Source organism: Dreissena polymorpha, chromosome 2 (assembly GCF_020536995.1).
Source record: "Dreissena polymorpha isolate Duluth1 chromosome 2, UMN_Dpol_1.0, whole genome shotgun sequence".
NCBI classification, from domain to species: domain Eukaryota; kingdom Metazoa; phylum Mollusca; class Bivalvia; order Myida; family Dreissenidae; genus Dreissena; species Dreissena polymorpha.
The window spans coordinates 33,880,323-34,024,501 of record NC_068356.1 but is presented as its reverse complement, the minus strand read 5'-3'; the positions used below and the strand labels follow the sequence as shown (position 1 = coordinate 34,024,501).

Below are 144,179 nucleotides of genomic sequence, written 5' to 3'. Positions count from 1 at the left end.
GTCATGTATAGCAAATGTACTTTATTATGTAAGAAATACATTACAATTCTTGCGTTTCATTTTTTTTACTTACTAGTTAGTATTTTCTTTGAGAGCAGTATTTATGTTAATTGTCACACATAGTTTATGTGTTAAGCAAAATGGAAAAGTTGCATTTACTATAAAGAATTAAGATTGATTTAATCTTTTTAAATATGAATATGCATAAAGTGGAGTCTCTTTGCTTCCTTTTTATTTGTTCCATCAGGTATAAAAAACGCTTGTATTATAACAATATTTTCAATGATCACATTAGAGAGTTGCATTAATGTCTCAGCTCATTTCTCTCGAAACGTGTTACTCAATTACATTAAGGACATTTCATTGGCAGTAAGGAAGCATTGGTAAAAGAAGTAAACGTTAAGAATGAAATGAAATAATAGCAGTACGGCCATACAAATGTGCGAGTTTAATTATCGTCACAAATAATATGTTGCTATCATATTTTATGTTTATTGTCAGAGACATTTTCTTCTCTTTTTTAAATTAATTGGTTTTAACAACGTGCAATTCAGGCCTATTTTTTGTTGATAAACGCACGTTCCTTTATGAAAGCTTTAACCATAAATAGGTTAAGTGTAATAAATAGTTTCATATTAATTGGTTTCTTTTTTATTTACTCTAATAAGACATTATTGACCCACCTGATTAAACACGGTTGTGTTGTTTCATGTCTATTAAGATTCCCTTTCTTTCAGTTGCAATATAGTTGAATAAAGTTGTATATGGCTGTACTATTTATTAAAAACTAAGCTTCATCTTTTTCAAAGAGCGAACAACTGCAATACCTTCAGCGCTTTAAGGTAGCGCACCTCTAATGATTTCCCGCGATTTATTTTACGATCATTGCCGATCTTCAATGATCGCTTATTTCCGAGAGATGCATTATATTTTTTTCAAACTTCGAATTTTAATATATGTTTAACTTATTCATTTAGAATACATTATTTTCACTATAAATATTGACTTTGAACCAATCATCATCTGAAAAATACGATTTCGCGATTTCTTCAAAGATCGAGCGAGCCTTTTTACCTGATTATTTATGGATATCTAATTTAAGGTTACAATGATATGAAGTTGTCGTGGCCGAGTGGTTAAGGCGATGGACTAGAAATCCTTTGGGATCTTCCCGCGCAGGTTCGATTCCTGCCGACATCGCATACTTTTTGCGACGCGTTTTATTTCTTTTCTAACGTAATTTGATTTAATATAGCACATAAGCTATGTTTATTGTTAAAAAAATATGTTGAAAATTGTATGCACATCCTTCAATTTTAAAATTAAAACAACGTTATGGCTAAATTGATTAATTCAATGCTGAAAATACGAATGATGCATGTTGCATTTTTATTTTTATTTCAAAAAGTAAACGGTAAATCTGTGTATTTTTTGGTATTTTTGCTGTATATAGTGTTTCTATAAATACTAAGTTTAAAATATAACTTAAATGATACTATTTTGAATTTTATGACACTTTGTTTTTAACCGACCCAATTTTTACTTGGCTGAAATCACTTACATTTCATGGCGCTATTCCATAGAATAAAATTTGTAAAAATTAAATGTCTGTAAAATAATACTTATTTTATCTTGTTTAAACTTTAAACACATTTACTGCATCTGTTCACACCAACTGCATGCCCATATTTGGAAATTTGAATGAATTACGGAACTTTTATATACCCCAGGGGTGAAAATAAACTGGACAAAAGCCGAGCGTGAGGGTGGTTTTGAAAAAAAATCGGTATATTTTTTTTAAAGGCATGGAAAGCCTACCTACAAATTTGCATGTAGTTCAGTGAAATGATGCTGATTAGGAAAATAATTTATTAAATTATATTTGGATATGTGCCCATTAGAGGTGCGCTACCTTAATTAATGACGTTGACAGTTGAGTCCGATGTTGTCGACCGTACATGTACATGGATACGTTGATTACTGTTTCACTTGTGTGAGCTGCATAGCCGTTACAATATACTGACGTACATTCAATGTTTACTCACTGAAATGTGTTCTGAAAGTTGTTGTTAAAAGTCGTGATTTAATAAAATAGCTAATCGACACGTGGCAATACATTAATTTCGTTATCTAAAGAAATGTTTCTCTATATTGATGTGTATGCATTTTTTATTGATATTAAAATGTTCATGAAAATACGGTAACACGTATTAAAGAACTTTCCTTCAGTGTTGTCTTGTATTTCAAATAAGCAGTTCAAACCTTCATCTTGTAGTTGTTGCCAAATTCCCCTCAAAGAACGTCGTTGCATTTTCAGTGGTACAATTAGCCTAAAGTCTGCAAACACAACTGCACGGTCAAGTAAACAAAAACACAATTGTAACCAACTGTAAAAGATGACCAATAAACCTGTTCTAACAATTAATATTTACATGCAAGTATTAACAAAGTTCTTTTTTTTTCAAATAACTCATTGTAATACTTTTACCAAGTTATGTCTGCAGTGTTTCCAAACTTACGTTTATTTCATTGTACTATTTCAGTGCGATTTTATAGTTCCCAACTTAAGTATGCGTGCTTTTACATCATCAAGGTTTCGTACGAGGTTACCTATTAAAGAACGCCACCAGACTGTTCTGGATTATAAGAATCTGTTTACGAAATATAATACGAACACAAATCGTGCAATTCAAACATATTATTAGCATTTTAAAATTAGACTGCCTTTCAAATTGACGCTTGACAATATTTACAATACGACAAACGGCATTGCATATCTCGAGTTTTATCGTTTGTTTGTGAAGCAAATTATCATATGACAATACCGATGCATGCATGTTAAACTGCTATTTGATCATTAAAGATGACGATATGATATTGAAATGTTATCCAAGATATATGTTTTCTTTCCGACCTTGTCGACAGATTAATTCAGCGAAAATTAACAAAAGAACGAGTAAAAAACTTGACATCGTTAGAAAAAGCAAAATACATCTCACATTAATGCGGTTGCATACACAAATGATCGATGACTCAAATACAATCAAAGGCTTTCTTTCAAAGCGGTATTTCTACATTTAGCATGGAGACATTGTCATCACGTTTTTGAACGATCGCAGGGAAATTGTAATACATACAAAGAAACTCTCAAAATGTGAATGTCTACAGACGAAGGTGGATTGAATAAAAAATATCGTAAAATCAGTGGTCGATCGATCCAAAACGAACAATATGGTCTGATACAGTTTCACTCATAACCCGTTTTCGGTAAACGAGTTTCACTCTGCTTTCGTTAGCTTTATACGAACAGAATTAAGCCATGAACATGTTTGCATTTGTTAACTAAGTGCTCATACACTCAATGTGTTACTCATTGAAATCAATTGAAAAATTATTGTGAAGTCTCTTGTGAAACCAAGGTTTCGTTGTCTTATTTTCAGACAAGGTAGCTCCTGACATGAATCCGCGATTGCCCAGGCGGGTCTGGAGCTACGCTTATCGCACATTTCATAAGACCTTTTTAGCATATCGGTATTTAGTGTAATTTTTTCCATTGCATTTTGTATAATGGAAAATAAACATTCGGGTACGGTTTGTTCACAGCAAAAGCATTTATCATATGTTTAGCCGTGAACTCGGGCCAGAGAATATGTCACGTAATCGTTCATAGTTCATGGACGACACATAGTTACTAGCAATGTTCATTTCTCTTAAATTACTAGTATGTAGCCTACCATTTGATTTCTCGTCATGCGCATATTGTCATGATGACGGTGTCGCGCATGGGACAAGTCCGTCCCTCTCTATTAATGTTAATTTCTCTGCATAATGTGGGTTAAATATTCAACAATACCATATATCAAGTTCTAGTCCAATTTAATGTCTGACATAACTAATATTTTCAATTATACAAATACGTTGTGATTGCTACATGATTGTGTCTTTTTCCATCTGTTCACCTCTAGAGCTAAATGCTAACTGATTATTTTCCTCCAACATTTGCCCCGTGAAACTCAGTTATGAATTCCATTGGTCAGTGTTCTATAGTGCTTATTGCTGGTTGGCTAGATTACTAAAGATACTGAATCAATGAAGCCCTGGGAACGGGATAAACAGACCACCCAAATATTTACAAGCTTTATCAAACCTTTTGATGAGAGATTTTTCTGTATAAACACTTTTGCTTGACCAATACAAACATACCCGGCCTTGTGTCAACTATACTATTCTAAAATCTCTCCCTCATCGATAACCTTATTTGTACATATCTGCACTTTGTTTCCTACCATAATGTAACAAATATACGACAGAAATATGTCTGTACTGCCTAACGCGAATACGATATAACGGATTGCTACACAGATGTACTCAATGTAATATCCAAAGAAACTCCAATTCATGCGAATACTGAATTGCTGGTAATGCAGATAAGATTGGCGTCGATATATAGATAAGTGCAAATTTTACTGGGCCAACCACATGTTTACAATTCAAAACACTGCATGCAACCGCACGTTGGTACGTGCACTCTCAGTTATATGTTCAAAATGCGTACTGCAGCAACTGCTGCTTGACGCTCAAGATAGAGCGATATTAGATTAATTGCTTAATCTAAAACATAAGCAGTCGGCGAAATTGTGTGTCACGTTGGCTGAAATAAACAGTTGCGGTCGCTGTTGTATGAAATTTAATTATGTATTAGTCGGCTTTGAGTTTACGATCGACTACAGCTAAACCACTTATTGATCACAAGCACGTTCATACATGTATGATGGCTTGCTTTATAACAGCACAGTATGTAGTAAGAGTAAATCTGATATGAGATATAAATTAGTAATTGCTTTAATTTTCATAACCCACGTCCATTGTCTTAAAGAATTCGGTGTACGCATGAAATTTGAAGGATTCATCATATGCAATTGGCTGCATAACTTGAGGCTTTTACATTTATATGGAAATATATATAAACACCAAACATCATGCTGTTATTAAACTATATGTCATACTTTCGCAACACGTCTTCGGAATCAGTCAAAATCCTAAATATGTCGATTTTAAAGTAAAAAAAGTAAAGGGATTTGGTTGTATTGATATTGCTAAAAGGCAACATCTATGCAATTATCAAACCTTTGAAGGAAGTATTATTGATGTGTGACGTCATTTTGGATTAACCTCCTACGGCCGGAGGAACGGCCACACCAATATCTATAGGCCTCCCGGCATCTTCATATGCTGGAGCATATGTACATATATATCTTAATACATTAATTGATACCATGCTTCTGCATGGAGTAATATAAAGTCATGACTTATGTGATGTTGTAAACATTGTAGCTGTATGTGTAGTGATACTAGGGTTTAAAGCTACAGTTATTGTAAACAGTTACATGCGTAATGTAAGTTGCCTGCAGCAGGTTTACATGACCCATGACCGTTTTAAATCGGACATGTACATATGTAATAAAGCATATTAAATGAAATGATGTTGTCGTCGCACAACGAACAACAGACTGTTAAAACTTTTTCATTTGCACAGCATGAAGATGAAGAAGTTTAAGAAAGTGAACATATGAAACGGATCTGCATTTAAAGTAACATAAATACTCAAAATCTACGAATATTTTGTTAAATAAAGTAAAAAAACATACAAAATCATTGTTCATTACATCAAATGCAAAAATTTCAACGCTAGATGTTGTACGGTAACATAGATTTAACGAGATACAAAATGCTCGTTTTTATTGTGTTGTGGTACAATATATTTCATTTTAATTTCAAGCAAAAATATATATTCATACACACGAACACTAAAATGGTTCATGAACATGTATTGAACATATTGTCCCACAAAAAAAGAGCATTTTCTATCTTGTTAAATCTGTGTTACTAGACCACATCTTTTGGCTATAAAAATCATCATTCTGACTAGGTTTTATCAATATTGAGTCGTACATGTGGCCTTTAGAGTGGTGACAGTTTTTTTCTAAGCTTTGACCTGATAACTAAGTGATTGGACAAACAATCAATTGATTACCAAATAGCAAATACCGTTTCCAGGACAATAATATGTCCAAGTCCATACACATATGATTTGTAACAATAAATAAATAAATAATTTATTTCGTTAAAAGTATGAACTATATTTCGTTAAAAATGTAAACTATGCAACACGTGTCATGAAGGCCGTGTAATAAATAAAACGCACAAGAAATATATTTACGCATGACTGACCACAATATACCAATTAACAATGTGAAAAGCTGAAAAATGGCCAATACATTGACCGATTCTCACTATAACACCAAACAACTTCCCGTCAGCGACAACAGCCATCTTTGCCAACCGTATACATAATACATCATTGGTATTAAAAAGCGCAGAGGGAGATAATCTTGTGTACACGATACTCAACCAAGAAGATATTTATCTTTCTTCCCACAACATTTCAAGGGACCTTTTCACAGATTTTGGCATGTATTTAAGTTTGTCATTTAATGCTTTATATGATAAATATAAACACTGGATCTAAAAAGCGCAAGTAAAGAAAAAATAATAAAATATTTTTTTAAGCGGGTATATACGATTTTTTATATGTGTTTTATTGTAATATATTGATAAAATATGTTACAATAACACAAAATAAGCAAGAAAAATTATACATTAAAGCCGAATTTCATAAAATGCAGCAAAGACAAATTAGCGCCATGAGCCGATAGTGACGTACATATTTTCCTACAATAACCGAAGCATTCGTCTTTGTATTAGGATCGGAGTTAGTGTTTGTGTGTCGTAGGAGTAGATATCGTTGCAGGAATTCAAATAAACCGTTAAACTAAGTTTCGATTCAAATCGTACATGTATGGTATACATGCTGGCGAATTCGGCTGTACAGCCGTTTTCAATTTCAGAATTAAAAATCAGGCTTATTTCGCATTTTTCGACACATGTTCTTCTTATCTTTTATTTTAATTTATATTGAACTATATATATAATACGTTTTACTCATAGTTATGAGTAAATTTATTATTCTCTATTCTCAAAATACTATTAAAATCTCATCATCTTTATAACCCATATCATCATCATTATCATTATCAAACAAATAATAAACCAAAGACAAAATAGGAGTGAGTGCTTGTATTTGACAGGACTTTCAACAAATAAATGCAAAAAACAATTCTTCTGAAGCCCGTATATGTTGTATGCGCAATGGATATAGACCTCAACGGCACCGCTCAGTTGAGGAATCTCGAGACGACTGGAAACGGTGTAACATCTTTGTTCAGGTGTATAAAGAACTGAAACGATACTATTTAAATGCTGTAGGGCATGTAATTATGAATACTTCACATACACATGTGTGTCATGTGAAAAAGTGCAAATGTATTCATAACAATTAGACGTCAAGTATATATCTCAAAAAAGAGTTACTGTTTGAATAAACTGATCCCCGCCGATGCCCACAGTGCACACAGGACGCCCCCAATGCCCATCAATCACGCTAACTTGCTTGAATATTATAAATTAACAAATGTGAAACATTAATTTGTTCAAAGAAGCTGCTAATATCTGCAAGATTCATCTACCACCACCAATCAAGAGAAGTGTACATGACTTCACGTACACCCCATACAATACTCAGTAGTAATAAACGATTCAGGTAAAACCGCGAGCGGGATACGCAACCCTACTGCCATTTTTGTTTTCTTATTTTTTCTTTTAATGGCAGGGGGACGTATGAGGACCCATGGCTCGAGACCGGTGTCTAGGTGCCTTCATCACCTCCCGAAACCTCTAATTTAGAGAAATCTATAAATAAGCAGCTATTAAGATACTGTAACATTAAGTATTTTATAGTAAAAAATGTAATTAAAACATTATCAATTCATTGCGCAAGTTAACATAACAAACAAACATCAAAAGCATCCTGCACACACCCCGGAGATCAGCAAGAAACACACAAATCACTCAAACCATAAAATCCATAAAGCATCTATAAAGAATGTTGATAAATCATAAATATTCCGAGAAATATATAAATGCATATGACGAATTTAACAGCTATATTAAACCGACTTCAACATCTAACCAGTCACACCAAAATGAAAATAGTAAGTAATCGTACAATAAAAATGTCTTTAAAATTAAACGTTCATTACGAACGACAACAAAAAATAATAACACTTGACATTTAAACATACCAATATTTCAATAAGTATGCTGGAGGTACTATCTCCAGGAAGTGAGAGTTTCGAAAAACATGACACCCATAACTTAAAGACCTCATTCAAACACAATATTAAGTAACAAATGAGTCAAAATAATCAAGAAAACTTAGCTGCTTCAGACTTAAATGAAAATACACCCATCGTCTTTCCTAGTAAAGAATCGGTTCGTGTTGAGATCCCATCTCACATGGACTAAAACCGAACTGAAAATATACTAAATATAGACTTTATAATAGCAAAATTATAAACATAAAAGCAATGTAACCAATTATTTAACCATACATATGTTCATTAAGGGCGGGCGGGTGGGGTTATCACCCTTTCGTTTTCTTGCTCCATAACTTTGCCTGTCAAAAACAACCCTCGAATGGCGTCTCACTAAATGTGCAAATCATATATACCCCAAAACGAAAAACTCGTGCGCTTTCGCGCTAAAACATGCACACAAAACCCGTGCATTATACGCGCTAAACCATTACCATAATCTCTCTTCTAAATAACACGTATTAAACCATACTATACCGTATTTCTCAAACCGAGAATAATTTCATTTACTCATAGTTATGAGTAAATTTATTATTCTCTATTCTCAAAATACTATTAAAATCTCATCATCTTTATAACCCATATCATCATCATTATCATTATCAAACAAATAATAAACCAAAGACAAAATAGGAGTGAGTGCTTGTATTTGACAGGACTTTCGAATAAAACAAAGAGAGAATACAAATAATATAAAACATAAAATGAATACCTAAATATTCTCCACCACGTTATATACCTCTCGAACTGTGTTTTAACTGAAAAGATACAATTACAAACATTTGTAAAAGCAATAAAATTAATTCAATCAAAATAGGCACACTATGGCCTTCAACAACGGTCAACTGACCACACAAGCCAACTGGCTTATCAACATCAGGCACACTCTGGCCTTCACAAACGGTCAAATGACCACACAAGCCAAACGGCTAATCAACATCAGGCACACTCTGGCCTTCACAAACGGTCACATGACCACACAAGCCAAACGGCTAATCAACATCAGGCACACTCTGGCCTTCACAAACGGTCAAATGACCAATGGAATAATGCACAAGAGAATTAAACAGATATAATAAAACAATATTTTCAAAATTAATGATAAACATTAAAATGGAAAAAAATATATCATAATCATAATCCTTATAATAATAATAACATACTACATAAACCATACCTTTATGTTCTCCAATACTTAATATACCATTCGTACTGTCCAGTTACTGCACTGCAAAAAATAAACTTGCAAAGATTGTTAATTCCATGTGAACATGCTTTTTAAGAAAATAAGTTCAACTCACAAAAGCCAACCGGCTTTCACACATCAGATCAACTTGCTTTAAAAAACGGTCAACTGACCATACAAGCCAACTGGCTTACCAAATCAGGCCAAATGGCCGTAAACAAATTGTTCCAATGACCACAAGGAACATACACACAACACAAACACAGAACTTAATAATACTCAAAAGCATTTCCAAACCATTTATATAATAATATATTATAGTGTCTTTAAATGTGCTACGAACAACACATCATACATTTCAAATCACACATACATTAATAATGACTTTTCACAAATCTAAATTTAGCGACACCGATAATCTGTCTTTCAAAGAATCTTTTACATATCCGTCCTTAGTGGAAACACTTTTTCATCTACCATGCCTTTGCCAAAGTCTATCCACAGTCTTATTATTGGCACTTATAGATGCTCCACCAGCACGAAAAGAATGAAGTCCATATTTAGAAGAAACATAACCCAATAGACTTAACTTCTTCTTAAAACTATCATTTATAGTAGAATAACTTATATGCTTATTATTAGAAATCAATTTGAAACAGTGTTTAACATTACACAAATAAACTGGTCTAAACACATAATCAGTAGATGAACATGCAATATCTGCAACACACAAATACTTTTCAAACAATTTCACAGGTCATGTGTCTGTATTAGTTTTTGCAATCAGAACAGTATAACCCTCTCTTAAAATGTCCGTTTTTGACTTTTCAACTTTAATATCACAATGCGTATCTAAAAATACAACATCTGATCTTTTAACAGACAAAATTTCACTTATCCTAAAAAACCAGCATAAAATAAGAAAAAGATTGTAACGCCTCTTAAATACCCCAAAGAACAATCGCTCTCAGAAACAAAAGTGTGATAAAATTTCTTTAATATATCTGATGTAATAGGCTCTTTTTTAACTACCGGCTTTGCAATTCTCCGAATGCACCCAAATAAAATACATCATAATAATCCTAGTAATAATAATAACATACTACATAAACCATACCTTTATGTTCTTCAATACTTAATATACTATTCGAACTGTCTAGTTACTGCATTGCAAACAATAATCTTGCAAATATTGTAAATTCTATGAGACTTTCGTTCCAAGAAAGTTCGGTAACCTGACAACACAAGCCAACATGCTTTCACACACCATATAGAATGGCTTTAAAAACGGTCAACTGACCATACAAGCCAACTGGCTTTCAAAATCAGGCCAATTGGCCTTAAACAACTTGGTCCAATGACCGCAAAAGACATGCACAAATACCAAACACATTTTACTAATGTTCTCACAATCAATACGTATGTTCTGCTCTTAAAATTAAAACTACCGACTTGACATTTGTTTTTAGGTTCAATTCACCAACACAGACATACTTTAAGCTACTGATCGAACCCTGGCTCAAATTTCCATGGCAATAGCATAAGCTCAATTGATATACTAGAACACCGTATTAATTTTGATTTACTAATTTGAAAACAACAAAATGCTTAACACACTCAAATACAAAGCTATAGGTACTTGGTCGGCTGCAAAACTCGTAAATTTTTGGAATTTTAACCCATCAAACAAATCTCAAAGAACACCGGTATTGATGCAAAGTTGAATTTCTGTGACTCTAAAAGGAATACATGTACCATCTGAGAATAATCCCTGTTGCTGAGCCGTTACTTGTTTTTGTTCAATTAAACGCAAAACCTAGAAACTCATTCATTTTTACGTGCTAAACAATGACCATACTAATTTTCTCTTCTAAATAATATGTATAGACCAACATCATTCGGTATTTATCAAACCTAAAATAATTTCATTCACTCAAAATTCGTTAATGTAGTATTATCCATTCACAAATTACTGTCAACTATTCCTCCTCCTCATCAATAACGTTAGCATCATCATTTTTTTTTATACCTTTCGAGCTGCCCTCTTACTATAATGTTACACTATTCATTATTCTTCGAACTGTCCAGCTTCTGAAAAAATAAACTTCGCAAACATGTGTAAATGCAATTTCAACATGTGTTTTGAGACATTTTAGTGAATTGACACGCAAGCAAACTGGCTTATACGCATCTGAAAAAATCTGCTTTCAACAAACTGTCAACGGACAACCCGAGCCAACCGGTTAATTTACATAAGCCAATCTGGCCCTTAATAACATACATTTAATGTTCTCCAATATATATAATATCCTTCGAACAGTACAATCTTAACATTAAATAAAAACAAAAATGTAAATGTAAACGCACGTTTTAACAAATTTGGTTAACAAACTACACGCGCTAACTGGGTTTATCCACATCTGGTCAACTGGCTTTCACCAAAACGATAAGCAAATTACACATGTTAACTGGCATTCAAAAAAAGGCCAAACACCATAAAAGCAAAATGTCTTTACACATCAAGCCAACAGGCCACCAAACAAGAACAAAAACTATCACGAAAACAAAATGACTTATATTGCAAATAAATCCGGTCTACTTTTGTTATCATTACAGTACCTAATCTTTAAAAATGCATTTAACTATGACGAAACTAAATTTAACAAAACCGATAAATGCCTTTCATCTAAGTTTAAAACAACAGTCTTATTGTCAACGCTCTTTTTAAACCAAATTTATACCACAGTTTATCCAAAATATCGTAAATTAATTAGCACATATGCATGCACCATTATTGACACCAACCTTGCAGGGAAAACTTAACGTCTTAAATTATTATGAAAAATATAATAACTCTTAATGTTTTAATTCAATTTAGAGAAATTTTTAATTGTATACAACAATAACGTATAAACTGTTTATTCAATATCCAGTGAACGAGATGTAATATATGCACAACACAAACATGTTTCGAAAAAAGTGTACAAGACAAGTCTCTATAGCTGTTTCATAGATGAATATAATATATATTTCAGTAATGTATCGATTTTTTATGTTTCATTCTTAATTCACAATTGGAATACCTAAATAGTTTAAAGATATGTTTGCATAAATTTTCATCCGCTCATTATCATACCACGTCATATATCGCACACAACCATCTAGCTGAATTATAAGGAAAACGGCAGTTAATTGTTATTAATCGTTTGTTGAATTATACGCTTGGAACTAATACACAAACTTGTAACACATGTATTACCATATAAGGTTTTATATCTTAAAAACAATAAAAATAAAGCAAGGTGTTTGTAAAAACATGAGGGAGAGTGATCTAACTCTGCTATAAAAACAACCTGGAGTGACACACTATGTGGCCTTACCTATATATAATCCTACCAGACCATTACATTTGCGACATCTTTTTGAACTTAAATAGTTTCATTTTTACCCAATAATCAAATCAATTGATGTATCTGAATAGTTGGAACTAAACAAAAACAACAGCACAAATAATGATATGGAGAATGTTATTGAATATACTTATCATTAAAGTTAACAAGGAACACAACCTGTGTTAATTTCAATCGGAATGTTGTTGCCAGTGTTATTACAATAAACAGAACCAACAAGTCTGACCTTTGTTCGAAGTTCCAGCTCACCATTCCGCTTCTAGCAGAGAATCAGTCCTCTCATCGAAAATCTCCTTCCGAATACTATGTATTTCGCAAATGAACGCCTAAACTACTTTATCACCCTTTCGTTTTCTTGCTCCATAACTTTGCCTGTCAAAAACAACCCTCGAATGGCGTCTCACTAAATGTGCAAATCATATATACCCCAAAACGAAAAACTCGTGCGCTTTCGCGCTAAAACATGCACACAAAACCCGTGCATTATACGTGCTAAACCATTACCATAATCTCTCTTCTAAATAACACGTATTAAACCATACTATACCGTATTTCTCAAACCGAGAATAATTTCATTTTTACACAGTTTATATAAATTCATAAATATTTGACAAAATCGTATATACCCGCTTTACGGTTCATGTGCAGGCTTCAGTTTGAAAAATGTGGGACCCCTAGCATTGAACTCAAATTTGCCTAAACGAAGAGTGCCACATGGAAAATGTTTACATATTTGCTTAAAAGGTAGTTTGCCTTCAAACTGCTACCAATTTTGTGCAGCAAAGTCTCACACCATCGACAAAATCAATCAAAATACAAAGCGATTTTAACACAAAAATATACATTATTTTCAAAAATCTGAATGATGTTTATTCAACGTATTTTGGCGGAAAATTATATAACTAGTTATTAATATCGACATTGATGAGGGCAAGTGACGCTTAAATAGTATTTTTTTTTTACATATCTAGAAATATCAAAACTCGAACACATGTCATTTCATGACGATGGGGGCAGCCATTTTTAAATTAATAAAATTGAAAGAAACATGCTTAAAACTCACTCATCGCCTAATTCACAGTCCAAACGGTTGACAATGACAAATGCATTGGATTGTAATCTTTCCGTTGATGTGTGCAAACTGCATGATCAGACCTCATAAATACTCCAAAAAAATAACTTTGTAAGAAGCATTTCACCAATGTTTACAATTGTTGTCGAATCACATGTACTTGTATTATTGCGCACAAAATAGTACGCTTACAGACTGACAGAAAGATCGATACGAAACTCCGTTCAAATCATCACGGTATACTATTTTATTGATAATATATAATAATAATTCGCTTCAACAACCTAAATGTAAAAATAATTCTTTTAAACGGAGTTTTTAATAACGAAAGTGAAAACAACGGAAGTCGGATGGATATTATGTGAGATGCACTTCGGCTCCAGAAAAAACAATACAAATACACTAAAAAAAGACGTGTGGGGGAAAATTTTTGAAATGGGGTAAGTGATTATATCTCTGTGTGATCATTTCTGTTATTAATCGCGATCTCTTCCTGATTAATGTTAACAGTTGTTTTACTAGTCGCCACCCAACTGTCAAAATAATGATGTGTTTTCTCAGGTATGTGAATACACATACCAGGTTTTCTTACTACTTCACGTGATTTCGACCGATGTGTAATGCACATTTTTTTCTACGGAGCACAGCGAGTGCCACGCTTTCAAAATGGGTAGAAGGAATCGATATACAAATGTATAAAAAGATTCGGTTTGCCAAAAGGAACACATTATTCAAAACGGTACAAGGACAGTAGTTGTTCAGGAAGGAAGAAAGAAAAAACCATGATACCTAGGTGTGTATTTCTATGTAAAACTATGATTTCTAGAGTCGTCTGCACAAAACTCATAAAATCTTGTTATTGATGAGCAATATCTCCTTTTATCACAATGATTTCTACCCAGCCAAACCTATTTCTTTATATTTATTTAAAATTTTATATGTCGTCTGCAATTTCTTTCAATTTGAGATGGTTTAAAATTTTCCATTTGGTTATAGCAATATCGATAAGCCCTTGAAATAGAATGGTGACTCTTATTATCCACCATACCTGGATTTTTAAAAGTAGTTCATTTTAGTTATTTTTAGAGCTTTGTTTAGGAAAAGTATCCAAAAAATGCAGTTGAATAATAACTCATTTGTTGTTTTCTGACAATAATATTCTGTGAAATGTTGCTAACTTGACCTTGTGTATGTATATAGCTTTGTATTTATTCAACTTACGGTAGTGCATATCCTTCCTAACTTAAGATTTTGTAAATTAGTGTAAAAATGTATTGGTTTTAAACAAAAATATGAATAAAGCAAAAAAACATTGAATGTCAAAAATGTGTTTATGTTATTCTATCCGTCTTTACCTTTAAAATGATATATAGTTCGACCATATTGTACCACATTGAATGAAGAAAAACCAAATCAAAGTTTTAATGATTTTTATCCCTCCCGTGAACCGTAAATAACCCTCATCTGGGCTCGAACCACTAACCCCTGGAGTAATAGGATATCGCCGAGACCACTCGGCCAATCGTGCTCGCATAATGAGAGGAGTATTTTATGCTTTATAAAAGCAACCCTCGTAGTATCACAACATATGACGCCAGCAAGAGAACTCTTCAAATTATTCAATGTAATCGGACGCCGAAGCGGCTTGCCGTGGTCCCAGTCGCATAATTACCCGGCCAGCGGGAAGAAACCACAGGCCTGCCATCGGCGGTGCAAACGGGACTAGAACTAGCCAGTCCCGATACGCTCAGTCGGACACGGCTGACGTGACTTCGATAGAGACAGCCTTGACGTGTCCTGCCAACTTGTCGCGGTCTTTCAACCGAAGCCGAGCGGCGACCAGTCGAACTAATGAGGGAGTTCGCGTAGCGGAAGCGGGATTCGGCCGCCTCTCTTATAGCGCACCTTCCTTATGGTTGGGTGAGTTGGTCGGTCGGCCGGCCGGCTGAGGGCGCATACCTTCGGCATAACGAGCGCGGTTGCCGCGACCAGGCTCACGTGCGAAAACACAGTCGCATCATGGGCGACTCGAAGGGGCGATAATACGCGTTCATTTTTAAATTAAATAATATCCCATGCAAGTTACTGGAAAACACGAAAAGAGGGACGAATTGCGGACGGATGGGGCACGTCAAAACAATATCTCTCCGTCTTCGGCAGGGAAAACATTTTTTTTTAAATAGATATGTAGGAACATGTAGATGAAAATAAATGATTATAGGGTAAATCAAAATGTAAAATAATACAAAACATTGTAATTTATAAAATACATATCCAGACGATGCTGCTGAAATGTTTCCTTACTTAATAGATAATCTACTTAACCTCTCAAAATTAGGACCATCTAATTATGTCTAAAGGGGCGCAACTTTCTGCCATAACAAAAAAATCCGTTATATGCCGTAAATTTCCGTATTCGACCGTAGCATTTCGGAACGACTGTCAATTGAAATCATTGTATCATGCATGATTGTATGACGCTTTGTGCTTCGACGAAACTCACAGCTTGCCATCTCGTTAAACCAACGTACGCATAACCAGTATGCAATTTACGAACAAGAATGTTGCATCTGTACGCATGAATGATACCATTAAGACGAATGTAAAAGGCATTCGACATCAGGCACGATGTAAGTAAGTGTCATGAAGCATGAACAGGTGTATTCATACAAATTTAAAGTACCATCAAGAATCATGACACAGTCATACAGATTGATGTAATTTTTACCTAAATACCGTTCAATAAATATTAATACGATATAAACGCGAATCACTTTTTTGTCGATATGGCTGGAAAGTTTGCGCCATTAAAGGGTATAAAACGGAGAAAAAAACTCAGCATGGTTGACGCCATCTTGTTTTTCACGTGATTACCCCTCTGGCAGAGTGTCCTCGATTCGACCTTCATACATACGTCAAAACATGAGTAATTAAGATAAGAGTACATAATGCGCGAGAGTGTTGTTTGTTCTTATAAACAATAAATTCAGTATATAAACCACGTGTTAACAAAAGTCAGTGGAAAAACGTTGAGTCAAAGAAAAAACAAACAATTATCGCTTTTCTTAAAGCACGTAATGCATAACTTCCTACGGGTCACTTAATTGGAAGTAATTAAATGTTTAAAAATGTATGCATACTAGGTCTTATTGAAATGTGTTTTGATATGTATTTGGATCTATATTCCAAATAAAACGGACATGTAAGAAAAAAGTGATATTCACAATGATTATTATACGTTTAATCCTTCCCCATCGAAATATATGGTATGTTAATATTCGATAAACAAGCAGTTTTTTTTATACATTCAAATCACACTTTCAGATCCGCATCATGCGAAAATGGGTCTAAAGGCGTTTATACTATCACACACATAGCACACAATTTTGGCAGCCTATTCAGGCTTTCAGGAACGGTTTACAGACTGACTGGCATTTGGACTGCAAACTGCTGCAAACATTTGTTGTTAGATAATAAAACAGTTTGCCTGTTTTAATGACACCATTATATTTCGGTAGCGGTGATCGCTCATCGTGAAAGCAATAATGTTTACAAAAAAAACGTGTATCGATAGTCCATTAAGTCTTTCCTTGACGGGTGACCGAGCGCCGATCCTTAAATTATGCGAGATCGATTTAACGCGTAATTGTAACTGGGCCGTAATGTGTCGTTTAAACATAATAGAGATTATTCCGGAATTCCTTACACCAGCGAATTTATGTGACCGACAGCCAACGTTCTATGTGATTTCTCTCAGTTCAGCAAATGAAATTAAAAGGTATTCATTCCTTTCTGCTGCCGTTATGTAAAGGTCTTTTAAGGTGAAAAGCTACGTCGAAAAGGTAACGACAGATGATATTGACCGTCTCCGTGCTTTAGTTCGCGTTCGCTTACGGGTTTGGATGTCGAAGGAGCGACCCTCACTCGAGACACGTTCTGAAATGGCCGGTTGGCTCCCCTGATGCAGGGTTCCGATTACCTTTCTACCAAGCGCCTGGAATCAAGGATTAGAATCTTCAAAGAAAAGCATTGAGACAACTTAAACTGTCGATGATGGCAGTCCTGAGTAAATGTGAAACTAGACCATATAAGTGCAGTCAAGCCCTCGGTTGATTGAATGATAACATGTATACGATGAAGAGAATCAATCAAAGGAGCACTGAAACTAAACATTTCTCCTAACAAGCATCAACAAGAATATTTTAAAGGTGTTTGAGAAATTAAGTACCAATTAAAAATAACTCCAATTACCAACTTGTAGTTTTCAAGACATAATATAATAATTCTAGTTGTTTTCGCGCTATTTTTTCGCAATTTGGCTGGTACCGGTATTTTTCGCAATTCGGCAACAAAATTGCGGAATTAATGTAGGTGAGATAACCGAACCGACTTGTGGTTACGGCTATTTAGTCCATTTCATTTATAACTAGATACTATAGCCTGGTAACTACAGAATCAATTCATCATAATACACAAGGTCTTAGTAACACATTTGTGGAAACGACATACATTTATACTCACAGTTTCAACATCTAAGTTTTTTTAGTGAAGAAATCAATGTTATTATGACTATGGCAATTAATAAGTAATAACACTAATTAGCTTATGGATGATAACGCATCAAAGGAGCTTATTCAGTTTTTTTGCCCGCATTGCCAAGTTGTGAGGCGTTAACATATTCTGTCGGGTATATATCACATAACTTGCCTCGCCTTTCAGTACCAGCAAACATACAATACTAAGCAAACTTCAGCACCGGCTCGCACTAAGATAGAATGCCAGACACCAACCACAATAATGCCGGATGCGATGGTTTATATGCAGTAAGGCGTTTTTACAGAACAGGCGTTCAACAACAAATCACAAAGTCTCTTTCAGGCAAATATACGTTAAATACCATACTATAAATCAACGGTTGACCGGTAAATGCTTCAATCGGGAAGACCGCAAGTGAAGTGTATTCTATCCTAAACAATCCCAAATATCGTACGGATTCCTTTTTTGCGAATTTGTTTGTTTTGCAAAAATATTGTTTGCCACACTGTGGCCGACAGAAGAACAAGTCTGTATTATGTTTCACATGTCACACAATACAATGGACATGCGTGATTTGTGACAACAAGTGAGCGCATATAAATTATATAATTACACAATTTCATTAAAATATTGGAAAATTCGTCAGTGAAGAAATATATGGAGTATATGGGGAGGAGCGGCGGCGATCTTTGGAGTTTAATCAGCTACTGAGCTGTTACAAACCATCTTAGAAGGATATCATTTTAATGGGAACGAATGTGATTCTTATATTTAAGAAATTACAGAAAAATATCAGGGCGTTCCTTATTATTTATTGTTTTGTGAAACTATAAACTTATTTTGTTGAGACAAGAAAACAAAGAATCAACATTTATCTTAAAATACAACGACAACAACATATAAAAAGCCATTGTGGTTAATAATAATTAGCAGTTAAATTACAGTAAAGAAGGACTATCCGTGTTCGACCCATTCAAGTAAGCTACATTTTAAGCAGTAACATATCAGAAATATTTTGTTATTGTGAAGACACACATCAACAAAGACAAAACAACAACGAGAAAAATAACAATTAAGAAAGGCAACATCATTAAATGAATAGCGTGTGTAAAGGAACTACAATAGAAAGATCCGTGCTGAATCGTTTCAATGCTATATATTAAAATAAATTGCATATCAGTTACATTAAGTAATTGTCTACATAATACATATTATATAGACAATGGAAAAAAAACGTATCACATTATTTACATCGATTCGGAAATAAAACATCGAGAACGGTTAACAACCATCAGTGTATCAGTATAAAATGTCAATTTCATTAATAAGCTTTAGTATAATTTATGGTTATTACATGGGGCACTTGTTATATAGAACAATGACATCGAATATTCTATAATTATATATCCATTTCAACCGCGCGTATATAACTAGTGAGAGACCAATGATGAGGTATAAGATGTACATGTAAAGCATTTTATGAGCGACGTAACATCAGGCCTTTATTATTTTGTGCCATATACTGCGTGGGAGTATTTTTAAGAACAGCTCACCCCACGTCTTGGTTGCTAAAATGTTTAATTATACACTTTTTTATAGTCTTCAATTCTGAAAGTAAGAGTTCATACTGATACTATACTGGAAAGTATTAAAGCTCTTTGATGTAGCTTATGGTTCGTTTACTCAGTAAAATGATACGACAGGGATGGTGTTTACAAATGTATGTATTTGGCCAGCATATGATAAAAGATGTTTACTTCTAGTTGGTCAGTAGCCAGTGAAAAATTTCATAGACAGTATGACTGGATTGTTTTTTACTAGGAGCGTGTATACAATTCTGAAATGGATAGCATAGCTTTACCATAATTAAATCAAAAGTAAGTGCATGATTATAATTTTCTCATATGTTGATAATACAATAATTTTTATTTTTGAATATGTAATTACTTGTCCTTGTTAGCAAAGTATGTTAGATGTAATACAAAGACAAGTTATGTAAGCTTTAAATATTCAAATTCTAACTAAATTTTAAAGGGACCTTTTCACAAATGTCGGCATGTATGGATGTTTGTCATTAAATGCTTTATATTGATAAATGTAAATATTGGATCTAAAAAGCTCATACAGTGAGTGAAGTATTTTATACTTTATATAAGCAATCATCGTAGTGTCACAAATTATAACGACAAAAACAGAACTCTCAAAATTATTCAATCGTTTCGTGTTGCAACGTTTTATAATTTTCAGGTTTTTTAATCGTCAAAGATGCATATAATGGATATTTTAGCGCTTGGTAACGTTTTCCTCACAAATATCATAACTATAACGAAAATTTGCGAATCTGAAACATTTTTTCAATTTTGTCAATTTACCAAAACGTGAAAAGGTCCCTTAAAATGTCTGATAGCCGTGAATGGTCGTGCGTTGTTGGTTTGTTACACCGAAAGTAGTATATAATTATTAACGCTTCAACAATGTTATTTTGGTTTTCATAAATGATGTCATATTTACACCATGGCAGCTAGCATATATATTAGATCTTAAAATTTGATCACATTTCAATCTACGGTGGATTTATTTCACTCTTGGCTTGGAAAAATGGATATTCAAGAAGAAAATGCATCTCGTCACCATTATCACTTTTGTTGCAGAGAGTACATTAAGGTCACAATTTACAAAATATTTCCTTAACAAATTCAATGTAAAACCAACAACCTCAACGAAAAATAAAGTCAAACTTTTGCGCGTAGACACCCTCATAACCATACCTTTTCTTAAAGAGCATTCCAAACCGAATTGATTTAAACAATAAAAAAGATAGGTCATGCAGTATGTAAGAAAGAACTCGACGCGAATCAACGGTCACTTTTGAAGGCCATCTTTTTACCGTATTATGTCCAGTTGATGAGAGTTTCCCGCCATCTGTCAGAGTCTCATGTAGTCTCCAATCTAAAAGCAAAACGCGGATTTTGTAGCATACAACAATGTTTTCCCTACCACATGCACACAGAAACATTACAAAATAAATTCATGGCAAGTGTCCATACAGAGAATTGTGTCTTCAAATAAATGACGTTCCATTTTTAAGAGGGTAGAGAGCATTGGACACCAAAAGTATTTAGTATACTGTAACCTTGGCGGTTATCATGAGGGATAAATGATTAATCGAAGCGACCGGTCTCTACTGGGAGTAGGTGATCCCACGTTCGGAAGTGCATCTTGCTAAGTGTAAACGTAAAATACACATATATTTTAAATCTGTGTGATATCTTTCAAGTAAGCATACATTTAAATTTGGTGGTTACTCTGACCGCCTGTTTAGTATGATTTATCAAATTATACTTTCCTAATATTACAATCGATGGTTTTAAGGGTCATGTTTTTTTTTTGAAACCAGTAATGCGAAAGACCGGTGGAATGTAAAATAGTGTTGATAATTTCTGTCCGTTTTTTTTAAAGTTTAATTGTTAGGTAAGTCAATATTTGTAAATGAGGTGGGATATTGTATCAGGTTTTCCAACGTTTTAATTACGATATCAAGCGGATATTGACACAAATCAGCATAAAGACAGTATTGTGTGGTTGAACATTTTGTTGGTTTTCCTGCGAAGAAAATTGCATTGAATTTTTTAATTAAAAAACTATCTAGGTTTTCAAACCCCCAAATTTCTTAGCCATATGTTAAGAGTTTCAAAATTGTTTGATCTAGGAACTTAATTTGTAAATCGATGAGGAGATCTAATTTATTAATTCGGGGCAATAGATGTAACATTGCTTTATCGGATAGGTGATATTGGGAATTTATTGCCATTTGATCAGACGCGCGATTTTATGTTTTAATACAGATCTCTTTCAGATAATTTTCATCTTATTCCTAATTTGAATATTTTTACCAAAGAAATGATTTCCGAATTGAGTCGAATGCAAAAGAAAACTCAACAAAAAACAACAAAGTTTACCTTTTTTTCGGACCTTCATTTTTGAATTAATATATTTAGTGCAAATATGTGATCATTTGTTGAAAATGCTGGGCGAAATCCGGTCTGGTTTTCGTTGAGCAACATATTGTCCATGAATAATGTCGGTATATTATCATTTACGTAGTTAAAATTAAATTTGATATAAGAATTAAAAAAAAGTTATACGTGTAAAAATATCATATAAATTAAAGCATTCTATGAATATGTTCAAAATAAAATCTTGACAATTTTTGCGATCCATACCAACCCTTGAAAACGTATTCTTGCATCGGGTAATGCATCTAAAAGATGTAGTGCATCGAACCGCAAAACAAGTTTATTGTTGGTAGAATCACTGATCAATATGTTTTATTGGTATCCGTAAACGCATAAACAATTACAGTGGATGGATCAGCGATTTTATTTATTGGTATCCGTAACTGCATACAAGTTAACTGATTACCGATCTTTTTTTTCATATCCGTTCACGCAAGAAACATTTAATGGGAATATTTGCAGATGCAAAGCCATGAGTTTAGGTCTTTTAAAATCTGTACAATTTACATATTTTTAAAAAATAATTTTTGACAATCATAAGTAACCTGCAAGTATTTTCTTTTAATTAATTACTTAGAGAAATCCATTACCGCTTATATTAAATATTTATAAAAGTGCCATTTATGATACCGATGGTGATGCGAATAAATTCAATATTGATTTTATACGAGCAAGCTTTATTAACCCATTTATGCCTAGCATCTAGAAAAAAGGCCTTGGCAAACAGCGTATACCCAGATGAGACGCCGCATAATTCGGCGTCTCATCTGGGTCTGCGCTGTTTGCTGAAAGGAATTTCTGTAAAAAATATTCTAAACATAGAAATGAATATACTAGACATCCCTAATTTTGGAAATAAATTGATTTAATTTAGAAGGATGGGAGATTCCACTAGGCTTAAATGGGTTAATAAGATGACCAATTGCTCATACAATACAGCGCAATATAAACACCATGCCATTACACAGAACAATGCAGAGACTTGTTTGCCTGTTTGATTTCGTGCCGTTTTTAATAGTTGATCAGTAGAGAAACGGGAGAAACAATTGTGAATCTTACTACAAATATCTTAAGATGCTTTTCACCCGTTATGTCTGTATCAAATGTAGTTTCCAATGTATTTATATTTTTTACCAACGTAATATGGTTAAATAAAACGTCGACAAACGTATTGAACGTTATTTTTAAGGAGAGCTCTAATTAACACAACTTATGTTTTGTAGCCTTGGACAAGGATGTCATACAGCGCTTTGCTTGTTGACCTGGTGACGGATTTAGGTGGCTGCGGCCGCTCCCAACGGATCACAGCTTTTGTGGGATTGGGCGCAAAGATTGGGGCCGCCTGGAGCATGCTGCACATGACATTTAACGGTCAACGGTCGGATTTCCGTTGCGAATACTCGCACATCATGCAATTAAATACGACATTGCTTTTTGACAACAAATGCCACATTGAAAACGACACTACTGGTCATGTACGTAATTCCGGCCTGTACGTAAAAAATCGGCCACCTGTGTAAAATCATTTTCATGATCTTTACGCATATATTTTGTTTTTATTTAGAAAAATCAACATGAAAACCATCCCCACTCGCAATATTTTGCAAATGTAAGAACCATATCACCGTAGACTTTTGCGTTAAAATGTCACAAATATAGCAGGAAATATTTGGCTCATGGGGAAAGTGATGTCATCATATGTTGCAACAATTATAATCATATAAGAAACAAATATATTTGATAAAATAATTTTTATTTTATCTAATAAACTTTTATCAAAGTTTTACCAATTTATTGTACAAAAACTTATATTCAAAACATACAAATCAGAACCTAAATATAAATTTTTAATATATGAATTACCTCCCTTTATAAGAATATTGCTAGATTACATGTTTAAATATTATATATAAGCGTTTACTAATAATCAACACTGAAGTCAACTTTTCAAACAAAATGTGTTTACTTTTTTAGCTATGTTTGAAAAAATTTATTAAACACATTAAAAACAAATATTTTTTAATGAAATAGCAGTTTCCCCATTGTTTATATTTATTAAAATAGGTAGGGGGAGTAAATGGTATAATAATTTCGCATTTTTTTTAAATTTCAAGTCAAAAATATTAATAGTATAAACATTGATTAATACTCTGAAATTGAAGACATTTGTCAAAAGATATTGCTTTGTAATTTTATCTGCAGATCAAACTGAAAAGTGGCCGATTTTTTAGGTACATTTAACCTACGAAAATGGATAGTTTACATGTCATCATTTTCTGTTCATAAAGTAACATTCACTGATCTAATTCTATTTAAATTTTCATGCTAGGTGAGTTTTGAACCCAGGATTATATATGTGAAGTTTAGTTTCAACCAGTTGCCTAACACTAAAGATTTTTCTTAAATAGTCCCAAAAGTGGCCGGAATTACGTACATGACCAGTAGTCCATGTGATAATTTTGTTTTCGAAGACAATATCAAAACTGTTGTAGACGAGGTAACTAACTTTTAATGAACAAAGTTAATTTGCAAGTTTGATGTTTGAACAATTTAAAATGTTTAGAAACGTGTTGATAAATCTGCGCGTACGTACCAATATATTACTTTTTTTGCAGTGGGATCTTGTTTGTGAACGCAGTTGGATAGTCGCAATCATAACAACTATACAAATGGCCGGTCGGCTAGTTGGATCCTTAATTTCCGGTCATCTCGGCGACCTTATAGGCCGGAAACCTACATTCTATATTTCGCTATTGATCCTGTTCGTTTTCAACATCGTTGCCTATTTCTCAGTGAACTGGCAGATGTATGCTGTAAATCGATTTGCACTCGGAATAGGTATGTATTAATATCATTTGAACGTATCTGTAAACAATCAAGCCAAGTCATATTGCGTAGTGAATTTGGTTCCAACTTTTTTCAGGAATCGGATTTTACCAAGCGGTGCATATCAACATGATCACAGAGATGGTTCCGTCGGTCTGGCGGATTCGCATCATCGCCCTCCCAGCCTGGGCGATTGCATGTTCCATGTTTGCTCTTGTTGCTTGGCTTTTTCAGGACTGGAAACACATCCATCTAGCATCTGCAGGCATTGTGGCCCCATTTCTAGTCTCGTTTTTGTAAGTTATGAATATTTATAAACTACATTTCAGAAATAAAATTATATGGCCATTGTAGCTATTAGTTTTTTAGCGATACTTTTTAATTTGTAACTGTTATCAATATTGTTCGTTTTAATTTTTAAAGACTCGGAAGAAGAATAGCACAGAAAACATTTGACTGCTTTTTAACGCGATATTTAATAAGATCATCTACATAGATTATGAATTCAATATTCATTTACAACAATCCTAGAAAGCAAATGGTCAATGTGGAGACATTAAATTACATACACACGTATAACAACATTGACAAACATATATTCATAGTGATTACAAGTACTTAAATTGTAAGTACGCGAGGTTGCTAATAATATATAATTATAAATATGAAACCTGCAAAATAGAGGACTTGTCTTACATATACATTCATGTTTAATTAATCACTACATGCATTTACTCGTCGCATAAAACCATCATGATGCGATAATAAGAATTAGCACAAAAGAACTGCAATACAGAAAACCGCACCCTTTCCTGAATATAATGACTTATCAGTGTTAAAGTGATATTCTGGGTATTTTTGACTGGTGAATTGAGCTGAAAAGAATTAAAGCGGGTATATACGATTTTGTCAAATATTTATGAATTTATATAAATTGTGTAAAAAAACTTATTATATATATATTTCAATATAAATTAAAATAAAAGTTAAGAAGAACATGTGTCGAAAAATGCGAAATAAGCCAGATATTTAGTTCTGAAATTGAAAACGGCTGTACAGCCGAATTCGCCAGCATGTATATCATACATGTACGATGTGAATCTAAACTTAGTTTAACGGTTTATTTGAATTCCGGAAACGATATCTATTCATACGACACACGAACACTAATTCCGATCCTAATACAAAGACGAATGCTTCGGTTATTGTAGGAAAAAATGTACGTCACAATCGGCTCGGGGCGCGTATTTGTCTTTGCTGCATTTTATGAAATTCGGCTTTAATGTATAATTTTTCTTGCCTATTTTGTGTTATTGTAACATATTTTATCAATATATTACAATTAAACACATAGAAAAAATCGTATATACCCGCTTTAACAGGTCAAAAGAGTTTGTTAAAATGTGGTTACTGACCAATTATCTGCAACTCATCTTGCTACCAGTTGTTTATATTTTTTTTAATTTTATATTCGATATTCCTACGTGACCCACCCAGTCCTCTAAGCCGAAATGATCCGTAAAACAAAAATGTGGCTTTGTGTCGTATGAGCGAATCTGCACTTAAACTAAATTTAGGTGCACATCGTACATGCATTATCAGTTGTCAAACGAAAGTACGGTTGATATTCAAATGCGTTATTTTTCTCTTTCCGGGATATTGTTTTAGTATATTGATGCTGCATTAACAAATATAAGTGTATGTGAAGTGACAACACCAAAAATAAACAACGGTTGCGATAGACACCTATAAAATGTTAGATGCCCATAATATCACTTGGACTACTAACGTTACTACGGTGCAGAATCAACGGGGTTTTCATGGATTTAAACACGGGCTGGACAGAATGTAAACACAACGTTATGAACTTTATTTTTGCAAATATCTCAAGTCATTGAAATACATTTGCAAAAGTCTCTAGGGCATAAAATACAGTTTTTCTTCCAGTTTGTGCCGATATCTTAAGGTATACGAATAATTCCTAGCATACGTTTGAAATTGGTGACAAACGTTCACGTTGCGTGAAGCAAAATCGTGCAGTATACATGGAATTTTTCAACAAGAACACATGCTTATTAAATGAAGTAATTCTGATGTATTTCACATTTCCATAAGCAGCTTAATCTGTCTTTTAAGCACTAGTTGAAATTCTTAAAGCGAGATTATACGATTTTTTAAAATATTAATAAATGTATATAGCATGTGTAAAAAACTTATTATATATATATATCTCAATATAAAATAAAAGTTCAGAAGAACATGTGTCGAAAAATGCGAAATAAGCCAGATATTTAATTCTGAAATGGAAAACGGCTGTACAGCCGAATTCGCCAGCATGTATATCATGCATGTACGATGTGAATCTTAACTTAGTTTAACGGTTCATTTTAAATTTCTGCAACGATATATATTCATACGACACACGAATACTAACTCTGGTCCTAATAAAATGACGAATGCTTCGGTTATTGTAGGAAAATATGTTCGTCACAATCGGCTCGGGGCGCTAATTTGTCTATGCTGCATTTTATGAAATTTGTCTTTAATGTATAATTTTTCTTGCCCATTTCGTGTTATTGTAACATATTTTATCAATATATTACATTTAACAAAATCATATAAAAATCGTATAATCTCGCTTTAAGAAAAATTGTTTTTAACAGTTATTTGGAAAAAAACAACACTTACCGGTGTGTTTATTTCCATTAACGTTTAATTGGGAACCCATCAAAGTCACGTGATCTTGCACCCTGGTTAAGAGTTTATAATATTCATCAAATACAATTAAATCATGTAGCAATTCCTCAGCGCTATTTGAAACAATAATGATATCATTTTTATAAAACACAAGATTTAGTTTAACATGATCTTAATTTATATCATAAATACCACTTTCAGAAAAGACTGATTCTAAATAATTAAGAAACATGCTGTTTTTTTATTTAACAGATTCATGCACGAAAGTGTGCGATGGCTTATAACAAAAGGTCGTTATTTCGCTGCCGACCACGTGATCAAACGAATTGCCCGGATGAACAAGAAGCCGAACCCGAACACGCGCAAACTCATAGAAGTGGCTACACTGCACTCACACAGCGACAACTCGAAGGATACCCACTCCGTAATTGACTTGTTTAGAGAAAGAAGAATGGGGCAGATTACTTTAGGTCTCCTCTTCATATGGTAATCTTACTTGCCTGAATAGCGTTTTACTAAGAGTGAGGTTTAGCGCCCATAAAACTGGTTCGATCCATAAATGTTATTCTTTGATGTTGACGGTTCCTTGGCGGTGTCATCAGTTTTATACATAGGGGTATCTGTCTTTTGTCATGTCTCTAATTTTAAGGCAATTTGTCACTGTCTTTAAATAAGTACTATAGTGTTAAGAATAACTATCTTCGACTGGAGTTTTATTTTGTTTATATTTGCATTATAAGAGAAAAATATCATGAATACTAGTATACGTTAAAGTTAGTGTTTGATAACATGTTCAGTATCAAACTATCGTTTGAAATGCATGTAAAGTGTTATATTGGTTTCCGCTACAATTTACATTGAAATCACCTTCATGATTCTACCATTAGTAACTGAAAACAGCCGCCATTTACAAAACAGTAATTACAAATCATGCACTTTAATATGAACTCTTCACTGGACTGTCAGGATGACCATCGGCTTCTCTTACTGCGGCCTCACGTTCGGGGTGGGCAGCCTGGCCGGAAACCTTTACATGAACTTGTTCCTCCTAAACATTATTGAGACGCCAGCTGCCTTCATCATCATGTACTGCGTTAACAGGTACCCATGAGTACACAATATTTACAGGTTTTGACAATTAAGACTTTGAAATAATGATTTAATTTTCGGTTGTTTTTTAAATCAAGTCTTACATCAGCAGCAATATATTTTATCATTAATTTGAAAAGCAATCAATTGAAAATGTTCGGTTTGTTGCAAACTTACGCTCGATTGGTCATTGTTGGTTCGGGAACTTCTACAATGTACCCGGGGGCACTCTTAAGTATACTTAAATTTACCCCGCGTACGGAAAATATACTCAAACGTACCCGGAAATTCTTAAGGCTAAATTGGTCCTTGTCAAAATGTGTTTGTTTGTTTTCAAAATTAATTATGTTCATTTTTGTGTCAATATTTTTATAACATTTACTCTTTATTATCGAAACTCATACTTAAAAAAGAATATTGAGGCAGGTTTTGTTCAAAGAGAATTTTGTTTCGCATTCCGTTACGCGTTTTATGACATAGGATATGTGCTGTATCAAACGTTCCCAAAAGATTATGTTATTGTCCACAATTCGTTGTCAGGTAGTAATCCTAGAATGTTCAATCATTGTATTTTGTTTTTCTCGAACGTGGTTTTCTTGTTAACAAAACATACCGTTTTTCAGATTCGGCCGAAAGAAGTGTCTGATGGCGACGTTCCTGTTAACGACTTTATGTGGGGTAACTGTCGGCATCTTGCAGTATATAGGTAAGTATGTGCTTATTACAGAAGGATATTTAGTTTTCTCATTTACTTATTATGAACGTTTTTTTACAATTTTTACAAAACCGGTTCCCTTGCTTCAAGGTACTACCCGGTTATTCATAAAGTAGACTTCAACACAACAACAACAGAAATGATGTTTGCAAACCTCAAACATGCTGGGTATAAGTGTCATGTACAAGTGTGTCCATTCATCGTTTTAAATAATAAATATCCTTAGGATATGCGAAACATTTACTAAAGATTTCATATAAACAGCGTCAAAATTATTCTGTTTTGTTTAATCATAAAAAAGATTGAGTAAATTTGGATCCGAACTATGACAATATTGTTGTGGTTCGTAGCGTTGTTCCCTGTATACCATTGGCCAAAGATGTGTGCATTATTATCTGCAGACATACCGCATCGCGGCCTTGTCACAAACGTGTTTGCTCTAGCTTCCAAGCTTGGCATAGCTGTCGGATGGAGTTGCCTCATTTTATATACAACAGAGCTCTATCCCACTAAAGTCAGGTAAGCGCAACGAATATACTTGTTTCGAAAGCTTTAAGGAATAGTGTTATTAGTATATAATGGAAGCCTCATATTTATTTATTATCTTAAAACTTGCCCATATGCATCTCAATGAAAATAATGTTTACTGAATATTTAAACAAATTCCTTTTATTAAGCATGTTTTTTTTATGTTTGCATAAAATTGTATATTGTCATAAAAAATACCATTTACAATTATTTCCAGAACGATAGCGTATGGTATAGGCAACACGGCGGCAGGTGTCGGTGGTATGGTGGCTCCACAGATTGTGTTCTTGGTACGAGGGTTTGATCGGACATATATTGTTCATAATGCTATGATGTGAATTAAATTATCACATGAAAATTATGAGCAAAATTATCAAAACAAAATCACGACCTTGCCATTTATTACGTTATGAGCCGCGTCATACAAAAATGTGCCTTATGGCACATGCGGCCAGTGTACCTCCAGACCAGCCTGCACAATCGCACAGTCTTGTCGGGAGCTACGTTTGCTGTTTAGGTACGCAATCTTTCTTGGTTTTATTAGCGATCACGGTAGCTCTGCGCGCATATGGTTACAATATACTAAATAACCGTTTGATGTAGGGCTGTACTCTCTAAAAAAATATCATAGTTGACAGGAGGGCATGTTTTACACTTTTAACTATTATTCGGGTGTTATCTTTCAGAGATAATGGTAGGGCATGAATAGGTGTTCACTACTGAATCCCTGAAATATGATAAACTTGACGACTATAGTAAACCATTGCACTGAAAAAGGTTCCATTCCACTAAGAAACGGCGGAAAAAAAATGTTGCAAAAACAGTCGATTTTGATTTGTGTCAAGTTCTTTCTTGCATTGAACATGACATATTTTTTTTATTGCATAAATTAATTCGGCCTTAAAATGGCCTTTAGGAAAAGGTATGGTTATGAGGGTCTCTATGTGCAAAATGTTGCATTTATTTTTGCTTAAAGTTGTCGCTTTTACATTGAATTATATAGGGAAACTATTTAGTATATTGTGACCATATTGTACAAGACACATTTCCCCTGACGCGGTTCTTATGATCGTTTATTCGACATCAAGTATATGTTAGACACTAGTACGCTATTGCAAAGCAACGTCTCGCGTTAAAGATCAGACAAGCTTTGAAAGTTTATTTTATTTGTAATATATGTATATGTATTCATTTCTTCCACACAAATGCATATCGACCACATTATGAATTGCTTTGTCGCTGAAAGTCTTAGAAGTACTAAAAATTCGCCACGAAAACCGAAAGAAGAATGCTGCAAGCCATTTATTACTTATTTTATTCACATTCAGAACGACTCGGTGCCTGGCGTGATGTATTTCATGTGTGCCGCCTTACTTCTCTTCTCCACTGTCGTCTGCTGCATGTTTCCGGACACGAGCGGCAAAGAGCTCGATGACACGGTCACTTCCGAGAAGAACGTCTTAACCATAGCGACCGTTCTCAAAAGCAGCCAAGTCAAAACGGACAATACTATTCAACCGTACCAGGACGTTGGACAAACAGATCTCAAATACTGACAATCTATATACGCACATCGTCGCTCTAAATGAAACATTTTGCGATGAATTAATTGGTGTTTTTAACATTTAAATTAAGCCTTCTACCAAGTCTGAACAGCATATATACTTTTTAAAGGAAAAATAATAATTTAAGTTTGAAAATAGAAACTCTCTTCGGTGTGAGTAGCTGACATTTGTAGCATCAACTTACTGCGAAAAGGCTAACAAAATTTCATGCGAACATGATGAATAACGAATATAGCTAGCATACGACATGTTTTATATTTAAATGTTATTTCTATTCAAATATAAAAAACTACACCAATTAGAAATGTAACTTTTTTACAACAAACGTGAAACTATATAAGTCGTGTTCTGAGAAACTGGGCATCATGCATGTGCGTAAAGTGTCGTCCTAGATTAGCCTGTGCAATCCATACAGACCAATCAGGGACGACACTTTCCGCCTAAATTGGATTTTTGCTAAGAAGAGACTTCATGTAAACGAAAAATATCATAAAAGCGGAAAGTGTCGTCCCTGATTAGCCTGTGCGGACTGCACAGGCTAATCTGGGACGACACTATACGCACATGCATTAAGCCCAGTTTTCTCAGAACGCGACTCGTATACAACAAACGTGTACGTGTACTGGCTAGTTATGGCTATATTAGGCTTGTTCACACATTTTGGCATATACATGTATACATGTACACACGTGCAGCATATTTCAGACGTGTGTTATTGTTTTGCGACATACCTTGATTGTAATCCCAGACTTGTTCCGAAAGCGTGGACTAATATACAAGCTTACCGTGCAATCATTAGCATGCACGTTATTTAATTTAAGTTGTTTTAAAAGTGATATTTTCACCGGAGTGCGCAGAGTAAAGACAGTTCAAACACATTATAAATATTGAAAGGTACGCGATAAATATGTGCTGCTGTTTTGCGCTTGTAACTGCTTTAATTGATATTATGGGCATCTAACAGTTTATAGGTGTCTATCGCAACCGTTGTTTATTTTTGGTGTTTTCACTTCATATACACTTTTATTTGTTAATGAAGCATCAATATACTAAAACAATATCCAGGAAAGAGACAAATAATGCATTTGAATATCAACCGTATTTTCGTTTGACAACTGATCATGCATGTACGATGTGCACCTAAATTTAGTTTAAGTGCAGATTTGTTCATACGACACAAAGCCACATTTTTTGTTTTACGGATCATTTCGGCTTCGAATATCGAATATAAAATATATTTTTATAAACAACTGGTAGCAAGATGAGTTGCAGATAATTGGTCAGTAACCACATTTTAACTAACTCTTTTGACCTGTTAATTCTTTTCAGCTCAATTTACCAGTGAAAAATGCCCAGAATATCATTTTAATCGATGACAACTAAAGACCGATATTACATAGAGCAGTATTTTCCAGAGCCATGCGTGTTGACATTGTGATGGGTGTAGGGGCTGCGGTCGCCCCTCATGGTTTATAGCTTATGTTAGCCACGGTGCAAAGCAATCGCGAGAACTACGCTGGACATGACGTTAAACGGCGCTCCTGACACGAGCTCCATCGGGAGGACGCGAACACCAAGTTATCATCTGAATCTCAACCCTTACGTCTGGTTTTGGGACTTCGAAAGTTGCTTCTCAGTCTCCAGCAGGCGTTTCTCAATCCATAGTTCATCAAGACCTCACAACATCAGCAGCATCCAGGTTTATGCACCAACATCTGACTACGACGACGAGGAGATCGAGAAGTTGTATGAGTTATAGCGTATCATGGCAACAGCAGGTTGATTAGGAATGGGACAGACCAATGACAGAGGAATGCATCTCTTTGAAATCGCTGCAAGCCATCAACTCACTTTTGCCAACACGCAGAACGCACACAAACCATCCTCGTGTTGTTGACGAGGTTATACTTGAACAAGCGTTGCGTTTGGTTCAAATGTTCAAACATACGGTTAATGTTAACATAATCTCTTCTGTTTATTCGCACAATCTCTTACAAATTTCCGGAACCTTCTTTTGAATTAGTTCCAGGACTTCCAAAAGTGCAGTCAATAAATAAATAACTCAAAAGATACTGAACAATTAAAAAAACAACCTGATCTTTCTTTTTCTAAATATTGCAGATATTTCTTAGTGATGCAAGGTCTAATATCTTTATGATTATAATATGTAATAATTAATAAAATCTAAGGCGAAATATACTAAAAATGCCTCTAATAAGGCATTGTATGTTGTTCCTTTTTAGCGCCTGAAAGGTGGAATCGAACCACTGTGACGCTAATCACCTACAGGTTTGAAGCCTGCACTCCGGACCACCGAAGGTCATTCAGGCACAGTAGCTAAAGGTAGCAGCGGATTATATACTCTATATATTCATATTGAGACATAAGTTGGGTTATTGGTCTTTTTATTATTGATATTTAATTATTTCATTCATAAATATTAAATCAAATAATTAATAAGACTTCTGTTAAATATAATTGTGTTAATGTCAATAAAATGTTTTAATGTAATATTTAGTTTTCAGAAATCCCTTTCATAACAAAATAGCAAGTTATGACGTTAGAAAAAAATATACTGTTTATAAGATGACATGGGAAGTTACTCTTCAATAAACTTGTAGATGTGTGTTGTTTGCGCGGATGGAGTAAAATTTCTATCAATTTTCAGATAATATATCATTATAATCTGTATCACTTCCAATAGGATTGCAGATTTGTAGATAACGTTTAACTTCAAGTAAGACATCAATATGAAACCAGAAGATTTCTTGTCAGTACATGTGTAATCATCATTTATAGGTTATCAAGATTATTGATGAGCAACATTATTGTCCAGTCTATTGATACATTAATTAGACGGTATTTTTGTTGCTGGTATTGTTTACATTTTAAATTATCGGCATATATAAAACTGCATACAGTGCAAACAAAATTTTTATAATATTTATATTGGCTAACAAAAAACGCTTTTGATGGGCGCAAAACGTTTGTTTCATATTGCTTAACAGGATTCCGGATATAATATAAATGACTATTATATAATTATATTAAGATAAAGTTCACACTTTTGTGCATGTCTATTGTGATTCAAACAAAAAGCATGTAATGCACGCTGAACCGTAGAATCGAACAACTAATAACTCAATCTAAGGAACTAAGGAACTCAGTGTTATATTCAAAATCGTTATTCCAAGCGATTTTCCTATCATCATATGTACGTTTATATAAAATATTTATGTAATATTAAATATTAATTCATGGCCAGATTGAAGTAAAAGAAGCGAATAGCAAGCTATATCAATCATATACATTTTAATAGCTGATCAGAATATCCCCTTTATGTCTCCCCTGATTTTTTCGAAAACGCCACAGTCGACATGCGATATTATTTCAGCGATATTTGAATAGTACAAATATCGTGCGTCGCCGCGATTGTAAAATCGCAAAATATCGAGTATCGCTTCGTGTGTCTAGTGTCGCGGTCTGAAATTAGACCGCGATACACGAGATTCGGATAATATGGGCGATATTTGAATAATAAAATATCGTGCGTCGCCGCGACTATCGCGCAAAATATCGCGGCGACGCACTATAGTTTGCGCGACAGTCGCGGCGACGCACGATATATTTAACACGATATATCGCCTTTCGGGTTACCTACACAAGGGCGATATATCGTGTAAAATATATCGTGCGTTGCTGCGACTGTCGCGAAAAATATCGTGCGTCGCCGCGACTGTCGCGAAAAATATCGTGTATCGCTTCGTGTGTCTAGTGTCGCCCTTGATAAAAGAAGGGCAAGATTATAGGTGGCACTATCCTGATTCCGTTATTGGCGGCTTTAGATCATTTGTTCTAAAGTCAAATTAAAATTTATTCAGCCTCTCTCGCGTGCGCTTATGACGAAATGCCCTCCAACGCATGCATTCAGATCCAGGTCAACATGACAAAGACGACCACGTGATTATTTGAATTTATGGATGAACCCACACCGAACACTATCAAACTCATTGAAGAGCCTTCACTCCATACGGCGCCGGAGGAATCGACTTTAATCGATAAAAAATAGTGAACTTCAGACACCATCACCTTCCCCATAAAATACCCCCAAACGGTCGCGCAGAGCGCAGCCTATGATTTCCCTTTAACTGCAGAAAGTCTCGATACCTGGCAGGATTTCCTCATGCGCGCTTCCTTGTACCACATCTCGACGTCCATCTAGTGCACATGTCCGGACGCGATCGACATGGAAATCGATGAAACGCTCATTTTCAAAAGAAACTTCATTATCATAACAATCGTACATTGCAACGATTCAAGTAAGATGATGAGGACACTGTTTCAAAAGCAGTTTTCGAAGTTACTTGATGAAGACACGTTTCAAAAGTAGTTTTCCTTATAGTTCATGACGTTGAATTGCCTCATTTTTAACCTGTAGCATTTAGTGTGTACAATAAAACGAATAAACATTATATATATTATTATGCAACATTTATATTATACCTGAACATAGTACATTTTTAATTTTAATAAATACATGTTAATGATTTTTAGCAGCCACATATTGAATACGAGAAAACTTATGGATTTTCATAGGAGATCGCATAACTGAAAAAACAATTCGACTATTTTTTTTCAAAATATTACGTCAATATGATTCTGCTTGATACTTGTTTTTTTTTTGTTTAAAATACAAAAAAAACATTTATATAAAAAATAAACTCACGTTAGAATTGCAGTTATACATTTGAAACGCCATTTATTGACCTTTACATGGACACTTTTATACTAAATTATTGAATTATATGTTCTTCATTATTAAACAATGCAAAATATTGATAATAAACGATGAAAGGTATAAGTCAGACTTTAATTTTATGAACTAGAATAAATAATAGAAACTCGAATTTATGTTATTTTAATTGAATTGAAGAATGTGTTGATATACGGAAGTTTTCATATATCATATATAACGTATACTTAGAACTTCTATCAAGACTTTATATATAATTATATTTTTGTATATATTACGCAAATAAACGTTAACGCAATTAAGTTTTGGACTGCTGCCACCACATTTCGTGTAGAGGTACCAAGTGTTTAACTGTGCGTCACAAGACCCTGTAAGAAAAGGAACATTACGTTATTCGGCAACGCCAGAATTCTATTGGCAATCAATAACATAATCTACCTGCCTAATTAAATCGATTTCCGGAGCACTGACTATATAAGACACGGCCTTAGCCATCGGTAAACAGACTACAACCAAAATCGCATCTTTTACAGTCTGTTTTAAATTATAAGGTAACTAAATTACAGCAGCGTAGTATTACATTTTACAAATAAGTTTTAAGGTCAACAATTAAGGGCTGAACAAAGTAAGTAGAGATTGAAGCACAAAGGACATAATATAAGTTATAAAGGATTTCGATCTCGACACCGGCAATGTCCAAACGACCCATTAGCGCACAATCTAAGACGGCATGGGGAGACTACGGCGGAGGATCGAACCCCGGCTCCCAGTTCGACTTTAATAAGGACAAAATCCGGGACGATCCCGATCTGATCACGCCGGACGATGAGCTCGTTAGCCCAGAGAAGCAGCGGCCGCTCAGCGCCAATGCCTCTCCTGCCAAAGAGGAACCGACGACGATCCTTGGGAAAATCGCTCGAGGAATCCGATGTAAGTGTGGTTTTTGTTAAGTCACGCTTGTATGATTTGGAAGAGTACGAAACACTCAGACACTTACATATTCACTTATATGCCACACTATTTTAATAGAATTTTTTTCGATTTACAGTTTTTGTTAATATGCAATTATTAAACACACACAAAAATGAACATGCAGTTTGATTAATCTGAAGTTGTCTACCGCATTGTGGTTTTAAGACTGCGTCCACACTAGAAAAAAGGAAAAAAATCGTTAAAAAAAGGACAGCGACTACAAACATATACGTAAAAGCGGTCAAGTCATGACAGTTTGGAAGTAATTAAGCCTCTAGAGTAATCGAGTGCGTTCACCAAGCGTGCAAAAAAGTCTACATTACCTTTGGACAAAGGGCGTTCGAGCATAAACATAATGTAATCCATTTATTACGTACAAATTAACTTTCAGTGAAATAAACGTTATTTTATTTCATTAGAATTGGTGATCAGATGCAATATAAGCACACATCAAAATATGTTCGGTGAACAGGGTTTGTTGTTGTCTGAACACTATTTTGTTTGACCAAGAAGTTTTGAAAATACAAAATGTTAAATACATTTAGCTATTTTCTAGTCAGACTAAAGCATATAACATATTGTAAAGACCTCAATAACCGAACTAAACCATGCTTTCATGTCATTACATTTTCCGAGAACGAAAACTAATCATGTGTTTTTACATAATACAAATCTTCGGAATCGTTAATAAGGATACATTTAAGAAATTAATAGCTGGATGAACTTGATAAATCAATTTCACACTTAAACAAATAGTCGAAAAGAAGCGTCTTAAGCAAAACATGTTCTCAGTGCACATTGTTCTTAATTCTTGCATTATCTGTGCTAAGACGAAAGAATCGAAAATTAATTAGCATAAAATATGGTCTATCTTGTTTACGTCCTACGTCAATAGGTTATTCAATCTTGTGTTTCGGAGAAAACACCATAAAATATTCATTAACGTTTCCTTCGATACCCGCGGTAAGAAAGACCCGAAGCCTTATTCATGAATAATTTAGCACGCATCCTGTTTTTTAATTACCGGTATGGGTAAATATTTGATTAAGTCATTTCTTGGACGTTAAATCTGGACCAGATAATTACATTATCGTCCGACAAAGGTAGCGTGCAACAATCACGCAAATAATAAAAAGAAAAAAAGGGGGTTACGGGCTGATCAAATCTAGAAATGTCTAACTTCACCGTATGAAACCGTCATTCAAAGAGTTGTAATGAAATAAAATTCCTATATCTTGCTCGAACAATCTAAGAATTTAGAGTACATGTAAAGAAAAATAGAGGAAGAAAGATCAACACATTGCAAAAAAGTAAATGTAAGCTAAACAAACAAGCTACATACACTATAAAAGTATGCAACAAAAAAATGAACAGTACACAGTTTGTTTTTTAATTAAGACAGGGTGTATTAAACTTTTTATATAATAATTAGAATATAAATATATATGTTTGACATCATTTAATAATGTTTGTAATGGCTTATTTAAAACAAATTCTTGTAAACAATGGTTTTCAATACAACTTATACACATTACACTAGTCATCACACGCGCTCAAAGTTGTCTGACTCAGCAATCCACCATCCAGCGAGAATCACGCGCTCAAAGTTGTCTGACTCAGCAATCCACCATCCAGCGAGAATCACGCGCTCAAAGTTGTCTGACTCAGCAATCCACCATCCAGCGAGAATCACGCGCTCAAAGTTGTCTGACTCAGCAATCCACCATCCAGCGAGAATCACGCGCTCAAAGTTGTCTGACTCAGCAATCCACCATCCAGCGAGAATCACACGCTCAAAGTTGTCTGACTCAGCAATCCACCATCCAGCGAGAATCACGCGCTCAAAGTTGTCTGACTCAGCAATCCACCATCCAGCAAGAATCGTCATACGAGGAGGAATGGTGGTGCGATATAATAGTTCATATTGCGCCATAAGTTAGATAATTGGGCCGTTCTCTGTGAAAAAGATGTTTAATGCATGTGCGTAAAGTGTCTTCCCAGATTAGCCTGTGCAGTCTGCACTTTACGCACATGCATTAAACTTCCTTTTCACAGAGCACGGCCCAATTATATGAAGTGATCATTGTCTCCCTACATTATACGGTCTGTGTTGGTGATATAATATGTGCATCTTACAATAACGAAATGTGTTACACGCGAACAGAAATCAACCTGCCATAAAGTGCATCGTGCTTTTTTATGTTCCATAGGAAAGCTGTCAAACACACGTCTAAACATTATAAACCTTTGTAAGTTTTTTAACTATCAACACAATTATAAAACACATTACATACACCATCAAGTGTAAACATTGCCCGTAGGGTCTTTTACCGGTTACACTTGTGTATGTGGCCAGTGTAAACTTTTTGGATGCAAATTTAACTTGTATCCGGTTTTCTAGTTTTCTTAGCCTACCATAATCGAGATAATAATAAGTTGTTAAACGTTGTGTTTAAGCAAACGAAATCGTAATAAAGAATGATGCAACGTAAAAAAACATAAAATTTATTATTTTATGTTGTCAAACGAAAAACGCTATTTGAACCAACATTGTAAAAATACATAAATACAATAATAACTCCTACCAATGGCAAAATAAAATATAATGAAATTGAGACCGCAAAACTTCAGTGCGGCACCAAATACGTTCAATACATTTGACTTATTTTTAAGCCAATGTTTTCTGCCAATAAAACATTAAATCAACGCTAATTACATAATTACGGTTATTGTAATCTACGTGGTGGTCTTTTTTCAATGGTCAATGGTCAAAAGAAAAAATAAGTGTAATTTCGACTGTCTTTCTAAGGCTCTTGAATATATATTTAATACAACTATCTGCATGCATTCACATTTACCGGATGCGTGATTTGCACGTGCAGCCATCTGGATGACGAAAGACACGGAGAACGTAGCGGAGGACAAGGAACTGCACGTGAAAACAACGCTGCGCGAGCTCATCGTGTACTGCGTCTTCCTCGCAATACTCACAACCGGTACGAGAAGTAAACTTTGCTTAACACATGTGTGTAAAGTGTCATTCCAGATTATCACGGACGTCACTTTCCGCTTTAAGGGAGTTTTTCTTTTAAATGAATCTAAACGAAAATACAGATCAGCCTGTGCGAAATGCACTGGCTAATCCTGGACGACACTTTAAGCAAATGCGTTAATCTTTATCTTTAAATTATCCAAGGACACGGTTATTTTTATTATTGATGCAAACTTATATTGAATACATATCCTTTGTAACTACTCGTATATAAGGTTGTGGCAAAGACGCCTTTTGTTTAGTATTTGTTGACTTATAAGCGTTATCACCACATCATTAATGTCGTTCATCAATAGTAATCGTAGTTTCCAGGCTTATTAAAGAATAAATTTCTCTACAGGATTCTGGAAAATGCGTATGTATTACATGAATTGATTCTTCATTGTATATTGTATATTACGTTGGCACAAGGTTGATAGGTGACTATTTCTACTTACGTCAGTGGCGTTCGGGATGACTGGGCCTGATATGTTCTACTACTCGAAGGTGGTCAGTGACGTGTTCCTAGACTCTGCGGGCGACGGCGACGGCACTTTTCGAGACATAACAAGCGTCGACGACTTCTGGACGGTATTCACATGGTTCTTCTTTATATGAACCGCGTTCTGAGAAAACTGGGTATAATGCATTTGCGTAAAGTGTTTAAGTAAGTGTTCGTCTGTCGTATGAATCGATATCACTGCAGGAATTTCAAATGAACCGTTCAACTAAATTTAGATTCACATCGTACATGCATGATATACATGCTGGCGAATTTGGCTGTACAGTCCATTTCGATTTTAGAATTAAATATCTGGCTTATTTAGCATTTTTCGACACATGTTCTTCTTAACTTTTATTTTAGTTTATATTGAAATATATGTATAATAAGTTTTTCACACATTTTATATTAATTAATAAGTATTTGACAAGATCGTATATACCCGCTTTAAGTTATTTATATTGACACGAAAGCTTGCACATAGGGTTAACAATTTTTAAGAATATATGATTCAGCCCTGCTCTGCGCGAAAGGTGGTTTAATGCATGTGCGTAAAGTGTAGTCCCAGATTAGCCTGTGCAGTCCGCACAGGCTAATCAGGAACTACACTTTCCGCTTGCATGATATTTTTCGTTTACAGAAAGTCTCCTCTTGGCAAAAATCCAGTTAAGGCGGAAAGTTTCGTCCCTGATTAGCCTGTGCGGACTGCACAGGCTAATCTGGGACGACACTTTACGCACATTCATTATACCTCTTTTTAGCAGAGCAAGGCTCATATAAACGATTGCATACTGACGCAAAAGCTTGTACGACGAATGGGAAACAGTAATATGCAAATGAACATTAATTCAGTCCCATATCAACATACCTCATTCTCTGGTTGTCTTTGCAGTACGCCCAAGGTCCCCTCCTTCAAGGTGCCTACTGGGAGACATGGTACAACGGCCAGCCGGTCCCGGAGGAGCAGTTGGGCTACGTTTACTACGAGAGCAAGCTGCTCGGAGTACCGCGCATGCGCCAGCTGCAGGTGCACAGCAACTCTTGCGTCGTGCACGACGATTTTAAGGACGTAATCAGGGAGTGTTACGACAAGTACGCTGACTCGATCGAGAACAAGCGGCCGTTTGGCGTCCAGGATAACATGACGGCGTGAGTATAGAGATTAACTGTACTGATAGTCCGGACATCAACGTGAAAGCGAGTTAGCTCTTATTCGATTGAGCTGGCCTCTTTTTCCCACTGAGCATGTACATACTGTGAAGCGAGCTTTATCAATTATAATTATATCTGAAAAATGCGATTAATAAGATCAACCAAAATTATGATAACAATAGTTTGTTTTAAAATTGCAATCTTTGTTGTAACAATTGCAGTCACTTTTACATGTAATAATAAAACATGGTTCACAAATTCGGCACAAGTATAAGCCCAATGGCATATGGTGTAACGCCTGAAGGGAGTGAATTTTTCAATAGAAATACTTATGTGGAGTGTTTTGTGAAAACGGGGTTCAATGCATGTGTCCTCACGGGCGCAGGGATGACTCTTTTCTCCCCAACTGGATCTTCGTCAAGAAAAGTCTTCCTTTAAACAAAAATACAATAAAAGGGGAAAGTGTCGTCCCTTATTAGACTGTGCAGATTGCACAGGTTGATTTGGAACGAAATTTTACGCCCATGCATTCAACACCCTATTCACAGAGCGATGCTAATAAACACAGGCATTACCAACCAGCCACTTAAACCTTTCTCCTTTTTCCAAAGGTGGTACTACCGATCAGAAGACGAGCTGGAAGGCTCGAGCCACTGGGGCCTCCTTGCCACCTACAGCGGGGCCGGGTACGTGCAGAACCTCGGTACGAACCTCACCCAGGCCACCGACACCATTCAGTACCTGTATGACAACCTGTGGGTGCAGCGTGCCACACGCATTGTCCTCATTGACTTCACGCTCTACAACGCCAACATCAACCTGTTCTGCGTCGTCAGGTGAGTCCCGGTCACATGCTGTGAAATCATTATTATGCGTGGGACATTCAAGTGCGTTGATTTTCGTGGGTATACAGATCAACGTATTTAAGAACCTAACGAATAATAATGTGAAATGTTTACATTACCACAGACAGAATTTAAGCAGGCAAGAAACACGTAAATATCTTACGTAATCCGCGCGCACCCCTGCGTATGTTTCGCAATTGAGATAAATACAGATACTACACAAAGTGGAGTTCATTACAATGTGCACATACATTAAACTTGACATTTCCTGAAAAACGATAATAATGTTATTAGAAAGTAAAATAAATTTAATATATCGTATTTATTTGTGTTGTGTATATATTCTTAATTATAGTTATTTACTAAGTTGCATCGAAGATATTAACTTTTTTAACAATCACGGCTACCGTCGCAACATGAAAGGCCGAATCCCACATCCTCATACACATTAACACCACTATGCGGTTTCAAGAAAAGCCTATTGTCTTTCCACCCTAAGTGTTAATTCCGTGCTCCGTTCATCATTTCAGACTGACGGTGGAGTTTCCGCCGACTGGCGGGGCCATACCACACTACTCACTGCGCACCGTGAAACTCCTACGCTACGTATCGGTGATGGACTACTTTGTGATGGCATGCGAGTTCATAATGGTCGTCTTCATCCTCTACTACTCCATTGAGGAGGCCATCGAGGTTTCATTTGATGAATGACAACACTTTATATTTTAAATTAGTAAATACGTGTACTATACTGTTGATTATCAGAATAATCTTATAATCAGTAGCGATTCGAAAACTACGTGGCATAGTTTTCCAAGACTTCTAACAATCGAGCAATTCTCTTTAAATTTTCAAAAAATGTAATCAATACAGTTTAGCAGCAATTTTATCGTTTACGTTTTCATGTGTTCAAGATGCAGATATGATTACCGCTTAAGTCGTCCGAATATTGGCCAGTGGACGCTTTTCATTTCACGTGACACTGTCTATATTTACTACTTGCCTGAATTTCAGATCCGAAAGCACAGATGCGAGTATTTCAAGAGCGTCTGGAACATCCTGGACCTCCTGGTGATCCTGATCACGGTCATCTGCGTGGCGTTCAACGTGTACCGGACCATCGCCGTAGACAGCCTCCTAAAGGAGCTGCTCGCCAAGCCCGAGGAATACGCCAACTTTGAATTCCTCGCGTACGGACAGACGCAGTTCGACAACGCCATCGCCATTGACGTCTTCCTGGCGTGGATCAAGGTATGACATAAACTAAATTGCTTCATTGAAGTAAATGACATTGAATGTAACTCTGGGTTTGAAAAACAAGCTTGCTATGTAAACTTTCAGAATAAAACGTACTATAGTGTCGGTGGTTGGTTGAACCTTATTCTTTACGATTCGAATATATAACACGATTTATTTGATCGAATATGTCAAACGTGTTATAAGATAATGATGACGATGAAAATGGTGATGTTGATTATGGTGATACATATAATTTAATGGTTTATACATTAGGACATATAATTAACTAGTTTATCTTATTTTCCAAATTCATTTCAAAATATATAATCCCAAACTGTAGGATAGGCGGTTCACACATTTATTTATTTCCTAACAATATTTTTAAACGCATACCTTAGAGTGAATATATCAACATTTCACCAATTATTACATGAGCCGCGGTGTGCGAAAATGAGGCTTACTGCATGTGCGTAAAGTGCCGTCCCAAATTTGCATGTGCAGTCCGCACAGGCTAATCAGGGACGGCGCCTTCCGTTTAAACTTGACCTTTTTGCTATACAGAGATTCATTTCAACGCATAATACCGTACATACGAAAAGTGTCTTTCCGGATAAGCCTATTCCGATTGCACTGGCTAATATTGGACGACACTTTACGCACATGCATAAAAGATCGTGTTCACACAGTGAGGCTCGTATACGCATATTTAGCGTATAACCCGTTTTGCAGATCTTCAAGTACATCAGCTTCAACAAAACGATGACACAGCTCTCATCCACTCTGGGCTCTTGTGCCAAGGATCTGGCGGGCTTCGCGGTGATGTTCTTCATCATCTTCATTGCGTTCTGCCAGCTCGGCTACCTACTGTTCGGCGCGCAGATCAAGGAATTCTCAAACTTCATGACTGCATTGTACGTGCTCCTATCTATATTCAAAATATTCGTATAAAATAAATGTTAAGGCGTCATATGTTCGATACGTTTTTAATGTTTTCACCGTCGGCTATTAATAAATGTAATTGTAAATGTGCCACTAACCTATATCAAACGTTCACAATTCACAAACACTCACCACTCTTAAACTCTCATGATATTTGTGGCTATATGTTTAGAGATGTGAGCGTCGAGAATATGAACCATAAGGCATCAGATAATTGTAAGCTATTTTTTACAATATATTTAAAATTGCAAAGGCAAGCGTAACGCCACTGAGTGGTTTATTGTGATTTTTTTACAGTATTCCTTTCGTATATTAAAGAAATAATCGCCAACAACGGTGTGATTCCGTGATCTTTAGAAATGTTTGGTTGTTTATTGTTTAAATTCCATCAATATTTTCCAAAATATATTGCTTAAGGTTTGAATATTTTATGTTAAATTTCAGCTTCACGCTTTTTCGTATCATACTGGGCGACTTTGACTTCAACGCCCTGGAGCAAGCCAACCGCGTGCTCGGACCGATGTTCTTCATCCTATATGTGTTCTTCGTGTTCTTCGTTCTCATTAACATGTTCCTGGCCATCATCAACGACACCTACTCCGAGGTGAAGGGAGATCTCGAGAACCAACCGAACGAGCTGGAGATGGGAGACTACTTCAAGAAGGTAATAAAGATGTTGTCAGGCAGTCGTCAGAGTTAACCAGTGAAGAACGTGTGCACTTGTACCGTTTCATTATTACTACTGAACATTATTAATCCTAGTTTTGCGAAACTTCAACGAAGTTGTAAGCGTGCTACACTAAAAGTAAAAGTGTAAATTCCATTACAAAAAAGCTGTGAATATTTCCCCTTGTACGCATAAACATATTCCAAACATTTATCAAACAATAATTTTTAAAGGGACTTGTTTATAAATAATTGACATTACATTTTTTCTAACCGTTTGAAACATACTAAAAAAGTAATAAAATAACTATGTAAATCAGGAAACTCAATACCACTGATGACGTAGACCACTGATGACGTAGACTCATGCTGATAATACAACTTTTTGTATGAATTATCATTATTGGAAATTCATAAAATTCCAAAGGTTTAAAACGCGAAACGATCGAGTAATTTGGAAAGATGATGGTTCTTTCGTTAACGTTTTCTCCTACAGTTGGAAGGCCATATAGCACTACGGAATTTCGAGTCACAGCATTTTAATCCAAAGGACACTGTTTCAAGCCCCGCTGGGGACAAACATATATATTTTTTTTAATTTCTTAATATCTATTATTTTCGTTATACTGGAGCTCTACAGTTCCGTTGTAAAAATCTTGCACTTTATGAACAGGCCCCTTTAAGTACATCAAACCATTCTCGATTGCGTTTCTATTTCATAAACATGTGTGCTGATGTTCATTTTACCTGTTAACATGATATATCACATACAACAATGGATTGATGATTATTTCATTGTTTTAAATTAATTTAGTTGCCTTTGTAGTCGGTTACAAGGACTATACAACACCCTGTGTATGGTTACACATAACCATAGTACCAACTCGTATTAACTGAAAAAATATTTAATATATAATTTTTATATGCCACGTGTGTGCCACTTGCCGAGCTAATGTATGAACTTATTACTGTTGTAGAGCTACGAGAAAATGCTGACCAAGCTGAACCTGAAGCAAGAAAAGATCGCGGACATCCAAACGGCCCTCAACAATGCCGACCTGAACAACGACAAGAAGGTCGACTTTGGCGAGTGGAGACAGGACCTCAAAATGTGAGTGCATGGCATGCTATGAATAGCGTTTTGGTACACTATGCTTAATTCATATGCTTAAAGTGTCGTTCCAAATAAACCTCTACAGTCCACACAGATTATTCATGGACAACACATTTCACAAAACTGGATTCCCGTTTAAAAGAGACCGCATTACAACGAAAAATTCCTACAAAGCGGAAAGTTGCGTTGCTGATTAGCTTGTGCGGACTGCACTGGCTCTTTTTTGAGGACACTTTGTGTCATGCATTAAGTCCAGGTTTACCAGTGCGCGACTCTTATGATGATTGACATTTTGCATTGTGCGGGGGAGCTGCATTTGAGTTATTGTAATTATAAACAAACCTGATATGTTTTTTATGGTTTACCATTAAATTACTTGACAGTGTGAGCGAATATCCTGGTACGAAGAGAATAATTTATTATTATGCAGATAAGTGTAGTCCACTTATTCGAAAATGCAAAAACAATTAGTACATTTGAATGTATAAACATGTCATTTACGATTAATTGTGTTTGTTGTCTTGACATAATTTACAAATAAAGAATAATAATTAGTCGTCAAAAAAGAATTACAATTTCTTTATCGGTTTAAAAACCAAATCGAAAATCTATCGCCAATATAGTTTTTTTAAACTTTAAATGAAACGGAATATGAAAAAATGTCGCATTGATTTGCTTGAAATCGCGTTTTAACAGTCTATTACGTGAATTAACAAGTTATCGTTTGACCCGCAATTCAATTCAGCGTTGTATTGTCCGTATGTCTGCTGCAGGCGAGGCTACGCGGACGGCGAGATTGAGGCCCTGTTCGCCAAGTACGACGGAGACGGAGACCGGGTACTTAACGAGACGGAAATAGGCAACATGAATTTGGACCTCAACGACCAGAAGGTACCGCGGACGTAACACATTTACATTTTAATGCATTACAAACCTTGAAAGTATGCACAGGCTAAGCAGGGACGAGTCTTTCCGCCTATACTGGATTTTCGATTATAAGATATCTCCTTCAACGAAATATTTCATACACACAAAAAGTTTCGTCCCTGATTAGCCTTTGCGGATTTCAAAGGCTAATATTGGATGATAGTTTACGCACATGTATCAAGCCCGTTTTCACAAAGCGAGGCTCATTTTGTTTACTTCAGTTCAGATATTTTTGTGAGGCTATGGTTTGCTTTTGCCTCGTTTTTTACGTAGAGGTACTGGACATTGTAATGTTAAAATATTTTATACATAAATTGCGTCTTCCTTCCATGTAGGCGGCTCTTTCGAAGGAGTACAATGATCTGCAGCGTCCGGAAAGCGGTCGGCGCTCCACGAGCAGGGTGAGCTTCAACGACGACAGCGAGGGCGAGGGCGAGGAACAGGACGAACTCTCAAAGTCTGCGAGATCTACGCGGTCAGGTGCGTACATCCGTGAATAGAAGATATCAATATACATGATCCTTTTCACTATTCAAACATTATGATTAATTGGTTTACCAACTGTAATTGCATGCATTTTTTTATCAGATCGATGTCTATTATTAATTGTTAATCTGCCAGTAATCAAATACTCTTGTATTCTTAAGACTTATTCAGTCCGAATTCAGAACGATTTATCCGCCCTTTTGTAGGCGTGGTTTCCGGTGTATCGTATGAGGAGTTCACTGTGCTGTCCCGGCGCGTGGACCGGATGGAGCATGCGATTGGCAGCATCGTCTCCAAGATAGACGCCGTGCTGCTAAAATTCGAGACATTCGAGAAATCGAAAACAAAGCAAACAAAAACCACGCCTAAGGTACTCGACAAAACATCAGAGGTGAGCAAAATGCGCTTATCATTTTAGAATTCAGTTCATGCGAAATCGTAATACAGTTAATAAAAAATTTGTCCTTTCAGTCTTTCAGACGAATACGAAAGAGAAAGTTATAGATTGATGTAATATACTCCTGGCATTACGCGAACATTGTAATAGACCTTTATTATATGTACTATCTTAGCCGCGTCATGCGAAAAGGGTCTTAAGCCGAAAGCGGTAGCTCAAGACCAGAATGCGCATGCGCATAGTCTGTTAAGGAGGTAACATATTCGCTATCAAGGCATTTAAGGTTTCGTCGTCTCATTAGCGGACAGGGAAGCTCGATATCTGTTTGCATGACGCTGGTAATATGCACTATCTGTATATACAAGTTAATTTAAATAATTAAATGTGTGAAAACCATAACATGACTATTATTGGCACAATGTGTGACCGGCCCTATCAATTCCTTTCGGGTCTTTAACATGACAAATAAATAAATGATTTCTACCATCATTTAATGTGTCGGGTAAATATTATATTATATATGTTAACCAGAGGCATTGGTATGCACACATACTATTTACATGTACATGGAATCAGGTCAGGTCTCATAGTAAACAAACTTCACATATAGCTTGTACGAACCCTGTGCATTAAACTGTTACGATTAATCTCCAAACGACATTGAAAGTTGTGCCGAGCATTGGAATAAGGACTATATATAATAAAATATATGCTAGTTATTATAACCTTTTTGAAAATATGCGTAAAATATTAAAATGCTGATACAATGCACTCTTAATTCATTGAATTTTAATTATGGTTGACAGCAAATTTCGTTGAATAAAATACAGTAACAACCATCAACATTTACTAACTTGTTATCACCAATCCTTTGATAGCCTTGAATTTAGACCGTTACTAAGTGCTAGATAAACGATGTTCGCATTATGTCTTGCATGCAAAATGTAAACGCCCCAGTCATAGCCAATTTATTATTTACTCGCTAGTCAGAGAAAAACACTGGAACACCCCACTCAGATATGGTGGAGGACTTAGTGCGACAGAGGCTCGAGAAATGGGACAGCGGAGAATCGTCGGTGTCGGTGATTAGCTTGTCGGCACAGCAGCCCGTGAGTCGAAGCGTCTCCCCGCTCCCAAAACGTGCAGCCGACAGCAGGCCCTCGTCGGCTAGGTCCGTCAGAAACACGGTATGTCCGTAGAAGTCAAGTTGCTCATTCATTTAAATGGCTAATTATTGATAATTTTTAACTAGTCCGTTTAGTCTACTTACAATAAAGATAAATATGTTAATCGATTTTACAAAACCCGTTTGAAAAATTCGTCAACAAATTTTTAAATAGTTTGCTCGTTTGGGTCAAAATTCAAGGAATACAATAGTGATTAACTTTTACCCAGTTGTTTTATGTCAAATGATTGTTAATATAGATTTCAAATTGTAAAGAATGGCACATACAATCGTGTCTCGCTATCTATAATCGCCGGACATTTTTCTCATTGGCACGAAATTAGACTTTCGAATAATACACCAATGATTCAACTTAATGTATTCACATACGATTTAGTTTGGTCCTTTTTTGACGTGAGCATATTGTCTTTATTTTTCAGACCTTCATAGACGAAATATAGAAGAACACGTTTCAGAACAGCGAATAAACACGCATATTTGTGGTTTATTATCTTTTTTCAGTAATAGCTGATTGGTATTTATTCACATAGATTCGTACTACATGCTAAGGATATAATGTTAATCATTTTTAAGCATAAAATCCAAACACTGCTGCTTGCAAAACGGCACATAATCAATATTCCAACCAATTCAAACGTGTTACCAAAATCAACCAGAGATCTGAAGTAATATTTTTTATTGAAACATTAATAAGAATATTAACACAATATATTCTTTTATTACTTGCTTCTGTGTGATATCTAAAAAAACCACTGAAACACGCTGAACATACGAAATAAATTAAGGAGAAAACTACAATGTGAAATGCAAGATGCTACATCTGATTCTTGTCATAAGACACATCTTTTGAATTGTGACAAAATCAACTGTTAAGATACAAGACGACACTAAGGTTAGGTATATTTATGTCAATAGTTTCTGCAGTCACTTAGGCATTGTTGTATCACATGACACAGTATGCACAGAACATTTAATATACATTGATTCAATAAATCAATTGTTTGTAGATAAACATAAAAGGACATAATATATAAGTACTCAATCGTAACATTGGCTCATGATCTGTTTGAAATTAATAAAGATTTGCCAACCTGATATTTTTGCTATACCTGTTTAAGCAAAACATAAGTTAGCAAAATTACACATTATGACATGATAAAGTTTTATGAAGAAATATTTGCACTTTGCACTTAACAGATTGAACAAATCCTGTTTACAGGATGCGCGTGGTAAGTTAAAAAAAACGGAAAGATGCCTTTTGTATGGAAACAAAAATAATCGAAAACAATGAACTTGCCCCTAATTACAATACCATATAAACGTATGGGGTACCATTGATAAAGATTATCATTAACAACATATTTTGAAGTCTGCGAATGCATTGTAAGACAGTTCGATGTTATACTGCTGGTACAAAAGAGCAAATACCATCACAGGTGAAGGATATGAGAAAAGTAAAACTGAAGATGAAAACGCAATTCGACCTTTTGAATTGTATAATAAACAAAGAACTCAAATTTATTTTTTGAATTTTTATTATTGTAATTTCAACGAATAAAAGAGCAACTACACACCAACCTGGTTTTGTATTCATTTATTAAAGACGTATGTTTTACCACAAGAAGATTTAGCAATATATACAATGGTAGAACTAAAATGCAGATAATAATAACCGACATTTGTGAATGGTGGGTGAGACAAATACGACCAGTTGTGTATATGTATGCAATAGTATATACATTGCAGCATAAAAAAAGAACCTGCAATAACACAATAATCAAAATAAATCTCAAACGAATCGTGTTTTATGACATTGATTGTATGCGACGGATTTGGTGTTAACTTCGTGCTTTAATGATGTATATATATAATTGTGCAGAACAGAAAAGACAACTTAGCGCTTAGTATGTTTGGATATGAATAATTCTACGTATTTTATGAATTGGATGAAGATTTCACAATCACAAAATCAATAGAGACGCATGAGGAACAGAATGAAGGATTGCAAGAACGAACATGCGAAATAAATAAATTGATATTTTGATTATTTCCGATGAATTAGTCCATTCGGTATAAACATTACCCCAAGCAAATAGCATTGGAAGCGACAAATTTAAAAACCAAGGTTAATAAAACAAGTTTCATATTTCTTTCGAGCGGATACGTGAATGATAAATAACCTTAAAATTTGTCGCATCCTTTCTCCAGCAACACGATTGAATTTCTGAGTTTTATTCAATGTTTTCATATTATTCGTGAACAATTGATGTCTTTCTAACGAGATAAGAAAGCTATTATTCTGGGTATGATCAAGACAACAATAATGATGTTTACCATAGAATAAAAAGATCATTATACAAAATCCTCAGTTGATTGATAACGATATTATCTACCAAGCTGTCACGCGAAACACGGCGCAGTAATAAATGTACATTGACAGAAATTCTATTTGGTCAATACAAGGAGCGAGCGCTATGTAGAATGATTTCTTGCACACATGTGTTATTGTGGCACGTCCAAAGAATATACATGTGCACTGCCAGCTGTGCTCGCCATCCCGGATCAGTGGTATGATTAAGGTTCTGTGTCAGCATTTCAATGCGACTCGATGTCATGGCCACTTGGCCTCATGTGGCTTAAAGCTAAGTGGATTATATTTCCACAAATCACATTTCTCCTATGTGTATGAAGAGTAGAATCGCATTTCACCGTTAAAGTCTAAAGAAAATTATTGGCATAAAACGTCGTATGTGTTAGGTTAAAAGCAAAACCGATTACTTTCATGTAATCCACTTTAGGCGGACACAACTATCATATTTTAGGGACTGTTTCTCAGTTAAACGCCTTATTTACAAGCAAGCAATATTGCAAATCACAATGATGATGCAAATCAGTATGTTTGGATGAGATTCGAATCATACGTTGCATATGGCAGAAACATTCATGAGCGAATCAAAAAGTACAAGCATATTTCAATGAACATTAACGTTTCCAATCTGTAACGTATTTATATGTTTGAGACTGGGTCAACTCAGCACGATGGTCCATTCATTTGATGCCATCTTGTAATCAATTGTCTCGTCTTAGACGTCATTTCCTGCCAATGCAGGAGTCCATCTCCGCGCGCGTACATGAAAGAGCCGAGTGTCACGTGACCGATCTCAATTTCCGGTTCCTTTGACGCATGCGCAGTTTGAAATAAAGTCAATACGAAGTTGAAATTGTCAATACTTTTGTTTGATGTACAGAACGAGAATGACTCGTTGAAGTGGACTTCCGGTCCAACGCCCTGGACAAGCGTCTGTTTGATCTTAAGCAGCTTTTTGCCGTAGTGCACGTGGATGCGGATGAAAAATCCTGTAACATTCACATGTTGTACGGTAATGAAATTGTGTGAGCATTTGAGCTCTTTAATAACATTACATTAAACATTAATAGATTATCGGAAATGTACTAAACCATGTGTAATCAATCTATAACATATCTATTGCAATATATTGAAATTAAGTGATTAATATTTAGATGAATTGAAAGCGTTTCGCGATAACGAGGCCTCTGCTCCGATCCCTGTACAGTTTGCTTGAAAACAATTTTCACATTTGCACAGCAACAACCAGCTATGTTACACTGACCTGCTTCCGGGTCGGAAGAAAGCCGTGTATTTCGCGCCTGGAGGACAACCAGTTTCATTCTTTCCAAGTTGGGAAGATACGTAAGCGCTAAACATACCTCTCCGATAGAGGGCGCTGCCTGTAGGTAAAAATTGACTCATTAAAGAACGTATGATTATCAGACCTGGTTTTATTATATTATTGTCATTTACTTGCACTCTTAAGAGGGTGCGTGGGCGAAATAATGTTTATGTAAGCATTCGCAAATTTTATCACGGCTCTTTAACACATTATACCTTTTTATGTTAAGCACAAACTAATAACATCATAAGTGTGTAAATATTGCCTTTTTAAATTACTTACATTAGAAAATCAGAATTAGCATTTATGAGAAAATTAGTAACTCAGATAAGTGCATTAATTAACACCAACACTTGACGTATTATTTGATTGAATTGGTCGTGTCAGAAAAAAACAATAACGTTACTCACAAGCATCCCTGGTTCGAGATCACGACACACGATTGCAGACGACTTGAGATCAATATCTTCCAGAGATACGACAACGTGACCAAGAGTATGACGTATGCGTCGTCTATCTACGTCATACACTGAGAAACGTAAGCTACGAGCGACCAGACTATGCGTATCCACCTGTCAACACAAAATAAAATCAACTTAAATATGGTACTATGACCCATGTTATCATTATAAATGTAAAATACTCACTAATAAGAAACACAATATACATTTAATTTGTACAATTATCATTGACTGAATTATTGTAAACTGCACTGAATATGTACTACAATGTATGTACGTTTGTATCCATGTATCTTAACCGAAACGCACCAGTACATGAGCTGCGTTTTAACGTGCGCATTCGCGGTGTCTGGTCAATAGCTACCATGTCCGCTAGGAAGTCATGCAAGGTTTCGTTGTTTTACTAGGAAACATATTAACTCCTCATCAGGGTATACGGATGCATTGGCACATATATAGCTATACTGTGCGGACACATGTCCTATTGGCAATTTTAGATGACGCAGCTCTGCTATGTCATTTACCTAGGAAGACTTACGTTAAATGCAAACGTCTCGTTGAAGATGGGGTTTAGCGTCTTCTTATGTATTCTGGTTGTGTGATACGTCTGCTCCTCTGGCAGCAGGAACACGCGCACGAACGGATCCCGAGAGGGTTCCTCTTCCGCCCGACCTGACACAGCCACAGTATTGTTAAGATCGGTGAATGGACATTTAATACAAAATGAAATACATCGTAATTTCCCCAACCTTTCATAGACATAATTGTTATCGTATTGACGATGTAATGAGCTTGCAATATATTGACACTAAAAGGCAGGATTGGCTTAATAAATGCATAACAGTGCGTCCTGATAACGTTAGAGTTGTGTAGGTAGGACGTAACCTTTCTGACAACGGTAGACATAAACAAATTATATGCACTGAATAATATTCTTCTTTGTGCACATGTTGATTTTTTCCATGTTCAATAATTGTAAAACAAATATGCTTCCATGCATCGATAACCGACTTATTTAAAAATACGTTACATCAATAAAGACATTAAACAGTGTTGTTTTTTTCAAGTAACCGTCAGAGTTTAAGAATCGAAGGATTTCTTGCAATCCTTTCAAATCAATTCAGTCACGACCTACCCCGGAGCTCCTTGACTTTAATGAGAGTGACAATGAGGCGGTTGGCGGCCTGGTCGTGCAGAGCCGTGAACCATACCCGGCCGTGCAGGCTGGGAACCGGGGGAGGCGTGATACTCTGGCTGGAGGACGCCGTTCTGGAACGGAAGTGGCATCATAGCTTAATGTTGTCTCATGTCTGCTGAATGTCTTAGAACTGCATCGTGCATGATATAACATTTAGTATCAATGAAGACGTATGTACAAACGCGTGTGTGACATGATGAGAAATAAACAATCACACTAATATAAAACTTAACATCAGTTATATGTTACTATACGGATTAAAAACCGTTTCATCTGGCATCACATTAATATCATTATTTTTTTATCAACATCCTGAACCACTCACGAAGCGTCCCGCACTGCCAGCTGAGGGTGCGACCCATAAAAATAGGTCTGGTACTGAAAGTGAGGCTTTCCAGTAACGTCACACATCGGCGGCTGCACGTGCTCGGCCTCGTAACCTGGGAGACTGTCGAACGTGGAAGTGCGGCGGCCCGACATGGCGTTGGTGATCGCACCATATTCGGACGGACAGGAGAGGCGCTTCTCCCTCTTTGGAGACGGATTTCTGTATCGGAATAGAATACACCTAAATTTAAAGGGAAATGCAGTTGAAGGAGACAATATCTTAAGTCATTATCGCGTATATAATGTTATAAATTACTCAAACAAAGCAGCGCCGATTACATATTACGTAATATTTAATATTTTGTACACAAGCATGTATTTTACACTCTTGACGTTTGGTTCAAACGAATTATAAATAGCGAATGAAATATTGGGACACGTAATGAAGTTTTCATTCCGAATCTGGGCTAATCTACTGCAAAGTTTGTTTATTTTATTGTTGTAGTTTGAGCATTGACAAATTACAATTATTTTTGTTATATTTTGAGAGTAAATCGTATTATTATTAAGATGGAAGGCATCGGGTAGCACGGCGATAACAGGTTTTGCTACAAAACTCTGACAAGAAAGACAAACTGTATCCTTCTGTTTCAATGGTACTATTATTAGTCCGACAGTCTGTTTACTGGATTAAAGGGATCTTTTCACGCTTTGGTTAATTGACAAAATTGAAAAAAGTTGTTTCAGATTCGTAAGTTTTCGTTTTAGTTATGATATTTGTGAGGAAACAGTAATACTGAACATTAACCATTCTCTAATATAGCCATTATATGCATCTTTTGACGATTTTAAAACCTAAAAATTATAAAGCGTTGCAACGCGAAACGATTGAATAATTTGGAGAGTTCTGTTTTTGTCGTGAAATTTTGTGAAACTACGAAGATTGCTTATATAAGGTATAAAATACGTCATGAATGTGTACTCGGCGGATTAGCTCAGTAGGCTAAAGCGTTTTTACTTCAGGACTCTGGCAGGACTCCAGGGGTCACTGGTTCGAAACCTGCTCCGGGCAATGTTCTTTTCCTTTTTTTAATTTTTTTCTTGATTTTTTACTGGAGCTTTTGCGATCCAATGTTTACATTTATCAATATAAAGCATTTAATGAATAAGTTAAAAAAATGCCAAAATCTGTGAAAAGGCCCCTTTAATATAAGTATGTTAACAATTTGATTTTATAAGATACTCCTGAATGATATTTCATTATTATTGTTCAGGACGGCTTTTAAAATCATGCCAGACCTGTGTGATAATAACATCGACATAGCTAAGTATAAAATGTCTAAAGATCTAGTTTTCTCTTTGAGTTGTCAGATATGAATCGCCGTGAATAAGCATATATTAATGAATATTTATCAATGACATATCGATGCATGAACAGTGATTTGTGTAAGCAACATATTCGTTTAGCTTGCGCTAGTTTAAACTGATTTGGGCTAATGAAAAAATCTAAGCTGACTGTCCGACCGAGCTTGTGCTTTTGCTCGAAAAATAACAACCAGCAAACGCAGGATTAAAGTGATATTATGGGCATCTAACAGTTTATAGGTGTCTATCGCAACCGTTGTTTATTTTGAGTGTTTTCACTTCATATACACTTATATTTGTAAATGCAGCATAAACATACTAAAACAATATCCCGAAAGAGAGAAAATTAATGCATTTAAATATCAACCGTACTTTCGTTTGACAACTTATCACGCATGTACAACGTGAACCTGAATTAAGTTTAAGTGCAGATTCGTTTATACGACACAAAGACACCATTTTGTTTTACGGATCATTTCGGCTTACAGGACTGGGTGGGTCACGTAAAATATATAATATACAATATATTTTTATAAACAACTGGTAGCAAGATGAGTTGCAGGTAATTAGTCAGTAACCACATTTTAACTTACTCTTTTGACCTGTTAGTTCTTTTCAGCTCAATTCAACAGTGAAAAATGCCCATAATATCACTTTAACATCGCCCTTGCGTTGTTTCTTCCAAATATTGACATAGAAACAAAAAATATTAGTAAACAAACAATAATCAGTTTAAGAAATACAACAGCTGCTGACGGTGAAGCCAATGTAAGTTACAAACAAATAGTGCATATACTGTAAATGTACATAATAAAGTTCTCCTTATCGGACGGTTTAACAAAGAACATTGGTTCAGATGTTGAAAATGGTCCCAGATGAGAAGCAGATATCTTTAACTTAAAGAGAATGATATATACATCACTGCATTTGATCAATCATAAGCGGCTGTTTCTTTACACGTGTAACGCCCTTTTATTGGTTCTTTTTGGAACAGCTGGTATTTGCATGCACGTTTTTATGTCGTTAAGGCGCAATAAAGGATATGTCGTTTTGTCATAAGAATTGCGTCAGCTGAAAGCCGCTTCAAATCAATATCAAGTGCAAATAGTATTTTCTTAAGTACTACGGTTGCTAAACAACATTATAAAAAATAAATAAATAGTTTTTATTTGATTATTTAGTACCTACACTCATGGGTAACAAATCCCCCCCCCCGCCTAGTTGGTAATATGGAGACCGAAATGGCAACCATATATATCAGTCTTAAGTGGTAAGTAATGAAATAATTGTCTTTATAAAATTAAATTTTTTAAGAATATATGTTTTCTTTCGAAAACCACATTTTAGAGACACTATTGCAGGGATAATCAACAGAGCTCTGATAAATATGACAATATTTATGAAGCAGAACAACCCTTATAGTATACCCATAATGCCATTCTCACCGGGATATCGGTGCCGACTTGACGGTAGACGGGTCCGTGGGTAACTCGAGGCGGAACATATCCTGCAGACGCTTGTCTTTCTTTTTGCCCTTAATAAGCATCACGAGGAGGCAGACCAGCAGGATCATAAAGATGGCTACCACCGTTGCGACGCCAACCACCAATGTCATGTTGCCTAAAATATTATTTATTAGTTGATTGATTTGATGAGTTAGTAGTTATGTGTAAATTTATATAACCATGCGTAATTTTGGTCAAATTACATTAGCTTTAAAACCATTCATTTTACTTCAATTTCATTTTTAATGTCTTTGATTATTTTTATAATATATCGCGATTATTCAGTCACATTTGTAGTTATATTGAAATGTTTTATACTTGTAGTTTAAATTTAGATTTTGCAGAATATCCTTTTGTAAAACAACTTTTGTATGCGCAAATGCATTATATTAACGAAAACATTTAAAAACAATTATAAAGTCAAGCGACCATACCTGTTAAACCATCGCCGAGGGATCGAGAGTTGGTACTTACACTTGTTGAATTCTCATTTTTTGCATTTGTATTTTCAAGACGCATTCTCCCATTGCAGAAGAAAATGTTTTATTTATTTTATCCGTCTAATATCATGGTCTTCAGTTTAACTATACACCACATCCATAGACCCACTTTCGAAATCCATTAATATCATTATTTTGTTTATCTTATCAATTGCAAATACCACTGTTCACGTGCGTAGATCCACAGCGAACATCGCGGTAACAAAGCATGTTAATCCCATCCACGTAGTTGATCACGTGGTTATGTCAATTTGTTATGACATTATTAAGAACTACTTTATCGACTTCTTAATTGATGTGATAAGAGCGGTTGCGTACCGTTCGTGTATGGCGTCCCATGTGTGTCAAAATTTAGCCAACTAAACTTACGTCGACTAAGAAAATTCTTGTAATTATTGTTTTGTTTCTACTATAACATTTTCCCTGTGTGAATACTTTGCTATTTTTTTATCGTTCTTCGTTTGCCAAATATGTCAGACTAAGATTGTGTTTTGTGATCCTAAGTAGGCATTTGGCCTCGAAATAGTGATGGACATAAGATATCACTCGTTCCGATATCAAGTGCATGTGTATTAACTGCCTACGTATTTCGAAATATTTGTGAAGATCATTGAACTATTATAAACCAATCCATCAACCAGGCTTCAGTTTAACACTTAACCTAAATAAAACTCTTAAACATTAAATTATCTAAATTACCAATGACTTTATTGCAGCTTTACTTTCCTTTATTTTGACACTATGTCACACTAAGGTACTCTTGTGTATTTGTCTGTTAACGCTTCAACTAAAATTGTAAATACCAGTGTTTGTGTTATGCTGTACTTTTTAGTTAAACTTGTGTCAGTATAATTATCTGACATTCATTCAACGATTCATTAATCATATAAATCGAATAAGCCTGTTAATTTTATACCTAATGATAAAATATGACATTTCTGCAGTGAAATAACAGCAGTGAAAATATACAAATTGTTATTTTCACCGGTGAAAATAACAAATTTTTAGAACTACTTTTCTATTTTTAGATTATCATATTAAGATTTACTTCAAGATTGATATATATTTTTTATGATCACGAGTGAATAAAAAACGATATTCCATCGAATTCAACAAATTTTCTTTTTATTTTATACTTTTTTTCACCGTTTATTTACATTGTAAGAGTTTAACCGGAGAATTTCGCTGGTATAATGATGTCATTTTGTGTATTGAAATATATTGAGGCAAGCCACGGTAATAAGGGTAAATTTTCAGCGAAAAGGAAACAGCTGTTAATTATTTTCTTGAAAAAGGGGCATAAAAAAACAGAAAATGTGTTCATGTCAATGTAAGATCGTTTGTTATTTCACTCGTGATCATAGGAAAATAATATTTTCTATGATCACTCGTGAAATAACAAACGATCTTACATTGACATGAACAAATATCCTCTATTTATTAATTACAATTGTATATTTTGTGTTCAGTCATACTGTGTCACCGTACTTTTGTTCAAATGTATCGCCCACGTGGTCTGCTTCATACACACTATTGAGATTGTATGCGTGGGCTAAGTTCACGTCTAACATTGTGACTAAAAAGAACAATAAACAACAACACATTGTTATATATATATTCGTGTATACGTCATTTTAATTTAAAATGATAATGAACAATCATTCAATTAGGCTAAATATGTGAAGCTTATTCATGAAATAAGAACCTCATTTATAATGATTTTACTCCTTACGCGAATCAGGAAACCAAAACAATCACATTCACATGACAAGGCATTGAATCATTTTCGAATTAAATATAGTACTGTAATTCAGGAATTAATATTCGTTTTATGAAAATATTTAGAATAAAGTCAATTTTCTGAGTATCTAGAAGTTCTGGAAGAATCCGACGAGAGCAACTTACAAAGAAGTCATTTTATAATCAGCGTCGTCATCATCGTCAACGATATCTTCTGACGTCGATTGAATATTATTGAACCTTGCATGAATCCCAGTGGCATTTTCATGTTGTCGACGTTCGCTATTTTGTTCAACGTCGACTCCTGTGGTCGGAGCCAGAGCTTCTGCATTCCCTTGTAAAAAGTGGGAACTTTGATTTATATTGGAAGATTGAGCCGCAGAATCTTCCTTCGGTTGCTCGTTATCTTCTTCTCGGGCATTATTGGTATTATCTGCTCGAAGCGACTTTTCAGTTTCTTTCTCGCTCACAGGTTCTCCAACGTTTTCTTCATCGTTATCGAATTCGTCATCTGTTGCAGTTTCGCCGATATCTGCAAAAGATACAAACTTGCCGCCTTCTTTCGTACTTCGCCTTGTCTTCAGCGATCCTGACCGTTTTTTTTCCATTATTGAATCATCTTTTGACTCTGCTTTTTCATCCCGACTGTTTTCCAAATCTTGCCCGTTCCGGAACGCAAAGCCTGTATCTTTAAACTCTAGCGGTCTACTTGCTCTTGGACTTGACGTCATTACAGGGCCATTCTTCTTAACGTCAGCTACTGTATGGCTCACATCTTCCTGTGTAAGAAAGGTGCCGGTTATGCCGTCATCTGTTTCATCCATACCCGTGACCGTACCATCCAATGCCCCAGGTGTTTCACGATCGATTACCGCAGACTGTGCAGGGATGGCGTCCAATTCTACAGACGTGGTTCCCACGCCGCTGTCCACTATGCTTCGCGCGGAATCTCCGAGAAGAGAAGGCGGACTATCAAGATGCTCATCGCGGAATTCCATCGTGACCTCTTGTGTTTCATAAACTGTTTCTTTTTTCTTCTTAGGAGACACCTGGCTGAAACTGAATATCTGTTCAAATAAGTTTTAAGACCATTTATAGTAACTAATAGGTACGAACATTACTCTGTCTTTCACTGAATACTTTTATTTAATCTTACTGAATGCAATCTATTAGCATGTACTAATAGAAGCGAAAAGCAAAGGGTAACATGAACAAACTACCTGTCCGACAGCATTGTTTCTGCGTACGCAGTGTTAACTGCCGATGCCGCCGCGAGTGCAGACGACAGCTGGCTGGCCTGTCGGCTGCCAAGAGTGCTCAACTCATAATCCTCGTGATCATGGTGCTCGCGGAATTGCTCGAGCTTAAGGACTTCTTCCTCGTATCTGTTGACAATTATTACAATTTACGCTAGTAAGATTATATATTTTTGGATCATAATATTTCTGGCGTTTAATGTAAATCGACAAATTTTATCCATTTAATTCGTTTGTGTATGGTACATGTACTATTAGGCGTGTTAAGGTGCGCGCGCATTATTTACATTGGTGTGCATTATTTACCACATACAACAAACTTAACTCGGAAAGGCATAACGAGCATTGACAAAACAAGCAATACCACACACAAAACAACAATGCTTCAATAAATCGAGACCACGTGAACAAAAGTCAATCACGAATATCCGTTCAAAGTAACAATCAACTAACACAAATATATTGACAGAGATATTCCTTTCACAACAATTTAAAGAAATTAAAATGCTCATCGACACAAAATTCTCGTAGTACCTTGACCAACCAAAGAGAGCGAACACGATCGCAATAAGTGCTCCAAAGAATATCGCAATGGCGAAGGCGATGATGACTAACTGAGAATTGTTGATGGCTGATGGATCGTATCGCTTAAGGGACACCGGTTTTTGTTCTGTAAGTTCTTTAATGTGGCTTTGAATGATCCTGAAATAAAATGTCATACATCACTGGTATATTTTAATTTATACACAGCAAAGACAAAAAGTAGTTGAATAATTTATGTCACATTTGATAAAACAACATTTGGTGTTGTACCGGCAAGGTCATTTCGTTGAATGATAGTGATGTTCAGATGTTAACAGCTATTATTTAAAAATAATGCATTCTTTTTTGTCATCAGCAAGTAAATTATATATCTGTTGGCTTACTTAAATAATATTAACGATATTAAATATAATATTTTAAATACTTTTTTTCTCAGCGCCTTTTAAAGCACATGCTATTTTAAATAAGATGTAACTTACGAAACCATTTGTTCTCTGGACACTATTTCCCGGCTAGTTTTGTTCACACCGTAAATAAACAGATCAGACCTGTTTAACATAAAAACTAGTGTGATAATATGGCATTATTAAGTAAATATATGAAGACCACAAAGCATTACTGAAAAGTGGGGAACGGCTTTTGTTGAATATGTATTGAATTTTAATTTCAGTGTTAGAATTAATGTTTTAAGATGATAGCTTTGTTACATTACATTACGTGATTCCAGTTATTTAAATACACTATCGTAGATTCATATACTTGAGAGGAGGTAACTGTGGTTAGACACTTGAACATTACCGTGCTGCTTCAGTTTTATTTGAGTTCAGCGGCGGTTCTAATGTCTCTATGTGCTGCTGGAGTCTTTGAAGTTTCACTTCAATATCAGGCAAAACACTGGACATATTCCTGCAATTGTGGAAAAACCGCAACAATTAATTTACCTTAAATTTGGTTTTTTAATATTTACAAAAGTAAATAGTCTTTGCTGTATTCAGGAAGTGGAACATGACAGATGAATCATTAACGTTTTTAAGTAATGTACCAATGATGTATCAACTAAATAGGCCCTTAAAACAACGTAATTGTAACAGTATGTTTCTACCATAATAACATTTGTATCGCATGAAACGTACCAAAGAATAGATTCTACGTTTTTTGTAACGCTACTGACGTTCTGCTGAACAGTTAACACCACGACTTGATCGGTTGGTTTTACTTGAATCTGAAAAGAAACTAAAACGGATGGAGACCATGTCGGTATGCATACGGAAACACAAATATTTGAAAAGATGTATTGCTTACATGATGACTAACTCAACCTAACCCAACTCAATTTATTCAGTAAATAAAGGCCTTAGGCCAAACAAACGCAGTATGTTGCACAAAACTTAACACATATTTATAGTTTCGAACACATGATCTTACATCTTAAATATAAATACGTGTAAAATGTTATTCATAAGATGTACGTATACACATGCATACAGAATTTAAATAGCGTATTATTATCTGTTGTGCTCATCAGATTATATAATTCATGTACAGAATTTCTACCCATATACCAGTAATATAGAAATTCCCTACGTACAACAGATAAACATATGAGCAAGTGAGAACTGTTATGAGTTTATACCGGAAAGAAGAGGTTTGGTGATATAAGACAATTTTAAATAATTATGTAAAATTATTATTCTTAAGACAAATTCATCACGCCATTTCTATAATGGTCATTTCACTAAAGTTGCATATACAATAATAGTCATCGTTTGAATAGTGTTACTTAGCACAAGCTCAAAACGAAAAGGTCACGAAGGATATTGTTATGACTTTTTCAATGCAGACCATATATTTGTTAACAATGTCAAACTGTAAAGCATAATATTTACGGTGTCAACCTGAAACTTACGCTGACGTTTACTTGTGCAGAGTCATTTTCGTATGGCCCATTTCTAGCCAATACTGTGAGACGGAAAGTATTACTGTTGCGCATGGCAATTGGGACGCGTGTCTCTATGACACCAGACACGTTATTAATGCTAAACGTGTCATTATCACCCCCGCTTATGGAGTAAGTAATTTCTGTGTCAGCCTTTATGTCTCGATCGATTGCCTGCAGATACAAATAAGAGAATCAATACGAATACACCGTACATAGAAGCTACTTAACGGATTTTGATAAAGGTTCAGAATAAAACTTTAAACTAATTAAAATAAACCTTATGCTATTTTCTTTCAACTAAGAGGGATTTTAATATTGCCATGACGAAGATTCATACCTTTACTGTTGTAACAGCCTGGTTTGCACCCATGTCTAATGGTATCTCAATTGATTGCGGTACGTCCACGAACTCGGGTGTGTTGTCTTTTTCATCGAGAATGTTGATAACCAGTTTTAATATTGACCCTGAATCTGATCGAAATGCAAAATGGAATAATTATTCATCTCGACATTTTCAAAACATATCCATATACCCGTGTTTTAAGATAAAATGCTTGCACAGAGAATTTTCCCTACCTAGAATTGATCGGCGCGTGCGTGTCTGGTCTCCATGTTGAACTGATATTTTGAGGATATACTGGTCATGTGTTTCTCGGTCCAACCCACGATAGAAATAGACCTTCCCATCGCTGCGTGTTATGTTGAACATACCGGTCGCATCTTTAGATAGAAATGACATATTACGAACAATTGTAACGGGCATGTTAAAAAACTCCTTTGACGCCCATTTTGTCACTACAATATTGGATATTTGCGCATTCATATAACCAAACAAACATCGTGGAAGAAAGTGCAAACAAAATGTATAAAAACTTGTCATTACGCTTATGTAATTGAAATTAAAATAGATAAGAGAATATGTACCTTTTGGTTCCACGTTTATGATTGAGTATTGCACATTTTCTCCAGCGATCTCCGCGGTAGTATCGATGTCTGTGATGAGTCCACCGATAGCAGTGGCCTCCGAGACATCGCTAGTGATGACTGAACCAGCAACCACAGCCAGCTGTTCTTTTACAATGCGAACAATTACCTAGAGGAAAACGAATACAAACACAAATACAGTGTACAATAGATAAACTTTACCGAGTATGTTAGTGTTTTATGTTTCGACAACCTCATCGTCACCATACAATTCAAATTCCTTAACTACATTGAACATTTTATGAGCAATTCCTTCATAATTATTTCATAGGTTCGGGCCTCTTGATAGACGCATACCAAGCAAGATGCTGACGTATTCAGTTGGTCGGTTACTGAGACAGCCACAACAAAAGGCGACCGATACACGGAGGCCTCTGAAATGTCCTTAGCCAGAGACAACATGCCATCGTCAGCGATTTGATACAGTCTATCGAAGTCAATGAGAATAATGCTTTGTAATACAGTTCAAATAAGTTCGAGATAATTTGGCCGGCCTAACATAGAATTGAACGCATCAACAACAATAAGTGCAGTTAGGGTCAAGGACATAAATTATGGCCATTTATGACCGAAATGCCGTAGTGGGTAGTTCAGTTAGTAATATGGATGCCGGTATGATTATATACTTATTTTGTTCATTAGGCGCGAGTTCGAATCCGTAATTGATTTTTGTTCGCTGATTCGCCCCAACGCCTAACATGCCTATTATTGGCATTAGCATACTTAGCCTTGTCGTCGTCGTCTGTTGCCTCGGCTGAATTAGTTTACTTAGGTTATTATAGGCATTTAGAGTCACCATAAAAAAATGTCAAATTTGTAAATAATAATAAATTAATATACGGTGGCTGAAATCGAAGTTGCGACATATGAAACATTTTTTTTTTCGTTACAAACCTCGTAGTCCGATATTTTTACTAATTTAAGGCCTGTCAATTTATCTTGGTTGGACTTTGCTTCATTTATTGTTCACTTTAAGAGAATATAAAGTGCAGTGTTTCACAATATTTATGAAGAAGAAACTCTTGACATTTCTTGGCATTTTCAAAATGTCGGACATAGATAAACAGACAAAATGGTAACGGACATTGAACTTAACTTAAAATGCCGTTTTGTTAATTAATAACTATTCGTTGAAGCTATATTATAAACTGTCGTTTATAACACGAAACGATAATATAGTATTAACTGTTCTATTGTTTTCGTTATAATATACATATAATATTATTGTATATATTAATATATATATAATATTAATATAATATTTGAAAAAAGTGAAGTAACCATATCAGCCATATAAGCATATGTTGGAATGGCCCACAATTTATTTGCAAAATTCAATACATGAACATTTGAATCAACATACATATTTAAAGTTATGACAATGAATTTCACATACTTCAATATTAACCAACCTTTGAGCCTGTCCAATTGAGTTTTAAAATTCCAAAATGTGCACATTCACTTAAACATTCATAAATATACCGAACTAGATTGTACATAAAACTGCTGGTATTTGCATGCACGTTTTTATGTCGTTAAGGCGCAATAAAGGATATGTCGTTTTGTCATAAGAATTGCGTCAGCTGAAAGCCGCTTCAAATCAATATCAAGTGCAAATAGTATTTTCTTAAGTACTACGGTTGCTAAACAACATTATAAAAAATAAATAAATAGTTTTTATTTGATTATTTAGTACCTACACTCATGGGTAACAAATCCCCCCCCCCGCCTAGTTGGTAATATGGAGACCGAAATGGCAACCATATATATCAGTCTTAAGTGGTAAGTAATGAAATAATTGTCTTTATAAAATTAAATTTTTTAAGAATATATGTTTTCTTTCGAAAACCACATTTTAGAGACACTATTGCAGGGATAATCAACAGAGCTCTGATAAATATGACAATATTTATGAAGCAGAACAACCCTTATAGTATACCCATAATGCCATTCTCACCGGGATATCGGTGCCGACTTGACGGTAGACGGGTCCGTGGGTAACTCGAGGCGGAACATATCCTGCAGACGCTTGTCTTTCTTTTTGCCCTTAATAAGCATCACGAGGAGGCAGACCAGCAGGATCATAAAGATGGCTACCACCGTTGCGACGCCAACCACCAATGTCATGTTGCCTAAAATATTATTTATTAGTTGATTGATTTGATGAGTTAGTAGTTATGTGTAAATTTATATAACCATGCGTAATTTTGGTCAAATTACATTAGCTTTAAAACCATTCATTTTACTTCAATTTCATTTTTAATGTCTTTGATTATTTTTATAATATATCGCGATTATTCAGTCACATTTGTAGTTATATTGAAATGTTTTATACTTGTAGTTTAAATTTAGATTTTGCAGAATATCCTTTTGTAAAACAACTTTTGTATGCGCAAATGCATTATATTAACGAAAACATTTAAAAACAATTATAAAGTCAAGCGACCATACCTGTTAAACCATCGCCGAGGGATCGAGAGTTGGTACTTACACTTGTTGAATTCTCATTTTTTGCATTTGTATTTTCAAGACGCATTCTCCCATTGCAGAAGAAAATGTTTTATTTATTTTATCCGTCTAATATCATGGTCTTCAGTTTAACTATACACCACATCCATAGACCCACTTTCGAAATCCATTAATATCATTATTTTGTTTATCTTATCAATTGCAAATACCACTGTTCACGTGCGTAGATCCACAGCGAACATCGCGGTAACAAAGCATGTTAATCCCATCCACGTAGTTGATCACGTGGTTATGTCAATTTGTTATGACATTATTAAGAACTACTTTATCGACTTCTTAATTGATGTGATAAGAGCGGTTGCGTACCGTTCGTGTATGGCGTCCCATGTGTGTCAAAATTTAGCCAACTAAACTTACGTCGACTAAGAAAATTCTTGTAATTATTGTTTTGTTTCTACTATAACATTTTCCCTGTGTGAATACTTTGCTATTTTTTTATCGTTCTTCGTTTGCCAAATATGTCAGACTAAGATTGTGTTTTGTGATCCTAAGTAGGCATTTGGCCTCGAAATAGTGATGGACATAAGATATCACTCGTTCCGATATCAAGTGCATGTGTATTAACTGCCTACGTATTTCGAAATATTTGTGAAGATCATTGAACTATTATAAACCAATCCATCAACCAGGCTTCAGTTTAACACTTAACCTAAATAAAACTCTTAAACATCAAATTATCTAAATTACCAATGACTTTATTGCAGCTTTACTTTCCTTTATTTTGACACTATGTCACACTAAGGTACTCTTGTGTATTTGTCTGTTAACGCTTCAACTAAAATTGTAAATACCAGTGTTTGTGTTATGCTGTACTTTTTAGTTAAACTTGTGTCAGTATAATTATCTGACATTCATTCAACGATTCATTAATCATATAAATCGAATAAGCCTGTTAATTTTATACCTAATGATAAAATATGACATTTCTGCAGTGAAATAACAGCAGTGAAAATATACAAATTGTTATTTTCACCGGTGAAAATAACAAATTTTTAGAACTACTTTTCTATTTTTAGATTATCATATTAAGATTTACTTCAAGATTGATATATATTTTTTATGATCACGAGTGAATAAAAAACGATATTCCATCGAATTCAACAAATTTTCTTTTTATTTTATACTTTTTTTCACCGTTTATTTACATTGTAAGAGTTTAACCGGAGAATTTCGCTGGTATAATGATGTCATTTTGTGTATTGAAATATATTGAGGCAAGCCACGGTAATAAGGGTAAATTTTCAGCGAAAAGGAAACAGCTGTTAATTATTTTCTTGAAAAAGGGGCATAAAAAAACAGAAAATGTGTTCATGTCAATGTAAGATCGTTTGTTATTTCACTCGTGATCATAGGAAAATAATATTTTCTATGATCACTCGTGAAATAACAAACGATCTTACATTGACATGAACAAATATCCTCTATTTATTAATTACAATTGTATATTTTGTGTTCAGTCATACTGTGTCACCGTACTTTTGTTCAAATGTATCGCCCACGTGGTCTGCTTCATACACACTATTGAGATTGTATGCGTGGGCTAAGTTCACGTCTAACATTGTGACTAAAAAGAACAATAAACAACAACACATTGTTATATATATATTCGTGTATACGTCATTTTAATTTAAAATGATAATGAACAATCATTCAATTAGGCTAAATATGTGAAGCTTATTCATGAAATAAGAACCTCATTTATAATGATTTTACTCCTTACGCGATTCAGGAAACCAAAACAATCACATTCACATGACAAGGCATTGAATCATTTTCGAATTAAATATAGTACTGTAATTCAGGAATTAATATTCGTTTTATGAAAATATTTAGAATGAAGTCAATTTTCTGAGTATCTAGAAGTTCTGGAAGAATCCGACGAGAGCAACTTACAAAGAAGTCATTTTATAATCAGCGTCGTCATCATCGTCAACGATATCTTCTGACGTCGATTGAATATTATTGAACCTTGCATGAATCCCAGTGGCATTTTCATGTTGTCGACGTTCGCTATTTTGTTCAACGTCGACTCCTGTGGTCGGAGCCAGAGCTTCTGCATTCCCTTGTAAAAAGTGGGAACTTTGATTTATATTGGAAGATTGAGCCGCAGAATCTTCCTTCGGTTGCTCGTTATCTTCTTCTCGGGCATTATTGGTATTATCTGCTCGAAGCGACTTTTCAGTTTCTTTCTCGCTCACAGGTTCTCCAACGTTTTCTTCATCGTTATCGAATTCGTCATCTGTTGCAGTTTCGCCGATATCTGCAAAAGATACAAACTTGCCGCCTTCTTTCGTACTTCGCCTTGTCTTCAGCGATCCTGACCGTTTTTTTTCCATTATTGAATCATCTTTTGACTCTGCTTTTTCATCCCGACTGTTTTCCAAATCTTGCCCGTTCCGGAACGCAAAGCCTGTATCTTTAAACTCTAGCGGTCTACTTGCTCTTGGACTTGACGTCATTACAGGGCCATTCTTCTTAACGTCAGCTACTGTATGGCTCACATCTTCCTGTGTAAGAAAGGTGCCGGTTATGCCGTCATCTGTTTCATCCATACCCGTGACCGTACCATCCAATGCCCCAGGTGTTTCACGATCGATTACCGCAGACTGTGCAGGGATGGCGTCCAATTCTACAGACGTGGTTCCCACGCCGCTGTCCACTATGCTTCGCGCGGAATCTCCGAGAAGAGAAGGCGGACTATCAAGATGCTCATCGCGGAATTCCATCGTGACCTCTTGTGTTTCATAAACTGTTTCTTTTTTCTTCTTAGGAGACACCTGGCTGAAACTGAATATCTGTTCAAATAAGTTTTAAGACCATTTATAGTAACTAATAGGTACGAACATTACTCTGTCTTTCACTGAATACTTTTATTTAATCTTACTGAATGCAATCTATTAGCATGTACTAATAGAAGCGAAAAGCAAAGGGTAACATGAACAAACTACCTGTCCGACAGCATTGTTTCTGCGTACGCAGTGTTAACTGCCGATGCCGCCGCGAGTGCAGACGACAGCTGGCTGGCCTGTCGGCTGCCAAGAGTGCTCAACTCATAATCCTCGTGATCATGGTGCTCGCGGAATTGCTCGAGCTTAAGGACTTCTTCCTCGTATCTGTTGACAATTATTACAATTTACGCTAGTAAGATTATATATTTTTGGATCATAATATTTCTGGCGTTTAATGTAAATCGACAAATTTTATCCATTTAATTCGTTTGTGTATGGTACATGTACTATTAGGCGTGTTAAGGTGCGCGCGCATTATTTACATTGGTGTGCATTATTTACCACATACAACAAACTTAACTCGGAAAGGCATAACGAGCATTGACAAAACAAGCAATACCACACACAAAACAACAATGCTTCAATAAATCGAGACCACGTGAACAAAAGTCAATCACGAATATCCGTTCAAAGTAACAATCAACTAACACAAATATATTGACAGAGATATTCCTTTCACAACAATTTAAAGAAATTAAAATGCTCATCGACACAAAATTCTCGTAGTACCTTGACCAACCAAAGAGAGCGAACACGATCGCAATAAGTGCTCCAAAGAATATCGCAATGGCGAAGGCGATGATGACTAACTGAGAATTGTTGATGGCTGATGGATCGTATCGCTTAAGGGACACCGGTTTTTGTTCTGTAAGTTCTTTAATGTGGCTTTGAATGATCCTGAAATAAAATGTCATACATCACTGGTATATTTTAATTTATACACAGCAAAGACAAAAAGTAGTTGAATAATTTATGTCACATTTGATAAAACAACATTTGGTGTTGTACCGGCAAGGTCATTTCGTTGAATGATAGTGATGTTCAGATGTTAACAGCTATTATTTAAAAATAATGCATTCTTTTTTGTCATCAGCAAGTAAATTATATATCTGTTGGCTTACTTAAATAATATTAACGATATTAAATATAATATTTTAAATAATTTTTTTCTCAGCGCCTTTTAAAGCACATGCTATTTTAAATAAGATGTAACTTACGAAACCATTTGTTCTCTGGACACTATTTCCCGGCTAGTTTTGTTCACACCGTAAATAAACAGATCAGACCTGTTTAACATAAAAACTAGTGTGATAATATGGCATTATTAAGTAAATATATGAAGACCACAAAGCATTACTGAAAAGTGGGGAACGGCTTTTGTTGAATATGTATTGAATTTTAATTTCAGTGTTAGAATTAATGTTTTAAGATGATAGCTTTGTTACATTACATTACGTGATTCCAGTTATTTAAATACACTATCGTAGATTCATATACTTGAGAGGAGGTAACTGTGGTTAGACACTTGAACATTACCGTGCTGCTTCAGTTTTATTTGAGTTCAGCGGCGGTTCTAATGTCTCTATGTGCTGCTGGAGTCTTTGAAGTTTCACTTCAATATCAGGCAAAACACTGGACATATTCCTGCAATTGTGGAAAAACCGCAACAATTAATTTACCTTAAATTTGGTTTTTTAATATTTACAAAAGTAAATAGTCTTTGCTGTATTCAGGAAGTGGAACATGACAGATGAATCATTAACGTTTTTAAGTAATGTACCAATGATGTATCAACTAAATAGGCCCTTAAAACAACGTAATTGTAACAGTATGTTTCTACCATAATAACATTTGTATCGCATGAAACGTACCAAAGAATAGATTCTACGTTTTTTGTAACGCTACTGACGTTCTGCTGAACAGTTAACACCACGACTTGATCGGTTGGTTTTACTTGAATCTGAAAAGAAACTAAAACGGATGGAGACCATGTCGGTATGCATACGGAAACACAAATATTTGAAAAGATGTATTGCTTACATGATGACTAACTCAACCTAACCCAACTCAATTTATTCAGTAAATAAAGGCCTTAGGCCAAACAAACGCAGTATGTTGCACAAAACTTAACACATATTTATAGTTTCGAACACATGATCTTACATCTTAAATATAAATACGTGTAAAATGTTATTCATAAGATGTACGTATACACATGCATACAGAATTTAAATAGCGTATTATTATCTGTTGTGCTCATCAGATTATATAATTCATGTACAGAATTTCTACCCATATACCAGTAATATAGAAATTCCCTACGTACAACAGATAAACATATGAGCAAGTGAGAACTGTTATGAGTTTATACCGGAAAGAAGAGGTTTGGTGATATAAGACAATTTTAAATAATTATGTAAAATTATTATTCTTAAGACAAATTCATCACGCCATTTCTATAATGGTCATTTCACTAAAGTTGCATATACAATAATAGTCATCGTTTGAATAGTGTTACTTAGCACAAGCTCAAAACGAAAAGGTCACGAAGGATATTGTTATGACTTTCTCAATGCAGACCATATATTTGTTAACAATGTCAAACTGTAAAGCATAATATTTACGGTGTCAACCTGAAACTTACGCTGACGTTTACTTGTGCAGAGTCATTTTCGTATGGCCCATTTCTAGCCAATACTGTGAGACGGAAAGTATTACTGTTGCGCATGGCAATTGGGACGCGTGTCTCTATGACACCAGACACGTTATTAATGCTAAACGTGTCATTATCACCCCCGCTTATGGAGTAAGTAATTTCTGTGTCAGCCTTTATGTCTCGATCGATTGCCTGCAGATACAAATAAGAGAATCAATACGAATACACCGTACATAGAAGCTACTTAACGGATTTTGATAAAGGTTCAGAATAAAACTTTAAACTAATTAAAATAAACCTTATGCTATTTTCTTTCAACTAAGAGGGATTTTAATATTGCCATGACGAAGATTCATACCTTTACTGTTGTAACAGCCTGGTTTGCACCCATGTCTAATGGTATCTCAATTGATTGCGGTACGTCCACGAACTCGGGTGTGTTGTCTTTTTCATCGAGAATGTTGATAACCAGTTTTAATATTGACCCTGAATCTGATCGAAATGCAAAATGGAATAATTATTCATCTCGACATTTTCAAAACGTATCCATATACCCGTGTTCATAAGATAAATGCTTGCACAGAGAATTTTCCCTACCTAGAATTGATCGGCGCGTGCGTGTCTGGTCTCCATGTTGAACTGATATTTTGAGGATATACTGGTCATGTGTTTCTCGGTCCAACCCACGATAGAAATAGACCTTCCCATCGCTGCGTGTTATGTTGAACATACCGGTCGCATCTTTAGATAGAAATGACATAAACGAACAATTGTAACGGGCATGTTAAAAATATTCCTTATACGCCCATTTTAATTTAAAATGATAATGAACAATCATTCAATTAGGCTAAATATGTGAAGCTTATTCATGAAATAAGAACCTCATTTATAATGATTTTACTCCTTACGCGAATCAGGAAACCAAAACAATCACATTCACATGACAAGGCATTGAATCATTTTCGAATTAAATATAGTACTGTAATTCAGGAATTAATATTCGTTTTATGAAAATATTTAGAATAAAGTCAATTTTCTGAGTATCTAGAAGTTCTGGAAGAATCCGACGAGAGCAACTTACAAAGAAGTCATTTTATAATCAGCGTCGTCATCATCGTCAACGATATCTTCTGACGTCGATTGAATATTATTGAACCTTGCATGAATCCCAGTGGCATTTTCATGTTGTCGACGTTCGCTATTTTGTTCAACGTCGACTCCTGTGGTCGGAGCCAGAGCTTCTGCATTCCCTTGTAAAAAGTGGGAACTTTGATTTATATTGGAAGATTGAGCCGCAGAATCTTCCTTCGGTTGCTCGTTATCTTCTTCTCGGGCATTATTGGTATTATCTGCTCGAAGCGACTTTTCAGTTTCTTTCTCGCTCACAGGTTCTCCAACGGTTTCTTCATCGTTATCGAATTCGTCATCTGTTGCAGTTTCGCCGATATCTGCAAAAGATACAAACTTGCCGCCTTCTTTCGTACTTCGCCTTGTCTTCAGCGATCCTGACCGTTTTTTTTTCCATTATTGAATCATCTTTTGACTCTGCTTTTTCATCCCGACTGTTTTCCAAATCTTGCCCGTTCCGGAACGCAAAGCCTGTATCTTTAAACTCTAGCGGTCTACTTGCTCTTGGACTTGACGTCATTACAGGGCCATTCTTCTTAACGTCAGCTACTGTATGGCTCACATCTTCCTGTGTAAGAAAGGTGCCGGTTATGCCGTCATCTGTTTCATCCATACCCGTGACCGTACCATCCAATGCCCCAGGTGTTTCACGATCGATTACCGCAGACTGTGCAGGGATGGCGTCCAATTCTACAGACGTGGTTCCCACGCCGCTGTCCACTATGCTTCGCGCGGAATCTCCGAGAAGAGAAGGCGGACTATCAAGATGCTCATCGCGGAATTCCATCGTGACCTCTTGTGTTTCATAAACTGTTTCTTTTTTCTTCTTAGGAGACACCTGGCTGAAACTGAATATCTGTTCAAATAAGTTTTAAGACCATTTATAGTAACTAATAGGTACGAACATTACTCTGTCTTTCACTGAATACTTTTATTTAATCTTACTGAATGCAATCTATTAGCATGTACTAATAGAAGCGAAAAGCAAAGGGTAACATGAACAAACTACCTGTCCGACAGCATTGTTTCTGCGTACGCAGTGTTAACTGCCGATGCCGCCGCGAGTGCAGACGACAGCTGGCTGGCCTGTCGGCTGCCAAGAGTGCTCAACTCATAATCCTCGTGATCATGGTGCTCGCGGAATTGCTCGAGCTTAAGGACTTCTTCCTCGTATCTGTTGACAATTATTACAATTTACGCTAGTAAGATTATATATTTTTGGATCATAATATTTCTGGCGTTTAATGTAAATCGACAAATTTTATCCATTTAATTCGTTTGTGTATGGTACATGTACTATTAGGCGTGTTAAGGTGCGCGCGCATTATTTACATTGGTGTGCATTATTTACCACATACAACAAACTTAACTCGGAAAGGCATAACGAGCATTGACAAAACAAGCAATACCACACACAAAACAACAATGCTTCAATAAATCGAGACCACGTGAACAAAAGTCAATCACGAATATCCGTTCAAAGTAACAATCAACTAACACAAATATATTGACAGAGATATTCCTTTCACAACAATTTAAAGAAATTAAAATGCTCATCGACACAAAATTCTCGTAGTACCTTGACCAACCAAAGAGAGCGAACACGATCGCAATAAGTGCTCCAAAGAATATCGCAATGGCGAAGGCGATGATGACTAACTGAGAATTGTTGATGGCTGATGGATCGTATCGCTTAAGGGACACCGGTTTTTGTTCTGTAAGTTCTTTAATGTGGCTTTGAATGATCCTGAAATAAAATGTCATACATCACTGGTATATTTTAATTTATACACAGCAAAGACAAAAAGTAGTTGAATAATTTATGTCACATTTGATAAAACAACATTTGGTGTTGTACCGGCAAGGTCATTTCGTTGAATGATAGTGATGTTCAGATGTTAACAGCTATTATTTAAAAATAATGCATTCTTTTTTGTCATCAGCAAGTAAATTATATATCTGTTGGCTTACTTAAATAATATTAACGATATTAAATATAATATTTTAAATACTTTTTTTCTCAGCGCCTTTTAAAGCACATGCTATTTTAAATAAGATGTAACTTACGAAACCATTTGTTCTCTGGACACTATTTCCCGGCTAGTTTTGTTCACACCGTAAATAAACAGATCAGACCTGTTTAACATAAAAACTAGTGTGATAATATGGCATTATTAAGTAAATATATGAAGACCACAAAGCATTACTGAAAAGTGGGGAACGGCTTTTGTTGAATATGTATTGAATTTTAATTTCAGTGTTAGAATTAATGTTTTAAGATGATAGCTTTGTTACATTACATTACGTGATTCCAGTTATTTAAATACACTATCGTAGATTCATATACTTGAGAGGAGGTAACTGTGGTTAGACACTTGAACATTACCGTGCTGCTTCAGTTTTATTTGAGTTCAGCGGCGGTTCTAATGTCTCTATGTGCTGCTGGAGTCTTTGAAGTTTCACTTCAATATCAGGCAAAACACTGGACATATTCCTGCAATTGTGGAAAAACCGCAACAATTAATTTACCTTAAATTTGGTTTTTTAATATTTACAAAAGTAAATAGTCTTTGCTGTATTCAGGAAGTGGAACATGACAGATGAATCATTAACGTTTTTAAGTAATGTACCAATGATGTATCAACTAAATAGGCCCTTAAAACAACGTAATTGTAACAGTATGTTTCTACCATAATAACATTTGTATCGCATGAAACGTACCAAAGAATAGATTCTACGTTTTTTGCAACGCTACTGACGTTCTGCTGAACAGTTAACACCACGACTTGATCGGTTGGTTTTACTTGAATCTGAAAAGAAACTAAAACGGATGGAGACCATGTCGGTATGCATACGGAAACACAAATATTTGAAAAGATGTATTGCTTACATGATGACTAACTCAACCTAACCCAACTCAATTTATTCAGTAAATAAAGGCCTTAGGCCAAACAAACGCAGTATGTTGCACAAAACTTAACACATATTTATAGTTTCGAACACATGATCTTACATCTTAAATATAAATACGTGTAAAATGTTATTCATAAGATGTACGTATACACATGCATACAGAATTTAAATAGCGTATTATTATCTGTTGTGCTCATCAGATTATATAATTCATGTACAGAATTTCTACCCATATACCAGTAATATAGAAATTCCCTACGTACAACAGATAAACATATGAGCAAGTGAGAACTGTTATGAGTTTATACCGGAAAGAAGAGGTTTGGTGATATAAGACAATTTTAAATAATTATGTAAAATTATTATTCTTAAGACAAATTCATCACGCCATTTCTATAATGGTCATTTCACTAAAGTTGCATATACAATAATAGTCATCGTTTGAATAGTGTTACTTAGCACAAGCTCAAAACGAAAAGGTCACGAAGGATATTGTTATGACTTTCTCAATGCAGACCATATATTTGTTAACAATGTCAAACTGTAAAGCATAATATTTACGGTGTCAACCTGAAACTTACGCTGACGTTTACTTGTGCAGAGTCATTTTCGTATGGCCCATTTCTAGCCAATACTGTGAGACGGAAAGTATTACTGTTGCGCATGGCAATTGGGACGCGTGTCTCTATGACACCAGACACGTTATTAATGCTAAACGTGTCATTATCACCCCCGCTTATGGAGTAAGTAATTTCTGTGTCAGCCTTTATGTCTCGATCGATTGCCTGCAGATACAAATAAGAGAATCAATACGAATACACCGTACATAGAAGCTACTTAACGGATTTTGATAAAGGTTCAGAATAAAACTTTAAACTAATTAAAATAAACCTTATGCTATTTTCTTTCAACTAAGAGGGATTTTAATATTGCCATGACGAAGATTCATACCTTTACTGTTGTAACAGCCTGGTTTGCACCCATGTCTAATGGTATCTCAATTGATTGCGGTACGTCCACGAACTCGGGTGTGTTGTCTTTTTCATCGAGAATGTTGATAACCAGTTTTAATATTGACCCTGAATCTGATCGAAATGCAAAATGGAATAATTATTCATCTCGACATTTTCAAAACATATCCATATACCCGTGTTTTAAGATAAAATGCTTGCACAGAGAATTTTCCCTACCTAGAATTGATCGGCGCGTGCGTGTCTGGTCTCCATGTTGAACTGATATTTTGAGGATATACTGGTCATGTGTTTCTCGGTCCAACCCACGATAGAAATAGACCTTCCCATCGCTGCGTGTTATGTTGAACATACCGGTCGCATCTTTAGATAGAAATGACATATTACGAACAATTGTAACGGGCATGTTAAAAAACTCCTTTGACGCCCATTTTGTCACTACAATATTGGATATTTGCGCATTCATATAACCAAACAAACATCGTGGAAGAAAGTGCAAACAAAATGTATAAAAACTTGTCATTACGCTTATGTAATTGAAATTAAAATAGATAAGAGAATATGTACCTTTTGGTTCCACGTTTATGATTGAGTATTGCACATTTTCTCCAGCGATCTCCGCGGTAGTATCGATGTCTGTGATGAGTCCACCGATAGCAGTGGCCTCCGAGACATCGCTAGTGATGACTGAACCAGCAACCACAGCCAGCTGTTCTTTTACAATGCGAACAATTACCTAGAGGAAAACGAATACAAACACAAATACAGTGTACAATAGATAAACTTTACCGAGTATGTTAGTGTTTTATGTTTCGACAACCTCATCGTCACCATACAATTCAAATTCCTTAACTACATTGAACATTTTATGAGCAATTCCTTCATAATTATTTCATAGGTTCGGGCCTCTTGATAGACGCATACCAAGCAAGATGCTGACGTATTCAGTTGGTCGGTTACTGAGACAGCCACAACAAAAGGCGACCGATACACGGAGGCCTCTGAAATGTCCTTAGCCAGAGACAACATGCCATCGTCAGCGATTTGATACAGTCTATCGAAGTCATCTTAAATGAGAATAATGCTTTGTAATACAGTTCAAATAAGTTCGAGATAATTTGGCCGGCCTAACATAGAATTGAACGCATCAACAACAATAAGTGCAGTTAGGGTCAAGGACATAAATTATGGCCATTTATGACCGAAATGCCGTAGTGGGTAGTTCAGTTAGTAATATGGATGCCGGTATGATTATATACTTATTTTGTTCATTAGGCGCGAGTTCGAATCCGTAATTGATTTTTGTTCGCTGATTCGCCCCAACGCCTAACATGCCTATTATTGGCATTAGCATACTTAGCCTTGTCGTCGTCGTCTGTTGCCTCGGCTGAATTAGTTTACTTAGGTTATTATAGGCATTTAGAGTCACCATAAAAAAATGTCAAATTTGTAAATAATAATAAATTAATATACGGTGGCTGAAATCGAAGTTGCGACATATGAAACATTTTTTTTTTCGTTACAAACCTCGTAGTCCGATATTTTTACTAATTTAAGGCCTGTCAATTTATCTTGGTTGGACTTTGCTTCATTTATTGTTCACTTTAAGAGAATATAAAGTGCAGTGTTTCACAATATTTATGAAGAAGAAACTCTTGACATTTCTTGGCATTTTCAAAATGTCGGACATAGATAAACAGACAAAATGGTAACGGACATTGAACTTAACTTAAAATGCCGTTTTGTTAATTAATAACTATTCGTTGAAGCTATATTATAAACTGTCGTTTATAACACGAAACGATAATATAGTATTAACTGTTCTATTGTTTTCGTTATAATATACATATAATATTATTGTATATATTAATATATATATAATATTAATATAATATTTGAAAAAAGTGAAGTAACCATATCAGCCATATAAGCATATGTTGGAATGGCCCACAATTTATTTGCAAAATTCAATACATGAACATTTGAATCAACATACATATTTAAAGTTATGACAATGAATTTCACATACTTCAATATTAACCAACCTTTGAGCCTGTCCAATTGAGTTTTAAAATTCCAAAATGTGCACATTCACTTAAACATTCATAAATATACCGAACTAGATTGTACATAAAACTGCTGTCACCAAACTAGAAAACGATAATGTTTTTATATAACACCAATAAATTACAACATATCAAACACAGTTTTTCAAGAAATTCGTACCTTTAAGTGAATAGTGTAATCCCGAGCCTGTTGAGTTCACTGTTACCAAGTGTGTTCCATTGGTGTTGCTTGAGTTTAGTGTCACCTGGTAGAAGGGGCGTTCAAACCGAGGGATGACATCGTATATGTCCAGAATATTGACGGTCGAGGTCATGTTTGCGGTCAAAGGTGGGGTCCCAAGGTCACTGGCCATTATTATTAGGGTGCAGATATTTTGTCTCTCATAATCAAGCGGACCATCGGTTTGGATCTCACCCGCTAATTAAAAAAGAAACAAAGTACGGTTAGCTCACAACAGAAAAAGTAAAGGACTGTATACACAATATGTGTATTTTCAGAACAATACATATGCATATGCATGGTATGTACAAATATTTATAAACATGCAGAAAAGTATTCAAGATTTGTCTGAGAGATGGTTATTTACGTAACACTACTATAGTGAATCATTATATATCTATTTCATAGAAAGTATATAAAACAGTGTTTTTTACAAATAATACATGTTTACATTTTTATACGAACTACCGGTACGTCTTTCATTGACACTTAAAGTGATATTATGGACATTTTTCAGTGTTGAATTGAGCTAAAAAGAAATAACAGGTCAAAAGAGTAAGTTAAAATGTGGTTACTGACCAATTATCTGCAACTCATCTTGCTACCAGTTGTTTATAAAAATATATTTTATATTATGTATTTTACGTGACCCACCCAGTCCTGTAAGCCGAAATGATCCGTAAAACAAAATGGTGTCTTTGTGTCGTATAAACGAATCTGCACTAAAACTAAATTTAGGTTCACATTGTACATGCGTGATCAGTTGTCAAAAGAAAGTACGGTTGATATTCAAATGCACTAATTTTCTCTTTTTGGGATATTGTTTTAGTATGTTGATGCTGCATTAACAAATATAAGTGTATATGAAGTGAAAAGACCAAAAATAAACAACGGTTGCGATAGACACCTATAAACTGTTAGATGCCCATAATATCACTTTAAATACATGTGTATATAAGGCACTGTATACAAAAATATTATTGGAAGACAACACACGAGATCAAGTGAATGGGCCTGCTACAGACTTAAGAAATCTATCCATTTTTGTTTTTAAATTGAGAGCTGACGTAAGTTATCAATAATTTCTCTCCATGTACTTTCATTTATTTATCCATACAATTTTTTTTCTAAACATATACAAAACGATTACCGGTAAGTGTGTAGAAATGTGTTATATTATTACAACATAGTGAACAGATTTTGATTTTGGTTGTGTTGACAATTCTTAACGTCATTGACAATCTGTGAATTTATTGTGTTGTAATATGTGGGTACTCATGCATCTTTAAAAAAAATTAAACTCGGGACAAATTAACATTTCACAACCTTCATCTCTTACAGTCAAAAACTATAATTGGTGCCGTTTTTCATGTCGATTTTTATACAAAGTATATAACATGTATTTTTTAATATAACACATGGTTGACATTTTTATGAACCAGGCTTTTAATCGACCCTAAATATATGTTACAGCATAAATTAACAATTCAAAACATGTATCTGTTACAGTCTGAAACTAATTTTGGGGTCGTATTTCATGGTTGATTAGTCTTTTGGGAATTATATGTAACGGGCTGTATTATTTTGTATATTGACACACGCATGCCTAAACAAATATTATTATATATTGCTATATTTATTGTAACCATAATTTTCGTTTAGATACATATATTTTGCATTATTTCTCGCGCAATTAATTAGTAATTCCAGATGGAAACATTGTATTTTCAACGCTGCAAAAAGAGTACTAAAGCGCGAAGACGAGTTATGATCTTGAACCACACATTTCTGAGATAAAACACGGATTGGTTTGCGGGCAATATAGACTGTCAACATATAATAACAGTAGCAATAAAAACTATTTCTTGTATAACTTACTCAAGAAATTGATTGAAAAAGGACAATTATTGTCATCAATTATTCGGTAGACGACCTGTCCGTTCCATCCAGAATCAGAATCATTTGCGTTCACGGATATGACCTGAAATGAATTAATCACTGAATACATGATTTGGGCCGTGCTCTGTGAAAAGGTGGTTGAATGCATGTGCGTAAAGTGTTGTCCTAGATTAACCTGTGCAGTCCGCACAGGGACGACACTTTCCGCCTTAACTTGATTTTTGCTGAGAAGAGACTTCCTTTAAACTAAAAATATCATAAAAGCGGAAAGTGTCGTCCCTGATAAGCATGTGCGGACTGCACAGGCTAATTTGGGACGACACTTTACGCACATCCATTAAACCCCCTTTTCACATAGCACGGCCCATTTATGAATAAAGTAAGGTCTATGTCAGCAACTGACTAAATTACTTGCTGGAATAAATGAATGATTGATTTGTTTAATTGTTGTCATTTGTAAAGTGTGCTTGGCTGTTTATCAAATCTTGTATGCATTACATATTAACCCATGTATGCCTAGCGTCTAGAAAAAGGCCTTGGCAAACAGCGTAGACCCAGATGAGACGCCGCATGATGCCGCGTCTCATCAGGGTCTGCGCTGTTTGCTTAAAGGAATTTCTGTAAGAAATATTCTAAATATATAAATAAATATACTAGGCATCCCTAATTTGGGAAATAAATTGATCCAATTTAGAATGATGGGAGAGTAAACTAGGCATACATGGGTTAAACAATTAAATACATATTTTATGGTAAAACTGCGTTGGGTTACTTTTGTTCCGATCGTCACATTCTCCATCAGTGAACAATTTGCTGATTGATAGGTAAATATGGGATTGTTGTCGTTGACATCCGAAATGAGTAGCACTATAGTCATCGAATTGTTGAATCGTGGATTACCATTGTCTTGTACCTTAAAGGAACAAGAAAAGTATTTTAGAAGACACTAAAATGCTATTCCGAGATTCAGTAACAATTTTACTGCATTTGATGCAGAAAGTTTTGCTGATAGAGTGTGCATAGGATAACAATTCGCCTTACAACGAGCCCCACACTCCCAGAAAGTGTGTTTGTGCAGTAACATTTTCTAGACAATTAAACAAAGAATAATTTAACTTAGAATAATAATATGTCGATGTTGTCTGGTATACTTACTACAACTGTTAAATTGTACGCTGTCTGTTGCTCGTAGTCGAATGTGCCATTCAGAAATAGCATACCAGATGTGTTTTCAACAGCGAATCTTGTATCTGTAATTAAAAAATTAACCTATTACGGAGAACCGTAAATTGTTCGTTAACAATGATTGATAATTCCACTTTCGAGTTTCGTCTGAAGAATTGATGAATATTGGACGAAATTTGAATAAACCTTTTCTTAACTCAATGTATAAGATATAGCAAAGTTTAAGCATCAGATATATTATCAAGAAACTAATTATTGTTAGCGTCCGGACGTATTTATCGCCTGTTCACGACTTGTACAGGGCGCCTTAACACGACTTGTACAGGACAGTGCATACTTGTAAACATTTAAAGAAAGTTAAGGATTTAAAAATTGTGTAACCACCGTGATACTGTCAGTGGTAAAATTTGTAGGATACAAACACCTAGCCTAGCATCACACGTGCAAATAAACACCCATCGCAATTCAATTCAAATTAATAAGCTGTTAAAAAGCTAGATTTCTATTTAAAATGAATGACTAAAGTATACACAAGAGCAACAAAAAAAACAAAAACGAGGAAATACAATAACATAAATATAGGTATCAGCTATATCCATTTTTGTTAACAAAATTTCAAAACCAAAAATCATAAAGAAAATAATCCAGATCATCGTCATTCATCTCAGGAAGGCGTATCGAAAATACAAAAATAATCACTATAAAAAACTTAATTGAAAATTTTAAACACAACTTAAAATTCAAGTAGTTTTTGTTTTCATAAACACAGTAGAGTGCTAAAAAAGTATTACACAATAGGACGCTCGGACATGTACCTGTGATACAATAATACCAACTAGAATAGAAATTTGCTATCTAACCGTTATTTTCTTCCAGATAATATGAAAGGGTTGCATTATTTCCGAGATCCCTGTCGAATGCACCGACGCTGATGTTGCGAGAAATAATTGTTTCTTCGAGCACTGTTATTTCCGTTATCGTCTGGTTAAACTGCGGTATATTATCGTTCACATCCTGAATTGTCACGTTAACCTGAAATACCATGATATATAATGGTAAATGGTGAACTATTCCTTGGTACCGTGTATAAAATGAGAAAGTTAAAATGTTCTTTGACTAAACTTTCTGTCCATTTACCATTTTACTTCCTGACAAATAAATGTGGCTGTATATATTTATTATTCACGGACAATATATATATAAATATATAGAACAGTACAACTTTGCCAGGTCTGCACAGTGTTCATACCCTATCGAACGTTTGTTTGTTTCACAATCTATATTTAACGAGTTTAAAACAGTTGCAAAAGTAAAAGACCATCAATTTTGTATTTCGAAATAGAAATTGAAAAGAGCAAAACATCAGACCGGTGTGAGAGGGTGTGTCCTCAAAGAGAGATGGAGTGTCCTCAATGAGAACGAATACTTACGGCAGCAAATGCTGTTCTCTCCGGGATTCTACCGTCGGTTACCCGCACTGTGAGCATATACATGTCTTGGGATTCCCTGTCCAATAAACGGGTTGTTGTAATATTGCCCTGCGAAATTAAGAATCGATATATTATGTGTTTCTTTTAAATAAACACCGTTAATATATGCTTTGTTTTGAATGTGCTGCACCTAAATATGGTTAAGCTTAAAAACTGAATACTGAGACGGTTAATTCCCTCACTATAATAGATAAAATCACCTGTGATGTGTTTCGTGAACAAGTGTAGATGAACGACTCTTAAATACTATGTTAATGTTATAAGTGCTTCTTAATAAATGAATTTTAACATTTTGTTCGACACAAATGCAATACTTGTGAAAATATCTTTGTATTTAATACGCGATTTAAAAAGTTTACATGTTTTGAGTTAAATAAACACATTAAATTTACATAATAAATAATGTTGTCTGACCGTGAAATGATTCTTTAGAGACTCAATTATCAGCGCCATATGATGTACTTACATGATTATTATCGATTGCAAATGAATCAAAATTCTCCATCAAACTGTAAGTCATGTGACTGATGGATTCATTTCTGATAGAAGCTTCACATTGGCCAACGAAAGTACCTGAAAACGATCAAATATATGCACGATATGATACATGCCGTGGTAAATGTTAAAACTTTAATAACGTATACTGTGATATGACTTGTTTTAAACGTTTGGTAATTAAAACCAAACACAAAACATGTCACATGTATCGTCTATGTTTTGCTATAAAATACAATTTTAAGTGGTTCCACAAGTTTTATACATTTCAAATTATTATAAATGCTCTTGCAGATTGCTTGTAAAAAATAATAATCGAAAACTACCTGTATTACTATTTTCATTTACTACATAGTGGAACAGGAACTGGGGAAACACCGGTGCGTTGTCATTGATAGGCTCGATGTGTACGAAAAAGTTTAACTGCGAACTCTTGTTCGGGGTCCCATAATCAAAGGCGATGATGGTCATCATGAGAACCACGTTGTTTGTATCATTTGTATCAATTATTTTTCGTTGATAAAGGCTGTTGATAATCATCGGTTCCTTCAATTGCACGATACCGTTTTTGTTTATTTTAAATAAGTTGGAAACAGAAGACGAGTTGAATGAGTAGTCGACTAGGCCGTTTTTGCCAGCGTCCGAATCCGTTGCATTGATTAGCGCAATGACAGATCCGACTGGTGACTCCTCGATGATACTGGCATTGACTGATGAAATTGTCTCACCGTTGCTATTGTAAAATATAGGAGCGTTATCATTTATGTCGAGAATCTGTATTTCAACGATTAGAATGCTGGACAACACAGGAAGACCGCGGTCGCTGGCCTTCACATACAACGTGTACGCATCTTGTTTTTCCCTGTCAACGGGGCCATTTATGGTTATTTCTCCAGTTGTTTCGTTAATTGTTATGTTGCTGGCTGAAACAAAGTTATGCGCGTTTTCTAATATATGTAAATGACCAATAAATGCATAAAATATGTTTGATAAAGAAATGTAGCTCAAGCATTCTTTTTTTTAAATATATATAATCACTGTCATGATTATTTTTAAGGGTTTTCAGTTAGAGGTTATTGCCTATTCATTTTATAAAGAAACTGATACTACTGATTTCAAGAAAGATGAACCGAAAAGAAGTATTATAGTGACAATAATCAACGTGTAGATATGGCTTACATTATTGGACCATCTTTCTTTTGGCGTTAATCAAAATTTAAAAAAAACACGTAACTTAGCAAATAACAAAATACACGCCAAACTGTATTTGCTTAATTTAAAATAATTGTTAATTTACGCGTAACAAATTACCATTGAGTAATGAAATATTTATTATTAGTCAACTGTTTAAACATACCCGTGTTATTCACCAATTCATATTGAACTTGACTATTAGATGTGTTTGAATCATCATGGTCTGTTGCTCGGACCTGGTATATATTCACCGGTGTAGTCGTATTCTCATTGATGCTGATGTAGATACGTTGGGCATCAGAAACGTTCTCAAACATAGGGGCATTGTCATTTACGTCATTCACATAGATCGTTACGGACGTACAATTAGAAAATGTTCCGTCAGATGCCGAAACATTTAATTGGAATAACGCCTTGTCTTCCCTGTCAATATTTCCAGCGGCGTACAGTGTTCCTGCAATGTAGCACAATTATGCAGTCGTGTTAATATTTTTTACGAATGAATTATGTGAATTCGGCAAAACGTTTTACTAGTATTGCGTTAACGTTTAATTTGCAATCTTGTCAAAAAGGCGTTTAACGAATATTGCATAATCCTAAGGTTATTGGGAATTCTTTACCTAGCAAGCTGTCAATGTAGAATCGTCCGAAATCTCCGCTGACAATGCTGTACCGTATGTTGTTATTTCCAGGCCCATCGATGTCACTTGCATTTACTACACCCACAACCACAGATGAATTTGCATTTTCAGTTACGTTGAAAGTATAGTTTTTCTGGTTAAAAGAAGGTGCGTTGTCGTTGACGTCGATTACATCAATGACAACGGTTGTGTTCGCCTCTCTACAATTACTGGTCCCATTTGAGTCAGCTGCCGTTACCTTAAAACATATCATTTAAACAAAATATAATTCTTATCTAAATAGAACGCATGTTCTAAATCAAGTACTTAAATTCATTGGAAGTTAAAGATTTAAATATCAAACTGTTTTCTAATGCATCAATCAATACAGCGGTCATACCGTTAAATTAATTTGTGAATGTTTTTCTCTGTCCAATGAGCCGTTCAATGAAATCGTTCCATTGGTTGGATTGATTAAAAACACATTGTTTTCATCAATTATGTATACGATTCCATCAGTCCCACTCCAATCTTCGTCGGGGTCCGTGGCAATCAAAGCTCCGTGCTGTCGGTACAAAAAGATAGTAATCGCAAATTATATTGATCAAGGCCGATTGTGGGTGAATCAATGCATAATCGTCTTTATATTCATTCCATATACATAATGTTTACTACGCGTCTCATGGCCATTAATGTAGAGTGATTATGTGGCGGTCTGTAAGCGGAGTCGGGATAACGAGGCGTCGCGGGTTCGAGTCGTAGACTGGCCGAAACAATACATCTCTCGGTTACGCCTCATAACATTATTTGATCCGCATAAACTTGATACGCAGAACTTGTAAAAAGATACATGTTAAACAATTATTCGCTTAAATTTCAAATGTGTATTTTAACCAGGAATATCCCTTTTGTTGCGTTCATTTATTTGGTATTAATAATATTGATCACTTAAGTAATATGTGCTGAACGTTCAACATGTATTATGTCCATTATCAAGATTATACCATTTCTACAATTGTTGTTAAACTGGCATTTTCTGCGATGGATCCTTTGTATCCGTCAGGATTCATGAATGTTGGGGCGTTATCATTCACATCCAGAACTGTTATAACCACCGAGCACACGGCCTTAAAAGTAAAATATCGTTATTTAAAGACATTACATTATAAACCAAAAGCGAATTGCATCATCATTTTCATCTTGCAATTTTGATGAAAGTTATGGTGATAGCGTCCACTGAATACTTATGGATGACGATAATTTCAATTATTATCGTATGCATGTTTGTTTTTACATAATAACAAGTACAGTTAAGATAGGAATTATAAAGATGGTATTAATGATGAGTAAGATATCGAAGTGAATATTACATATACTCGTTGACATGCAATATTTATATAGAATTTTCTACGTACCATTCTTGGATTTAGTGGGGCATGATCAGTTGCAACGATGGTTAATACATAGCCGGGACGAGTCTCCCTGTCCAGTGATCTGTTTGTCTTTATGATACCAGTCATGTTGCGTGTCTGGAAATATAATATATATTATCAATATTGAAAGCTTGTGAAAAATATGTTAACAGTAAAAGTAACTAAAGGGTTATCAATTTCAGAAGCACTGTGGTTAAGACTTGTTAATAACAAGCACATTCATTGAATTTATACCCCACGCCAATATGCTTCTGGACACAAAAATGTTAAATTTGACATTAACAAACATTTTTTAAAGATACAAAGGGCCATAACTCCGTTATTAACAGATAGTGTACACTGCCATTTGGCATGCATCATGTTTTTATCTATATATATACCCATACCAAGCTCCGGACACAAAAGGACGAAAAGACTGATGGACGGAAAGACGGAAGGACGGACGGACAACGCCAAAACAATATCCCTCCGCCTATGGCGGGGGATAATAAGCGTCTTGTCGGTTAAATGTTAACAAACCAAGCTTTTAAAACTCTGAGAATTGCTTTCCCCAAACCTCAATACTGAATGTCTGGTTCTCGTTCCCCGCGTTTATGGAAAAGGTCACATTTCCATTTCGACCAACGTCTAAATCTGATGTAAGTAATTTTCCTACAGTCGTGCCAGCGGTTACATTTTCAGATATTTCAAACGGTCCGAAACAATTGTCGGTGAATATGGGCGAATGGTCGTTTGTATCAACAACCGTGATGTTGAGTTTTGCCTGTTACACGAAACATATTGCAATTAGCAATGGCGACTACTTAAAACGTATAATATTCTTGTAAACAAAACATGAAGGTTGTTTGATTTTTATTAAATATTTCACACTAATACATATTTGGTTTTTAAATGAGGTAATTATTTTAGTAATTACTAATAACTTCTTCATCATACAAGAGCATTGCTACATATTTATACCGTTTTCTTATGGAGACCATCGGTTGCCTCGAGGGTTAGATGATATTCATTGAAACCATACAGTTGGAGACTTTCTACCCGCAAACTGCCATCCGCTGACATGCTGAAAGTGTCTACAAACATACAATATAATTGGAAACAACTTAAATTTCTAGGCTTATTCGTTGATTAATTCTAATCATGACACATTGTTTTGGTCAAAAGCTGCAATTTGTAAGTAAAGAAGTTGTCATGTTCATGTTAAAACATTTACAGAAAATTAATAATAATAATAATAACAGTAATAATTATAATAATAATAATAATTATTATTATTATAATTAGTAGTAGTAGTAGTTGTAGTAGTAGTAGTAGTAGTAGTAGTAGTAGTAGTAGTAGTAGTAGTAGTAGTAGTAGTAGTAGTAGTAGTAGTAGCAGCAGTAGCAGTAGCAGCAGCAGTAGTAGAAGTAGAAGTAGTAAAATTAGTAGGAGTAGTAGCAGTAGTAGAAGTAGTAGTAGTAGTTGAAGAATAAGAACTAGTTGTTTTTGTTGCTGTAGTAGATGTAATTACAGTAATACTATTATATAATCATTATCATTATTATCGAAAGCATAATCATTAGTAGTGGCAATAGTAGTAGATGTAGCCGTATAAGTAGTAATAGTAGTTAACGTAAAAAATAGAATTAGCAGTCGTTTTTACTAAACGTTGTACAGACCATTTCCAGGGCCACGTAAACTGTATGATACGTTCCTATTTTGAGGCATGACGTCTCTATCTCGAGCAATAATCTGTGTCACTACTGTATTATTTTCTGTATCGTCATTGATTGAGAATTCGTATCTTTCATCCAGTTCCGGCACACAGTCGTTAATGTCGAGGACTTTGATTTGTATCTGTTAAACGACGGATAATATTAACAATACATTACTATTTGATTTAAAAAATATTTTAAAAATTATCTCTTATCTATGTTCAACAATTGTTATATGTAAGATAAATTCGTTATGAATTGAATACTAATTTAATGCACTAATACGGAACACAACACCTACTGTAATTATTGAAACCAGAATGTCGTGGACATCAAATCCATGAAGTATCAACGTCACATTCTCTGTTTCTTCTCGGTCAAATGAATCCGTCATCACAAGGGTATTCTATGGATAAAACAAACAGTATAAGCAATATTTAGCGAAACATATTTGACGCATTCCTGTCTTTATCTAAGGCACCATTATTATAATCTATCATTATTATAATTGTTGTGATTCTTGTTTTTTGTGGTGCTATAATTGTTCTGATTTGTAAATGTTTAACATTGGATCTTTGTTTATATATCACGCAATATATATAATTATTATTATTTATTGCGATTGCTAAAACATGCGTATTTATTTACTAAAAAAGTGGCATTTACATTGATAATAATGAATTTCCCCATGTCCACGGATGGCTCTATGCTAAACCGCGACTCCAAGGCCGACGATGCGTTGACAAGACTAGAGTTTAATTTATCATTTTCGTTTACGGGAATGTCTTCGTTATAATACTTCGTGTCGTACACCACAACATGCATATTAGTCCATGCAGTAAGTCCTCCTCCGTCCATCACGGTCAAATTCAAAGAATGGTTTCCAGGTAATAGAGGTTTCTTATCGGTGCAAATGGTCATATTCTGTTTGACAAACATCGACTGTTCAGTTTTAGTTGAGTTGACACTTATGGTCAAGTTCAATATTTTGAATATGTCAACCGAATCTGGGTCGGAAGCGTTTATGGTGGCAACATGTTTGCCATTCGGCGAATCGGATGACAGGAAGACAGTAGATGGATAAAGATTCACGGAGGGCGATTCGTTAACGTCTTTCACGATCACAGTCACCTTCGTGCTGTTTGACTTCGAGGGATGCCCATTGTCATGTACTACTACAGTGATGTTGTAATAGCCTACCGCGTGCTGAACTGACTTGGCAAGCGTTATCTCACCGGTCGTATCATTTATTGAAAAAATACCTTCACTGTTATACAAAACAAAAACGAATCCCGTATTACTCAAATCCTCGTCGGTTGCCTTTATGTCTAAAACATGGCTGCCAATAGATAATGTTTCATTAATAATTTCTGTATTGTTCTGTATACTGACGAATCTTGGTGGAGATTCGTTGATATCAAGTATCGTAATATTAAGCAGCGTGGAGTCAGTGAACAGGCCATCTGACACGATAATGGACAGCTCACATGTTCCACTGGATGCCCTGTAATCTTCTGCATTGATATTATTCGCATACAGAGAAGATCCGTTCATATAAAATCCCAAAGTGCCATTTTCTATGGTGTAATTGAGCTTGTCACCGTCAATATCCGTGGCCTCCAACTGAAAAATAAGTAACGTACAAACACATTAAACAACACACACTATTCGTGGACATTCAAGTTCATAAGTATGTTTAATCATCGTGATTTGAAGACAAATTTGATAAATATCAAACTTAAAGTGATATTATGGGCATATAACAGTTTATAGGTGTCTATCGCAACCGTTGTTTATTTTTGTTTTTTTCACTTCATATACACTTATATTTGTTAATGCAGAATCAACACAATATCCCGGAAAGAGAAAAATAATGCAGTTGAATATCAACCGTACTTTCGTTTGACAACTGGTCATGCATGTACGATGTGAACCTAAATTTAGTTTAAGTGCAAATTCGTTCATACGACACAAAGACACAATTTTGTTTTACGGATCATTTCGGCGTAGGGGACTGGGTGAGTCACGTAAGAATTTTATATTTTTATAAACAACTGGTAGCAAGATGAGTTGCATATAATTGGTCAGTAACCACATTTTAACTAACTCTTTTGACCTGTTAATTCTTTTCAGCTCAATTGAACAGTAACAAATGCCCATAATATCACTTTAAAGCAAATAATTATATGATAATAATACAGATTGTAGCAATCATCTCAAAGATCTGACAACCGATCTATTTTCTGAAATAGCAAAGTCTAAATAGATAAATTTAGAAATAATTTAAATTTCAATTCAAATAATTGCAAAACGGTTTTCTTTTAATCACGTTTTGTTTACCATACAGTTAACACACTCAATTGAATGTATTATCTATAATACTAAATACAATTCGGTTTTGAGGTCGCACTAACCTCAATGCTGAAATCATTTTAATTTCAGTACAGAAACAAATGTCATTGAAAATGTAAATGCATGTGCATTGTATCTTGATAGAAATATCGAAAATATAATACGACCTTTTATAAGTAAACGCAAATTTATTGGTTAAGACAGTGGTCGTCACACGACAATATATATTACATTCTCGAAATTTAATTTTTCCCAGCGTTATAATTTTGGTCTCAAAAAGCATGCGTAGACAATCGTTTCCAGACCCTTAAACTAATGTATGAACAAACGATCCCAAAAACACATATATTTATGTCACCTCAATGGAACGATTCACAAATAACATCGTTGGTGCACATATCATCGATTATACGCAAAATAAGCGCATAACGCCTGTTTAATATAAATAGTATTTAGTAAGCCATATAGTAAAACAATTATTGACCAGAGATTCATTGAACATAGGGTAATAATAAACTCTTGAAAAATCTACAATAAAAATGTCTGGTAAATATAGATGAGTAAATAAACTACTCTGACATTTTATTTGCATGGATACGGCGATTATTTAAATATTTAATATTTTAAGTATAAGTGACGCTCGATTGGTCATTGCCGGCTCGGGTACTACTCACATGTACCCCGGGTACTCTTAAGTATACGTGCATGTACCTCGGGTACGGTAAATATACTAAAACGTATCCGGGAATTTTAACGCTAAATCGTTCGTTGTCGGCTCTTTTTTTAAATTAATTATGTTCAAATTTATGTCAAAGTTTCTGTTAAATGGCCTCTATATTATCGAAACTCATACTAAAAAGCATATTGATGCAGTTTTTTTTAAAGAGAATTTGTTTAAGATAAGCAATATCGTTTTACGGTAATCGGTAGCGCGTATTACGACATCGGATTTTGGGCGGGAATACAACTCGGGTACAGTCTAATATCGACCGGGAACGTTTAAGTATATTTATCGTACCCGGGGTACATGTAGCTATACTTAAGAGTACCAAGGGTACATGTAAGCAGTACCCGAGCCGACAATGACCAATCGAGCCTAAATTTTAATCAAGTCATCGTGCATACTTTATTACTATTAAAACGAAACTATACGATTTTGTCAAATATATATGAATTTATATAAAATGTGTAAAACACACTAACACTAAAATGGTACCATGTTAAAACCATAATAAAAAGTGCATTTTCTATCCACAAACATCTATTTTACCAGACCACATCTGGTGTTGAAATTTCGGCAATTGCCATAAGGAACAATGATTTTTAATTGTTTAGCTTAATTTTACGACATATTGTTCGAAATTTTCGTTGATTTTGAGTAGTAATGTTACTTTAGCCATGCCAACCGAATGAATATTTAGCCCATTAAATTATTGATTAAGAAGTTGCATATGTATGGCTAAGTTACCTGGGCAACGAAAACTTGGGTGTTTTCATATATTTGCACAACCGGATGTCGTTTTGAGAACACTGGTGAGTGGTTGTTAACATTCAGCACATCAATAGCCACGTCAGTGTAGTTGCACAGTTGTGGAGCGCCATCTTTTCGAACAAGGAAAGTTAGGAAGTTGAGGCATTCATGTGGAAAAGTGCCTTAGCATTTTGAGAACGTGAGATGGTGAGTAAGAATAATGAAAACACAATCTGTTAACCATCGTAAAGATACACTTACCAATTTATTTGAGAGAGCAGTGCAGTTGTGTGTATCTGTGGGTTTATACTAAATACGATACCACATACACGTATAACATGTGCACAATATGTGTTTTTGATATGAGTGTTTTAACATAATTTTACCTATTTGATAAACATATAATAATTAATATGTATAACATGTAAATGTCTTGATATATGTATACTGACTGTCGCATGCTTCCACAACGAAATTCAACTTCACCGGTCCACTGAAATTGGCATTGGAGCTTAGGTCGCCCGTTGTCTTATTAAGAACAAGGCCACTGGAATTCCCGCCCGCAATATTGTATGAAATTGTATCATCAACGTCTTTGTCAGAAGCGCTGATCTGTAAGACAAATAAAAACAAGAACATGAAAACACAACAAAACCATTACTAGTTGTTCAGACTACAAGCAACTCAGTTCAAGTGCGCATGGTACAAATATTGAAACTGGGGTAAAATAAATTATTTCGGAGCAAAAAATAATACTTCAAATAACGAGTAAAATACGAAATATTTGGTTAGTAATCGACATGCCATTGGGTAGAATTGACCGGCGCACCAAAAAATGTTAAATGAAATTCAGTATTTATTAAATATGCTATTTGCTAATTTAGCAATTAACATTACATCACAAACGGCTACGTCATATAGTGTGACGTCAATTTACAAAAGCGCGTTGCATAAAAGCGAGTTAAAACACGACTTGATCACATAACTGTAACTGTCGAAAAATGTAACTTTGGCTTCGACAACAAAATAGTTTGCGTCAATGAACATCATTTAACTTTGGTAGTGTTAATATGTTCACAAATACTCACATAAAAAGGAAATATAAAAAATGTTCCTGTTGAAATAGCACTATAATTAGTTACCTACACGATTAACAGAAGTGTGAACCGACAAAAACAGACCAAAGTCGGCCGCTCAAAAACTAATGGGCGCGTAGTTGTAAGCATCGACAATTGGTTGCGATTGCTCATAAGGAAAATCACTACTTATGGCATACGGATTAAACATTTGATGTCAATAATTAAAAAAAATGTCACAACAGTAGAATAAGAATCACACCGTTATACGTGATTTCATCCACCCCAGGAAATTGGCGTGCGCCGTTTGTTGCAATCTGAATCTGATTAAAATCGTTCTCTTATTGTTGTGTTCCCCCCCCCCCCCCGAAAATTCGCAAACGTATTTATTGTTTTAAAATGGATATATCTTTTTCTATAAGCTATTCTCTACGGTATTCTAGCTCTCATATATATTGGAATCGTTACCAAAGGCATCGTTGTTCATTTGCGACAGACATGACATAAGGCCACACAGAACGATTTCATTGTGTTGCATTTCGTTCAACGTGTGTAGTCAAGTGTTGTAACAACGACTATGTAATATTAATTTTCAACCCTATATCTATATGATTGCAAATGTTCCTTGGTGATTCTGTATTATAAGCATCGTCAAAATGAATAAAGAATGTTCGTGTAGTAAAGTTTCGATTTATTTACCCTATCACAGTATATATTATTAACGTCATTACTTGTAATATGTATTTTCCCTTCTCATGCGTTTCGTTGATAGGAAGGGTGTAACGCGATTCTCCGAACTGAGGATAGTTGTCATTTATGTTTTCCACCATAATAGTGACACTTCTGTTCTCACTATGAACGGTATCATTTGCTGTTATTATGCAAACAAAGCTGTGTGCATCTGTTTCGTTTTCGTAGTCAAACACATATGTAGTGAATACATCACCGTTGGCCCGGACGTCAAAATACTCTGCAAACATATTAAACAAATTTCAATTTTTAATACTTACATTTAAAGGCATTTACGTAAAAGCAATACATTCGTACAATGTTTGCCATTAAGAGTTTTTTTTATCTGCGTCCGATATGAATTATTACTAATGTAATATCAATAATTAGGGTTAGCAATTGTTATCTTCATATTTCTAAAGACATGTCGGGTAGAAAACTTTACGAGCTGATCCGTTGCATTTTAATTCCATAGTAAATGGGCTGTCCTTATCGGTGACATTGATGAAGCCTATGGTAAGATCAGCTTGACTGCTCTCTTTAAAACGAAAGTCGTATTGGTTTGTACTATTGTGGAACTCTGGAGGCTCGTCATTTACAGGCAACACACGTATGATCACTGTACAGTTACTGAAATAAAAAGTTTATAATAATGTTGGTCATGAAATTTTGCAGACGGTCAGGCTTCGACTACTACTGATTCATTTAGGGTTATCGTGTACGATAAAATCATACGTATATTCTTGAAAAAAACCAACAACATTTTCACGTAACATTTCTAAACAGTATTTATAGTGTTTCTTTGTGTGCTCAATTTAACCTTGACCTCTGAGCTAGTGACCCCAATTTCAATAAGGGTCACTTTCTACTGTCCAAGTCCCATGCCAATGGGAAGAAGCGAACCATTTCGTCAATTGATTGACGAGTTATGGATCAGAAACAATTTTCACAATAATTCTGACATTGACCTTGACTTTTGAGCTAGTGACTCTTATTTCCATAGGGGTCGTCTACTGTCTAAGGTAAATGCCCATGTGAAGTGTCAAGCCAATCGGCCAATTGGTTGACGAGTTCTTAATCGACAAAGATTTTCACACTTATTGTGACAGTGACCTTAACCTTTGACCTAGTGACCCAAATTTCAATAGGGTTCATCTACTGTCCAACGCCAATGCACATATGAAGTATTAAGCCAGTCGGTCAATTCTTTGACGAGTTATTTATCGGAAACGATTTTAATACTAATTTTGACAGTGACCTTGACCTTTGACCTAGTGACCCCAATTTCAATATTGGTTATTTAAGACCAAAGGCCAATGCGCATGTAAAGTATTAAGCCAATCGGTCAATTTGTTGACGAGTTATTGATCGGAAACGAACTGGTCTACCGACAAACAGACCAACAGACCTAACGACATCCAACAAAACAATATACCCCCTCTTCTTCGAATTGGGGGGGGGGGCATTAAAAGTGCACATTTTAAAATAATCAAATCCGCCATTACCTAGGGATATATTTACGCAGTCTTATGGTTTGCTAAATTTTGCTTTCGAATAAGATGTCCTTTTATGACGTTTTGTTATACTTTAACAGGACTGTGGTGGGGTAAGAGATCCGTTGAACGCTTAGCGACCCTTCGCGTGTTCGATCCTACATCTCATTGAGCTCTCAAGATCATTAGAATTATTAACTATTTATTTATTTATTTTTGGGATGACGGTTTTGGAACTTTAAATGTAAACCATTATACTGCTACGTAACTTATTGTAATATGTTCTGCGTGTTTTTTTCCGGCAAATTAAATAAAATTATTCAAATATGCGGTCACTTAATGGTTGTCAAGAAATTCCCGAGAGTCTATAAAACCAGTGAAAAGCGAACTGTAAACAGAAAGATGTTGCAGTCACTCTTTATATGCTCAAGTTGCTGCGATTGCTGTTACTATTTTAAGTACAACACGAATGCTTCATATTGTTGCAAGTGTTTTTTCATTGTCTTTAAAATATTAAATTTCTCATATAGAACCCTGATATGTTTTTAGTAAGAAAATATTACCTCACAATGATATTTGACAGCAATTGATTTGTTACGTTAACAGCTACAGCTATTTCTTGTTGTTGTTCGAAGTCAAATGACTTGAGTATATTCAACTGTCGCACTAGACTTTGTCCACGGAAATCGACCTGAGGAATAAACAAATTCATTTTTTAAATGAAAACGCGACTGATCGTATTTTAATACTCAAAGTATAGTAATAACAAATACAATTTCACACAACGTACTTACTGATTCGTTGTTCGTTTGTAATGAAAATTTATTTGCTATCGTGTCATTATTTTCTGGATAATTTATTGTCACACTGCATTCAGTTTCCCCCTTGAAATTTTCATCCACTTCACACCGATATACATCTGAAGAAAATATTTGAATAAACCATGGATTTAAACAGCTTATTAAAATGTAAGTGGATTATTGTAAGCGTTATATTGCGAAAGTGCTACATAATTAATTAAGTCAATAATTAACCTACACAATAATACGTTTCATGTACGTTTTTGATAGGCTGCATTGGTTGGACGAAATTCTATAAATTGAATGTACGCTTTGATGATCAAGATGTATATGTACTGCACAATCTAACGTCTTGCATTTGCCAATAAGTGAACGATAGAGTTATTCTACAAATATAAAACTAATAAGATGTTTAGTAAATATGTATAATGTTATATTGTTCTGACTACTATAACGGTTGATCTACATTTCTTTCGATAATTCATTCAGCGGTAATATAAAACTCCACACGAATTGGTCAACTATTCGAAGTTGTAGGAATGCGATCGTATTGCATATGTGTAATGTTTATCATTAGAGCTTTGTAGCATACATATCAGGGACCCATTCCTGTTAGAACTTTATCCTCATAATTTTACTAACCTATCTACACCTTAGTTATGGCATGAAAAGTATTGTGGTGTTCAATAATATCTTAAACTATAGCTACCATAATATTGGTCAGACAAAAAACAACAACATAATAACGCACAATTGCATAAAATGGTCGTGTTTGCGAACAATGAATTTGATTTGATCTGGTTGATCCAGATTTTAATGTTTAGTACTTATTTCTTTCAGAAATTCAATAAATACTTTTGTCCTGGCGAAAACGACTGAAATAGTTAGTATATTTGCCATATGACCCTTTAGTCACATACCGTATCGACTATTTCTGTAACAATAGCAATAATAATAGAGCAGCTACAATATTGTCCAACATGAAGAACATAACTAATTTGCATATTTCCCATACGGTCCTCTATACGCATACCGAGTTTCATCAACGTTGCTTAAGTACTAATTGAGTTATCACAGGATCCAGATTTTGGGGACGGGCAGACGCACTGACGGAAAACACTAAGAACGTCCATATTTCCAACATGACTTCTATCAATACACCAAGTTTCATAAACATAGTTAAGTACGTCTCAGTAGTCGAATGATCTAGATTTTAGTTTGTGTGTAACCAAAGCGAAAATAAATATTGTTGTTGTCGTTTTTTTCAATGCAATCCTCTGTCTACCGCAAACAAAGATATACAACGAAAGCACATGTAATATCATTATGAAAGTAATTATTAAAATAGCCCGACGGCCGTGTTTTAATTAACAATAATGTAACATCAACTTTTGTACTCAAAGCTTTAGATTTTAACTTGTGGAACAGCTACCTATAGAAACCGATGACATTTAAAACATGCACAATTTAGGTTCTTTGTACGCTTCAGAACAACACTTAACATCGATTGATTACATAACACACTAAAAAAGCAATACATTATATAATTTAAACGAAAGAAAGCGAGTATATACACAACAGTTCCTAAATTTAAATTCAAACAAGTAGTTACACATAATAACACTCGTGCAGTAGTATGTTGTATAGGACATTATTATAATAGAATATAAGATTCAATGATCATCGATATATAAATTTGGTGCAACATTTCCTTAAAAAGAGTCTGCAGGTAAAATCAGAATAAAAAGAAGTCTCGGAAAACAGGGTTAGAATAAATTGTGTAACTATTCAATTTAAACTTTGTCACCAAGAACGATGGTCGTGTGATTCTTTTCGGTGGTTAAAAAGTTCAGTTTCAAATATAAAAAAATAAGTTGTAGTGTACGTATTGCTGATAATGTAATCATTCATAACATATACTATAGAAACTGACCCGTCTATTTCAAGTTTTTTGTATGTGTAAACTGCAATTTATAAAAAGTATTATACGGCCTTTTCCAAACTTGACATTATACTACTCCTTGTACGTGACTTGAAATAATGATATAGAAGATGTGGAAGTTCATATTGTAGTTCCCTGACAAGAAAAGTTAATGTGAACAGCGAACAACATCTTCTAACAAGATTTAAGATTGTAATTCTGCTTAATGCTTAGTGACCCCATATAATGGCAAAATACACATGCTTCAATTGAATATATCTAGTATTTATAAAGATATAGTCTTGTTTTAAGCAAAAAACAAACTTAAAGCGAGATAATACGATTTTTATAAAAATGAAATTGTAATATATTGATAAAAGTATGTTACAATAACAAAAATAGGCAATAAAAATTATACATTGAAGACGAATTTCATAAGATGCAGCAAAGACAAATTAGCGCCGCGAGCCGATTAATGCGAAGATATTTCGTACATATTTTCCTACAATAACCGAAGCATTCGTCTTTTTATTAGGATCGGAGTTAGTGTTCGTGTGTCGTATGAATATATATATCGTTGCAGAAATTTAAAATAAACCGTTAAACTAAATTTAGATTCACATCGTACATGCATGATATACATGCTGGCGAAATCGACTGTACAGCCTTTTTCGATTTCAAAATTCAATATCTGGCTTATTTCGCATTGTTCGATGCATCTTCTTCTTAACTTTTATTTTAATTTATATTGAAATATATGTATACTAAGTTTGTATAAATATATATAAATTCGTGCATTTTTGACAAAATCGTATAATCTTGCTTTAACACATAACCTGACTATGGTTAGTGTAAATAGGGACACACTTCTTCTCATGATTTAGTTAAAATTAATGCTCTTGATCCATGAATGTTACGAAAGTCCATTAATACACCAGTCTTTGTTTATTTTGATGGCAAAATTGAATGTTCGGAGTATAAAAAGGGTCAACGTTATGTTAAATTTCAGATCACCAACGTGGACCTTCATCAGCGACGTCATATAATCACACTTTAATACATGTAGTAGAAACAAATACACGGAGGTATTAATCACTGTAGTAAAACAAAACCTTTCGATAAATAGTACAGCTAATATCAAGATTTGTAACTGTTCAATTGACCATATATGCAAAACAGCCATTAGCTAATTGAACAAAATAGAACTATGTATTATTTAATTTGAATTTAAAAACAATGTTAAGACAGAAAATGGATTTTAGCCCTCAGCCAGGCGATTGATGCATCGCTGCTTTAAGCTGTAGACGATTCTGAAGACATTATTTCGTGTATTCAGCCATTACGAGTGATCGCTTGTTAAGGAAACGAACACACTATTCTTGAGTGCCAGGGCTATGTTACATTTGCGTCAATTGGAAGTCCTGATAGCATGGTTACATTCTCTCAGTTTGATAATAAGCACACATGGATGAGTTATTAATGAATAAACAATATAAATTACAGTTCGAATGATACATTTTCTGTACATGTTCATTTGCAGGTTTATTTAGGGAAAATATTGAACGCACACCATTATATCCACTTTTTGTTAAATGGATTTCTAGCTTCACACCATGTGGCCTGTTTTTTCATGCTCACAATGGCAGAACCCATGCCATTTATTACCGATTTGTTATTTCTAAGTGAATACTTTGACTAACAACACAAAGAATATGTACATGCTTGTTTCGTTACATTTTTATGGTTTCATTTTTCTTACAATGTATTGTTAAGTATCTTGGTCGTGGGAAACTGTAAATCCAACATATGAATCTAAGAAGGAATATATTTGAACATGGGTAACCATGTCGGGATGTTATCGTGCTAGAAGTTTCGATCACACATAAGCAAAACTATAATTATATCAACTCGTACCTGTCACAAATCTTAAAGTTAAAATTGTTTATTTTTTATATGTTTTAACAGTTTTCTCGAGAATAATGTACGTTTTTAGGGGTTTTGAAATCTCTACTGTACAATCAATAAGGTAAGATATCATGATTTAATACGTATACTGTTCTAGATGCATTGTAAACGATATGTGATTTCAAAAATGTAAGTCTGAGATTAATATGTCGGAAGCCTACTCCTACCTTGGGAAAATTTTGGTTGGGAGTCTATGGCATTGATGACTGTCATGCTAACGGTCTTGCTGCTCACGTACACCCCGTCAGTCACAAATATCTGGGACGCGTGATTATATAAAGCAAATATTAATACATGTGAAATAATCTTAGCATTCATAATATTTCAATTAGTATATTAATAGAATAAAAACTCAACGAATATACTTTAGCTTTATAATTTCGCCATTTTAGCACACTTGTATTCAATTTGTCTTTCTAGATGACGCATTAGTATGTCAAACATAATGATAACGTTTGTAGATTAAACAAACTTAGTGCGAAAAGTACCAGCTAAGTGTCTTCGTAATATATACATTTGTTCATGCCAGTTGACGAAGTGCATTAATATTTTACTAAAACATATATCGTGCATTTAAAACACGCGAATAACTACATATTTGTTCAATAATGCATACATAAAATATTTTCTCAGAAAACATGCCATCAAATTACTAATGCAGCTTAATATTTACGTTAAGTTGACCATAAAACAAAATCGAACCAAAAGACACGGCAAAATAAAAACGGTTCTACATCTAGCTTCAACAAACAGATTTTATGCACAATTTATCAAATCCAGGAAGCATCGGATATTCTGAGAACAATGATCAAGATATTTTGCAGGGTGTGGAAATGGTGGAAATCGGAAGAAAGTCGGAAGTGGTCACATATCGATCTAAACATTGTGACAGAATTCACTTGTGTACTTTTCCTCGAATAAAACGGTCTAAATTCTTGGTGTTTGTAGTTAAAGTAGGCCCCAACAGCGAAACAACATAGGAAATAAGTCGTATCAATTGACAAAACATTTTCGGTTGGAAACGCACTAAACTAATTTTGAAATCTAGTATTTTTCATGTAGCCTGTTTAAACACGTTAAGCATTACTCACAGTGAAGTTTAAATTCCTGTCATTAACTGGCGGGTCGTAGTCTAGCATTCTGTTTTGTCGCAACGATATAAAGCCGTTAGAGGAATTGATTTGGAACCGATCATCAGTATTGTCCATCCAGTAGTGAAGTGTTTTATAGGCTTTATCACAGTCGTCATCACTGGCGAGTTGGTATTGTATTTCGCTTTCGGAAAAAAAATGTATTAATTCCAACCATACTTTAATTGTAGACATGATATGATAATAAACTGATAAGAAAACACTTATAAATAACTTGTTGGAACAGTTTGTCTTGAAGAGGTTAAACCTTTAAGTATGTTTTTTACTGTTACATTATTACTGTATTAACTAATGATGTATAATATTCATCGTAATTCGACACAATAAATTAGAACCACTAAACCATCCCTCCTCCCCAAAGAAGTCCCAAATATTTTCTTATTATAAATAATAAAATAATCATACATGACTAAGAGGCGATACGAAACTATGAACTGTTATGAAGGTGTGTACCTGTTGTTAGACGAAAAAACAAATGTTTTGTCTGGAACACCTTCTTCTTGCTGTTTAACAATTTCTAGATCTTGAGGAAATAAAGGGGGATGGTCATTCACATCCTGTGAAAAGAAACGTTTTATCGATAAACCGTTATAGTGTTCCATGTGAATGGAAAACCATCTAACATCCTACACAATTGTGCAGCTACCATCCGGGTGCATTACAGCAATCACATATATGTTAATTTTGGATAAATTACTCTTAAAACACATAACAATATACCAGTAACTTATAAATTATTTAATTTTCCAGATACATGTCATGTTAAAGAAAGCGGCTGCATATTTCAAATTAAGTGAACGTTCGTCTTTTGTTACGTGCTAAGAAGATTGTAAAAAGTTTTCTGAATATTTATTGATGATTACGCCTCTGTAGTTCTATATGTTTTGCTGAAAAATTAACATTAACTAAATACGTTAAAACAGCTCAGTGACAAGTCTCTAATGACTACATTGTGGTATATTAAACATTCCTTTAACCTCTTGATTGCCACATAAAAATATATCAAGTCTCATTTAAAGCTGCAACGTCACAAATGGTAATCGAACAGACAGGAACAAACTTAAATTACATTTTGGTGATCCTATTTATGTGGAGAAATTTACTTGAAGCAATCGAATAAAGTCGATACAGTACAAAAGAACAGAAACAAACGCAAACGAAAACTGGGTCATCGCCTTTGAACGAAGGATGATATGCAAAGCGTTCCGATAATAACTTAATAATAAGATGCAAACAAACGTATTACATTTTGAAGTACCATTCAATAAAGAAAAGACACATACGATACATATACATCAGAATACATGTTTGTAATGTTAACCTATCAGTTTCATCGTTCAGTTTATACGATGATTCAACTACTAGGAGTTATTACAAAAACAGTAATATTTACACATCTGTTTTGCGTTAGGTATATGTAATATCGGATCTTTAATAAGCATTCTAGACACACGTCCATTAGATATAAATATTAAATGAAACTAACAATTACTTTTTTATAATTTTGGTGGAGTGAATCCGGGCTCTTGTCGTAAAAGTAGAGAGATGAAGCATTTTAAATAGTTACAATTTCGTAGCAATAATTTTACTTAAAAACAACCGCGATATAAACGTCGCACGTATAAGTGATGAGTTATATGGAATTGGAGGTTAATTTAAAAGAACATTAATCAATCATCTATAAAACCCTCGGAGGGCATTCAATAAGATTAAAATAATGAAATTTAATTGTTAAATAATTCGGTCAAGGACTTTGTTCACACCTGTTCCTGTTCAGCCTACGCGTCGCGGCTTCATTTCTGCGGTACCAATGGAATGCTTTTTCCGTGGACAGGAGTTCGTACATTTGCTTTTATAAACATATCCATTTATACGAATTATTTCATTCGATTTTTTGTACCTTTCTATATCTATATAATTGTCGTCAAAGTCTCGAATAAAAAAAAAACAAATCTTAAGGAAACAACTAGTTAATTTTTTTCCTGGGGAAGTAATTCTATTATATGCATTGTTGTTGTTTCACCGGCTGTACAAATTGTTTAAAGATTTATAAACACTGTCTTGTACAAATAGATTTAATGAGCTTATATGTCAAATTTCTGAATTTCAAATGTATACATTAATGAGTTCGAACAGTTAAATTAGCTATGCATGTATTTGAATTTTATATCGCATTTCGGCGTCACCATTAATTTGAGGCAGTCACTGTATGCGTCACCTGCGGCGTTAAACTTATGAGTATGGCATCGTTTAACCCAATATCTCACTTATTTGTACACAAAAGGTTAAGCTCTCCTTATGTTTAACAATCGCTACCCATTGATTTAGCAATCACTTTATGAAAAAAAGTGCTTAATCATTAATGGTTGTAATACCTAAAGCATGAGCATCATAAAATAAAATACGACTCTTTCCCGGGGAAAATCACGCAAGAGTTGTCGCGTTTATAGAACATGGTGTATAAAACGTGTACACCACATAATCTTGAGATGTCATCGAAAGTTTGTATTCTCTATCCGTAATTTGTGCTAGAAGTATTATAATGAACGAAAACACGTGTTAAGTATATTTTCCTTATTCTACCTTTATGACGATCCCTGGGTTTATTATTTGTGTAATCGACATGATGCATGGCGTTAAAAAATTGTTGATGCGTAAAATGTTTTATTCAGTAATGAAATAACTACTATAATTAAAAAACAATAATAATAAATAAAATTTTGCTTAACTTTTTTTTCTACATATATGGCACAACACCGATACCACTAACATTTGTTTCGGGAAAATCACGTGTACAATACTTTCCGTCCCCTCCATATACATTGATATGATAGTTTTAATGTATGGGAATACGTACGGGTATATGTACTTACAATTACATATAAAATGAGTGTCATGTTATCATGCATCGTTGTGTTTCTTCCGTATGCAGCAAGTTGGATGGAAACATTTGTCACGCACATTTTGTCAAGCTTTGGTGATTGTGACAAAGAAATAACTCCACTTTTTTGGTCGATCATAAGAGTCGCATTGAATATGTCCATACTAGTGGTATTTGGGAAAAAGAAATATGAAATGTCCCTATTTGCTTCAGTGTCCGCATCAGTCGCCTGTAAAAAAAAAGAACAATATATTGTCATAAAACATAAGAAAACAATAACAGCTATAAAAAACGTTCAATGGTGATCACATGTAAATATTAATTAATAAAATGCTTATACAAATAATAACGTCAATGCAATCAAGAATTTGTAAGATGAATGAATTCGTCCCCATCTACACTATTTTTACATCACATCGCAAATTAAGACAACAGCTACCTTAAGTGTAATATCAATTCCGAAAATGCGAAAACCCCTTAATAACTTAGCGCAATGAAGGAATAAAAGGACATTTAAATTTATAAATCATTCAAATTTGTGGAAAGGTTTAGTATCTCTAAAACTATTTTGGTGCCGTTTAAGAAATGCTTAATTCAAACGAAGTGTGTTGGCATAACATGCCAAAGTTTAATAAACATACAATTATAAGAATAATTATTTGCTACCGATAAAGTCTTTCTTGTGCATATCTACTGACAAGTTGCATGCACAGAAATGTAGTTCTCAAAATATATGTTGTATAATTTATTCCCCTTTAAAGCCATAGGTTTCTGCAAACAGTAAAAAAACGCACCAACGTTCATTAATGTTTTAATATTATTCAATACAAAATAAACGTGATTTGTTGAACCAAACCAAATGTAATTATTAGTTTTCGCACCACTTATTTTGCTGTATAAAATACGGCAGCACCCACCTTGACTTGGGAAATATTGTGTAAATATTGTTTTGCCGTATTTTCTGAGATATTAACTTTTTGAGAACGGGTGACAAATACAGGCGGATTGTCGTCCACGTCCAGTACGTGGACTGTGACCCGAGTTTCGCTCATAAGGCTTGGCTGGCCATTGTCCGAAACAAACACCGTGAACGGCAGCTGGTCCGCTACCTCACGATCAAGGACGTCAATAGTATGTATTTCACCCGTAGAGTTGTTTATGGTGATGTTTTTAGCCCTTAAAACATATCAAATTTATGCATTTACAAGTTTAGCAAATCATCGATGTATTTTACTATTTGTTAGGGATGCAAGATGGGTTAACCGGTTAACCTACCAAAACGATAAGTTTGCCGGGTACATTTTTTCGAAAAGGTTAACCGTATTAATTTTTATATTATGCTTTTTCATGGCATAAATCGTAAGATTTTACTTATTGCGCGCGACATACTGACAACTTACACTGGCGTCTAGTTGGAACAACAAGCCACACCAACGACGGTACAAAATAACGTGTCAACACAGTAATGAAGTAATATACCCGTACCTTTGTACTTACAAACATAATGATTGATAATATGCAGTATCTTTTTTATTCGCAAAAATTTAACTTATTGTTTTTAATTAGTATTATTTGTATTAGTATTTTTATTATATAGTGCTTTTGTAATTATTTTAAGGATGACTGCAGTATACTAAACGTAGTTGATTGATATTTACATATACTGTATTTTTGAAGACCACATTGTAAAAATGAAATATTATTTCTTAATGCGTTATCTTCGTGAAATAAAGTTATTATTATCATAATTATATATATAACTTGCGAACTGCGGGGAGTGGGGCTATTAGTATATACGTATTTGACGCATTTCTATAACTCGCGATAACAATCAGTTGAGACTTTGTATAGCTTATTTGACGTTTTGTTAACCAATATCCAACACAGGTTGTTAGCGAAAAAAGAGTTTATAAGTAGCAATGTTATCAATATTAGCATTCGGGTTTTAAACCTTGACCATTGAACGTCGTATTGTTTGCTTAATATAAAATAATTATTAGTAATTCACGTCATCAACGATGCCACCACAACAGTCTGAAAACAGTTTGAATCAAATAAGATAAATACAAAACTAGTTTACATGTTGTATTACATAACAACAATCAAAAAGATATAAAAAATAAAATCATTAAATTTAGTATTTATGTTATAGCTTAATCACAAAATCGTTATAAAAAGCGACCACACCAAAAATTTAATAATGACACGTAAAATGAAAAAAATGTGTAGCTATTATAACATTCTTACTATGCTTTACGCCAGAAAATAAATACAAAATCTAAAATACGTTTACAAAACTATTTAAAGGAATGTTATTATACATTTTTATTACGAAACTGATATGACCGCTTATGTAATAAACGCAGGCGATTTCTTTTTTTCTATAGACAATACATGTACGAGCAATATGACATTTATTAAAGTATACTTAAACATTTTTACTTGTTTAGGTTGTAAAGCTTACCGGCCTGTAACTGGTTACAGTAAAATGTTAGTGTTTTTGTAAACTGTTGCATCCACGCTATTTTGGAAAATGTATACGCATACTTAATTAAATAAAATGTATACATTTTACTCGTCAATTTATATTTTAGTCTATTAGACTTGTGTGGTATTTTATAGTATTACCCGTTTAAACACTTAACGTTAAATAAAAATTTTTATTAAATGAAATAAATTATGAAATTTTAAAAATGTTTTAAAAATAACAATTTACAGTTTAAGTACCATAAACAATCTTTGTCTATCCAGAATGACAGTCTCCCATTGTCCTCTTTGTCTGCGTCGGTAGCCTGCAAAATTAAAAAGATACTAAACGAACCGTTCGCAATAAAGCTAGTTCCAATTATTGAGTTGTTCCTACTACGTTTTGAACTTAAGTTTTTTTATGAAAAACATATTTTTCAGAGTGCATATTTTGTTTTAATAAGGGTACCAGAATCGAACGCGAAAATTCCAAATAGTAAAATCAAATTGAACTCACCTTTATTTTCCCAACTAATGCCGACTTATTATTCTCATCGACGGAGAAATTGTATGGACCATTTTCAAACTGCGGTTCGTTGTCATTGACGTCCAGAAGATTAATGGTAAACGATTTGTTTGTATTCTGCATTATAATGCAATTATCGAAAATAATGACATACGATGATACGTAAAATCAACAGTAAAATGATTCACTGAAGACAAAAAATAAATACGCTACGTGATCTTATTGCATTTCTTTTAATAAACACCCATTGCTTTGAGTTCTGGAACGTAAGCGTTCCGCCACGAAGGTTTTCATAACTCAACAGCACAACATTGATGCGTTCATTAGTAAAAAAAAACTTTTTCGTACACTAGTTCAACTTCAATAAGATAATTATAACAATAATATTGCTGTTTGATTGAGAACTATATTTTACTATCTTGTGCTTAACGTTGGGTGTACTATTGCCGTTGCTAATTTTGGTAGTTTTACACCGTTAAGTATTTTCTTTGTCTCAGGAAATGTCAACCAGAATAGTGAAAGTATTACCAGTCATCTGGGAAGCAGCTTATGCTTTAATCTTTGATATGAATTCAACGTGCGTTCTAATATGTAGACTTACGTTTTTCAAAATTTTACATCAATGTATAAGTAATTTGGGTTTGTCATACCAAATGCTAAATTGACTCTTAGATATAACCTGAAAAAGCATTGTTGTTACATTTTTGTGATTTTAAGTACCGGGTATATTTTTTTTAATATTCCCCTTACAAAAACACTATATAAATAATGGTCAGTTTCTTACGTGTACTGTATCATTGCAGACCAATGTTAGTGTGTAGTTGCTTGTCTCCTCCCTGTTAAGCATCTTCTTCGTCGTTATTCTAGCATTAACAGTTACACAATCCTGTGCTAGATGCATGTCGACCTCACTGTCAAAAATGTCATAAATGTTTCAGTATTAAAGTATAACATTGTGATCCTCACATTTTTAATACACAGTCAGAACATGTCCTTTAAACATGGTTTACATGTGAGAAATGTCATTTTAAAAATCAGATGAATGATGGTGTTACAGTATGCCTTACTTGTCATTGAAGACAATTTTTTCGTATAGAAAATGAGTAAGATATTGCTATTTTTGGTTGGGACAATAAAATGAATGCTGTCCTTCGTTACAAACCTTTAAGGAGTTAATAGTATTTTTAATGTCCCATTAATGATTAAGTTACATTTTCCCATAGCTACACGGCGCCACTTTTTGAGCATAATCTTAAAGTGCCTCCTGAGCAGGTTTTGCGAGCAATATTCTTGTTACATATGTTGAACATAATTGATAAGCTTTACAACATTGATTGATACATAACGAAAGATCGTACTGCCAAGCCGCGTTATACCCTTATTTTGTATTTGTAAAAATCACATAAACTCGAACTTATGGCCAACGATATACAATACGCAAGGTATGACTAATGTCTGCCTTGCTTGAAGAACTATCATATACACAGAATCGCCATCTTGAGAACTAAATCGAATATGCCGCAAACGGGGTCGACAAAAACTCAATTGGAAATTTAATCAAGCCGTTGCACTCGATCAATATACTTAAATCGGATAATGGTGTCCTGTGTGTGTGTGTGTGTGTGTGTTTGCGTGTGTGTGCGAGCGTGTGTGTGTGAGAGAGATATTTGAATAATCGGCTCATCTAGAAGAGTGTTTTTGTTGTACGCCTATTTAAAATAACCAAGGAAATGAATTAAATCAATACTACAATATATATCGCTCATGGTTTGTGTTTGGATTTGTAAATTGCGACGTTTTAGAATAAACAAATCTGTTATACTTGGAAAAGTGGTTTGTACGCTCTTAAGCTTAAGTCATGTTTTGAAACTATTTATAACCCGCAATGTATATTCCTACTTATGCTAACATAATGAGAAAGGATTTATTTCATAAGACTTACGTATAATTGAGAATCTCGAACGTATCAGAAAATGTGTTAAGATAACACACTAGGTGGTCATCCGGATCAGCATCTGTTGCCTAATAAACACAAAAGAAAATGCACTGTACTGTAGACGGACGTTACTTTAAATTATGCAATGTCGTGTATGTAATGACATGAACTTCTTCAAGGTGTTTTAGTTTAACAGTTTTCAATAATTTTGATATCACTGTTAGATTGAGCCAAACCGTGCGATATCTAGCGGGCATATACATTTTAAAATACCTCATGCAAAATATGTTTTAATAAAGTATCGTTCGAATGAATGTCAGTTATTGAACAAATTTCAGTATTGCGTACACTTAATGTGAAACTAAACACATTCAATCGAAAACTACTGTCCCCTGTGGGCTCGTCAAATATCTATATTATGCTTCAATTGTATATGCAACTAGCAGAGCGAACATTGCAAATACAACTGCATTGTTAAACATAACAATTATGAAGAATATCCCTATTTATTATAATTCGACGTTGGTTTACGTGATTATATAAGATACTAACGAAAGGAACCCAAAGGTAACTAGAAGGTAAACGTTTGTTTAGAAAGTGTGCGCTTCACAATATAATTTCGTCTCAAATGATGCGTTTCCTACCATGGAGTCTGCGACCACGGTGCCTACAGGCGCGTCTTCGGAAATGTTAAAATGTCGAGTGATTGTTAATTTTGGGGTGTGGATGTTCACGTCTTTCACGTTAACCGTGACGTCGATGGTGGTGGTTCTAAAATACAATAGTTTGTTTCCATATCTTAATGCAGTGATATTTGTTTCCACTGCAAACATGATACACATTCACGTAGTTTAGATAGAGGTTCATTTGAAAGCAATTATAAGATCTACAATTAAAACTATAATATTATAAAAGGAGTTAAACTCATAAACTGAGAAAAAGCGTACGGTCAATCCCGCGAGCCTCCTTTGCTCATTAATTTAAAAAAACGGTCGATAAATTATGCAAATCAAATACTTAAGATGTTTGTTAGCGGAACGACCTTTATTTTAAGTGCAGATTGCTAATCAAGGCAAGGCTTTGCATTACCTTTTTAGTTAACAATTAAAATGTTATGAAAACAAATATTTATGTCACATTATAAATACAAAATTAACCATAATTCGTTATATATTCTTAAACAATGCGTGTGTACCACCTATCACTGGGAGGCTGTGCAAGGTCAGTGGCTGTGACGGTGAGGACGTACGTCTTCTGACACGTCTTGTTCAGACTGTGCACCAGCCACAGCTCTCCGTCTGAAGTGACGTTAAACGTCGACGTATCCTTCATAGACACGGTAAAATTTCCATTGAGCCCATCATCGGCGTCCGTAACATTTAGCTGGAAAATAAGCAAACATGCAACATTCATTTAATTGTGTATATACAATTAAGTGTAGCTTATGAAACGATAAGTAAAATAAATATCATCTCATTGTTTTATTGGAATGCACGGCAGATGATAGGTGTCATTGTTGAACAAAGTCTTCAAGTACATGATAATGAGTTTTGAAATACAACTGTCTTTTTATTAATTTCATTCACATGATTGTTGTAAATAGACTCGAACAAAAAACATCGATAGAAACGGTAGAATCATTTGGAGTGTTCTGCTATTGACGTTACACCTAGTTAAAACACGTGGATCACCGACTCATACTAAAATACGCATGCTGTTTTTAGATATCAGTATAATTATATCTTCCCCGGTTCGACAGCTGGTTGGAGCAAACATGTTCTTAATTCACTGTTTAAACTTATTTACATGTTGTTGTACTTAACTCCTTAATTCCGTCCAATATATAGGATGACATATATAATTACAACCCACAAAAATAGCAACACTGTGAAAAAAATCCATTAATATGTACGAACAATTTGAACGATTGCGTGTTACGTCATACCTTTGTGATACATGTTTCCAATGTCTGCGTTTTGCTAATATTAAATATCTGGGTTCCGTGGAATTGTGGCGAATTGTCATTAACATCCAGAATTTTTATTACGATTGTCGTTTCGTTGCTAGCCTGCGACTCATTCATGACTGATTTTGCGAACACCTGCAAAATGTATATAGCGACACAAGTTGTCTATAACACATATTACATGGTTACAAAGAAAAGCTGATACTTAAATAAATATATTTTTATAAAATAAAATAAATATAAGTATCATTGTGTCAGTATGAGGTTTTATATATGTCTAACTTACACAAGACCTGTTCGAGGATGTGACATACGACATTGAATATACGCTTTTGGATACTTGAGCCTAAGATTGCTCAGGATATGCGAGCCCTTACACGACATGACTAAAGATTGACACGCGCACTCCAAATTATCATCACATCCAACGGAAAACATGGTAATGTGCACTAACAACCGACAGTCAACTCGTTACAATCATATGTGCACTCGACATTAAACTCATCAAACGACAAAGTACAACACCACTCGACGTTCAATGCTTTACATGGACATTAAGATCGACATTCAGTTTTTTAGGACAATTCAATCCAACATTCAACAATAGTCAATACGCCAACAGTGTAAAACGACACTATATTTTTTCAAAGCGACACATGGCACTGTTCAACGACACACGAAATGCATAGCGTCACACGACAATGCAATCGACAGTAGAGATTTAACACGATATTCAACGCATCTTGAGACAGTGCACACCGATTCTTGACAGTGAACTCTCCATATGACAATAAATTATGACACTATACTCAACGTATCACGCGACAATGAACAACGATTTTCGCCATTTTAGCCACATAAGATAATTTTTCACTCGACGTTCAAACGATTGAATAACGACTTTAAGCATTCAACGTGTTACAGGTCAACGTAAAACGACACCCGACATTCATTGCGTCACGCAACAATATACTTCGACATTCAATGCGATTCACTAAAACTAACGATAGCACATAACATTCAACGCTTTACACGACAATGTACAACAACACTCCACATTAAACCCGTCACACGACATTGTAAAAGTACACATGGGATTTGGCAAGTTACACGATTATGTCCAATAACAAATGTCATTAAAAAATTACAAGATGCGTTGCATGGCAATTTTCAATTAAACAAGATATTCAGCACGTCACACGACAATGTTCAAAGACACGTGACATTTAGCGTGTTACACTACAATGTATTATGACACTCGAACAAATGAAGTTTAACGCGTCACATGGCAATTAACTATGGTACATTGCATTTAGCGCGTTAAAGCGGGTATATACGATCTTGTCAAATATTTATTTATTAATATAAAATGTGTAAAAACTTATTATACATATATTTCAATATGAACTAAAATAAAAGTTAAGAAGAACATGTGTCGAAATTTGCTATATAAGCCAGATATTTAATTCTGAAATCGAAAAAGGCTGTACAGCCGAATTCGCTAGCATGTATATCATGCATGTACGATGTGAATCTAAATTTAGTTTAACGGTTCATTTGAAATTCCTGCAGCGATATCGATTCATACGACACACAAACACTTACTAAGAAGACGAATGCATCGGTTATTGTAGGAAAATAATTACGAATTATCTTCGTCACAATCGGCTCAGGGCCCTAATTTGTATTTGCTGTATTTTATGAAATTCGTCTTAAATGTATCATTTTTCTTGCATATTGTGTGTTATTATAACATTTTTGTATCAATATTTTACAATTCAGCACATATAAAAATCGTATATATCCGCTTTAAACGGATGTGTAACATTGACACATGGTATTTAGCGCGTCAGACGGCCGTGGACTATAACACATTGAATTTAGCACATTAAACGGCAGTGTAACATCGACACGTGGCATTTTGGGCATTAGACAGCCGTGAACTATGACACATTGCATTTAGCGCGTTAAACGGCAGTGAAACATTGACACATGGCATTGAAGGTGTCACACTAAAATCTATATCGAAATAATAACTTCAATGCATCACATAAAAATGTACAACCGTTATGTTGTTATTATGGAATAATATGCGACGCGTAGCGTTTTTGTGTTTCTATAGCGATGTATCTAGACAGTCGACATACTCTGAAGTATGTTAGCGTTGTATGTTTAGTTAGATATCGTTATTAAAGCGACACAGCAAATGACTAACAGTGACTAACGGCAGTCAATTGCTGTCTGCAGCTTTCTTACAATACTACCTTCAGGGATATGATGTAGTTTTGTTTCTGTAATGTCTCTCTGTCAGGTGGGGACCGACCAACTCTCAAAATCCCTGTCGAGCTCTCAATTGTGAAATTTGAAGCTTCGGATTTATTGGAAAAATTAAAAGTAAAGTTCGCATTTAATCCCTGAAATACATATTTCTCAATTACCATCTTGATGTGTGATGTGTATTTAAATTTATATAAGAACTTCTGTGTGTGTTTTGTTGACAGAATTACGTTTTAAACAAATGGAGTGCTACTGTTAATTGTAAAAAAAGATAATTAGTAACTTAATTTCTTCATTTAAAAGTATGAGAACAAAAAAGTAATGACCAATTTTAGCAATGTACTGTATATTAATAGCACACTTTTTTCAAAAATAAAAAGCTCATGCAAATACGTTCTAATTACATCTGTCTGTCACATTCGTGTTAAATTGCATCTATAGTGAAAACTGCAATTGCTAAATTGACTGGGAACATTTTATTGCGCGTTCTTAAATAATTATTTTTGTTTTATACCACTTACCTCGTCTGCATCGGTAGCAAACACTTGTATGACAAAAGTGTCCATTGGTGCGTTTTCTTGCAGATTTACGTTGATACTTGCATTTTTCATAATAGGAGGATTGTCATCTACATCAACAACGTTTATTACAACAGTGGTGAAGTTAACACGATCCAGTGGCCTGTTTGCTTGATATCCCTGAAAAAGTACATGTATTTAAGAGGTACAAGCGGAAATTTTGTTTGAAATTAAACTGAAGGCATTTTAACTAAAACTAAATTACATAATTATTGTCTATTGTACAGTGTTTTCACTCCATAAAATATATAAAATAAATAATATTTATACCTAGCTTTTCAACTGCAAAGACACAACTTGAATACTTAGACTAGTTGAACTGACCAATCACAAAACATATACTAAATGATCTTCAAATACAATTTAGTACGGCATGTATAAAACTAAATTGTTAATATGTGTTTAAGAAAAATATATATTAAATTTTTAATGCATGTTTATTTTATGCTTTCCTCTAGATTATATGGACAATTCAGTCTTTTAAAATTTGCATTCCAAATTAGCAAAGATAACATTAAAATGTTCACTTAAACCATGTAACTGATACATCTTTATTCAGGTCCGTATGTCTGGCAAGGTAATGGGAGTTTGGAACCCAAATACCCAGCAAAAAATTGGTATTCACAATTTATAAACAATCGAATCATGGATGAATACACACATTATGATTGAGGCAGACGGACGCAAATACCAGGCTCTGGAAGGAGTTTACAAAATAAAAAGCGATTACGGAGTCAACAATGGAATCCAGATAGGTAATGTATACTCGATGTATACTCGATAATTAATCTTAGTGCAGATAAGCAAGCTCCCAATGTACAATGAAGATATTCAAAAGTACAGTGAATATCAAGTTATGGATATATACCAAGCGGTATGTTGATTATTTGCGTAAAATTGATAGCAAATATATCGCAAACCTGTAATATCCAATTCGAAAAGTAGCATACATTAACCCAGGGGTCTATACCTAGCCAAATATAAGGTTTTCGCGTACGATATCATAGCAAAAAGCCCAGGTTGCCTCCGAAGCCCAAACGTAACAGGCAAGTACGAGCCAAGGAATGAACAATTGGATATAGGAGGCTGCTTTGACATGTTCGTTTGTGTTTTGAGCGTATAATCAATACAGGATTGTAATTCTTTGCTTGCTTGATATTCGCCATAATAAAAATACCCAACAAACAGCCATGTACTAGTATTCGATCTTTACTCGACTCCGACTTACAATTCCAATTATGTGGTGATTTTGTCGGTATATTGTCGATATGTTCAATTTTACGGCGCCTATCTCATACGGTAGTGCGTAACCGGCTAATATGCGATACGGCAACATAAATACCGAAACTTTAAGATTTCAAAATGCTTGAGAAAATGAGAAATCAAGGTGAAAATGTGAACGTACGTAAGCCAAATATTGTTGTTCACGGCTTATTATGGTTTCTCCAAATTCGATATGGAAGTAAAATATTTTATTAGAACGATGATAACAAATGAACCACAGCTGTAACATAGTCATTAAATAATGTTTTTTTTTATTACTTAACATAGCAAAATATACGACTCATACTTTAAAATGTTGCAAGAATCATTCATATTCATAGAAACGTAGTTGGAAATAAATAGCGATTGCTAACATATGAGACAACGGGAATAACGGGGGAAACCAAATAATAATGTCACCAGATAAAGCCCGGCACTAAATAGTATACGAAATAGATACATTTGAAGATAAATGTGTGTTTATATACACATGTAATCAATATAATGTGCTTCCGCACTTGAAGTTGGTTTTCACATATATATGAGTAGTCAATGCGCATTTTTCCAAATATACCAATGCCGTGATATGTTTAAAGTGTACTCCCATAAAACTAAACAAAGTAAAAAAATAATGATTTTAAAAATATTTTTGTCGAGCCCGCTTTCGAAATGCTTCATATAAAAAAATCACAATGGTCAAGAGCGTGTGCGGGCGTCCGAATTTGTTCGGAGTGTACCTTTGTTATTTGTGATGCAATTTGAGAATAGCTTCTCGCAAATTACCTACAACGAACGAAACGTGCCGCATGTAATTCCCTTACCTCAAAGATTAACGTCACACAAAGAGATAAAATGTCAATTCGACACTTACTGGTACAATAAAATTCTGGTACAATGTGATTATGATATTAAAAAACTCATAGAATTGTAATGAATACAATTGAAAAAAGAGATCTACAATAACATGCTTTCTACACCGGGTCTTGTTGTTCATATGGTATAGCGCAAAACTGAAAATTCGAGGATTGCGGGTTCGATCACCAGCCCGGAAACAACATTTGGTGTGTGGATATCAGTTACGACATCCTTTGTACGGCCATTTTCCATTACCTCTTATTCCAGTAGAGCAATTGTTAGTTACTGGCATAGGTATGTGTAGTCAGACTTGGTACCCCATAAACCCATGAAAAAAACTGAGGAAGTTAACTAACCGCCGTGACATTAAAGAATTACAGTTGGAAACGGCGGTAAATCCAACAAATAAAAAAACATAGAACAAAAACATTGTGTAACCTATAAACCCAAGCTTTCATTTACATTTTAAGGGTTGGGTCAATACACCGAAATTCGTTTAGGCAGAGGGCTCATAGGTGTGTGACACGAATAACAAAGAAAAAATATGTAACGTAACAAAAATATATCGTCTTTATAGCATTTCTTTAAGTATCACGTCATTTACGAAATGAATGAGTATTCCTCATAAGCAATAGTTGTGAATTTTTTTTCAGTATTGCTTGTAAATATACATGGAGGGTTTCTTCCATACTTGTCTTACTTTTTGTGAGTGATGTTTTCTGAATAAATACAACTTACAGCAATACTTAGTGTATACGATGACTGATTTTCTCGGTCCAACGTTTTAGAAGTAGTGATTGTTCCATCGGTAGAAATGCTAAAAGAATTCCATGTCGGCCACACTGAAATGGGACACAAGTTATAAAACGGGAACTAAAGTTATTGACAAAATAAAATAATATCTTACAAGATATAGACACCATAAATTGATCAATATTAATATGGGAATGAAAGCATATAGTTTAAATATTATCAATTACGCTGATAAAAGAATTCTATTTATAGTTGCATGTACAGATACATATAAGATACCGGTACATAATGAGCATTACAAGTACTTTTTTCAAAAGCAGATAATATCACAACAATTAAATAAGATGTGCATGCCAAACCTGATTGTATGCTATAACGAATCAGTGCGTTAATGCCCTTGTCCATATCATGGGCTGTGACTTTACAGGTTTCATTCTGAAAAGCAAAACAGTAAACAGCAGTGTAAGCATCTATTTAAACCATGAGAAAGCGATTATAACGGTTAAATCATACGGGTAGAATTTCGTAATTGAATGCATGCGATTACGGCTTTTTAAGACTGTGAACAAATACACATTTACGACAGTATAAATTTGGCTATCGAATTGTACTTGCACTTATTCATTTAAACTTAACATGAACCGATTGAAAAAAATGTGTCCCGCAGAATCTGTTTCAAAATATTATCAAATACTTCTGCGCATATGTTAATACAATGTGTGCATACATTCGAAATCGAATTTATTTTGAGTTTCAGAGAGTGCACGTACATTGTTTTTATAACTGTTAAAAAAGTATTGCAATACAATTTTGTTCACAAATATATTAAAATGAGAAAGAACAGTATCCTGACTTTTGTGATAACTATCATAATAATTATGTTATCCTTTATTGTTAACGATAAATTCATTATGTTCCGCATGAGGAAAAGAACGATTTCCAGCGATTGAAAATAAAAGAAGAGATTATTTCAGAATCAGTAGGCCATAGGCCAATGTGAACATACAGATATGTACATGAACAGTAATAGCAAGTCACGCTACACAATGAAAATGAAAAAAAGTTGTGTTGAAATAAATCAAGTACCTAAATAATTAAATATAACAAAGATGCCGATTAATAATACGAGCAGAGGCAAAAAGGGGGGTTATCGGACAAAACGTAAATATGCGGAGAAGGTGTATATAATTATACATTTTTGTCATGTAGGTTTTATATCTCTGTTCGTTTAATTTATGTCAACACAAAATATATACAACGGTTATATACGAATAAAACATTTATTTTACATCACAATGATTTTCTTCTCGTATACATGTATATTCGAATCTTTATACATTTATTATTTATAATCGTAAATTTCAAAAGACAAAATCACGTTGATAATTTAATGATTTCTTACAAAGTTGGCCAAAAAGATACGCAACATGAACGAACACATTTCGTTATTATTTTTTTTTTAAGAGACAAGGTGATATGTCAATAAACACAAGTGTTACAAGAGTACACATATAATGATATTTTTGTATTTGTTTTAAGTATTTATCAATAAATACACACTCCCATTTTAAAACTTTTGACCTATGTATGTTGAATATGAAAACGCATAACCTATCGTTAAACGTTTAAACATTCATTATTATAATTAATTTATTACATCTTCTGTTGCTTAAAACGTACAATAACTATCTATATAAATGGTATTTTGCTGAATTTCAACATTTCCACGATAATAGTCATACGTTGCTTTTTAATTTCAAAATTCCCTTAAAAGACTCTAATTATGTGGACGATAAAATACGTCCGATAGCAATACCTATGAAGTAATTAAAAACAATGGAATGTAAACAAAAGGTGTTTGTATGCGTTTCTTCGTACGTTATTTCAGAATAATGTTAACACATACTGATGATTAAAGACATAGATAGTTTAATCAAGAATTAAGCATGAACAAACTACCTAAGGTTAACCTGACCCCTGATCGTCACTATTTATAGCAATTGTACGAATAGGAACAATCAATATCCGAATGCTTTAACAACTATACAACAAAACATCGAAGTAGCTTACAATAACATATGCGTTGCAATAATATTTATGCTTTTTAATATTATTTAGTCTACAAAACACATCTATGAACAGCATAATCTATTAAATTGTGAAGCATAACCCTATGTTGTTTGAAAATATGTAAAGAGCATTAACATGATCTATTTTAGAGCAGTCACATTCTATCACACTACAAAAAGCAAATGTAGGATTGTTATAATTTGTCAATTAAAGCGGGTATATACGATTTTTATTTGTGCTGAATTGTAAAATATTGATACAAATATGTTATAATAACACACAATATGCAAGAAAAATGATACATTTAAGACGAATTTCATAAAATACAGCAAATACAAATTAGCACCCCGAGCCGATTGTGACGAAGATAATTCGTAATTATTTTCCTACAATAACCGATGCATTCGTCTTTTTAGTAAGTGTTCGTGTGTCGTATGAATCGATATCGCTGCAGGAATTTCAAATGAACCGTTAAACTAAATTTAGATTCACATCGTACATGCATAATATACATGCTGGCGAATTCGGCTGTACAGCCTTTTTCGATTTCAGAATTGAATATCTGACTTATTCAGCATTTTTCGACACATGTTCTTCTTAACTTTTATTTTAGTTTATATTGATATATATGTATAATAAGTTTTTTACACATTTTATATTAATTAATAAATATTTGACAAGATCGTATATACCCGCTTTAATATTTCAAGAATATGCACACTGATTACTGAATTTTTTTAACTGATCTTGGGTTTATACAATGGGCCATTTTTTGGCTCAGCACAACACATCGCTCATGTAGGTGCACATGGTTGCCACGTTACTTAATTTTTTTTTAAATGCAAAGTCAAGAAAAAGAGCGGACCCGCGTTAAATTGACAATAAAATGCTAAAGTTTGTCATTTGACATCAAACCTTATCCTTGAAGGCATCTACATTGTTCTTGCGCCCGGCACACCGAATCGAAAAGTTGAACATGTGTGCTAAGTCATTTTAAAATAATTCAACGGTGTAGCGTAGACCAATCCTGCCATAAACATTTTGTTTTTTGACATTTAAACTCAAATGTTGACATTTACTTTGACAGTAGTCACTTTTTGCGCGCGACCCACCGTCTTTTATAAGTGAAAGTTTGTGCAAAGTCATTTCGAAATCCTTTTATTTATAGGGAATCAAGATAACATACTTTTTCGGAGCAGACAGACGGAAATACATACAGGAAATTGTGATTTAAATATAGCCCTTAATATACTCATACAAGGAGAATACTATAACCACAGTCAATGTAGCGAGTATTTATTGTTGCTTATTTGACTTTGCATAATGTTTAAAATGATACTCGTATTTGCTGAATGAAAAAATCTCCAGAAAAAAACTCTAGGTGTAAGGATTCAATGCATAGGACCACCTAAAATAAAGTAACAGTAAAATTTAGATATGTTTTCAGACGGGTATACATTTGGTGTTTTAAAAGAATACAGTGACTTACCAATTTGTTCTCAGTCATGGAGCACTGATACACAGTTTGGTTGAATTCTACTCCAAGATCATCTACATCAGTTACCTTAACGGTAACGTTTAAATGTGTGGAACTATACCCTTCAGCTGTTATTTGAAAATTATAGTCTGGATTGTTGTCATAGTCAAGTGATGTATTGTTTCGTAATGAAATGATGTTGGGGTTCTGAGTAGTTACAAGCTTGAAGCTGCTACTGATAATCTGTAATAAAAAATAATAATTGATACTTGACATTGTAAAATATCCAAAGTCTTACTCTAAGGCTTCATGTTTAAATGCTTAATTTATTATAAGAAAACATTCTCAACATGTAAATACATTGCAAACAGGTTGCATTTCTGGTGTTTTATTTTCGAACTTTTTGATTAAGAGGTATGCGCATTATCAACGGAAACCGTTGAACAAATATTTAATATATTATACTGATTCACAAAAGTACAACCCATGTATGTCGATAATCAAAAGATGCATGAACTATGAAGCCATTCTATTTAAAAATAGTTATTTTATAGAGTCTATGCACTTGCTTTATTCACATTTGATTAACGGAATAAACGAATATAGAAATGTTTGTGTTAGTTTCTAACTTTGCAAATAATTTTATCAATGTTATTCTACAACTATTTACATAGCAATATATACAAGCAAATGAAGTTTGTTCAAACAATACAATTATATAACACATCCACAAAAACAACCTTCAGTTGCATAACATATCTATTTCTCTCTCAGTTTGAGGTTTATCAATTGTAAGTTTGGACTTGTCCGCAAATTATTTTCAAATAATTTGGCTTTATCCATAAATACGCTACTTAGTTAATATATATGGGTTATTGTCATGCGAAATCATCCCACTGATAATTTTTAATGCCTGATTACATTCATCTCTATTTGCTAAAATGTGAAAAAACGCAATGTTCAACATCTGGTTAACACAAACGACAAATAACAATATTTGCATTTTATATTGTTATATTCAACGATAAAAACAAATGACATAATCATAAAAATGCGTAAACTACTTAATCAATTTAGGTATAAAATAACTTAAACAAAACAACGGTCGCCAGGCTTCTAAAATATAAGCATATTAGTCAACACTGTTCAGTAAAATAGATCGCAATGCCATGTACACTAGCTAATAAAAACAAACACGATATTACACGGCATAAAATGATTTCATTGCATGTAAAAGCAATTTATGAATGTTAAAACTCTATTTTAAAGTGATATTATGGGCATCTAACAGTTTAAAGGTTTCTTTCGCAACCGTTGTTTATTTTAGGAGTTTTCACTTCATATACACTTGCATTTGTTAATGCAGCATCAACATACTTAAATATTATCCCGAAAAGGGAAAAATATTGCATTTGAATATCAACCGTACTTTCGTTTGACAACTGGTCACGCATGTACAATGTGAAACTAAATTTAGTTTTAGTGCAGATTCGTTTATACGACACAAAGACGCCATTTTGTTTAACGGATCGTTTCGGCTTACAGGACTGGATGGGTCACGTAAAATATATAATATAAAATATATTTTTTTATAAACAACTGGTAGCAAGATGGGTTGCAGATAATTGGTCAGTAACTACATTTAAACTTACTCTTTTGACCTGTTCATTCTTTTCAGCTCCATTCAACAGTGAAAAATGTCCATAATATCACTTTAAAATGCGTACCCTTGAAATGCATTTATAACCAATCGCTCACACCGCATTTACCGATACAGGTTAAAAAACTGAAAAAATGATACTCTGCATATGTGATCAGTTTTTTGTTCTAAAAGTGATCAGTTTTTTGTTCTAAAAGTTGATTCTTTAATTAACTCATTCACAACGTGCTTATTATGTAGTCGAATGTCTTCAAAATTAGTTTGGTATACGCTGACCTATTATTAACATTTAATGATGAAATATTGTCATGTATGAAACTACATCCATGTACTGTAATATGCTCAAGTTGGCTCATTTAACGTCTTAGAGTCGTCTCCTACCCAGCTGTCATGGTTATGCATTTCAGATACAACATATTCATGTAAATTACTTGTCAGTCGTATTGTTGAGCAGAGCTTTGAAGGAGACAATCAGTAAAGATCAATTAAATGACTAGTAACATTTATCAGACAAATAAGACGGAACTGTGATAGCGACACAATAAGGGCACTTGGAAGCTCTTATGATAGGATATATTTTGGATTCTAATCGTAGATTGAGTATGAATAGTTGTAATGCATTAAAACCCTTCCAATTGCTCCATAATTTGAAAGGCTGCATGTTGCTTGTAAGCACAATAGCTTATTTCGAAACACCAATCGCTACATTAAATGATTTTATAATAATGGACATATTTAAATACATACAAAACAACAAATACACGTGAATCTTGTTAGACATAGCAAATAGTTTTGATACCTTTCGAGCACGTAGAATATCTTGAACATTGCTATAATGTAACGATGCATACAAACCTTGTAATCGAATTTTGGATCTGTGTAAATATTCTTCATACACAGCCGTATTGATTGAGACAGTGGCTTGTCCTGCAATATTATACTATTCAGTTTATAAAGTTAACATGTCATTTAAAATCACGAGTGTAAAGTAGCGCATCTAAGAGGCTACAGCATTGTTTTAACAGAGCATATTCACGGAAATTTAAAGTACATATCGACGACTCGTATGTTTTTATAAGAACTTTAAAGCGAGATTATACGATTTTGTCAAATATTAATTAATTTATATAACATGTGTAGAAAACTTATTATATATATATATATATATATATATATATATATATATATATATATATATATATATATATATATATATATATTTCAATATAAAATAACGGTTCAGAAGAGCATGTGTCGAACAATTGATAGTTAATGATGATTAACTGTGTTTCATTTACTAATGAAGATCGGTTAGTCAGTTAAAAGAGTAAAAGACACAGTTTCAATAGACAATCACAAAGCTTACAATAAGCACGTCGTGCTCTAGTTATTTGATTTAAAATTTCTTCCCACCTCTGCTACATTCACGGTTAAATAAGGCATGGCTTCACATTTCTCGTTGCAGAAAAATGCTCCAGGGTCTTCAATTCTCGAAACGATTACTAAGAGCAGAGACTGGAAAACACACATCACACTAAAACTGTATTTATGAAAGGAAAAGATTCTTTGTGTGTGTAATTAAATCAAATCAAACAAAATGGACAAAAGCATAACGACATGTGTACTCGATAATTATTTTTAGCTTTCTACTCTACATTGGTAAGATTTACATTTCAAATTAATGTTGATTGCTTTCGTTTGCCAAGACAATTGATTCATGACAAATATATTTAGCCTAATTCCGATTCTGTAAATTTGAGTATTACAAAAATATGAACATTACTGATATTATTGATAACGATAAACATATTTATTATACAACTCTATTAGAACAGGCAAATGTTAACAAACGCATAAAACATAATTGTATACGTCAAATGCATAGCTTGTAGCATGAATGCGTAGTTTTGTGTTTTGTATGCTTAAAAGGTAAGTGTATATATACCACGTGATAGCTACGTGTTTTTATAATCTTTGTGTTGCCAAAGACAGTGTGCATGCCGATATGACCTAATACAAGCGGTAAAATGCTTGTAATTAAATACAAACGTACATTTCGCTTTTTCTTTCCATAACGAAATATACAAATGATATTATTTACCTGCTTAGAACCTGCACATGTGACTGGAATTGTGTACCCCTCGCTTTTCGTCTGCAAAAAGCATTGTGCTTTTCAGTGTATGATATGTTTATCGACTGTAGCAATGTGTTTACAGATAAGTAAATTAACAAAACATGTATCGTATGTCAATGACGAGGGTTTTCCGGAAATGTGTTCACAATATTATATTATCTTATGTTTTATTATGTTATGTTATTTTATGTTATGTTATTCCATGTTCTGTTGTTTTGTGTTGATTTTTGTTGTGCAAAATATGTTTCAAAGAAGAAACCAATGATTAGGGCATGTCTATATGCAAAGATAATTGAGCAGTAAATAATTGTAAACAAGATCTAACACTAAAACCTATATTCCTCGGAAAGCATAACGATACACTTCGGTATTAATGAACTTATAACAAATGATAAAACTGTAGTAACACATGTGTTAACAAAATACATAAGTAACCTATTTGCTCCGTATATTCGGACGACGTCATTTTTTTTGACAAGCAACATGTCTTTTTAAAGTGATAATATGGGCATGTTTCACTGTTGAGTTAAGCTGAAAAGAATTAACAGGTCAAAAGAGTAAGTTAAACTGTGGTTACTGACCAATTATCTGCAACTTATCTTGCTACCAGTTGTTTATAAAAAATATATTTTATATTATATATTTTACGTGACCCACCCAGTCCTGTAAGCCGAAATGATCCGTAAAACAAAATGGCGTCTTTGTGTCGTATAAACGAATCTGCGCTAAAACTAAATTCAGATTCACATTGAACATGCGTGATCAGTTGTCAAACGAAAGTACGGTTGATATTCAAATGCATTATTTTTCTCTTTTCGGGATAATGTTTTAGTATGTTGATGCTGCATTAACAAATACAAGTGAATATGAAGTGAAAACACCAAAAATAAACAACGGTTGCGATAGACACCTATAAACTGTTAGATGCCCATAATATCACTTTAAAAAAAACAAAAATGACTTTAGAACAAATTACTCTGATAATTTGGCAATATGAATTGTAAGACAGCGTCATACCGATAAGCGATTATTGAATTATTTTTTAAACATTCAACGATTATTAAATGTCAAAGTGCTCCGTATATTACGATCTTATGTTGCTTTGATTATGTAATTAACATTTCATTGCACGTCGGATTTTGTTAAGAGCATTGTATGTAATAAGATATTTATTTATAGTGCTCATATAGTGTCGAAGTTACAATACTATATTTGCGGATAGCCCGCGTCGTGTTTCATTTTGCAAAATTATAAAATTCGCATGTAGTAAATAGCTGATAAATAGGTTGCTTTTACCGTTATGCAATCTGTTGTGGTTGTCACTTCCTGTACAATGTCAGTGTAGGTTAAATTGTTGTTCACACGGATTTCCCATCCATTATTTTTTCTAAACTCGATAACAGGACTCTTTAGATTCGTTGTTTGTATGGTCGGATTGTTGCAGTCTTCCGTTGAAATGACTGGTGTGACATTTTGATTTGGAAACGTTGAAACTGCAAACATCAATGAACAATGTTATTCGTCCTTACTTACGAGGTTGTAATTCACACCATCTTCTGTCGGAAGCAGAAGTGAGCCAATGATTGATCTTTGCCGCAAAATTATTTAATGCGTCCACATGAATGATTTAAATTTGTATCACAAATTTAAAATCATGCCATTATACTAATGAAATGATTATCTTCTTAATCAATTTACCCGATTTAAAATAAATTATTTATGTAACTTGCTTTGTTAAAAAATAATTTCACAATCCTAAAAGCTTAAAAACATAAATTTATTTACCTCTGGTTGTGTTGGAAAAAATATTCAACTGTATTACTGAAAAATAAAAATAAAAAGGATTGATAGGAGTTTACTTAAAGGGATCTTTTCACGCTTTGGTAAATTGACAAAATTGAAAAAAGTTGTTTCAGATTCGCAAATTTTCGTTTTAGTTATGATATTTGTGAGGAAACAGTAATACTGAACATTTACCATGGTCTAATATAGCCATTATGTGCATCTTTTGACGATTTTAAAACCTAAAAATTATAAAGCGTTGCAACGCGAAACGATTGAATAATTTGGAGAGTTCTGTTTTTGTCGTTAAATTTTGTGAAACTACGAAGATTGCTTATACAAGGTATAAAATACGTCAAGTATGTGTACTCGGCGGAATAGCTCGGTAGGCTAAAGCGTTTTTACTTCAGGACTCTGGCAGGACTCCAGGGGTCACTGGTTCGAAACCTGCTCCGGGCAATGTTCTTTTCCTTTTTTTTAATTTTATTCTTGATTTTTTACTGGAGCTTTTACGATCCAATGTTTACAATTATCAATATAAAGCATTTAATGAATAAGTTAAAAAAAAAGCCAAAATCTGTGAAAAGGCCCCTTTAATACTTTTATTAAATACAAATTTAAAAAACAGCTTTGTATATGATATAATTTAATCCAATGTAGTAATTATGTCTTACAGAAACAAAATCGACTTACCGTCCGGAAAGACAGCATTACATGCAGAGAAGATGGCAGCAAATACGAAATAATGAACAAGCATCGTTTCTATTCTCATTTTCCTGCGTAGAAAAGTAAAACAATAACTATAAGTTCAATTCATCCTTCTTCCGATCCACGATTTCCTATATAACAAAAATAACAAAGTCATCAAAAAAAAAATCACAATCATCATAATCATCACCGACATCATACTCATCATCATCATAATCATATCCATATCTATAATCATCACTGCCATCATAATCATGAACATCCGTATAATAACAACTTTATCTCTTATCATAATATCCCGAGTTAACATCACAATCTTCAGAATCACATACATAATCATAATTATTCCCATCATCATTATCATCACCTTTTTTATAACCATAACCTTCATGGTAATCATCGCCCTTATCATAATTAGAACAATCACTATAATCCTCACCATCAACATAACTATCATCATAATCCTCACCATCAACATAACTTTCATCATAATCATTACCACTGTCATGATTATTCATAATCATCCTTAAAGTCATCACACTCATCCATCATCATACTCATTAATATCATCATAATCCTCACCATCACCATAATCATCTGTTTCCCTGTAATCATTACCTTCCATATAATGATTACCATCATCATACATACCGTTATCATCATTCGCATATTAGTGAACATGCTGCTGCCATTACTAATAACGGTCATTATGAAGGTGATATTAATGCTTATGATGATAAACAAGCTAATCAACACAGCACACGCCATATGGTTCACCGCTTAAACACATCACGATTCACCACTAAAAATGACAATTTACAAACATTTATAACGAATAACATCACTTTCAATCAGCGTCTCAACGACCTCAATCACGTTAAAGTTTTACGGATCAGTGGTCTCTGCGTTTATACCGACATACATACACATTGCCATGACAAAGAATTGACAGAAGATCGAACTCATTTACACATTTTAACATGTGGTTAAATAAAACCCAATACAATCTTACCACTTTGTTAAATATACACTTAACTGTAATGCAAATATAACATGTGTAAGGTTATAGCCATAAATATCCTAAACATATATATCACATTACCTTTATAGTATTATAAATCCATAGATAATTTTAAACAGATGAGTAACACAATTCAGCCAAACCACACGAAGAAATCAACTTTGTGTCGTTACACTCCGCTATTTGCTATCTGAATGTTACTATCGAAGTCCACTTTATCTATTGTCAACTATGATATCGAAAATACCTGATGAGTTAGCAAGATAAACCAAGTGCTAAGATATGTTATTGGACGATTAGCAAAATTGTTTACGGATTCGGTGTATCTTAAACAACATTGATGGAAAAAAATGTCTAATGAACGTTTTATCGAATCGCCAATAGGCAAAAATAGGCGCTTGAACTATTTTAATGACCTGTAGAAGCTTCTTTACAGAATGTCCAAACATTTAATGATTTTGAAAATCGTATAAAAGCGAATGTAAAATGTCTTTCAAAACCTAATACTGTTCAATTTGGAAATACCATATTTTCTAAACAAGAGCCAAACGTTTCACCACAATTAACAAATCTTACGCTGCATAATGCTATCTACAACATTTAAAGGGGAAAACGTCAACGTCCTTCCACAGGCCTTTGATTTACATCGCCGCATCTTAATTCGCTGAGAAAACAATGAGAAACGATGATGTGTTGATTAACCAATAAAACAATTTAGCATGTTCTAGACGGACACTGTTTATCTTACCTAATATTAGGGCTATATTATGGATATATGTATGTCAATGTGTTCTTTATAGATTCTTACAACTCATTGTAATTTCTACGATGCTGATTCCAAGGCCACGTAACCTTTGACATTTTTGGCTGTGCTAATTTGAAAGAAGGTAGCATATTTATTCGTTATCACTCGTCCTAATTGTACGATATTTCGGGTTTTAACGTAGCGTGAGTTTAAATTAAAATCAGATAATTATGCTACTTTCATATGAGTCTTTGTATACCCAATTGACAGTAATTGTCTTCAGCAAAATTCTATACATACATTTTGGCCTGAAGTGTCACTATCAATAGTCAACTTTTTATGCAATAATATTTATTTAACATATCCTAAAGCACCGAGTCTAAACCATTAAGAACATACACATTTGCTAATGGTATTTCATTCGTCATTATAAGGTTTATGTTTAAATTTACATTTTAAAGTTATGGAAATCTTATGTTAACAGCAAGTCAACACATGAGAAGCCAAGAGAATCAAGATTTACAATATCTGTCCGTGTGTGCAACTGTCTATGTGAGTATATCGCTGATATATGCCCTACGTTCAAATGAATATGAAAATAAATGTTATCTTTCGAATTCTTCCGTGTTGCTTTTATCGGACAAAGGATGTGTACACAGGCACACCATAATTGTTATCAATACTGTTTATCTGCGTTATACGATATCGGCGTTACAGTAGTAAAATGTGTAATAATTTAATATTTACTGTTTAAATGATTGACTCAATAGGTGTTAAGTATTAAAAACATATTTCTAACTGTATAAGGGAACTCAAAATGAAAATCAATAACAAATCGTACGGCTATTTGTATCGAGTCAAATCCATCATATACATCGTAACCAATTTTCAAAATGTAAATCAATAACATAACGTACGGCTATTTGTATCGAGTCAAATCCATCATATACATCGTAACCAATTTTTCAATTATTTCAATAGAATGATTGTAAGCTTTAAACAGACGTCAACTTATTATCCCCGCCGTCCGTCCTGGCCACCATCTCCTCCTACACTATTAGCACTAGAACCTTGAAACTTACACACATGGTAGCTATGAGCATATGTGCGACAGTGCACTATTTGGAATTTTGATCTGACCCCTGGGTAAAAAGTTATGGGGGTTGAGATGGGGCCGGCTCAGAGATTTTCACTCATTTTTTTAGGTTATTTTACATTAACTTGTTCTTTTCTACACCGATTCACTTCTTATTGATACTGAACTTCTTTTATGACAATACGGTCAATCTCAACTATGCATGGTCCCATTACCAACCTTGGGGCGCAACGCCCACATAGGCCACGCCCACCAAAATTTTGTTTTAACATAACTTCTTCATTTATTCACCAATTGAATTCAAATTAATACTGACTATCTCTTATGACAACACGGTCTATCTTGACCATCCATGTCCACATTATCAACCCGGGCCCCACCAACAAAGGCCTTGCACACCCAAAATTGCCTTTTAAAGGAGCCGTCCAACAGATAAAGCGTCGTATCGACGCGAAACGATATTTTGGGAAACTACGAGGATTGCTTATATAGCTAAAAATACATCCGCTCTCGACATGAGCGTGGATAGTCGGGTGGTCTAGGCGGGAGGCTTTTTACTCCAGGACTCTAAGTATCCAGGGGTCAGTGGTTCGAGCCCTTTTCAGGGTTACTTTTTTCCTTTTTTTTAAATTGTATTCTTGTTTTTTTTTTACTGGAGATTTTTAGTTCAAATTTTTAAATTTATCAATATAAAGCATTTAATGACAAGCTTCAATACAACGTTGTTCCCTATTTATATCGCGATATCGACATGTTTCAATTGCTAGAGAAAAGTTTCTGGAACGGGTTTATGCAAAACTGCGCCTAACACAAATAGGACGTTTAAGCATCAGTCGTGTTCGTATTGTGACTTGATATGTTTGTATAGTTTCAATTCGGGAGATCTATTCATTATTCTCAATCAGTTCTGTACGTATTGGGAATTATCCCTTTCTCTATATTTAATTGTTTGTGAGTTTGAGACTGAAATCCATTTTTGCTTAGAAAGTTCTTTATTTCATTGGTCCAATTAAAATACAGATTTCAGTTTGTGTTCAATAAAAAAATAATAGATTGCATCCTAATAATTATTGTCAGCTAATATTTATGACAAAATGTATGTAAAGCTATAACAACAAGCAATGTGTTTGTGAAATATTATGTTCCCATATATATGACCTTTGACCTTGAAGGATGACCTTGACCTTTCACCACTCAAAATCTTTAGCTCCATGAGATACACATGCATGCCAAATATCAAGTTGCTAGCTTCAATATTGGAAAAGCGTACATTAAATGAGCGATTTTGACCCATAATATTTGACCTTTGACCTTGAAGGACGATCTTGACCTTAACCTTTCACCACTCAAATTGTGCAGCTGCATGAGATACACATGCATGCCAAATATGAAGTTGCTATCTTTAATATTGCAAAAGTTATGGCAAATGTTAAAGTTAGGGAAAACAAACACACAAACAAACAAAGCAACAAACCCACAGACAGGGCAAAAACAATATGTCCCCGACTATAGTGGTGGGGGACATAAAAAATTAGTGACCACAATCTCCGAGGCTCGTGATATTTGATGTTTCTTCACCAACACAAAGGTACAATTTGCAGGCATGTCGGTAGACCGATTCGAAATATGCAATTTCTTTAAAATCCCAAATTTCGCTGCCATGTAATAAAACATTACTTATTAAGCTGCCAATCAGTTTACAGGATATTGATTCAGATAGTTGACAAGGACTTAGTATGTATACTAGGACGATAATATGTCATGCAGGGCACGGTGCCCCTTTATTGCATTTGCATTAGCCACTATAATTAATGAAAAAGATTTAAAGAAGAAGACACCAACGTAGTTGAAGGAATGAAATTCAATTAAAATCCACGCAACACTGGCGTTTATTTTTTGCTGGTTTACCCACTTTCTGATGACCATCATGTTTGTTTTCGATGTGTTCACATGTAGTCCTGTTCTCGTACAGAATTGGTGCAATGCACCGAGTTGGCGCTGTTTACCAAAAAATTGTATGAGCTAGAAAAGCAACCTCAAACATAAGTAGTAAACTGTCAGCATCATTTTTTTTTAAATTGGCATCCGCCTAATGCCGTTATTTAATAATGAAAAAGAAAAATAATTGCTGTGCGATAAAACAGCATTGTTCTAGACCGATTTTGCATTAAATGTATTCAGTGTACCCGTTTCTGCATCAAACACGAGCCTTGCCATTTGTGCACATAGTCTTAAGTATATTAAAAAGTTCACCTTGTATGTTAGCTTCTTGTAAGATTAGCTATAGAATAATGCGATCTACTGGGTCAAATGCAGTTTTAAAATCTATGAAGCATACGTTAAGTTTTCCGCGTGTTTGGACAATATTTTGGAAATGAGAGTTATCAATATGAAGGCGTTATCTATTGTCGAATAACAAGCTCATAATACGGGTGGAGTTTCATGCTTTTCAGCAAACGCTTGAGCATACAACGATAACCGTCTATTAATCACAGTAAAGGCAATAATCAAGAGACAGAGCTCAACATTATAACTTGTTTAATAAGCTCTACAATTGTTACTATTTCCGCGTCGTGCACACTACGTTAGAAAAGCAAGCCATGAATTTGAAGCTTGCCCTAACAATACTTTGCATGGAATTCATTGAAAACCATTGCGTTGCATTCTTTCTATTACCATGTGCGTTATAAAGTATTTGTATTTATTCAAAATAGTAAAATACACAATGCGGCAAGTCGTTTTATCTACTGTAATTTGAAAACCCAATCGGCACCAAAGCAATCCTATGCTATATCTGGATGTCAGCCAGAAATAGGAGTTGATGAAGGCAAACATTTACATGAATTTCCTTATAACCAACATTGCTATAAGGGGTATAATTATGCCATATTGAAAGTAAAAGTTATTGTTTTAATCTGTGTAATTTCACGGTAAGCCTGACGTCATAAGTGAATTTTAAAATTAATACCTTTGGTTACAAAAATATGTACGTATATATACTTAAAGCATGTAATCTGTTCATCTGAATTTCAACTTACACGCACTTCTTAAACGGAAATGTCTAAAAACACAAGGGGGCATAACGATTGGTCAGTTAATAGTCATAAAGATCCTGAACACATGTGTACGTTTAATTACAAAATCTGTAGTCACTAAAGAGAGGTATGGAGTAATTATAAGCAAACGATAGCCATATTTTTCGAAGAAAACGGGACATAAACCTGCTAAATTATGCTTGATTGTAGGTCATAGTTTTGAAACGAAACTTGTGTGTGAGGTCGAATAAAATCACTGGGATAGAAACAGTAAATGGAGATATTGAACCAAATTTTGCATTAAAAAGGGGCGTTATTAATCTTAATTGCAGGTCAGATTTATAGAATTATATACATGACCTTACACGTTTACCCTTAACAAATGTAGTGGAAACAATTTTCAAATACAACAAGGGACATAAGTTTGCTAATATGCATATCATATCAGAATAATAAAAACTGGTAAATGACATCACAAAATTATCCCGAACACATGTGTGGTAACTATTTGTACATACGTTATTTGTTGTTTTACAAAAGTTAAAGTCGGGGTTAGTTTATGAGAATTATGGAAACTGGTAAGTGAATTCACACAATGATCCCGAACACATGTATAGTAACTATGTATAGTAACTATGTGTACATATGTGGTTGTTTAACAAAACTTAAAGTCGGGGTGAGCTTTTGTCACTGATTTTTAATCGTCTTCATTCGTCCATCGTACGTGTACTACTGCTTAAAACGACTTATATTTGGTCAACCTGTCAATCTTTACATTTCAAACGAAGATCATTGGGTGGTACAAACGCTATATTAATGGTTCCGATATGTATGTCAATTATGGTAAAATAATGTTTTTGAAACTGAAAACAATACTCGCAATCTCCTTTTAAACCGCTAAATGAAACTTGTATCGAGCTTCGCAAATATGTTTCTTCGGTAGTACTTAAAAAAATGGTATAAACATTGGATGCATACTTCACGTGACCATACGAGGTAAAACATTTTTTGACTCAAAACCTGTCAAGTTTTAATAATAAGCTTTATCTTGAAACCTTGAACCGAAGAATTACAAAATTTCCTGTTATCGATATTTTGCGTGACAGATTATTTCCTTGTTTGTTTTATGTGTAGCACATGAGGTAATCGAATTTACAACGTGATGTATGCAGGTTGTGTTGTCGTTTTATTTTCACAGATTAACCTCAAATTCGTGTCTCCCTATAGCTTAACGTGTTATTCGCCCTGTGAACGCCGTATATTTTTTATTACGTATGTTAATATTTATTTATAAACAATCGGGTTTTCTTGGTATCGTGTTAAAACTTTTCATTATGTTGTAGAAGTTTTTGTTGCTGGAGTATTTTTTAACTGAATACGGCACCGCTACATCGTTTCGTGTATTGTCAATATACGAGTTCATTCATATCCATGTCAATTGCATGAAACCGACTGATTATCTCCATTGAACTTACAGTCGCCATTTAAGTTAATCGCATGAAAATTAAGCAGATTCAAATTATGTTACTTTTGTATTGGAGAAGTAATTCATGCCACAGCTCATAGTTTGTCATCGGATAATGCATACTATTTGTTTTAAGGGACTTTTTGGCAAAATTACGAGTGTTCATTTTATTTTTTGCAATGTATTTGTGGTGTTCTTTTTAATCACGCAGTCTAGTGTTCACTAATAATCAGATAACGCAAGTGTATAACCATGTAGATTACTCGTTAAGTAGATAACTATGTTAAAATGAGGGAGGGATACCGCTTTGGCATATGTAAATCAACGAAACAAATATTCTGTACGACTAATAAACATAATGGTTGTTTATTTGTATAGACCGTTATATGGGAATAGCATGTTGCATTGCTATGATTTGATTGATAGATCAGTGGTAAACATTTCAACCTTCGACAGATTCAGTCTGTTAGTAACCTAAGTAATCGTCTCAAGTTAAAGATACGGCGATGAACGCGTGATAGTTTTAAGACACTCAATGGCAACTTCAGGTTTGATCACTTTCCACAGTGTGTTACACTGGGCGTTTATAACGCACCAGATACCCTAGTTTAAACGGTATTACACGATTTATAAGCTCGACATTCTTCGTAATAGTAGACAGTCAAAACATAAATCGGTTGTACACAAAGATTATGCACATTGATTGCGAGTCCTATGTATTTTTTCGAATTCCACACACTTGTTAATAATACGTTATCGGCGATGCAGTTACATTCTTGTTTTGACGTTCTGTTTGAAATTAAGATGATAACACCTCTAAAATAAGGCGATGACGATCTTAGCAAATGTCGGCTACATGTAATCTCCGTGGATCGGGCAGGGTTAAATGCCTGAAATGGGAAAAACACAAAAGCCCTCCCCAACAAACAAATAACAATCGGCAAAACTGCTATCATGCTTCAAAAGTTTAATATTTTCTTTTACTTATGTTGTGTGTGAGGCATAGTGCATATTGCTTTTAATCGCAAAAATGTGAATAATCTATACTGTTGCAATGTTTACCACCTCAAAAAAAATTAGGACAGCCGTTTTGAAATTGAATTGTAAACTGGTCGAAAATGATTTACATGACATAAAACAGCCATCTAACCGCTCTATGATAAATAGTGCACATTGCGCATGGATTATTAATTCGTCATTATACTACCGTCTGGGCCTGAGTGCTTTGTAGCAGGTAAAAATATACCGATGTCCAATACTGGAACAATAATTGGATTGATTTCGATGCAGTTATTCTCATTAAATTTCAACCACGATTTTGTGACCCGAAACTGCCCACACTTTGAGTTTTTAATCTTACAAACAATTGCACTTTAAGATTTAAAAACATATCGATGTACATTTATGCAGTTAGCTGCATCATGTGAGGTCTCAAAATGTTATGTTGAAATAATATGCGTCCTCTAAACAGAAAGGATTTAAACGCGTAATTTAACATCATATCATAAAGAACGAAAATCGAGTACAAATATTATATCCGTCCAATTTGAAAAAAACAAACACAAAACAAGAACCTTTAATACATTTGCGTATCTTTGAATCATCCAAAAAATAAACATTTAAATAAAGTTGCATATTGTTTTCCAAAGTTAGCTTTGCTTTCCTAAATAAAAGGATTTACTGCTCTATTAATTATAGAACATTTCTTTCAAATGTGCTGGTTATTAGGGCTGGTAATAACATAAATCTGCGTCGGAACAATAACAAATATTGCGGGATGCAAATTCTTAAGAATTTATTTGGCACCACAAAACGCTGTTTCCTGCAAAAGCCATGAATAATCGAACAAACGTTTGTTTCAACAACGTTTTATTATGAGATTGTTGTGTTTTATTACCATTCAAGTCATCATGATCAATCGGAAACGAAAGAGATTTACAAGCGATGCCTAGCATATGTTTCAATGCATTAAATCATCTGAAATATGACATTGCTTAAATAAAACATATCTCGTATTCGAAGTTTTCAAACAAAACACCGACTGTTGCCATTGCGTGCAAACGAATATATTGTATTACACATAGATATTCACATTATCTTATCCGTCAGTAGGTCCGAGGTATTTGTGTAAATAAATAGACCACAATAGGTCTTGGACATAGCTTATCAAGTACTTTATTTACGTTATGCACAGCAAGCACAAAACAGCAAAAAGAACATTGTTTACAAATATTAAGACCAGGTGCTCATGGCATCATTTTTAACAGGATAAACTTCTACAATTCCTCAAACAATAATAGTAGAGGCTATTTTTTATTAGTTCCTTTTAGATGGGAACGTAGAGGTATGATAAACAGAACGAGAGCCTCGATGGCGTTGAAAGCCTATTTGCAAGATACAGGGAAGTTGCTGCTGAAGTAAAAGTTAAAGGATCGGACTGTTGATTAAATGAACGAGAGCACCGATGGCGTTAAAAGTTTGGGGCTGATATGGGTGGTCTATTTCAAAAGGATGCATTTCATTTATTATAATACATACGTTTATAAAACCTATATTTTTCTTATTTATCATTGATTGTAAATTAAGATGGTAGTTTTAAAATTTTGATGTTGTGTTGGTTTTTTACCTGAAATGCGTATTATGTAATAAAGCTTGTAAGAGAACAAGTAAACTAATGTTCAGTAACCTTTAGTTTCAGTGCATTTTAAAGCAATTTAATATTGAATAAATTTACATTTTGTTACAATTTTTAGTTTCAAAGAAAAAAGAATCATTTAAAATCTAACAATTAGCAGAGATTCAAAAATCTGACCTGTATAACATCCCTATATGTATATTGCCATTGTAAGCATTCCATTTTCCAGCAAATGTTACCTCTTCCCATTTTCTCATATATTCTTCAGTGTTGTTTTAATGTGCCATTTTACTTTGAAGAAGCATAGTTAAATAGCACATGGTAATTAATTAAGGCATCATCAATTAATAGTTTCAAGAAGTTTAATGGATCCTGCCTCTCGTTTTCAACGTTCAATTGTGAACGACCTGTTAATGGGGGACACATATGTCCACCAATTCTCTTCATCAAATTGCTTTAAATCCGTAAATTTCTGGCTCAAAGTAAATCATTTTTATTTGAATTAACACATCTCTATTACTTGCAAACTCTACTTCATCAAATCTATAGAAAGGCAGGTCAGAATTCATGTCAGAATAATCAGAAAACATTCATCGTACTCCGCAATTTTTCTTACACATTTTCAAAGAATGAAAGTGTTTTTTGCCCGCCTTCCTGTTATGCATATTTAAATTTATATTTATAATTAACCAATGAAATTTTACATATCCATAAACCAGGGCCTAATGAATTCAGTTATGTAAAGATTTGACCTCTCCGATACATAAACACTGTAAATTGAAAGTAGTTGTGAGGTCACCATCAACAAGAACATTTTTACGGACGAAAGTTTTTAAGAACGTTTTTTCACGTAAAACGATCTTAGAAAAAATCACTGAAAACGGTGTAAGCAATATTCTTGGAAGAAAATGTTAGAAAAAAGATTCTAAATGAAAAATTGTAAGAATTACCAAATACTTTATTAAATATCTATTTCGTCTGCCCCAAATCAAGTAAGGCTTAAAAAAAGTCAACCATTTCCCCGTGTGATTTCGAAATGTGGTATAACAAAAGCCTATTTGCGTTGCAAATTGGCTAAAAACCGGTAACCGCCTGATCGTTTTGAAAGATATCAAGCTTGGCACGACCAAAATAACTTATCGGCAAAGCCTCGCCTGATCTATTTAAAAACTAGCAGGAGGTCACCTGTTATTCTCTGTATTTACAATATCGTCCATTATTTTGATATGTATACATTTAACTGTGTTTTTGATATTGTCGTCATTCGGCATTTTGTTTTACGAATAATCAGACAAAAGATGAAGATGAACGCTGTTTCCAAAAATGTGCTTCATCTGATTTGAAATATATATTCACATAAATACACAATTGTCAAAAAGCCTAATATTAAGTTTGCATTTTACTTTCTGTCACGGACATGGATGAAGGAGCCATTTTGTTTTAATGACAATTTTCTAATCGTGTCTTAGCTCCAAATAAACATTTTAAATAGCAGGCACACGACGCACTTATTAAATAAGTTTCCTTTGAATTACACTTGTTATTATGTCTTTTTGAAAAATATTTTGATAACGCATGTCTTTTCAAGAGACTTCATATGTCGTTTACCATGCACGTGCATTAATTATATGAGCGAATCTTGCTGCATCCGTAGAAATTTTATCATTAGCTGCGCAGTCCATAGTCGTAATATAGAGACAATAATGCGTGTACATCTCTGCATCAATGATATCTTTTCAAGATACTATGTAAGCATCGGAAATTATGCTTTTTCTATGAATGTTTGTACGATACGCGCATGTAATCGTGCATTGAGTAATCAAAGTAGTGAAAGTACTGGTGTGACGATGCTAATGAAGAGAATTGATATAAAAGCATATATTTAAGTTTATCTAAATCACCACAATTGTGTATGTGGGTACGAACATTTTGGATAGGGAAAAAAATGGGTACGAAAATGTTGGGTACAAAAATTGGGTACGAAAAAAGATTTGGTTACGAAAACAAATTTGGGTAGGAAAACTGATTGGGTACGAACAAAATTTGGGTTCGAGCAAAAATTTGGGTTCAAAAAAATGAGTACGAAAAAAAAATTGGGTACGAAAAAGGTAGGATACGAAACAAAAAATGGGGGTACGGGGAAGTAGTTACCGTGGGGAACTTGATCCATTCAGCGAAACTGGGAGGCGGATTACATTCTCGATCAAATATAACAACTAAAATCTTTAAAAAGATATTCGATGTGTATTTTTTTGTACCACTTATCTTAAAAAAACGTTTTGTTACAGTAAAACGTTTGTAGGATATAACATTACGTTTCAGCATATAAATTCAAAACTTGACATGCTGTTTAATTACACCTTTCTCTTTAATTGCACATGTATATCACACCAAACTTTATATTACGTTGTTTCCTTTCCTAAGTTAATGATGCTTTGTGTACGGACGTGATTTTACATGCCCATGTGCATGAACATATATTTTTTCTCTTTTGATTATTGTTTTTTTTCTCTAATTCAATAAGCTTAGGCATGTTTGTTTGTTAAGTACGGCAATACTTTCATGATGATTCTCGAAAGTAGGTATGAGCACATAGGCGTAAGAGCACTTGAATACGTAAGTTCGCCAATGAGCACATGGTAAGGTTAACTAACTCAGCGCGATATGACTTAATATGTGTTTAAAACAGCAAACAATATCCAACAAACGAATGAATTATCAAACATAGTATGTGCACTGATGCGGCTCTGTAATTTCTGTTTGAAAAGTTTATTAAATATGCAAATTGAGAAAGCACGCACAAGAGCGAGTTTCACAGATGTCACACGGCTATTATGCTGTTTATATACCATAGTCGCTACAAAGTTTACAAATGGCAGGTTCGAAATAATTCGTTTTCTTTACACGCATGATCGCGTTGAAAGTTAATTATACACGTTTTAATTCGCAATTTATTTACTGAATCACGACTAATGTCAAATACAATACAGAAAATGCATAGTTGTAAATTTGATCTCTAAACATATAATGGATTGAATATAACTGATTTAAAATTAACGTTGTCAAACTATTATTAGATCTTTTTCCCAGAATATGCTGTCCTATGTAAAGCTGAGAATCCTATACCTTTATCAATGATAATCAGCGAGGTATGCCGATTAGAAAATCGAGCTATCTCAATCGGACTGGCTCGGTCTTTTACAAAGGTCGCCATTTTGAGGAATTTTTTCATGGTATGATAACTTAGAAGAGCTGCTTCGCAGCATCGTCAAAAATCAAATAGAAAAATTATTTTCTTTAATGTATTTACGTTAAAGAATCTCCATTTACAGTAAATCCAGGTTTGTGTCTGGATTTTATACCAGGCAGGTTATGTTTTAAAATTGTTCGAATTGTTCGTGTGCATTATTATACGAGAGATGCTCAAGATAAAGCATATTATTTGGGTGTTTAAAATGACAATACAACTTATTTTTTGTCTTTCAATTTATCAATATCAATTTATCAATTGTGTTATCAATTCTACAAGACTACTCATATGTTGTTATCCAGTCGATAAATTCCATTTTGAATTATTTAAAAACAACTAGCTGCATTTATCATGATCTCTTGATATTTAATAATGTATTTATTTATGTTAAGGTCCACTTGTTCTGCCATGGCTCGAGCGAAGCTAATCAACTCTTTGGCTCATTGATGAACGCTTTGTTGAACGCAAGTTTGCCTCTTTCGTATATGCACGGTATGCTGTCATGACCCTCATTTACAGTTCTCTCTTTGTTCAGCTACATAACCTTTATATTTAAAAAACGTTTCATTTATTTGACCCAGTTTGATGCATAGTTCTGTGCTTGGTGCGTTTTATGTTCGTTGTATATGATGTTATTTTTATGTGTAAAACTATTGAGCATTTATTTATTCGCTATGAGTGACGAACCACGTGCTGTAATAAAATTTATCTGCTATTGCTTCGTTTAAAGTTACATATTATTTATCTTTATGGATAACACAAGATAACAATAAATTGTATTGGCATTGTAGTGAATTTGCTTAAGTTTAATATGTTGAAAAATATTTTGAATATATAAGCATTCCCATTGATGCAAATGTGATTGAACAGGCAAAATAACGTCCATGTACTTATTGTTGCGGCTGTCGCAGATCCCACCCACCACATGAAGTCGCCCATTAACAGGATGCAATATCAGCAACAGCCAATGCTTGCACTGCCCAGCAATAACTCTATGAATACTATACGGTTTATTCGCCAAACAAACTCTAAGATTCGGTTTGATACATTCAACAACATTGCAAAGAAATAGAGCTACGTCGTTTACCGACGACGCAGTTTCATGTTACCACGACACGCGAGACGAGAAGCACATACTACTTGAGAGCCTCTCAACAGAGAAGTATACTAGAACAACGCAAGTCAAACATAAAGAATAATGATAACTATCTCGTATAGGCAATTTAACCGAAAAATGTGATATGTATTGATTATATGTTTCCATTTTGCTGATGGTCATTAATAATCGTGTGGATAAACCTTGGACTTCTTTTAAATGCAATGTATTGTTATTATCGTATTACAAATTCACAAGAATAGTTGGAATGCGTCATATTTTAAGTGATCAAACGTTTGCCTTTCATTTAAAAAGTGTATTCAAAGTCATTTTATGTTTCAACTACTATGAAGTAAATATAGGACACGCACCTTCGCAATGACATGTATTTCATTCATATAAATTATGTCCAAAGAACTGCGTTGTTGTATTCAGTGGAAGATAATATTTAAAAAAATATATAACGTTATCATTTGTAACGTTTGGTAACATATGATAACTTCGTATTGGTACAGTGAGTGAATATTTACTTAAGAGAGAAGCGGAGGGTGATAAAATGACGCTGAAAACACCCCTGAAATGGCCCAGAGTTGTTAACATAAGATGACATTGTGAAACAAAACTAGAACATG

At 34.3% G+C, this 144,179-nt stretch overlaps 4 protein-coding genes, 1 long non-coding RNA gene and 2 other non-coding genes across 49 annotated transcripts; 3 read left to right on the top strand and 4 right to left on the bottom strand.

Annotated features, from left to right (window-relative positions):
* Positions 1-1,118: 1,118 nt before the first annotated feature.
* Positions 1,119-1,200, top strand: Trnas-aga (transfer RNA serine (anticodon AGA)). Its single transcript has one exon. It is a non-coding gene; the product is annotated as a tRNA-Ser (tRNA).
* Positions 1,201-7,122: 5,922 nt separating this feature from the next.
* LOC127866534 (uncharacterized) lies at positions 7,123-13,300 on the bottom strand. Of its 2 annotated transcripts, XR_008043030.1 has the most exons (3): positions 11,489-13,300; positions 9,451-9,501; positions 7,123-9,031 (listed from the first exon to the last, which is right to left on the bottom strand). It is a non-coding gene; the product is annotated as an uncharacterized LOC127866534 (long non-coding RNA). The 2 variants fall into 2 exon arrangements; XR_008043029.1 differs by lacking the exon at positions 11,489-13,300 and having other exon boundaries at positions 9,451-11,480.
* Positions 13,301-23,728: 10,428 nt separating this feature from the next.
* On the top strand, positions 23,729-31,904 carry LOC127869649 (solute carrier family 22 member 6-like). Its single transcript, XM_052412308.1, has 8 exons — positions 23,729-23,968; positions 25,554-25,615; positions 28,269-28,502; positions 28,983-29,117; positions 29,729-29,811; positions 30,222-30,339; positions 30,566-30,638; positions 31,677-31,904. The coding sequence occupies exons 1-8, from the start codon at positions 23,729-23,731 to the stop codon at positions 31,902-31,904; spliced, it is 1,173 nt and encodes a 390-aa protein (XP_052268268.1).
* A 2,252-nt stretch (positions 31,905-34,156) lies between these two features.
* Positions 34,157-34,243, bottom strand: Trnastop-uca (transfer RNA opal suppressor (anticodon UCA)). The gene has a single exon. It is a non-coding gene; the product is annotated as a tRNA-Sec (tRNA).
* A 3,115-nt stretch (positions 34,244-37,358) lies between these two features.
* Positions 37,359-50,664, top strand: LOC127869648 (polycystic kidney disease 2-like 1 protein). The gene is made up of 15 exons (XM_052412306.1): positions 37,359-37,596; positions 40,521-40,634; positions 41,133-41,260; positions 42,064-42,320; positions 42,935-43,159; positions 43,699-43,861; positions 44,183-44,419; positions 45,137-45,318; positions 45,791-46,010; positions 46,990-47,123; positions 47,900-48,017; positions 48,389-48,533; positions 48,746-48,930; positions 49,923-50,123; positions 50,542-50,664. The coding sequence occupies exons 1-15, from the start codon at positions 37,359-37,361 to the stop codon at positions 50,560-50,562; spliced, it is 2,568 nt and encodes an 855-aa protein (XP_052268266.1). The 3' UTR covers positions 50,563-50,664.
* Positions 50,589-68,821, bottom strand: LOC127866533 (synaptotagmin-15-like). Of its 6 annotated transcripts, none has more exons than XM_052407138.1 (8): positions 68,124-68,821; positions 67,590-67,764; positions 55,799-56,020; positions 55,411-55,544; positions 54,814-54,947; positions 54,225-54,386; positions 53,755-53,872; positions 50,589-53,479 (listed from the first exon to the last, which is right to left on the bottom strand). In XM_052407138.1, the coding sequence occupies exons 2-8, from the start codon at positions 67,757-67,759 to the stop codon at positions 53,154-53,156; spliced, it is 1,266 nt and encodes a 421-aa protein (XP_052263098.1). In that variant the 5' UTR covers positions 67,760-67,764; positions 68,124-68,821; the 3' UTR covers positions 50,589-53,153. The 6 variants fall into 6 exon arrangements, with proteins under 6 accessions (XP_052263098.1, XP_052263095.1, XP_052263097.1 ...); XM_052407135.1 differs by having other exon boundaries at positions 68,084-68,819; XM_052407137.1 differs by lacking the exon at positions 67,590-67,764 and adding an exon at positions 58,611-58,785 and having other exon boundaries at positions 68,124-68,818.
* LOC127866529 (protocadherin Fat 4-like) lies at positions 60,772-130,422 on the bottom strand. 37 transcript variants are annotated; one of them, XR_008043028.1, is made up of 60 exons: positions 130,307-130,422; positions 129,190-129,272; positions 128,500-128,535; positions 128,011-128,207; positions 126,682-126,732; positions 125,994-126,095; positions 125,436-125,507; positions 122,933-123,163; positions 119,733-119,808; positions 119,359-119,462; positions 116,446-116,622; positions 115,912-116,061; positions 113,627-113,782; positions 112,880-113,064; positions 112,326-112,452; positions 111,688-111,767; positions 110,530-110,656; positions 109,737-109,862; positions 109,481-109,545; positions 107,671-107,929; positions 106,746-106,982; positions 104,326-104,429; positions 103,813-103,996; positions 102,889-102,979; positions 98,830-98,954; positions 98,599-98,726; positions 96,988-97,172; positions 96,545-96,783; positions 95,190-95,349; positions 94,735-94,868; positions 91,581-92,537; positions 91,216-91,320; positions 90,879-91,056; positions 90,181-90,293; positions 89,777-89,983; positions 89,203-89,316; positions 88,792-88,914; positions 88,188-88,352; positions 87,788-88,046; positions 87,331-87,621; positions 86,300-86,896; positions 85,945-86,051; positions 85,419-85,526; positions 84,849-85,020; positions 83,959-84,053; positions 83,576-83,716; positions 82,783-82,885; positions 80,845-81,102; positions 79,543-79,685; positions 79,186-79,354; positions 78,838-78,981; positions 78,599-78,732; positions 78,229-78,432; positions 77,456-77,544; positions 77,121-77,228; positions 76,802-76,870; positions 76,314-76,481; positions 75,744-75,908; positions 74,488-75,582; positions 69,751-69,854 (listed from the first exon to the last, which is right to left on the bottom strand). XR_008043028.1 is itself a non-coding variant. In XM_052407127.1 (59 exons), the coding sequence occupies exons 2-59, from the start codon at positions 129,266-129,268 to the stop codon at positions 61,072-61,074; spliced, it is 10,371 nt and encodes a 3,456-aa protein (XP_052263087.1). In that variant the 5' UTR covers positions 129,269-129,272; positions 130,307-130,422; the 3' UTR covers positions 60,772-61,071. The 37 variants fall into 37 exon arrangements, 36 of the variants coding, with proteins under 36 accessions (XP_052263087.1, XP_052263084.1, XP_052263085.1 ...); XM_052407127.1 differs by lacking the exons at positions 69,751-69,854; positions 74,488-75,582 and adding an exon at positions 60,772-61,969; XM_052407124.1 differs by lacking the exons at positions 69,751-69,854; positions 74,488-75,582; positions 75,744-75,908 and adding exons at positions 60,772-61,969; positions 62,131-62,295.
* Between the last annotated feature and the right edge of the window lie 13,757 nt (positions 130,423-144,179).

Excerpts from the sequence above, each read along its gene's own strand:
- LOC127866533 (XM_052407135.1), bottom strand. The coding sequence starts at position 68,168 with ATGCGTCTTGAAAATACAAATGCAAAAAATGAGAATTCAACAAGTGTA. Across the intron at positions 56,021-67,589 it reads AAGTCGGCACCGATATCCCG|AAATCCGTCTCCAAAGAGGG; the intron begins GTGAGAATGGCA and ends ATTCCGATACAG. Across the intron at positions 53,873-54,224 it reads ATCTCGAACCAGGGATGCTT|GCAGCGCCCTCTATCGGAGA; the intron begins GTGAGTAACGTT and ends TTTTACCTACAG.
- LOC127869648 (XM_052412306.1), top strand. The coding sequence starts at position 37,359 with ATGTCCAAACGACCCATTAGCGCACAATCTAAGACGGCATGGGGAGAC. Across the intron at positions 47,124-47,899 it reads TGGAGACAGGACCTCAAAAT|GCGAGGCTACGCGGACGGCG; the intron begins GTGAGTGCATGG and ends TGTCTGCTGCAG. Across the intron at positions 48,931-49,922 it reads TACTCGACAAAACATCAGAG|TCAGAGAAAAACACTGGAAC; the intron begins GTGAGCAAAATG and ends TTTACTCGCTAG.
- LOC127866529 (XM_052407127.1), bottom strand. The coding sequence starts at position 129,268 with ATGAGAATAGAAACGATGCTTGTTCATTATTTCGTATTTGCTGCCATC. Across the intron at positions 119,809-122,932 it reads CCATGACTGAGAACAAATTG|AATGAAACCTGTAAAGTCAC; the intron begins GTAAGTCACTGT and ends TTTGCTTTTCAG. Across the intron at positions 79,355-79,542 it reads ATACGTCAGCATCTTGCTTG|GTAATTGTTCGCATTGTAAA; the intron begins GTATGCGTCTAT and ends GTTTTCCTCTAG.
- LOC127869649 (XM_052412308.1), top strand. The coding sequence starts at position 23,729 with ATGTCATACAGCGCTTTGCTTGTTGACCTGGTGACGGATTTAGGTGGC. Across the intron at positions 30,340-30,565 it reads CTCTATCCCACTAAAGTCAG|AACGATAGCGTATGGTATAG; the intron begins GTAAGCGCAACG and ends AATTATTTCCAG. Across the intron at positions 30,639-31,676 it reads CTCCACAGATTGTGTTCTTG|AACGACTCGGTGCCTGGCGT; the intron begins GTACGAGGGTTT and ends ATTCACATTCAG.